This window comes from Lutjanus erythropterus, chromosome 10 (assembly GCF_056507025.1).
Source record: "Lutjanus erythropterus isolate fLutEry1 chromosome 10, fLutEry1.hap2, whole genome shotgun sequence".
Lineage (NCBI taxonomy): Eukaryota > Metazoa > Chordata > Actinopteri > Lutjaniformes > Lutjanidae > Lutjanus > Lutjanus erythropterus.
In genome coordinates, this window is record NC_139326.1 from 14,133,922 (window position 1) to 14,247,539 (window position 113,618).

Genomic DNA, 113,618 nt, shown 5'->3' on the forward strand with positions numbered 1-113,618 from the left:
GAAAAAAAATGCCTTTGAGCTTTTCAAATATCATTTTTCAGGGCTTTGAGAACCACAGATGAAATTCCAGTGGAAACTTGATGATCTGCAAGTATTCTGGAAATGTGCACCACACAGTCCAATATCAACTGAAGTGAAGATGGAAATCTGATCAATACAGCACAATATTATGAATGCTTGATTTTGGTTAGATGGCAGATTATCCTGCAAAGCAAGCTTGTTTCTCCATTTAAAACAGGATAACCATTTCACAAAACACTACTATCAACTCTAGATCATGGAGATATCCTATATGCTCATGCTGCTGCCTCTATACCCTTAAACATTGGACCCCATTCATCAGAGTACCATTTGATTAATTATTTAACACAGCTACTGCACTCACCACTGTGACTTATGTGAGACATTCAGGTCATCACTGACATTTTGCAAGTATCGGCAACATCTTGCAGGCATTACCATGACTGTCTTAAATTATCAGGCCATTCTATCTAATCTGCGGAAATATTTGTCATCCTTGACTCAGTTCAGGGTAACGCCAGATGCAAGAAAAGATTATATTTAAAAGTCCCTCATATTAACTGAACTGGTTTGTGGTGTTGTGAACCTGAACGACAAATTTAAGTTTGTGAAGAACCTCCTTGATCACAATGAGATTTTTTGAATGACGCTATCTGTAGTTTCAGCTGTAGTGTAGTTTCAGTGTAGTAAAGTAAGTTATGCCAGGTTTCCCATACAAGATGGTAAAACTGCAGAGATGAGACATCTCGGTTGACACGCCAACTGTTATTAAAATGAGGAATTCCAAATTATGCTGATGTGCACATTGTATTAAGGAGGTTGTATTGACAGTTGCAGCTAGGTTAATGTTGATGTGATAGCTTAGATTACTTTCCTTCATCTAAACAAAACCGTATGTCTGTGTGTGTTTATTTCCGTTGCTGGTCAGCTGCTTTTTCTTGGCCATGTCTTATTTACGTGTAAAGGAAGTAATCTCTGCATGTCTGTCCTGTCTATCCTTTGCATTTCTTGAGAACTGTTCATCCCATCCTTTTCTTACTTAGCGGGTGTATTGCTGGGGACCCAAGAAAGTGCAGTGTGTAAAACAATAATATTCATTTTTAAGCCTTTTAACATTTGAACTGTAAGTCTCAGAAAATATATAATAATTTAATCCCGCCACGTCTACATTTTTGGGCGATGGTGACCAAATCTCGAGACCAAGCTGGAAAAGGTAACTTTTTCAGATTTTTGCTGTTCCATAGAGTTTTGCTATATATGGAGATATTGAGTCTGAGATATGTTGTAAAACTTGGTGCCGTTTGGCCAGTTGGTGGCACTGAAGCAGGAACAAAATGAGGATCAAAATATGCAAGTCTGTGTACCATAAAATGCTTGCAAATATAATATTTGAAATATTTTGCAGACATCACTATCTGAAATCACAAATGTACGGAGACCCTAAAAAGGGCATATGGGGAAAAAAATAATGGTGAACATCAAAAACTATCGCAAGAAAGTCTTTCAGGTAGTTTAATACAGTTCTGCACGATTTAGAGTCACAGGATCACATGACATGGAATAATGAGAGCAGAAGCTTCATTGACCGTTTAGCTCCGTTTCTCTGTCCTGCTACAGACAACTACAGCTTGTGGCTTCCAGCTGCTGGAAACTGAAAGCAGCCTCTATAATCATCAAAGTAAATCATTACAGAAAATACCACAGAAATTAGCTGGAACAGCTGTGTTGCTCAACATTATTTAAAAGGCATTATAGCCCACGGGGTGCCTACAAGGTTCAGGTATGTTCGGGAATTAGGGTGTGTCTCCCCAGGAACAGGGACACCTGGTGTTCATTAGTGGGACATGAGTTCATCTGAATGCACATGTCTGCATAAATCATCCTAGCAGTGCGAGAATGATTTCTGAAGTGCTGGGAGATCCAATTTTGGATGACATAGTGTTATTACATTGTTATGTATGCCAGAGGTGCTTTCATACATATTTACTGATCAGACTATAAGGACAATTAATTTTCTGACACCTTGGAAACAAAGTTACGCTATTAACCAGTGGCACTGCCTGATAAATACAGGGTAGGATAAATACCAATACATGACGATTCAATAATCTGATTTTAAAATTTCTGACATTATCTCAGATTTGTTGAAAGGCTATTCCTTGCTTTCTCACTGCTGGTACAAGTAACTTGCTGCTGTGCTGTGCTGCTCTGTCTGTCTGTCTGTCTGTCTGTCTGTGCACTCACAGTGTCCCCTTGGACACTAAGAGGGGATACTTCATAGCAGATCTGCTCCTGAACTCAGATCATCACTACATTACACTGCATTTTTCTCTCGGGATGTGTAGACATGACAAACATGAGTTATCACCTTAGTACCGTAATACCTCAAAGTGGGGGTACAACATTTTGAGTGCCTGCCACCCACCTGAAAGTATTATTGTCTCCAATGAAGAGATGTACGCTCGTACCTGTAACTGTCCTTATAGGCTATATTAGCTGATTTCTTTATTGTGTGCAACAGGCAACTTTCAGTCATTTTAAATATCTCCAGGCATGGAGTAATGTCACTGCAACATCAGTAATATTTAAGCAGCAAAATTGAAGACTGTAGTAATAAACTTGACAGGACAGACAGGAGACTGAATTGCAGGCTGGGCAGTCCAGTACTCAAACTCTTTTACTACAAAGCCACGCTGCTGTTACACGTGCAGAATGTGTCTTTACATTGTCTTGCTGAAATAAACAGGAACATCCCTGAGAAAAGATTATCATGGATGTTGTTGATATACGGCTGTCTCTTAGCATGGTAGAGTCTCAACATGCATTTTTGAGCGATGAACTGTGTTTACTGACACTGGTTTTCCAAAGTGTTCCTGAGCCCACGTGATATCCTTGAAATTATTATGTTTTAATGGAGTGCTGCCTGAGTGGTCAAAGACCACAGGCATCCAATGCTGGTTTCCAGCATTCCAGCCAGAATTCTCTGGATTCTCTTCATCTTTTAATAATATTATGTGTTCGACTGCTTTCCCACAAAGTGGTGAACTTCACCCCATCCTTGCTTGTGAATAATTTAACCATTACTTAACCTTAACCTAACCCTAACCTTAATCTTAATTTAATTTGATCCTCATATGCTTCCACAAAGTGGTCACTAGACTTCCTAGGGTTAACACACAAAACAACAATAAAAATACATCAATTTAAAATCACAAACACAACAAAAACACACTGCACCAAATAAAAAAATAACATAAAATAAAATAAACAAGGAAGTCCCACAAATGTCATAAGAAAATTTACATGTGATTCATCAGTTTTACTTTTCACATTTTCTAAACAGGTGGGGTTTTTTTTTTTTTTTTTTTTTAACAATCCACAACTTTCCCAGTCTTTTGTTGCTCCTTGTCCCAATTTTTTGAAACACATTGCAGGCATCATTTTCTGAATGAGAGAGTATTTACAACAGCAATAAAGTTTATCAGTTTGAACAATAAATATCTTGTCTTTGTACTGTATTCAGCTGAATACAAGTTGAAATGTATTTGCAAATCGTTGCATTAGTTTTTTAAATTTATGATTTAAACAGTTTGCCAATTCTTTTTGGACTTGAGATTGTAATTTAAAAGGTAATATAGCCTTCAGGGACAGGTAGAGGCGCAGATTTCGGGAACCACTGGTGGATGATTTATGCAGAAATGCTCATTTGGATGAACTCAGATCTCACTCATGTGCACACAGTGTCCCTCTTCTTGGGGAGACACGCCCAGTTCCCCAAACATACCTCTACTTGGCTCCCTGTAGGCTATGTGGGACATTTAAGCAGCCAAACAAAACACCGTGGTTATGAACCGGACAGAACAAAGGAAACAGAATTATATAATCAGTGAAGTTACTGCTCTGCCTTGTGTGTAAAGGCGCGCAGCCTCTCTCTACCTTTGGACATGAATCCCTCCCACCTTTGACCCATCAGCTATTAATCATTGTGTTCATTTTTATGACCCGGCCTGCCCTACCTGCATATTAACCGCAGTGCCCACACTTCTAACTGCAGTCAACCCATCACTATTCTTTGTCATGTGACTCAGTGATTCTAAATCAATGCAGAATTGTATTAAACTACCTGAACGTCTTTCTCGTGTGCTTGAGAAACGTTGTTGTGAGCACTGGATAGTTTCTGGAGACTTAAGAGACTTTTTGTTGTTGCCACTGTCTCTAAAGGTCATTCTTTTGAGTTTTGCCTTCCTAAGCAGAAAGTAGGAATTTTGTTAGCCAAGCATGTGAATCACTGAAACACTTTCTGTGTAATCCAATTTTGGAAAGTCACAAGGAATTAAACGTTATTTTTCTGCGAATGTACTGATCAATGGTTTCTGTGCAGAGGGGAATTTTTTGAGTGGGCAGCACATCCTCTCAGGGTATTGCTGACCAAGCCGCAGCCACGACTCTGCATGAATATTTATTTAAGCGTTCAAGATTAAATGCACTCAGCCATCTGAGTTTGCATTTGTTACAACCAGTCAGCATGATCCCAATGGACATTTAGTCCAGACATATGTTTATGTTTATTTTATTTAGGAAGGGACTGTGCACATTAATTAACATGATCACTTAAGTCACATAAATGTGCCAGGTTTAGCCATACAGACTAATTTTCATTTGCAGTCCTTGGCAGGTTGATGGAGGATGGAGAAGACGACAAGAACAAGACTTTAAAATAACGTACAAAAGCACATAAGCACAGATTATACACGCCTCCATACAAGAGCACATAACCACTTACAGAAAGCACATGAGCAAAGTCAACAGCAAATAAGCACTATTAGTAAAACAGTGACATAACCATACATCCAAAAACATTAAGAAAACATTTTAAATAAAAGTGCAAACAGAAAACACAACAAAGACCAAAGCACATAGCTACAAACAGACAAAAGCACAAAGCAAATCATATAAGCAAAGACAACAGCACACAAGCACAACTAGCAAGACAGTGACATAACCAAATATATAACCAAAGCACATTAAGGAAAACAAACTATATACAAGAGGACATAACCCTGTCATAAGACATAAAAAATGAGGACTTAACCACTGGTCAAGATCATGACAACATGTTAAGAGTTAAGAGATGTGATGTTCCTCAGGTCGACTGCAGGCATTACCATCGTCGTTAGGAAATATTCCAGGTTTAGGTATGATACTAAGGCCCTGAAGTTAACGAGAGGCCTGCACTAATTCTTAACAGACATACTGTCTTTCAATGGGCTAAACAAGGGAACAATCTGAAAGTGTTGTTATAGTGGCTAAAGTTGGAGAGGTGTGAGGAATTTGTGTCTCTCTGAGCGGAGCGGACATCACTGTTATCACTGACCCTGAAGAATGGGAGGAAAGGGTGTTAAACTAGATCTCAGAGCTTGTGTGTTCATAATTCCTGTGTTTGGTTTTGCAGAACAATTAGGTAATTTTATATGCTGTAGATGTGTTGGGTCTGACCTTATCTGGGTACAGGTTCATTATTACGACATCTGTAAATGTTTTAAGACTATTCCAGAGAACTTAAACTCCAGAATTGAAGGGAACTTCGGGACAAAACATGTACTGATTACTTCTTCATTCTCTCCACTCTAGTTTTACTGTAAGACATACTTGACTCCTGTGGACTTTCTCCTTTATATATATTGGCAAAAAGATAAAAATCTGTGACACTAGGTGTTCCAGGTGTGTTTTCAAAGTCTGATTGTGCAGTCTTTATACTGGTTTTAATGTAGTTCTGCCTGTCTGTGTCCAGCTGGTCAGATAGCAGTTCATGTGTAAAAGAATCATTGCATAGAAGTACAATTTTGTGTTTTGAATGTGAGCTGAGAATCCATCACCATGCCTCGATGTTTAAACTCGTGCTCTGCCGATAATCTTCTCCCTGCTATGTATCATCTGGGTCTGGATCTCTACTGACTTTGAGAAAAACATACATACAGTTTTACTGACATTCGGATATAAACGAGCTTCTTAACACATCGGAAATATTGATATATTGAAATATTGTACCCCTGACAAGTTACAGTAGGTGGACAAGCTTCAGGTAGGTCACTAATAAACAAATTAAATAACAGAGGACCCAAAGTTGAACCCTGAGGAACACCAACATGAATCTGATCCAAACAAACACATAGTTTTCTGTCTTTTAGATATGATTTGATACATTTTATTACATCAAATTAAACTTTGACAACTTAGTAATTAGATCCTCATGATTAATGGTATCAAAAGCTTTCTTTAAATCAAATCTCTGATTTTTTTTATGACAAACTTGGAGCTAAAATTCTATAAAATATATACAGAATCATGTATTTTATCAATTCAGTTATGAACTATTCATTTATCAGACTAATAGCTACATAAAATCAGTACATGGATAATTTAAAAAAATCATTAAACACAGTCGCACTTTATAATTACTGGTACTTGACAATAAAATTCAGTAGTCAGATACGTGATATATTGTAGCCAAAGTAATTCATTTCACCCATCATTGTGCTGAGGTTCTCCAAGCAAGCCCAGACAGGCCCTCAACTGCTGACTGTGATTTCAACAATCAAAGAAAAACAAATCAAATCGTATTTTATATCATTTAAAAGGTTTGTTTTTCAGTGCTGTATGGAAAGCGTCATTACATTTTTATCCCACTGAGCAGCTGATAGTCTTTCAACTCAACTACTCAACTAAAATAGCACCCGACAAATTCAGGTCCACTTACGCTGTCGACCACTAGAGGGAGCATTTCTCAATGGGCTTGTAAGGTTGTTACACATTTTTACCATATTAAATAATTTTATTTTTCATATCTTTTTTGGTTATTTTTAAGTAAGTCTCAATGGTTTTTAAGAAATAAAAGGGTTTATTTAACTTTCTGTGTCAGTGGGTCACTGACTCACAATAGTCCTCTGAGGTGATGCAACAGCACTTCTCCCTGTCTGTGTCTGGATAAACAGAAACACGAAACAGCTGATGTTAGACTGACAAAATTAGACATGAGGAATCTGTATCTAGTTGATGGTACTGAACACCAGAGTGGTGCTATTTTGTCATCTGTATTTATTTTTTTAAATGCTCTTTTGCAGTTAGGTATTTAAAAATGTGGATACTCATTGTAGGGCTGCAACTAACAGTTATGTTTATTATGGATTAAACTGCCCAACCATTTTGTTGATTAATTCATTAACTCTGTGGTCTGTAAACTATCAGATAATGTTGATAAATGTCGATCGCTGTTTCCCAAAGCCCAAGGTGACCTCCTCAAATGTCTTGGTTTTTTTTCCCACAACCTGAAAATATTCTGTTTATAGTGTTATAGAGGAATAAAGAAACCAGTGTAGAGGGAAAATTACATGTTGAACTTGTACTTTGTATGAACCGGCCTTGAGTCCCTGATATGATGGAGGTTTTCTCATGGGATTATTTCTTATCTGAGGATTGTTTAATAAAGAATCATCTGTTTTCCTGTCCTTGACCACACAATTGCTTTTTCCTGCACAGGACTGATGAGTTCTGTCCTGTTCTGTCCTGGACAGCTTTTATCTTCATTTTTTTGTCTCATTTGTGACTCACTGCCAGCCATTTTTACACTCTCTCTCTGTGTGACCGTACTGATCCATTGCAAAGTCTTATTAAAATGCCACAAAGATAATTTTGGTCATTATGTCTGTCTTTATTTTCACATTTTAACAGTTGAAATCAGACAATTTTGACGTTTTTTCTTTTAAGAAATGACTCAAAGCGGTTATCAAAAAGTAAATTAATAGTTGGCGATTAATCGGTTAATCATCGCAGCTCTGACTCACTGTGTCCAAACAGTCCCACCTTATTTCCAAATTTAACAAAATTCTGTTGACCTGTAACTCAATAAATAAGCTATAAACCTATAGACCCTACAGTGACCCTGAAAGCCTCAGTGTGACAATTTGATCAATAATGATCACTAAATCACAGTCCTGAATTTTAATCTAAGCTTGAGGCCCTTTCTTGTTTAGGGGACTGTGTGTGAAAATCTAATTTAAATGCCTGGTCTATTATTTAAGTTGATCTCATTTTTACTTGGTGCATATTCTTTAACACATTTGTGTTTTATCAAATTATAATAACGTAAGTGACACACAGTAAACATGGGGCAATAGAAGTTTCAGAATGGGAAGTGCAACAGACAGTTTCTAAGGCTCTAACCCTGACTTTGTAAATTATGTAAATATACTAATAATTTGGAACAGTATATGAAACTAAATGCTCTTATAATGCTGATACTGAACTTATCTTGTTCACTGACTGTATTTTATTTGGTTTTCAGCAATATCTGCGTGTAGAAACGTAAGCATGTAAGACTGTTTAGGTCAGTCCTACTCAATTTCCAGCCTGTGGGCTGGACGTGGTCCTTCTGAATTTCTCTATGGCCTGTAAAATGCTGCCTGCAGGCTGGCATGTGCGTGATATGAATCATTAAGATCACACACTGGTAGAATTAAAGCCACTCTGCACCTATCATCACTCAGTCAAACCTCATAGCTGCAGGCCTGCAAAAAGTAATAACCAGGTATTTTTATCATGTAATGAATGTGGTAAGCCGTGTTGAAATAATACAACACAAACTTCTCTCTGAGTCAGTTCATGCCCTTTTTCGTTTTCCTAAGAGGTTTAAAAGGCATGGCTTGTTTACACGATGCACTTGAGCAATGCATGACAGGACAGAAAAAAGCTGTTTTCTGAAGGCAATCTGTGATTTTTCCCTTAGTTCAGAGTGGGAGGGAGGGATGACGGGATGGATAGAGGGAGGAGAGAAAAAAAAATGTCTGATACATTGGGCAGATGTAGACAATTAAACTGTAGCGAGATCTGTTGCTGATATAACGGCAGTATGGTTGTCGACAGATGATTTTTAATCTGTATTTTTGCCAAGAGCTGCATGCATCAGGCAGAAAAAAGTGAGTAAACCTTTAAATCTCTAGATGAGGCATGGCTGCAGCCTCATTGACCTGTACATGAGCAGCACTGCACACGCAGGCTGTGTGGACGCTCTAACCTGTTAATACCGCTGCTGTGATAAAAACCAGCAGGTATCACCACACGCTGCTCAAGCGTTTAGTGTCATTATAGGTGTCATTTACACTGGACATGCTTTGGATGTGTGTCTGCCATTTTTTGAACCACATCACTTTTTAAAATTTGTTAACAATGTTCTGAAAAATAGCTTCTACTGAGAAATGTTAACTACCAAATGAGAACATGGGATTTTTTTTATTTGCATAATAACAAAACATACCATGATTGAACTCATGACCTGAAAGTCTGGCACCTAATTATTTTCCCCCAAACCCAAGAAATAACTATCAGATTTTGATTCATCCAGTCTGATATCATCTGGAAAGGATAGGAGTGCTGCAGGATTATCATTATTTTATCCCATTCAAGTTAGCAGAGAGTTGAATTAGAAGTTTCTAAGTACTTGTGTACATAATCTTTGGCCGCTGTGGTCAGTGTGGGCTCAGAGTGACTCACTTGGCGACTTGTTTCAATGAAAAAAGGTGAACTTCCCATCTCTAACATAGGCAATGCTGGTACATAGCATATTTAAGTACAAAAAACAGGATAAGGAGAATGTTGGCTGAGGTACAAACCGTCATTGCAGCACAGAACAAAAGGGGAGGGACTTAAGAGGGGTCAACTGCCATTGCACCTATGCAAAGTTTCCACTATGTTTTGTCTCTGGCCAAGCAACTAGCTAACAGAGTTAGCTAATGTACTAAAGGAGTGAAGAGAAAAATAACCTGTTCCTCTTTGTCTCTCAATTTCTGATTAAGTGGGTATGACAAACCTTCAGACTTTAATTTTCACCATTCATTAGCACTAACGAGGGTAGTAACTGATTTAAAAAGAGAATCCAGGTTGAATTTTGGTGATATAAAAGTCAACATGACAGCGTCACCCCAACATAAATCATACTCATATTCATTCATAATAATGTTTTCTGTAATTGTTTTTTTTTTTTTTTTCAGCTTAGTAAAGTTAACTGATACACGACTGTTTTAGTCTGTGACTTAGAAATGTACCCTGGTTGAACTTCTGCATGCTGCTGATAAGACAGTGGCATGGTGCAGTTTCCACATCATGATGAGTCTGGGCTGATTCAGTCTCTAAAACTGTAGAACTTTGTTTGAACTCAAAGCAATTAACGTCATTTTTGCAAAACAGGAGAAATTGCGCTTGCAGTTACGGCTTATGCCTGATTGCAAGCATCCTTTCCAAGTGATGTCAACACCATTTTCACTTTTGTGTTGATATATGTGTAACACACTGCAGTACTTTCCAATGAATGAACAACAGAGTTGTGATTGTTATCTATCTCTGCGTGACTAGGGCAGACATTAGCAGAAAACTGCTAATGCATCTGGAACACCCTGACAAGCTGCTGCTGTCTGCAGGAAGGGTCAATTGTTTTGCCTCCACCTAAGCTCCGCCCACAAAAGGTCATATGTTTACCAATGTAAAAAAATTGAGATACAGAAGGAAAATGGACTGTTTTTGGTTTTTTAAAAACATTCCTTTGTCTTTCCCATCATATCCCCTGTTTTGTTAAAGGAAGGGATTTTTAATTATAGTCAGTTTACAATATTGCACGCGTCTTGTGCTCCTGCAGTGTTCCTGCAGCCTGCTTGAACTTCTTCACATCTAGAGAGGAGGAGGGATATTAGATAGGAATTTAGCCTATTTCATCTACAGTCTATGGCTTCAACTCACTGTTTGGACTGCAGTACTAATTTTTGAATGCGCAATTGCTACATGTTGCTGCTTTAAATTGTGAGAGCAATTGCTTATGATACGATGTGTTAAACATTTTGGATTTCACATGTTGGACAGGTTCAGTTGTCTGAGATTTTATTGATGTGTTTTGCTTGAAGACACGTGTTTTCAAATCACAAGCTAATGTTGATAGATTTCCTCGTAATCTTGATATACTGAGTGTAGAACTGAGTGTAAATTAATCTGCCTGGGAATAAGGGTCCTGGGGGTGGTTTTCAAAACCAGGAAGTATCCTCACCCACATGGATCTCCTCCATTAAATCTGTCTGCAGGACAGGAATGCAGACATGATACGCCTGAAACAATATCTGTAAATGGTAATGTTGGGGGCAGCACTAGCTCAGTCTGTAAGGACTTGGCTTGGGAAGGGTTGCAAATTCAAGTCCCACACGAACCAAAGTACAGAGTGTGGACTGGTAGCCAGAGAGGTACCAGGTCACCTCCTGGACACTGCTGAGGTGCCCTCGAGCAAGGCACCGAACCTGCCGAGCTGCCTGACTATATGTATGTGTGCAGGACCCTCGCTCTGACACCTCTTTCAGATGCATGTCTATAGGTCCTGTTTGCGCATAACGTGCATTTTCTGGCCTGTGTATGCATGTACAAAATTACAACAGAGTGAATCCCCTTGGGGATTAATAAAGTATGCCTTCTTCTTCTTCTTCTTAAAGACTACCCTAGAGGACCGAAACTCAAGAACTGAAGGAAACAAAGCATGTTCTGATTATTTCTTCATTCTGCTTGGCCAAGTATTATTAAACCAGTTTCAGTGTTACACATATTGGATTAAGATCAAGTTTTTAATTAGTTTTGTCCCCAGGTAACACCACGTCACAATCATGACTCACCAGGATTCCAAGACGTTACATGGGAAATGTTGTGGAATTTGCCTCACTTGCCTCACTAGCTCTTAGAATGGGTGACAACGCAGTCGTGAAGGATCCAGTCATAGCTCTGCACAACTATAGTCCACAGCTGCACAAGTAAGAGAGTAGTGCATTCCCCAGATACTTTCTCCTGAGGTCCCAAGGTTATGGCTTATCGGGCAGAGAGACTGTCTCCACACTCCCTAGCAGGGCACAATGCATGAGCAGGGCTGACAGATAGATACAGTGATTTAGAGCAAAGGTATGAATAGCTTCTTGTTTTTCACTTATGGCCAATAGAATTTGTGTACACATAGATAGACACATCAGGCCTGTACAAGGTGGCGTGTCAAATTCCAGGTAATGTCAGGGGACAGTTAAATATCTTCACTTGAGAAGTAGCCTACAGAATTGCGTTGGCAGTCACAATATTCTCTGTGTATTGCTAATATGAATTCTCCGTGATCGAGCTTCATTAGATACTCCTGTGTAAGTCTCCCGAACTCTTCTTCAGTGTCTGAGTGAAACATTCTTCAGAATTTCCACTACAGGAAAGATCAGATATTCATTTATTAGTCCCACAGCATGGATTTTTTTAATATATCAGATATTCCCTCTATCCAAAGTTAATCAAATTTATCAAATCAAATTAATTAATCAAAATTTTTTCCACTGGAAAGGACACTTCACTATGTTTTATCCATCTTAGGGGCAGCCACATATTCAATCACCCTCTGTGTTTACTATTACTTGGACCTTATAGATATGTATCATTATATATGGCTAAGATTAGATAACAGTGAAAGTGAGGTGTAATAAAAAAGCAAAGAAAAAAGCAGAAAAACACTTTTCTGGAAGATGACGCAGCGGAGAAAGCGAATTTTCATTGCATAAATTTTTTTTCCTTCATTACTGCAAGGTTCCACGAGTTGGACAGATGTTATTATTCATTTTTTTCCCCCCATTTTAATTCCGAGAATCGCGTGCTTCCGGTCCATCCCACCCCATAGTAGAGATGTTTTATTGGCACAGACATAAATTACTACGCCTGCGTCAGTCCGCTGCTCCGCACGTCTCCTTTAAGAGTCTGCGGTGAGTCTCAGCAGAGTGAAGAGCGAAGCGCGCTCCTACTACTCCTACTACTCCAACTACTCCTACTCCTGCTGCTGCTGCTGCTGCTGCGGTCACCAACCACAGGGAAAACTCCACTGCGTTACAAGACCGTATCACGAACGGTAAGCGACTGTTGCATAATTCCAGACATGCGTTAATGCTGCATTCCTCTTCATTTTATGCACGACTTTAATAACTGATGGTCCTGCTGCACAAGTACAAGTGTGTGGTCATTCCAGTCTGCAGGAGACTTTTTATTGAAGACTCTACTTTTACTTTTCCCTAGCTGTCTACTTCAGAGATCTAGGGAAAATCGGCTTATCCATTTTTTTTTTTTTTTTTAATCTTAGTTTGTTGTCCAGTGATTCGCATTGTACTTGCACAGAGAAAACTGTCAGGAATATATAAAACAAACAAACAAACACAAGACACCCAGTGTGGAAGGGAACAGGCTTTAATCTACCTGCAACAGCAGACTAAGTTTAGACAGTGATCATAGAAACAGTGCAAGATATATTACTTAAGTTAAAATAGCACCGTTTAAAAATACTCTATTACAAGTCCTTCACACACTATCTTAGTGATTATATCAGTGCAGTGGTATTTTCGCAAGGACTGTACTTCAGAAGTGCACATTTGAGATACTTTACTTGAGTATTTAAGGGATTTAACAATACTGTGATATTGCAAGTTACATAAGGAATAAATTACTGAACTGTGAAACTATCGATCGCGATATTACAGTTATTTTTATTTTATTATTTTTATCTCATTAACCGACTGACTGATGCATTGTTTTTCTTTTGTAATTGTGCAGACATAATTCAAGCATTCTTTGCCAAAATTCAAGCCATTTTCTTGCACATATTTATGTCATGGCTGACTACTTTTGTTTTATTAAAGAAGGAAAACAGATGAACTTCTTCACTGAATTTAAAGTTCAATGAAGAAGTGAATTTTACATGAACAAAAAAAAAAAATCCAGTACATTTTTCAAGTCATCATTATGTGTAAATATTTTGTCATAGACTATTTATTGTGATACAATACGCTTTTGGTATTGTTACATCCCTGGTATTTTATGACATTTTGTAGTCCTACTTTACAACACCTTAGAAGGAAATACTGTTCCTTTCACTCCACTGCAGTTATGTGACAACTACAGCACAGGTACAAGTTACTTAAAAATATAATGCAATGTGAAAACCTAATTTATTCAACAGAATGTAAAATTTGAGCTGAAAGAATTAGTTGATTAATTCTTCAAAATTCAAAACAGATATCAGTCCGATGATATCCTTTTAATCAAAATTCTAATCTGATTTTTTTTTTACTCCTACCTAATATCTCTGTTGGCACTGGCCTCAAAAATCCAGTATCATTTTAACATTTATGGTTTGGACCGTTAGCTCACAAAAACAAAGACATTCAAAGGTGTCACTTTGAGTGCTGGGAAACTGTGATGGATGCTTCAAAAAAATGCCCCGCATTTTGCAAACTTTGAAGTTAATTTTGACACATATCTGTGCATATAATTGGATTTAGTTTACCAGTCTGGTGTTAAAGTTTAAAAGGTTAAAGTTTCATCACAGCCAAAAACTGTCAAAGTTTCACTGATTAAAACATTAAGGACAGCTGAGACTACAAATGAGGCAAGTTGTGGTAGCAAATGTATGTTTGTTTTCCAGTATTCAAATGAGACACTTCCCATCCAAATTTTAAAACAACACAGTAAAGATCATAAAAAGCAAAACAACACAAAGGCCACTGAGGTACTGTACAGTGTTGTCACAGGAAACTGGAGTTATCAAAGTTTTTTAAGTACAGCAGATTGTGTCTTATCAAAGGTTTGTCTGTCCTTCTTCTCATGTCAGGATGACAGTATGGGAGACACCAAGGAGCAGGAATGTGTTATGAAGAGCAGTGAAGGAAAATTTATGACACTGGAGGACACAAGAGACGGACCAAAGCTGTGTGTTGTGGAAAAGCAAAATAATGGTACAGTTATTTTCTAATAACCACAAGTATTTCAAAATAACAGATTCATTGTTTTGCAAAAGTTCCCATTTGATGCATTGTTGATCTGTGTATAACACTATGTATTACAGTGAGTGGTTACATCTGAATTTAATCTTAATTTGATTGAAATTTATTGACACAAAATAAATATGTTACTTCTGTCCTTAGAACCTTCGGTGTACATAGTTACTGGTCACAGGGAAAACCAAATGGCTTTTCGTTTCCAGCTTGGAGACAGTAAATATGTCACTATGGTGACTGGAAATGAGTTGAAGGTAAATAAGGACGTAATAACACACACACACACACACACACACACACATACATACATACATACACATATATCCCATGTTTCGGTCGAGACTGTTTTGGTAATGACAGTGTTATATTTTTATATTTCAGCTGATGTTAATACATCTGTAGTGTGACATAAATACATAAAAACTAAAATCTTTTCAAGACAATAGGAGGAAGCAGGCACCGTATGAAAGTATGCACAGGTCTGTGCACAAATCTCACAGGATCATGTGTGAGGACTGAGATGAAAGCAGTGTTTACAGTTGCAAAATAGGCTCTTCTAAAAGTAAAAGTTCCATGGGGAAATGATTCATAGTTGGAGCAGTTTTTCATCTTGAAATCAACATCAGCATGAAAGTTTTCTGGTTATGAACAACTGTGTTAAAAATATCTTGTCCTCTTAAAAAGACAGAGAGACACAGAGTTACATTATTTTTTTTAAATATCAGCCATAGAGATGTCAGTCTTCTTTTGAACATAATGACACTAGAAGGCATCATTGTATGAACAGGATAATTTATATCTTATAGTTATTAACAACAATTAACAACAAATTGAGAACTTTTTACATTACAGCAAACAGCAAGGAGTTAGAGACCAGCATATATAACAGGTCTCTCTCTCTGCTGCTAGTGTGCATCACACTTTTTATATTATACTAATAGTTTTTATAATAACTGATTTTAAGGGATGCTGCAGTTTCCTTATCAGACCCTACTTCTCACGTCCATGAGTGCTAAATATTCTTGGAGTTTGCAGGAAACATGCTGCAAACATTTTATTGCCACTACCTTGGACACCCTTTGATTATTTCTGCCTAAAATGGGACCTAAACATTGTGCTTTGTGTGTTCACAGTTGGAGATGTCAAGTGATGAGAAAGACCTCCCTGACAGTTACTGGTTTGAGAAATACGATGGGAAGAAAGCAGGTGAACATTACGGCCTGCGATCCGTGGCTCAACCCAGCCAGTACCTCTGCATAAAAAACATTAATCTCATGCACTACATCATCCTCAGTGAGGACAGTGACAACTGTGTTCTGGTCACCGATAAAAAAAAACAGTAGAGGTATGTTTTCATTATTTCATTATTCCTACTAAAGTTATTTTACATTGTGCATATTTTTGATGATTCACATGCATCTATGTACCTGTTCTGAAAATGTTTCCCCAGGTAAAAATAAGAATATGTTTTGTACTCATAAGTGCTCCAAACTCAACATTGTTGTTCTTGTATAATTGTGATAGATCACACAGCTAAACCAAACTGTTTAACTGACCCCATACATAGTTCAAACAAAAATAAATGGAACAGGAACAGGAGAAAAAAATCTATATAAACACTGAGCACAGTTTACTTTACTTTGTAATGTTCCTTCCACATGACATTTATCAAGATCCCAAATAAATAGTGCTGAATTTCATGTGCATTCTAACTTATTGCATGTTTGTTTGGTGTAGGTTTTGTGGGTGATCAGCTGAGAATAATTGCATAAATGACAACAGGTGCAAACACTGTGGAGACAGCAGTATTTAAATGAGGGTTGTGCATGTGGCACAGGTTTCCCATTGGGAGTTTGGTCGGAAAGCAGGATTACTAGCAGGTGCAAAATGAAGGTGTGGAGTGGAAGAGGCAAATAAACATATTGTTGAGCTACAGCAAAAATTATGTTGGTAGGAAGACAGAATAAAGGTCAGTGTTCACTGCTACATGCTGGCCGCTCAGGGACACAGTGTTGCTTTGAGCTAAATGTTAATGCTAAGCTCATATAATGTTTACCATGGTCGCTGGCTTAGTTTAGCATTTTTGCATGCTAACATATTCTGAATAGCACAGAACACAAAGTGTATACCAATACCAAAACAAGATCCAGGATGGGTGTTCTCCACTATTTATTCAGAAACTAACCCTAAGCCTTCTTCTCTGTGCTGTTCGTTCCTTAGACATCCACCAGCGTCTCGGCTTCACCTTCTGCCACATGGCTCAAGCTTTCCCAGCTTCCTCTGCACTCTGCAAGACCTGCTCCAGCCCTGGACCCAGCAGACAGTGGAGTTGTTTAGATGATTTGTCTTTCTTGTGTGGCTAAGTGTCCTCTTGTGAAAATTAATTAAATGGGTACTGTTGCAATTAAAGTGAAATTGGGAGACTTTGAAAAGACAGATTTAAAATGGTCAAAATTGAAGCGTCATGGTCCGAAATATGTATAATCCTGAGTATGGGTAAAATCCTTAACACTGGTTCTTTAACTTCCCATACTGTAATTTAATAACATCCTTTTGTTAAACCTTTCATGTTCTACTGAACCTGTCTTTCAAACTCACCCCAGTTTGTATCTGTATACTGAGACTTAGAAGACAAACAACTGTTTTCAAAAGCTAAGTAGCACTTCACATGGATATTCATGTGTAAAGTTTCCCTTTTTGATGTGAAGTTTTTTTCTCAAATGCATATTATGTATTGGTTTTTAAGTGGGAAATGGGCATTTTATTACTTCTGTGACAAGATGGTATGTCTACTGTATGTCTGTGGTGTTTTTTTTTTCAACCAAAAGCTATTTCATTAACTAGTGTTAGTGTTAACTAGTGTCTCTACTGAAACAAGCTGTTTAGGGTTCTTTAACATGTCAATATTCATAATCCATTACACTGATTGGCTGCTGCTAATGCTGACCCAGCTCAATCAAAACCTGCCACTTTATAAGCCCCGATTCAGAAGTTGATTCAGTAGTTAAATTGCGAATATCATTCCTTTTTCAGTAGTAGCTACACTGTTGCTTTCATTCATTTTCACACTGTAAATATGAGCGCATTTTGTAATAAACAGTTTTATATCCTCAATTGTGTCCTGGTGCCTTGCTGTATAGTAGTTGTGTACTTACTTAAGTTGACTGCTTACTGTATTATACAAGAATCTTGCAGTTTTGTCTGGCTGAATGCTAATGTACAACCCCAATTCCAAAATTGTTGAGACTTTTTGTAAAATAACTGATTAACTTTATTGTTTTTTCGAAATGTAAACTCCTTCTAAACTTGATGCAGTTAATTCCAAAACCGTCCATGATTCCTGAAAACAATCTGAAATGTGGACTCATCGGACCACCACACACTTCTCCACTTTGTGTCAGGCAATCTCAGATGAGGTCAGGCCCCAGAGAAGTCAGCAGCGTTTCAGGATGTTGTTGATATGTGTCTTTTCCTTTGCATGATAGAGTCTTAACCCAGAGCGTTTTTAAGTGTTCCCGCGCCCAATTAGTATCCTTTTTAATGGAGTTTATTATGCAATGCAGGCAGTAAATTTATCCGTGTAGCAATGTGTTACACTTGCACCATGTCACAGTCATATGCCATGAAGAAAAACACTGACACAAACTGACATCCATGGCAAAAAAAAGTCAGGTCAAGTCAAGTCAAAATTTATTTGCATAGCCCAAAACCACAGTATGCCTCAGGAACATGAACCTGTTCCAACTTTTTTGGGTTAGCTGCACTCTGCCACACCTACAAACAAGAGTAAGAGAGTTTTTGCTTACTCAAAAGAATAAGGAAAAACTCAGAAACAAACCACACAACAATGACAAAACCTGTAGTTTAGTAAAATAAAAACAACGAAGTGCACCTCCTCCATGTAGTAACACTTTAAGTTCTCATCTTCTTGGTGAACATCTTGGTGAACGTCAACACTACATCTGAGGTTTTCCCCAATTGTGATCCCTAATTAATTTCTGTCACCTGACACTTCTCTTGCATCACAAACACTCCTGTCATAGATAGTTATGGAAAAATCAGTAATGTCCTTCAGATATCAGTGATTGAATGGATCATTTTGCATGTGATGGTTCAAACAATGAAGGTTAAAAGTGTTTAGAAGCTATGATTAACACTTCCACTGACAATTAACTCATCAGTTTGTATCAGAAAGCCATGTGCAGTAGTTTATTGTGCAAATCATAGACAATTGTACTCTTTTGCACACATGCTAAAACATGTGCACTCTGCTTGGGTGACAAAAAAATATACTGAAATATTCTTCAGAAATTTTCAGGAACTGGATTCCGGTTTCAGATTGTTCTCTTATTTATTCTTTGCTTGCTTTTCCAGTGGTTCTCAAACTTTTTTTGGCTCTGGCTTCAGAAGCCAGAAAAATTTCATTCATTTCATTTCATCAACAAATACAAAACGATCCCAGATAAATTTTGGTGAAACAAACGTCAGCACAAGCTCTTGTTTATTTTCCCCACATGAATCATTTTTTTTTAAAACTTAGTGTTACTCCATATTTTTCCCTGGTAATTGTCATCCCCCCTGCAGTTGCTCAAGGTCCCACCAGTGAGGCCCACCCCACAGTTTGAGAACCACTGATCTATACAGTTGCAATTTAAAAACAAAAGTTACAACATGCTTCACAGTAAATGCAGTTAATACAAAGTCTCTAACAGGCAGGATGGTAGCAAACAACAAAACTGAACTGAACAAAATTGAAAAAAGAACGAAAATGTCACTTGAGAAAAGTGAGGCGATATGAGGGAATATGTTTCGAGACAGTTCGAGACAGTAGATTATAGCAGTCAAATACTTACATAATAACTGGCAAGTATGCAAATATATCAACATGCTGTGAACTGCTCCTTGTGGGAGAAAAGTGTCTATCAACAGCATATGAGAAAATCTGCTTTGCATGCTGTCAGCTTTGTGTATACTTTGTCACTTTTCTAGTGTGACCATGTCACTATGTACTAAACACCTGCTTATGGCCTGTTCACCCTGGCTGCTTGAGCAGCGTTAGAACAGGCAGGCTTCACTTAGAGATTTTTTTTTCTGCATGATGAGTGCAGTTCTCTGCAAAAAACACAGTGAAAATGATCTGTTCTGGGCACCTGGTAGCTCAGTTGTCCTGAGGCTGTGGGTCCTCTGTGGCAGCTTTGAGTTTGACTCCTGCCTGCGGCCCTTTCCTGTATGTCACCCCCCCCCACCTCCCCTTTTATATCTCCAGCTTTCCTATCGTTTACAGTCATAACAAGCCCTGACTGATAGTGCTATTTAATCAGATGTTTCTCTTGGATGTCTTGTCTTGTTTAGACAGTGAGATTAAATGTAAGTATAGTTTTGCATCACAGTAATATATGGTCATTTACAATAAATGCTGTTAAAACAGCATTATATGGAAACCAGTTGCCTGAGAAGCCCTCACTTTTCACTAAGTTAGAAAATCAGTGCATGCCAAGACTTGTGAAGTGAACAGCAAGGTATTACATGCAGCATTCAGTGAGCAGTGCGATGTTTTTGAAGTTGAAAAATAAAGGGGATGGTCAAAATAAGAGACATGTCTTACAGCATCGTCAGTCCCTGCAGGTTCAAGCAGTGGCTACTTTGAATTAGAGTCACAGCATCGGCCACACAAGTGCATCATACATGACTGAATTGCGTGATTTACTGTACACCACTATCAGAATAAAAACTACAGGGCAAGGGAGGCAGAATCAAAAACATTTTTTAATGATGATGTGGCATTTCATTGTCCACTCCAGGATAGTGTCGCATTTCGTTCTACCTACTCTCTTTATTTTCTTCTCTCCGTTCCTCCTTTCTTCTATTCTTCTTTCGTCTCAGAATTCTTGGAACGTGGAAGTGGAAAGTTCATGACAACCAGTAATAGTGTTCCAGACATCCTTCTCGGACACAATAAATTGATTGCAGAGGACTGCCAGGGGTGGATAAAGCAGAGAAACATATTATTTTCCAGGTGCATTGCTACAAAGGACAAAGTGTGCTGTGGGTGAGGATTTGGATTTCTGTACAAGAGTTGACCCTGAGATGTGCAGCAAGTGTTTTATTTGCATCTGCATTTTGGATGTGAGACGCTGAGCTGCATGTTGGTAAAGTAAACTGACAGTTTTGAAAAAGTGCACGGTTTAACATAACTCACAACATCACTGACCAGAAACTACTCTAACTGTTTTTATTACTTTTTTTTTTTTTACCAGAGTAATTAATACATTTAATTGGTATTGGAAAGGACCACAAATAAAGTCATAGCATATTCTATACTATTTAATTTACATGATGAGGCATAGTGTGTATTTTGTTGTTCTTATGCACACCAAGAGTTTTAATTAACTGGTTAACAAGCACAAAGTGCCACAAATTCAAACACATCTGATCATTAATGAAGTGCAGCGTAAGTTCAATCAGGAAGACTTCCTTTACGCTGCATTCATTCACAACTTTCCTTTATTCTCTCTCACTCCTCCTACTCCCTCTAATCAGCTGATTGTGGGCGTTCACTTTCCTCTTTACTATCCAATCAGATTTTGCCACGGTCTTGTTAGCCAGTCAATTTGCTGTGTAAGCCCAAAGCTTCAAGAACACTGGATTTATACTTTATCCAAAATACATCTGGGTGAAATACTCCAGCATTTGGTGGACTTAGCTAGAGCTGGCTATGGGAAAAAGCTCCCCGCACTGAAGAAAGACAGCCAAAATGTCCCAAAGAAGCCACTCAAATCCTCACACCAAGTGAGTGGGAACTTTTTAAGAGTTTTGCTTTTTAAACTTTGAGTGATCATTAACTTTATTAAGCTGACAATGTTGAACTTTGAAGTGCGCATGGATCTGCCGCTGCAGCGGCAACCTCTGAGCGCAAACATAATATGTCTGTCTCAGCTCAATATCACGACTTTAAAAACACCAAATGACTTTAATGAATTTGGTTAGTTCAAAATAATAAAAAACCAAAACACTTCCATTAGCCTGTTAAGTCAGACAGTGACAGATCACATGGTCTGGGGAAACCTACAAAATTGATTCCCGTGTGAACAGTCCACGGCCCTGAACAGACCCACATGCACAGAAGAACAATAACAAAGACGTCACGATGTCACACGCAGCGCACTGTTTGCAGTGTTGTGCCGAGAAATGTGCCCTTGCCTTGAAATGCACCCCCTTACGTCACTCTGTTCGAAATCTACTATCGCAGCCAAACAAATTGGGAAAACTCTTAACATTTTAGTGTAATTATTTCTGAAGGGAATGGAAAAGAAGAACATCGGCTATTTACACTATTTAAAAAACTGTAAATATCCATTTTCTTAGCAACAACCGCCACACAATTGTGACGATTGTCACTCAGCCGCTCTAGAGTGACATAAAAGTCGCATTAAACGTGACATGACTGTTCAGATGGCGGGCGCGTTGCAAAATATCAGACACATATCTGATATAGTACCACCTCTGAAAGCCACCCAAGTCCGATTTTAAAAAATCAGATTTCATGTGACTTGAGCTGTTCACACAGTAATGAAAAAATCAGACCCGGGTCGCATGTAGGCAAAAAGATTGGATTTGGGTCGCATTTCACTGCCATGTAAGTCTCTGAGTCTGACTCATTACTGCAAATATCAGCCAGGGTTGTTTTCCAACTCTTATCAGCGCTTATTCTTTCCTTCCCACAGCTACACGAAAAGTACGCTATCGATAAACAAACACTTCACTTGTTAAATTCTGGTTAATTTACACATGTTGTATTGAAATTTGCCTTTATTTGACTGGATTCAAAGTGAACACATTGGCCCAACCTTTTATTTAAAGGTTGTAATGTGAAACAATGCCCTCTTTCTAACTGAGTAGGTGTGGAGGATCTATCCGATAAGAACTGAATTTCAAAGGAGAGTTTTAGTGTCCCATTTCCACCCTACTAACAATAAACATTCACAGGAGATAAACTCACTTTCAATGTTCTTTACACAGGCTTGAATCCACCCTAAATCCTTCCTTAAATGAATCATGGGTTAATACACACGCTTCTTTTTTGAGCACAGGTGCAAGTATGAGTTGGCAGCAGTTCGAGATGCAGTTCGAGACACCACACCTCAACACAACCTGCTTGTTTGTTTAGCATTATCTTTCCTGTACATGTTTAACATTTTTTGTGGTCATTTCCTCATGTCACATAATTATCCGTTTGCACAACACACTTTTGACAAATACAAGAAATGCGTTTTCAGCTCCAAACACATAATTTTAAAAACAGGGCTCATTTTGTCAAAACACTACACACAATTCACCCAACCACACATGACCAACAGAACACCTCAGATCTTTTGCAAAATGAAACACGTCATTCAAAACTGTACAAAAATTAGTACAAAAATTAGTAGAAACCTAACTTTGTCACCATATGACACACGTGTTTCATATGATCTGACTTTGTTTGAACCAGTAAGAGACTGCTGTGTTCAGTCTAAAACAAGTTAATCATTTCTACTTTTTTAACGAAAAGTCTGGTTCACAAATATCTTTTTTGGCATGCCCCCTTTCAGAAGCCGAAAAAAGTTTGCGCCCCCCACCTCGTAATTTTCATCCATCATTAACATTAATTGTGGGTGGAACTGTTAGTGTTTTTTCAATTGCTTGTACACTAAAATTAAAAATAACACACAATTAGTGAAACCTGACACTCAGTGAGCAAAACCTCAGCCCAGATCTGCACAACTATAAGCACACTGTCAGCCTCACACTTCTTGCAAAACACTAAACACTGTGTTTCACTCAACTCGCTCTACATTAGACACAGAAATCAAATATCATGTCACTTCTTGGAACTTTCAAAGTACTGCCTTTCAAAATACAACACAATACAAACAGCGGATCACAAAAAGCCAGCAGGTGTACAGACACTTAGCTGTTAAAAGTGATAGCTCACCCAAAAATGAAATTTCACTAAATATCTACTCACCCCTGTGCTGATGTGAGGATGGGTGAAGATCTTCAGTTCACAAAACACTCCCGGAGCTTCAGCAGAAAACAGTTGAAGTGAATGGTGACCACTTTTAAAACACTAAAAACCCAACAAAATGTCTCCATACTGCTCGTGTGGTGTAATCTAAGTGTCTGTAAGCCACAACATTAAAATTTGACCCAAAAATACACCATTTACACCATATTTTTAGCCTCTGTAGCCTCTCAGACTGGATCTGCATGCACACGCCTGAAGCCTGTTTACAACTGCGTAAACAATTCTACAATTCTTCTATCTTGTGACTGGTGTGCAGCTGCAGCAAAGAAATGATGTTCCTCTTCAATGTCGAAGTCCTCTGACATTTTCTTCTTTGTTGAAAGTTTGTGAAGTCAACTGTGCGCTTAACAAGTCACTATTTCTGAGACCATTTCTGATCTCTCTCTGTTGTCTGAGTCGCTTCCAGGTAGCATGTAAACGCAGGTGTGAATGTATTGCGCGATCTTGTATATCTCGTGTCGCGCCGCCTTGGCAAGAGCCTGTGTACCCGCTTCAGGCGTGTGCATACGTTGCATAGATCTGAGAGGCTACAGTTGACATTTGATGTTGTCACAGTATTGATGGCGCAGTTTTAGCAAATCCCTGGTTACGTTCAAGTGACAAAGCCCTCTGGCAGTCTAAGTAATTAGACCCTTCTTCGGCCAACGCTGATTTCTTTTAACTATGACGACAAAGGTCCCTTCATGTTTTTTTTTTGACACCATTTTGTTTCCCTAAAACTAACAAAGGTGTTTTGTGCCTAAACCTAAGCAAACCTTAACCCTAGAGTTGTCAAATAAAATAAACCGCTTTATTGATTTGTAACAATTTACAAAGGCATTGACAAATGACACCATCCTTCCAATAGTGGCATCAGATCAGTAAACACTTCTATATGTCCATCTGGAAAGCATGGACAATCAATGTACCGTATTTTTCATTTTATTTAGAAGATTGTTGGGAACACCGGCCATGCTGAGTCATTACTGATGTGCAGTGAATGTTGTTGGCTGGAGCGATCCACCTCATCCGACCTCATGATGTTTCTTTTCACTGCTACAAAGGTGGTACTGTGATCCACCTCGCCCTCGTTTTCCAAAATCAGGTTGATGTAACTCAATTACAAAACTGTCTCCAAGATATTAAAGCTTGGCTCATAATTTCCTTCAGTATTATAATACTGTTACGTGCCACAGTGTCTGTGTGGTGCTGTGCTCTCCTGTGCCCAGGTTCTGCCCCTCCCCCCTTGCAGGTTGCAGTGATTGGCATCAGGTGCAGCTGCTCTGCAATCAGGACCTGGTGCTTAAAAGCCTGGAGAATGCAGTCAGTCAGGGCCAGTGGGCCATTTGGCAGAGTGAAGTCTGCTAGTCTGTGGTTTAATCCTGCGGCAGCAGGTTAGACTGCTCGTGGCGCTCGACAAGTGCTTTGCTAGCGCGTTCCGCTAGTGAAGTCACTTGCCTTTGTCTTTCCTGTGCCTTGTTACCTCTACGGTTGGCAAGGGCACTTGTCTGGGTGCCCCATGTGCTTTGCTAGTCCCGCCAGCTAGCAAAGGCACTCTGTGTTGTTTGTGTTGTGTTCTTGTTAGCCTCCCTGGCTAGCATGGACACTTGTCTCTTGTGTGTGCATTTGTTGTTTAATTTAGTAGGTTAAGTTAACCCTTTTGTTAGTTTAATTAGTTAACTTAATTTGATACACTTTATTTATAAAAAAAAACCCTTTTGTTTACACTTTCGTCTCAGTTCTCCTTCCTTCCTTTTTCTCCCAGAAAAATTTATTTAATGTTGCACCCCTCATCCCCTAGCCCAACTTGGGGTCGTAACAACACTGTGTTATATTTGACGGTGATCTGAGTTTCAACACTCAGGTCAATTCCTCTGTTAGGTCCAAGTCACAACCATCTCCAAAATTATCACCCTCTGATCTAGAGAGGTTGAAAAGTGTTTGCAAATCATTACATACAGTGCCCCACTTGGAACTGGGGTTGTAGTTCAAAACATTTCGGCCTTGTTATTAACAAGGTCCGGGAAGCGAGACCTCAACAACCCTATCTTTGCATCTTTACACCAACGCCCTTATGGCATGACCAGATCCCTCAGTGCCGCATTTGTGGAGAGAAAAAAATATGCCTTTAAGATGCAACTTAAGACACTCTTACTGTCTGGTTTTCATTTGTGTTTTTTGTTTTTTGAAGCCCCAGCATGCCGTTCACTTGCGCGTGCACCATCACACCACATCCACCCAGTCCAGACGGTGTACATAAGTATGGCTCCAAGTTAAGGTTCAGCAGTGGAGATTTAGGATATAAATATGGTGTACATTACATCCTTCAAGTCAACTTGGCATGTTGGGGCTTGGTTTACATGAGATGAGCAATATGGAGGCATTTCATGTGTTTTTTTTTGTTTGTTTGTTTTTTTATGTTTGAAAACTGGTCCTGACTCACTTCAGCTGTTTGGGTGGTCCCGCAATGCTATCTTTCTGTGAATCTCCAGCAGTGTTTTGTGGACTAAAAAACTAAACCCAGCTTTTGAACTATCCCTCTAGCACCAGTGAACCATGACTTCAGACATACAATGACTTGTTCTCATTTCTGGTATTTAATCACTGTTTGGTTTGTCCATTCTGAACTACTGTAAAAGCATGGCGGCCAAGGAAACAAAAACACAAAAATTCTTATATTCAGGTGATTATACACCTGATGAAAATGTACTTCTTATGAATATTATGTGAAATATTCTGCCAATCTATCCCCATAAATGTTACACGCCAAACCTTTATGCTTATTAGCTACATAATTTAAAATTATTGCCCTGATAATTTACCTTCAATTTGTCCTACCTAAATGTGATTCTTTTCTACCAACACCTGCTTCACAAGACACATATATTGCTATATTAAGAAGTTGGCCTTTATTACATCAGCTCCCATATATTCATAACCTGTGGATCGATGACAGCCTCTGTCACAGTAAATTTATTCCTCCTTTTACATTCTTGGCTGGTGCTCAGGCTGATTCAGAGTCACGGTTGCAGCTAAATGCAGTGCAATGGGATGGCTGACACAACCATTGTGTATAAGACTGCCTGGTGAATGAAAACCAAAACAGCATGATGACTTTGGATAAGCTCCAGAAATCTGATCTTGTGCTTAGGTTGCATGCATCATTTCCTAAACCAGGACGGAACATGCCGCTTCTAAAAAAAAAGCTATTAGGCAGATGAGACAACGTATTTTTCCACTTAGCCTCTGGGTTAACTGCAGACAATGGGATTTAGTTTAGTTCTAACTTCTGTTGCTGCCCCAACAAAGCATTGGTAGCTGTATAAACATGGTGGTTTGGCAGCATGTCATCACTCAAAACTGTTCAACGCTTCATCCAACAAATTATCAAAAGTTATCAATAACAAGTTATTAACACTCTACACAGTGTAATAAGATGTACGATGAATTCAAGATCTATTTGTGCAAGCAGACCTCGAGTTTCAATATATCTTTCACCATTGCCTTCTTGGACGATCCTTTCATAATGTTACGTAGGGCTATAAATCGATATGCCTACCAAATGTCGCTTAATGACCGGGGTTGTCTTTGTCCATCTCTCTTTGTACTGTTAGCCACATAGGATGGACATATGACCTAGATGTGAACACATATAGTTTTTCTCGTAAGTAGAAGAACTCCTCTAACTCTGGGACAGCTTTGACTGTATCTAATGAAGCTAAATTCAGACAGTGAGCATTGCAGTTGATGTATAAAGCATTTTTTTTCGCTACTGAGAAAGCAGTAGCTCAGTCCTTTAGGAGTTGGACCAATGCTTTGAAATGGCAAACAAGTGACATCTTGTTAGATTTATGTCTAATGTAGAGAAGTGTGTTCAGTGATTTGCAAAACACTGTGTGTGATGTTTTACAAAAACTGTGAGGCTGAGGTTTTGCTCTTTGAGTGTCAGGTTTCGCTGTCTTATTTTTATTCTAGTGTTTAAGCAATTGTAAAAAAAAAACAAAAACAAACTGTAAATAGTCTTGATTTTCTGCAACCTGTCTAAGGTCATTGTTTATGACATTTGTCAGTGTAACACTAGTTGCAACAGCTTTCTGACAGTCCGTCTGTGTAACCATTGCTTGTTTGTGCCATATACAACAATTAGGAAACACCAATGAGATATCTGTATTTATAGATTAATGATGTGAAGGATCTAAATAATAAGACAACACACTTATATGTCAATATACCATATGGATTGTAATTACACTGCTACATCTGGCTCTGTCACTGCTGGCTCTCTCACTGTTGAATCAGTTTGTGTTGTGGTATTGTTAGCCTTTTTGCTTACACATCTAAACCACTGGAGACAAATGTATAGTGTGCCATCAACTCAGGCTGAGTTGCAACTTGAACACATTTAACACAAACACAATAGTTTTGCTCATCTTCATTTCTTCATGGTATTCTTGCAAAGTTTAACTTCATCTTTCTGATCACAGCTGACAGATAGTTGGTCATCTAATTTCTTTCAAATCATGCTAGCTTTAGCCACACACGTTAAGTCAACCAGTGGCGGTGTGCCGCTCTAATGGATCCAACTAGAAAGTGGGACCACATTAGTTCCGGGCAGGTGCAGCCAACTGCAAGGCTCCATGTGACCTCAACTAATCAACTAATAACCTCAACATATAATTTTTCTTACTGTTAAACTGTTATGGGGTCTATATTCTGAAAGAGGTCAGTGCTGTGTTCAGTGGTAATGATAATGGGCTATATCTTTTATATTAAACTGTAACTTTAGTCACTTAGTGGTGTTGTTGTTGCTGGTTTGTGTCTGGCCCACAGCAGCCTGATCAATTTCTCATGTGGCCCCAAATAAAAAATAACTGCCTGGCACTGCTCTAGTGGCTGATGTAATAATGAAGGAATTCAGGCAATGTTATTACAATGACAAAGTCCATAATGGTAGGAAGTCGGGCTGGAAACATTGGACTTGGACTACATTATGACAACATATTTTGCAAAATTATTTCGAGCCTTTTGCTGTTACAAGACAGGTAAGTGTTATGTAGTGTTTAAATGCAAAGAAAATAGAGCAATAACTTCAAAAAATGAATGCTTGATAATTTGCTTTCTCTCTGCTGCATTTTACACTGAAGGGTTTTTATGATCCACATTTCCATTACCACTGCTGTGTATCATATATTTGTATAGTACTGTGTATCTATATTTAAATAATCTTTGGTGTAGTTTGATGCTTTTCCCTCTCTGTCCCATGGATGAAACCAACAACCCGATAAACATGCAAATCTGCCCCAACTGCTTTGAATCATTAGGGCAGAGGCATAACGAATCACCTTGATGCCACCTGTGTTAATCTGGAGGAGGTTTCCACAAACACAATGGGCGAGGTGTCCACTCAAGTTAAACTGGATTCCACCTCTGCTCTGACAGTACAAACTGTACTGAAACAGAAATTAACATCATGCTGATGACAATCAATCAAATTTTATTATAATATTCAGATGGTGGGATATAAAATTAATTCTGCGCAATGCCTTGAAATATTTCAGTTGGGTCGATGGCGGAATTCACATTTTAGTGTTTTCAGTTTATTGTTTGGTTTTACGGCTTTGCTTTTACTTTTGATTCTGCCTCATTTCTCATAAACTTTGTTTGTCTCATAAACCTCGGCACCAAACAGTAAACAAAATAGCTGCCAAACATAGTGGAGCATTTAACAACTAAAACAGACGTTGGAGACCAAAAACGGAGCTAAATGAGTGCCAGTATTGGTCGTAACATTCATCTGGTGGATACAACACCAGTCCAAATGAATGCTCACATTGCTACATCTCTGCAGGATGTGTGAATAGGCAACTGTCTGTGAACACACTCACCATATCACCTTCTAAAAGGGATAATATGTCTGTGTTGTGTTTATAGCTTGTACTACTGCTCCTAAGTAGCCTAGAAAGAAAGACAAATATAAGCTACTTTGAGTTTTCTCAATATTGTCATTATCATTTTTACTTTCATAACAAAAACCTCTCTTTGTTGTTTGCTTATTTATAGATCATTTTCACTGATGACTAACTCAGAAAACAAAACAAAAGAAAAACAAATGAAATCACTCAGCTCTGTTGAACCAGAAACAGAATTCTTCTGGAAGAATTTAATAGGCGCAAGGACATTTGAACAACTGTTAACTTTTATGTGCACATACATGATGGAAGTAATTCACAATTTTTGAAAAACTTTGAAATACCTATTTTAACTGCTACTCTTATACTGACTGCTGATCTACACTGTACTGACTTTTTTTTTTTTGTTTTTTTTTTAAGATTTAAGATAACAATCGTAGTAGTTTACATTCCTTCTTTTATTTGGCCACACACAAGGTTTCACAAGGTCATCACAGTGACTCACTCACACAAACAAACTGTCAAGTGCCTGCACTTGTGCATGTGTACATGTCTTTCACAATAGAAAGGCTTCCTGCCCACACAGTGCTGGCAGCAGAGGGTATCACTCATGGCGCCTGGCAGGCTCTGTTCGAACATGAATTATTTATTTCTTGCCTTTTAAAGGAAAAAAAAACACCCCAGAAAAAGGCTGCTTTCTGTCTAGGTGGCCACACTCCAGGTGTTCTTGCCCCCTTTGAGGTTAATTGTCTCTGCGTGTGCATGGCTACTTCTAACAGGATCATTTCTGTGGAAACACTGATCTGAGTTAGCCTGTGGGGATAAGGGATGGGTGGTTTAATTTTGCGGAATCGATACAGTGATTCTCACAAGTTATTTCAGGGGCTGTGCCACTTCCAGAGGTTTTTAGTACTTTTGTATAACATTTGTCTATTTTTTAAACACAAATATTTTTATTTGATTGTACTCGTATTTACTTTTGCAATAAATTTGTTATTAATGGTCAGTAAGTGTCATGTGATTCTTTTTTCTCCTAAAAAATCGTTATTTTGAAAAATTGCATTCACATTTAAAAAAAAATCATCAGTACCTGCGCTTGTAAAATTGTGACAAAAAGTATTGTATTGTATTGTATCCATACCACAGACCAATCTAAGTTTTATTTGTGAAACCAGCTCCCTTGATGCCACCTTGACAGTGATGACAATGTTTATCAACCGCACCCAGCAGCGTCGTCCACAGCATAAGAAGTGTCATTCAAAATGACAGTATGGCGTTAGGCCATGAAAAACACGTTTCAAGTCATGTCAAAGTCATGATAATCATTGTTGGTATTTGTTCCTATGGCTGTTTATCACTGCTCTCTCACTTCCTGCATCCTTCCTCCCATCTTGAATATGGGAGTGGCGCAAACATTAGTTTCTCTTTTGTTCATATTAGTTTGTGGGTCAGCCAGTCGTAATAGAATAGAATAGAATAGAATAGAATAGAATAGAACAGAATATAATATACTTTATTGTCCCCTAGGGGAAATTTGTCATGGACTCACAGTGCTTATAAGTAGCTGCCCATGCAGACAATAAATATACATGTGACAGCTAGAGATATAAACATACATACACTCATGACACATCCAATAAAAGATTAAAATAAATAGAAATAAAATAAATAAAATGAACCTGGCTAGGATAAAAAAAAAAACAATGACAACCAGAACACCAAATTATTGCACTTTACCCAGCGTACACAGCTCAAGAACTATTTAAAATTATTTAAAATTTTGATGGAGGTGGGTACAAAAGAGTGTTTGAAACGGTGCACTTTGCATTTTGGGATTCTGTACCTTCTGCCAGAAGGCAAGAGCTCATATTCCGTGTGAAGGATGTGGGACGGGTCCGACCATACCCTCTGCGCCTGCCTGACTACAGACTGCTCATAGAAAGCAAGCCAGAGCCAAAAACTTGCTTTCTCGGCCTCCTCCGATACCTCCCTGGTTGCCTTGTGTAATTTGACTCCCCGTAGCCCCAGGTCTTGTAGCAGATGTGTTATTGAGTTGCCAACAAAGCCTCTCACACTTCCACTGGACAGAGTTTTACCTTCCATCCGTTCTCCCTGCACTCCGCGACCAGGTCAGCGTACTTTGCCCTCTTCATGGGCTGTTTCCAACCCCTCTTCCCAGGGCAGACAGATTTTTCTTCAGAGGTCCACAACACCATGTCTGTGGGAAAATGGAGCTGCCTGCCCAGGTCCACCATCATCTTCCACTCTGACCCTGGCGTCAGGAGCTTGGCTGCTGGTCTCCTGTTGGTCTTGATTCCTGGCTCCCCTTGCCTGAGGAAGTGGACCTGTGGCTTGTTCCCTGCCTCTTGCCTTCTTTCCTCCACCACCTCTGCCAGTTTCCTGAGCACTTGGTCACGTCGCCATCTGAACCGACCCTGTGACAGTGCGGTTTTACACCCTGATAGTCTGTGCTGAAGGGAGGCATTGATGGTCCCACAGAGGTCGCAGGTTTGCTCTGTTCCAAACAACTGATGGAGATTGCGAAGGCATGGTAGGGTGTCGTAGGTTGCCCTGATGATAAAGCTGAGTTGAGCCTGTGGCAGTTTCCAAATGTCTGCCCAACTGATCGCTCAACTCGCGACATCCTCCCACGTTGCCCATCGCCCCCTGCTGCCCTTGTCCCACAGCCAGGGGCGCCGCCAGAAATCTTGGGCCCCCTGAAAGATTAGATAGATAATACTATTAAAATAATATTGATAGCCCTCAAAGGGACCCCTGTCAGGCCCGGGCCCTTAGAATCGTCCTAACTTTTCCCCCCTCGCAGCGCCCCTGCCCACAGCCTGCACTCAGTACTCTTCCTGCTGCATTCTGATGATCTCAGCTGCAACCAAATTAAATTAATGAGAAAATATTAGTTGATTCCACTGTATGGTTTTCTTTGTGTTTACCAATCATCATAAATGAAACTTCCTTAACATCCATTTAATTTAAACTTATTTATTTTGAGAGCATTACCTTGCAGTTTCTGTGAAACCACGGATTTTCCCTCAAAAACACTTCTGTAGAAAGGAAGCTCTTCTGCCTTCTAAGCAAAATAAATGGTACATCTTGTGCAATAGATAATTAAACTGAAGAACACACCACATTTCTGTCTCTCAAACAAAATTTGGCATTTTGGGCATTTTTGCGATTAGCCTGAGTCCTCACTTTCAGTGGCTTCCCTCACTGCAGGTGAGGTAAGCACGTTGTGTTGCAAGCTGTTACATTACATTAGCATCGCAGTTACTTGGGGGTACAACAAAAAGGAGGTTACCTATTGTTTTTTTCATTGATTACCAGTTTTTTTTATAATGTGATCAGATGGGAAGATAATGTGAAGGGGATTTGGAAACATTACACATAATTTGTTTGAGTGTTCCTGAGTCAGCTGTAATATTTGAGCTCTATAAATTGTTTTTCACTTTGATTTGCATTTTTCTTTTTCAAAGAGGATCAAATGACAGATCTGAGTATTGCTGGGCTTTTCAGGAACCTGGTAGCAAAGTTAAATCTAGGGAGACATATTTGTTTCTCAAACCTTAACGTTATGGCTGCTTTTTATTTTGTATGTTGTTTTTTTTGGAATGTATCCTTATTGAAGCCACGAACAGTCAAGGTTGCAATAACTTTATTTTATTCTACTACTTTTCCATAATATCATGTTTTTATAATGTCAATTAATGTGTATCATGTTTTAATAACTTTTGCAGTATTACTTGTCATTATCATGGGTATATTATGTTCATCATCAAGTGCAATATTTTTTTTTATTATTTGATTTACATGTATTAATATAATGTGCAAGATAACTGTATATTACTCCTCAATATTACTGCTATCTATTTTAGTTTACTTTTTTTACTCAACTTACTCTGTTGTTATCCAATAAGGCACTGTTCAGTTGTATCTACACCTTATACACGTTATATTTCATTTAATGTTCTATTGTTATTCTTATGTTAGTGTAATTTTTTGGAGCAGTCTGACACAAGAATTTTCTTTGAGATTAATAAAGTTCTATCTTATCTATTTACTCTTCATAACAGGATTATTAGACACAGTGACCATTATACACACTTTTTTCTCCTCATGCCTCGAGTATTGCAACAGCCTCCTCATTTTGATTAGGATGACACTGTGTCGTGCGCATAGAAAATCTAGTTTGCCTGAGCACACAGCAGAGAGCGTTCCTCACACATGGCAACACAAGGCTAAAAATAGCCCAGAAGCCCCTTATTCACCACTGTGGGATATTTGCTCAGCAGCCAAGGGATCCCTGGCCACCCTGGTTCAGATTTGGTCTATGCAATCTCCTTGGGTAAACCACATAGTTTCCTGCCCCCATCATCCCCTCTGTCCTCTTTGAAAACCTTAGAAAACCCTTCCAGCCACCCAGAGAGTCTCTGCTCTCACTCCTCCTTATGCTTAAACTGCTCATGTGGCTGTATTTCGCAGTTCATTGAATTATCTCAGAAAGGGATATCATGCCAGTGAAATCCTTCTAATTTCTGCTGAGTATTGCACTTTGTTACATGTACAGAGTTTGAGCTCCTCTCTCACTCTCTCTCCTGATCTCTGGCTCAGTGTGTCCAGTTACGGAGTCACAGGAGTGTCGTAATAAATATAAATCTGTGAAACAATAAGGAAAGAAACATTTGAAGAGTCAGAACTACTGTTTGTATGCTGCCTCCCTCCCAGACTCAGGGTGCAAAGTGAAACACTGCAGGAGCGCAGGACAAGCACAACATAGTGCTTACATAACAAGTGAGGACGAGTCTTCCACTGCCAGTTTGATCAGTTGTTTATAACTCTGTCAGCTGATGTAAAGTTCAACCTGTTATCCTGAAAATAAAAGCCCACTGCTCTGAAAATACCAACTCTGGAGTTTGAGTTTAGTGACTGTCTGTCTTACTGTCTGCCAGACTTCATTGACGTTTTGTTCAGTTTAACTGTTATAAACATCTATGCCTTCTATAAAAGTATTTATGATTTCTCGTAAACAGACGCCGACTCATTCAGAGAACATTCTGCATTAATTTGAACTGCGATTGACGTGAAACAGGCACAGTCTCTGATCTGATGATCTCTAATGACTTATCATGGTCATGATATGATTGATAATAATAGTAATGATTATGATTAATCATATGACTAATGGCCTAGTCTTGTCCGGCCGGCACCACCCTATTTTCCTGTGGTGTCTGTTAGAGAATTTTGCAATTTTAGGTATCATGCTGAGGCCTTGGAGTCACTGAGACACTTGCATTTATTTTTAACAGACCTACTGTCTCTCTTCCAGACTGTCTTCTCCTTTCAGATAAACAAGAGAACATTTTGATAGCGTTGTTACGGCACCTGAGGTCAGAGGGTTGTTTGTCCCCTGTTTGACCCTGTCCACAGCAGTACATTGTTTAGCTTCCTGCTACTTCTCCAAACTGGAGAATCGCCATCTGCTGTAAGAATGTAGGAATACACCTCATACAACCCCACTTCAAAAAATCTGAGCTGTATCATTAACAGAATTGCTCATCCCAAAATGAAAAGACATGTATTTTTAAATACATATATGCTATTCATCCCTCTAAATAGTTTTGGTCTGACTTGCAGAGTTTTGAAGATATCAGCTGTAGGGATAATATAGTGGAACTAAATGGTACTTGGCTTGTGTTGCTCAAAGCACCAAAAAAGTGCATTTGAAATATTGTGCTTTTTCTCTTTCTTGTGTGATGCTTACTCATGCTGATTTTGGTCACCTCGGCACATAAATAATGTGCACACAAACAGAAATTAAAATTCAGTTTAATTAGTCGAGAAAAAACGAGAAAGAGAAGAAAAGATCAAACACTGAAGCAGGTTTGAAGCGGCACTCGGTTCAGTCTTCAGAGTCTCTGCTGAACCGAGTCAAATAGTATTTACAAACATGTTCTAGTTTGTTTTGGGGGCTTTTCAGTAACTTCCAGAAAAATCTGACAGTCAGAGAGAAGTTTAAGAAACACAGCTTTGTATTTTCTCTGCGGTGGATGACTTAGTTGAAGTCATGTGTGACCTGACTGGCTTCACTCCATCCATCAAGTATTTCAAGTTTAGTGAGCAGACTTTTCTGGCTGATCTCTGTTCCATCTGATCAGATATCAGGATTGTTAGCATGCAGATTTATAACAAAGAGTTTAGTCATGGGTCGCTGGAAGGAAACGTGTCCTATCAGTGTTGTTTCTGTGCGTGATTGATTGATGATCTGATGACCTGACTGCACTGCTGTTACGTTTCCTGGCCCAGCTGGCTCACAGTCATCCTGTTTTGATCCGCAGAGAGAGAAGAAAAACAGCTGTGGTTTTAGAGGTTCAATAAAAACATCAGCTTTATGAGTCCACTAATAATTGCCATAAGTCAGACAGAAAAGTTATTTGTCATATAATAGACTGCAGAATACATTATAAATAAATGGTGGTATGACTTGCATAAAGGAAAATCACTTTTATTCTCTTCTGGAAAAACACACTCAATGCAAATAGTATTATTTCAAAGACAAATAAATTGTAGGTTTACAGGTGATCCAAGACTGACTGTATGTGAAACCAAACTGCATTTTACAACAGTATCCGTGTTTGTAAAGTCCGTTTAGCTTTAGAGATCCCATTTGTACACATTCATAATGATGATGAATGAACAAAAAAATGGACACCATAGGTGTCACAGACCCTCTGTTGAAGACCACTGCCTTAAAAGATGTGCATAAGTGGCTACGTTTACATGCACAATATTCTGAAATTGATAAAGTTCATGTTCTGAATTGGGCCTTCATCTGTATGGGGCATCTTCCCATTAAGACATGTGGGATATGCTGGTATTATTCTGGTTTTAGGAGCATTCTTTTGACATGTAAACAGGAAATCCAGAATATGTGTCTTAGTTGTTGTTGTTTTTTTGTTTTTTTTACAGCCATTTGTGACACACAACCTTTTCTGCTCTGTTCTGTAAACAAACCAAATAGCCAACAGTTTGCAGGACTGGGGTAGAGATACGCACACAAAAGAAAATCTGAAATCTGTGTGTGCGTCAGTTCCATATTTACAAGTTCTGATGTATGCTGATGTTTTTAAAAAACAACTTCCCATTTGGGAGAAATGAAATGACATCCATCTGGTGGGAGGAAGAAAAGGGAAGAAAATATGGCAAGTTTCTTTTGTCATGCAAAGATTAAGTGTAGTGAGCAGTCAGACATACGCAATGTTGTGCAAGATCACATTATTAAAAGAAATAGTTCAAAGTTCAGTTCACAGACATTAAAAAGTAGTTCATGTTCATAGTTTTTAGCTAATTTCTTCTCTTTTTTATTATTTGATTTGAAGTAGAACTACTGGAGACACTGGAGTCATAGTTACACAATGGTGCACACTGTTTTATGTTCAATACTTTAAATTTTTATTTTTTATGATTGCTAACCCACATTTTCACACACTTTGTTTTACCAACATTTGTCACAAGTTGTCATCCACATCACATCTGTTGTTTTTCCTTGCAATACACCTGGGAAAGAATTTTTGTACATGACTAATCTAACTTTGTCAATCTTCTGCAGATATGTGAAGATGTCCAGCATTCGTTGTGTCCAAGAGCGGTCATAAACTTTCCACCTCAGGAGAAAAAGAATTCCACAGTGGGGTTTGAGGAATGGAGAGTGGAGGGCTGTAAGAGACCGACTGCAAGAGAAAAGTGAAACTCCACTTTTGTCGATTCCATTTTCATTTGGAATCTGCCTCACCTGTCTCTTTTGCTCACCTGACACAAGGCAGGCCTTTTATCACTGACTGACTGTTAATCATAACCAGCAGCTTCACCACATCAGGAGGAACAGTCCAGAATCCGAAACCACCCAGCCCATGATTTAACACACATACGCAATGTTGTGTTCTCAATTGACACTTCCTTCCAGTTGATCCTTCCAGATGTAACTGGTTATGTTTTACACTGAGGCACCTTGTCTTTTTCTTCCTGGGTCAGCCCGGTCTCATGATCAGATATAATGTCTTGTTCATTTTGTAGTTTATAGATCATAATTGTTTCATCCTTGTTTTTCTGGATCCCTATAAACACGCAGACACAAACACTACAGCTGCTCCAGCAACGATCTGACAGCTGTGATCCTGCCCTGTGTGCACTTTGCAGGTCTGCTGAGATTTATTAGGCTATATAATTCTAATTCTAATAATTATTTATTCCTTATTAATGAGGTTAACTGAAGACACGCACACAGCTGTTGAACATATATGAAAGATGTTTTGTGATTGTGGAGGTGTGTGTGTTTGTGTGTGCTTCAGCCAAATGCACCAGTTGTTATCTTGTGTAGATAGACTGATTGCGCCACAGTATATTTTTTAACCTTTACAGGTGGGATCAATGCTTTAATCCACATTCCCTACTATTGTGCTTAATGTGTGAAAAGTAATCTTGAAAAAAATTGAAAAATCTTGTTTAAAAGAAAATCAAAAATAGCCTACAGTACAAAAATCTACAGAATCTACTCCTGGCTTGTTCTCTTTTGCTTTTGTTTTTGTGTGCTCCTTTCCTGTCAAAACACAAAAACCTAATTTACTGTAATGTGTGATGGCATGCTTTTGCAGTATAAAATAAATACTTCTGGATGTGTGGTAACAGATTGCAAACTATGAGCCTTAACACGTTTTCCTCTGACACATCTCAAATTCTCGTAATCAACATCATGCATTATCGTAGATTACTGATGGTCAGCATCTGGAGGGCATTGAGCTGAGTGAGTGGGAGTTCTGGGCACGAGATGCATTTAACCCCCCAACTCCTGGATAGCTTGCACAACCTCACACTCCTCGCCTGCTCAGAACGATGGATGGGCAGCTTAGTGTGGGTTGTATCTCTGGAGCAGGCCAACAGGACACCAAGGCCATGTGAATTAATCCCCTCTTTCACTGGCGCCGGCTCAGCATGGTGCCCTTGAGCCGTACTCTGTCTCACCCACATGCACATTAGTCCCCTGTTCCTCCTCATTTTTCATCAGTCAGCGTTCACAAATGGTCACATGGTGGAGGGGGTGGGGGTTATGTGCTCATTTCTGTGAATGAAAATGAACAAACAGTGTTTGTACGGGTGAATCATGATGCTAAGCAGACGAAGTGGAGTATGCAGAAGGGGATTTACCATCATCCTCACACAGCACTGTGGATCACAGCACGTACTGATGCCACTGTGGTGAAAACATACAGACAGTCAACGAGATTTGGAAAAGACGCAATACTTTGTCAGAGAATGTCATTTTGTCAGTTACTGGCTCATAGATTCATACTCTGGGTTTATAACAAGGGTGACACATGCAGATGAGTTTTGAAAGTCAACTATTTGCTTCCCTGCTGTAAAAAATCTTATAATTTCAAGGCAACTGCCTTTACTAGATTTTTTTTTATTTTCATGCCACAGCTGGAGGAATGATGTTTTTCACTCCCATGTTATTCAGACCTTGAGAAAATCAGACGACTCTGGTTCTTCACTTCGCTGGTGTGACCACATATTTGACACTACAAGAATAAAATTTACACAGATGCATTCAGCGTCTTCTCTTTTTGCTCAACATGGATTTGGTCTGGCTGTAGGACTTACGGTCTGCCGCTCAGAGGCAGTAGTTCGAGAGACACATTTTCATGAAATGTACACAATGGATACAAATCCGCTCACAGTTACTGGGCAGAAATCGACAAAGCTGTTGGTGATTGGCTTAATTGAATGTCTAGCTCTAAATCTAATATCCATGGCTGCCTACTGCCACTTTTAATGTCAGCCATTTTGTTCTTCTCGCTCTCTCGCTCACACACCTTCTCCTATAGACACACACACAAAAGCTGTTTTTTCTGTCTGTAAGGGGACTTTTACTGGCACACACACTCACCAATATACATACAAACATGCGATAGTGCACACACATAAACACACAGACACTCAAACAGACTCACACTCAGATACATACACACACGTGCAACAGTGTGCGCTCATGCACACACACACAAAACTTCAATGATACTTATCAGTGATTAGTATATTCATGTAGGGATACTTGTTGTCATCGAGGATCAGGCACGCTCAAAACTTCGTATGAAATTTAGTTGTACACATGACTGTGAAACTGTGATGATGATGCATTAACTCACCAGTCCCTGCGGTCATGTTGGCTGTGATCCACCCTGTCTGTCTCCCAGTGTTTTGAAACCACGTCAGACGCTTTTCTCAGCAAAGTCCTTTTCTGCAAGGAGCTGTATTGTGAAACAGTGTTACAGTGGGTCGTAGCATTTCATCAGTGACATTGAATGTCATAACACACTCAGCATTTTTCTGAGGACGTTTTCTCACAGCTCTACTGCATGAACGTCACCTCCTTTCATGATGCTCAGACTCAAACATTTCCAGAAACCCTACACAATGACTAAGTGCCTGTTCATAAGTGGCAATAAATCATTAAGGAGGGAAAAGTGGATGTGATTAAATTGCACAATATGTTAATGGAGCCTGGCAGGCAGTGACTGAATTCAAGATCCTGGGGGAATTTATTTATTTATTTTTGGATCAGAGGGCATTTGTTTTCAGGACAACAGGCTTAACTTAACATTTGCAGACAATTTGCGCTTCTAAATAGCTGATCAGCTTACAGTGGAGGACTCATCGTCGCTTGTTGTTGTCAATTTACGATGTTGTGCTCGTCCTGAGCTCCTGCAGTGATCCCGCAGCCTGCAGGGGTTCCTTAAGTCTGGAGAGTTGGGGCTGGTGGAAGAACTGTAGATCATATATTAAATAAGATTTTCACAATTTGGGATGCTGTACTCGTTTTTGCATGTGCAATTGCTACATATTGTTCCTTTAACACTAAATGCCATTATATGATTCTGCACCTCACATTTCACGTCCAGTGCCAAGGTTCAGTGTCAATGCAGGAATTAGTGAGAAGGAGCTTGTAAGACTGTCGTCTGACCATGTAACATATCAAATGTGTTTATACGTAGTAGTGAATGGCAGCACTCGAAGGTGGATATTGTTGGATGGATATTGTTTAAATATGGAAATAATGACACATTCTCATTCAGTTACCCCAGTTAAAAGGTAGGTGGTGCTGGGTTTCAGTTCATTTAGTTTCTAATGCTTAGTTTGAAAGAAAAAACAGAAAAAGATAGAGAAACAGTACAGTATCAGGATTTCATAGTTAATTATATGCTAATATTAATTGCTAATATTTATTTCAGTTCAACAATAGCATTGCCAATGAATATTAGGGTAGAAGGTAAAACTTTTGCCCCATTTAACGTGACTTCCATCATAAGTGATGCCCACTTCTGTTCAAATGCAGATACAGAAAGAGATAATTTTGTTGGTTGTACAAGTACAGGTACAAATAGTGACATCTCTGTGCACCTCCACAGTCTCTCCTGGACGACATTCACAGTGTTGAACTGAGCTGTTCACATGAAAAGTGACAGAAGGAATGGAAAAAAAGAGAAACAGAGGGAGACTCTGCTGTTTTCTCATAGCAAGTTACAGGAATGGTTGGTCCTCCTCCTGGTGAGGCATAGATCCACTGCAGGCTGGGCATGGATGACCAGGGGAAATCTATGGAGTTAAACTAAGTTAAATATATATTATAAATGAAGGGAAAATCACAGCTGACAGATAAGTAACTTTTGGCTTTATATCCATCGGGTGTCCCAAAACACAACTTCTACTGGATGCAGATGTGGCTCACATTTTACTAACATGTGACCTTAGGCTTGAAAATGCCTTGAAAAGACAAAGATTTTGTAGGCTGTGTTGCTGCACTGTCCCCTAGTGGTCAAACAGTTTAAAGTTTAAATTCTTTAAGGTGTCAGAAAAAGGGCATTTAAACTTTAATGCACACTACTTTTCTTTTCTGAATCTGCGTCAAAGATGTAGCTCTGATTTAATTGCCTAGTGGGATGATTTGTTTTAGGTGATTTGACTGTAAATATATTGATGATGTAGGTAAAATGCACAAATTTTTAATTTATTGGGTAATATTCACCATCAATGCCCAGTGGTATGCAGGACCACATGTGTCATCAAAATAGTAATAAAGCATTTCATTAATTAATAACTAATGAATGAAAAAAAATTATTATGAAAAAAATAAACTATTAATCTTAAATAAATGAAAGACTTAAGATTCTCTAGGATTGTTTCCAGAACAACTGTGTATGAGTGCATGAAATAAAAAGATGCTCTGCTGGTTCAATTACACCATTACAGACAACATAAACATTATTCTCAAAATTTACTGGAAGAGTTAAAAAAAAACAAACAAAACAAAAAAAAAACACATTAATTATTTGGGGTGAATTTCTTTTGTTTTGAAACAGATGTTGTCATCCAGAAACAAATGATAAAACTGCTTTTTAAATTGAATAACTGAAGAACTAAACTAAACATTCAAATGTATTAGTTGATACTGTCACATGAGGAATATGACTTATTCAAATTATTACTCCACTACTACTCCATTTAACACCAAAACTTTAGTACAGCAGCCTTTTACTGATAAAAACCTGTCTGACCAAATTTTCTGTATTGTTACGCCCACATTCAGCTAAAATGGATTTTGATGAAACATCGCAAAGAAAAACTTTGAGTTGGGCCACTGGAGTCAGTCAGTCAGTCAGCGTCAGTGTTGTGGTGCAGCTCCACAAAGAGTCACCTGATGGCATCATAAGACTTCAAGAAGCACATTTCTCAGTACAGAGTACAGAACTCTTCTTACAGCCACCACAACAGAACTCACTGTGGACTAAACTGTGGATCACTTGTAGTTTATTTGACCCACAATGCACTATTGTCTTCAATAACTTTTAAGTTTTACCAACCTATAATCTTTTGTTCAGATAATTTACTTTTCTTCTCCAAAGAACAGTGTGATTGGCTCTAACAACATTAAGCACAGTTTTAAAAACGGATACAGCACTCGTACAGAGCAGCAAACAGATGTGTTGCCAAAATATTCTCTGCATCTCCAACTGTGTGCAGAAATGTACACCAAAAACAGTAAAACCACCGATGTTAAAATATTAAAGGGACATTCATCCCCAAATGCAAAAGAGACTAAAGCAGTGTAACAGGACAAACACAACATAACAAGACGAAAACGACATAAAAGACATAACAAGACATAAAAAGATGAAAATGGCCTAACAACACGAGCAATGTACAAACAATGAATGATATAACACAATGAAAATAACATAAAATATGTAATGAGATGAACATTAAGATAATGACACAGCAAGATGTAACAAGACAAAAACAACATAAAAAGATGCAACAAAATGAAAACAACATGAGAAATGTAACAAGGTGAAAATGATGTCATGATGAAGACATAATAAGAAAAATATGACCTAACAAGACAAAATAAGACGAAAATGATGTAAGCAATGCAAAAAGAAAACGAAAACAATGCAAGAAATTTGCAAAGATCCACCGACACCACATATGTTGTCTCCAGCTGGAACAAGATTTCAAACTGAGGCAGCTGTTGATCATTTGAGGCCCTGAGTGTCCGGTTAAGCATCCTGGCTGACACGTGGTGGGGACAAATGAAGACAGTTGTGTATATAGTATTACCTGTTGCTAGTGGGATGTTTTTAGGTCGGTGTGTAATAAGTGACAAAGTGTTACTGGTGGCAGTTGTTACAAAAGCTGCAAAACAAAGGTAATGTTCTGATTTCCAGCTCATGTCCAAAGTGTTCTGAACAGAACAAATTCTATATACTTTAAAGATGTTCGCTTTAAAGAAGCAGAAATGCAGCTGAACATATTAAATAACTGTCTTTTACTTGTCTTTGTGATGGGGCGTGGGTCATTGAAATCATTTGACTATATCATCATTGCAGTCAACATTTTGTCTGTGAATCAACCCTTTTCTGTCTGAGAGTTGACAGACTGCAGGCAGCTGTGTCATTTTCAGTCCCTCTTAAATAAAACACTGGAACCCGCCCCGTCAGGCCTTTCACATGTCGCCCTGTTGACCTGTGACCTGCGGGCCTGTATACACTGTAGTATTTTTAGGTTTCAAGCAAACCTCGAAGGATACACCAGCTTCTAGTCGGCCGTTCTTCCTGGATGTTCAGTTTACTGTGAGACAAGAGCTGTTAGCCTTCACACTTTGACAGGAGAATATTGTAGGTTTGGTGTTCTTTAAGAAAAGCACATTTTTGGAACAAATCCAGCTTTCATTAAGTAGATCAGTTGATGTAAAGTACCATTCAGATTTCTCCTTCAATCGTGCTATTATTAGAATATCCCTGAGTGAAAACTATGACATGAATTTGTACATTTATTTGTGAAGTAACTGTCACAATTTTAACACTGTACATGTGCGTGCATTTTATTTGAACTTTTACTGCAGTCCTGCACATGAATTCTGCAGTGGTGGAAAGTACGCTTGAAGCATGTGATGAAAAATATAATGTATTATTATGTTTTAAAGATTATAGATTATCTTTTAGGACATTGGGTTCTTTATAATTTAACATTCTGAAATGGGGCATTAAAAGCATTTTTACTTTGGGTACCTTTACTGTTGATACTAATGACCTGTCCCCTGTGTCTCCCTCTTTCCCCCTTTTTTCTTACTGTAGGGCAATTTTGTTTTGAAAATAACAGTATAAATAAAGGTTTCCTGCTAATAAAAAGCATTAAAATATTTTCATTAAATATTGCTAATCAATCCTACACTCACCTATCGTAAAAAACGTCTGAATCTGGAAGTCGATCACTTCATCTTTATCATTTTCTTGGAATGTAACAGAGTAAATTTACTTAACTAACTTTACTGAACTGTCACATCACAGGAAGGGACCGTACTTTTTTCTTGAGTTATTCTGATACTGATCCCAGTATTGTTATCAGTCTCCAGTAAAATGCTGGTATTGACATCAGCATGAACACACATCAAATACCACTTAATTGTGCTTCCCAGCAGTGTCCTTACAGGGATTTGTACTACTACACTTTACTTTGATACTTTGAATACATTTGGCTGATCATTCTTATGGACCTTCAGTAAAATTTTGAATTCAGGAATTTTACTTCTAATGGAGTATTTTAACATTCGTGTAAAAGTAACTCTTATTATCCTAAGCAGAAGTTTTTGCCATGAAATTGTACCAGCGCCAAAACAAACGTTGCGTCTCACCAGCTGTTGGTCTGTCTGTCATGTGAACGAGACAAATGTTTCGTTAACGTGCTGACTTGTGTAAACTTCTTTGCGCTCGGTGACACACTATTGTTGATACACACTCATGGAGACACACTCTGTCATTCTTCCCCTTTCAAACTCAGTGGTGTGGAAAGCATTGAAAACACTGCGCTGGTGTAAATTGTCTTTATGGATGATGTCTGGGTCTGAAAAGAGATACAATCTGCTTTATCAGTGGAACTCTTGACCTTGGAAGAAATATGTTGAAGAAAAAAAAAAGGTAAACTGTGGTTGAAAGCTCTGGAAATGACTAGCCCTTTATGGTACAGTGTTGGAGGTAACATACCCATCTTTTGGTCCTTTACACTCACAATATATCCTTACTTATAGTACAATACTTTAAAAAAGAAGCTGGACCTTGATTAAGCTCCATCACTTCTCACCACAAAAATGGTCTGAAAATGTCTTTTTCTGTCATTTTACAATCTGGAAAAAAAATGGAATTACAATAGGTGCGTAAAGTATAATTTTTAACCGTTTGATGTACTTTGTTAGATAATTAAGTAATGGAAAAACTATTATAAAATGCAAATTTTGCTTTGAAGTAACACTGTACTATTACAGAATACCACATGACATTGTGTATTTAGGTTTATATACTGCTCAGCTGGTGTAAGATGGGGTGTAAAATGCATTGATGAGTATTTTATTTTAGGTTAGTTTAACTCATAAGCAGTGAGCCAAAGATGGCAGCAACACAACAAACATTGGCGAGATACTGAATGTCAGGAATAACACACACCACGAAACTGAAAAGCATTTAAATATAACACAAATGATCAAACACTGAAATGTGACTCATTATATTGTTTTGAGGAGGGTTATAATAGTTTGATTTCGTGTAAAGTTTACTGAAATATGCTGACACTCTGTTCCACAGTGTTATAATGTTGCCTGAAGGTAACCTCCGGACAAACAAACAATCAGTTTCAAATGGCGTGAATCTTATACTGGTGAGGATATTGAATAAAATAAGGTTCAATGAAATATTACTTCAAATTTCTTTCAGTTATGTTTACATGAACAATAGGGGGCTTGGAGCTACTGTGAGTGGACTGTATGTTTTTATTTATTTTTTTAAATTAAACTATTCTGACATTGTTTACTTGCTGCTGGTGGAAGTAACTCCATTTATTCAAGTGCTGAACTTAAGTGTACTTACCACTATAGTTACTACTTTTCAGATTAATATTTTACATAAAGAAACATAGGATTAGCTTATGAAATACAACATACTGTCTTTAAACCTGACGCACCACCTTTGCAACCATTAAATTACTCAGCCAAGCTTTGTTAGAACCAAGAGAGGGTCGTTTTCAGTTTTAGTCACGATGTAAAGGCCTCCAGAGATAACAAATACGTCAAGACAAAGAACAAAGAAATGAATATAAAATGATGTACAAGATATGTACAGTATTTATATTTGATATAATTATTCAGTTAGAAGTACATAGTGTCTTAGGTTTGAATATTTAATGAAACATCAGCTGCATATTGCCTCACTGAAGTGTTCATACAGTGTGAAGAAAACAGATCATCTAACACTACAGTTACTTAAGTGCAAATTAAAATGGAAAACTTGAGCTTAAAAGGTTAAACCAGTGATTCACAGTCTTCTTGGCTCTTATCTCTTTACAAATATCTGACCACTATGAGCTGTCAGATGTTTCACCCAAGAGATATTTCCCCTCCAAACCTCTCAGCCGGTTTCATTTAAACAATTGCTTGAGACTAAAGCAGGTCAAAATATGCAATATAGTCCAAAACAGAACTTTGTGTTTTTTCTTTCTTCTCCCAGTAATCATCTCATGACACCTCAGATGTCTTTGAAGGGTTTCAATCTTAAACTGGGAATGTAAACTAAACTCGCTAACTGTATATAAAGAGTTAAAACTCGCTCCACCTTGAGAAGCTACAACAGTAAAGTTCTATTAGTGCATTTAATATGCATCAGTAATAACGGTGTAATAATAATTATATATTATCACAGGGGATGGTTGTATGCATATTTTTTCCTTTTAATATTATGAATGCAGAACCTTTTCTTGTAAAAGAGTATTTTTACATTTCTGTCATGGTAAAAGATCCCAGTACTTATTTCAGTGCTGACACTTGCAGGGAATCAAGTTGGTGCATCATAAAATTTCAGTCAATTTCTTATTAAATACTGTAGAAATACAATTTATCTTGAAGATGTAGTTTTAGCTCACTGCTAATAATTTTTTTTTAAAAAGGTGAAGAATAATGGAAATGGAAGAAGTGTAAAAACACATCTGGTCAGTAAATTCTTCCCTGATGTCCCAAAGAAGCACCTGTTGCCAAACAAAGCTACTGAGGCACAGTTAATTCACATCGGACAGATGTAGTTCAGGCATTATTTGACATGATCCCACACAAATTGCAAACAGAAACAGAAACATTATGGTCAAGACCTTTGAACCATTGCTTGGATCTCTTGGGACTTTTTATATGTTATTTAAGAGACTTTTATGAGAAATACACATGCCAGAGATTTGTTCTAATTTTTGTGAGGTTCAACACTTTTTTCTCAGAAAAATGCCTTTACTTAAAAAGACATTTTTGGTCGGATCATATTAAGGTAAATTTTAACACTTTTCTCTCATTTGGATCACATTGAGGACACACAGTCTGTTGAGCTTTTTATGTTGCAGTTGGTATGAGGCTGACCCACACTTCTGGGTAAAATGCCTGGTCTACTACACCCCATCTGTGCCTGGTATTAAAATGTGATCTGTATTATCGTTAAAGAAAAATTGCATGTGTAAATGCTACATGGTTGGAATGTGATAGGATCTGTCAGGTCACATCTGGAGATAGTCTGGCTGGCACTGTGTTTGGATCTTATGTAGGTTTAAAAGCAAGCTGTACAACAATCTGGATAACATCCAGACAATCTGCAACAAATTTGATATCAATTCATAATTCCAGCCATTTTTAAGCAAAAATGACAAAAAAAATCATTGGTTCCACTTTCTTAAAATGTGAGTATTTTGCTGGTTTTCTTACTGTTCTGTCATTGTAAACTGAATATGTTTGGATTTGGGGCTTTTGGTCAGAAAAATCAAGCAATTTAAAAGACAAAAAGACACATCAAGTAAATGCGAAAATCACCTGCTGGTTAATCACTGATGACAATAAGCTGACCCCCAAAAAATAACAAGAAAAATCATAACACCTTTGTTGCAATCATCCAGTAAATATAAAGTGATCTCCACCCTGAAGTGGGAGGATAAAAAGACCACACCTGTCCTGAGCAAAAACCTTTTTTATTTCTCGTTGAAAGGAACTTGGTAGAATATTACAGCAGAACACACGACTGAAACAGCTGCCATTTCACGTAACACAGTACAGGAAGAAGGATGTATTTCAATCTCATGTGTAATATTATATATAGTATATTTATATCAATAGAAAAGAAAAAAAAAACTATTGCTCCCAGGTGTTTATTTTTTTTCATATGGCATTTCTGCATTTGTTGTGTTGAAGTGGGTAAAAGTAAAATTCAACGAGAGGTTTACACACCAAAGGAAGTGGGACAATGAAAGTGACATTCCCCAAAGCACGGGAACTTTGCGGCTTTTTTTTTTTTATTATTAGGCTGAGAAGTAAACTTTTAACTTTTTTCTCCATTGCAAGAAATAAAACTTGAAACCGCTCTCAAAAATGGATAAATACCATCATACAGCAATCAGAATATGCAAAATAAAAGAACACAAGGCAGCTCCGCGTAAGAGCAGGCATGCAAAAAAAAAAAAGAAAGTCATATCTTTTAAAAGGAGCACTAAAGACAAAATGTTGATGATTGCAGGTGTTTATGTTTGCGTCGTATGGCAACTGATGGAAAGCCAGTTTATGACAGAACATGGTTAAACGGTTGGACTGAAACGAAGGGACAACTCAATGCTATGTAAAGTGAACTGGAGTGCTGAGTGTTTGCTGACAAACTACTTCAATGAAGTTGTTTCTAGAAATTGCTATAACATACTGTGTTATCAATTTGTTGTACTCTTCTTAAATTTCCTCTAAGGAATAAAAGAAATGTTAGGAAAAAAAGCAGGTATGAAATATCACCCTGGACAGTTGCATCCAAGTTTAGTGTTTTAAATAAGCCACTTTAGGCAGCATTATCTAATAAATGTCTCATATTTCTAAGACATATTTCAATATATCTCTTTTGAAAAATAATTCTATCTATACTTGATCTTTTTAGTAAGTAAATCTCTTCCAGTATATATTTTTTCTTCTTTTTTTTTTCTCTAGGTACAGCACCCCACTGTGGGTTTTGTTTTCCAAAAGCACCTAATTTTTCTTACAATCAGACTGAATATTGCTTCAGTCATTAATGGTCTGAGTTCAAGGTTAAAGGATCCAAATGGCGCACCCTAAATAAGTCAACAAGGTCAATTCCCTTGCGACCATATAGCTCAAGCCCGGCAATATTAAGCTTAGAACTCAAGGAGTTGCAACCAGTGCTAGAGGCCTGAGCTCACCGCATCCGCTTTGATAAAAAGGTCACAGGGGTCAGACGTGGGCCTGCATCACATGAGACGACATCAGTTGCCACAGACGTCTCAGCTGCAGCGACTGGCTGACCAGAACCTCTTGAGGATGATGCACAGGCACAGGTAATGCTGAGAAACCCACCAAAATATGGATTGGACTCGCCAGCCCTGAGACATAAGAGAGGCCAGGCGTGAGCAGACCTCGCCACATTTCAGCTATCGGAGCAGGAGGTTAGCACCTGAGGGATGGGGCCCAGGAGGGAGAAAGGGAAGGAAGGAAGAAAGAGGGGGGTGGGAGGTCATTTTAGACTCATTTGGATTGTCCAAAGAATCCAAATGAGTCGTGTGCTTGTAACAGATCACCTTGCGGGACCTCGCTGGGCCGAGAGGATGTCCTGCGATGCCAAGGATGCCGCCTATAGCTGAGTCATGTGGCTCCGGGTGTTGTTGTGGGTCTGTCTGGGCAAGCCGTCCAGTACAGGTCATTTTAGACAAAAAAAAAACAAAAAAAAAACACGCACACTGCCATGTGGAGTGATGCAGGCGCTCGGTCTCACTCCCACTCTGCACCTGCTGGTATGTCACTTCCTTAGACTACAGGTCAGCGCCAGGTGAGCTCTTACCATTGGATATTAACCAGGAAGTGGAACTGGTAGCCTACTGCTGTGTCTTGAGCACTGTCAAACTTAATTTGCTGGGCTACATGTGTGAGGTTATCAAATAGACAATCAATATATATATTGATATATATATATATAGATATATTTTATATATTTTTTTATCAATGGGGAATCTCATACAGGAGCTGACTTCTGCAGTCCGCACTCATTTATCTATAACATCCACCTAAACTTTAGAACAAGATTCTCTTATATAGACAGTAATTTCTCAGTCAAATATACTTTTTATTTTAATCCGTTGTTTAGCGTTTTAAAGTTCGATTCGTCATGCACAGAATAGTCGTTCCTCCATCTCTCTGTTCCTCTGTTTCTCGCCAGGCTTTGCATCATGTTGTCAGCTTCATCACAAGCAGCCACCCTCTGCATCCATCAATCGTCGTCCACGTCGTCGCCCTCCGACTCCTCTCCGGCTCTCCTCTCGTACATCTTATCCCGGTGTCGCTCCTGGATCTCTTTCATTTCCTCGGCGTAGCGGCTGAACGCTCCCCCGAACTTGCTCCACGCCTTGAAGGGGATTGTTATAGAGTTTCTGTAACTGGGCTTCACTTCGCTCACCCGCAAGAAAACTCCGTACTTGTTGGATCCCACGTCAAAGAAGAACCGCTTGGAGTCCACCATGATCGAGGTGCCCTCCGGGAGCTCGCTGTATCCCCCGGCCCCTCCGCCCCCTGCCAGCTCCTCCTCATCTCCCCCGTAGTCATCTATCAACTTGGCCAAGGCGTCGCGGAACTCTATTAAGCCTTGGGCCGGGAGTGCGATTGTTTGTCCAGCCTGCAGGCCAGCCCCGGGGATGCCACCCACTCCGACGCCGAAGCCGGGGCCTCGGTTGACGGTCTGCCGAATCCGGAGAAAGCGACCCCGCTGGTTCTCCTTCAGATCGAGGTAGTATTTTCGGTTCTCACGCACCAGGAACTCGCTCTTCAAGGCCCGTCTAGGCCCGGTGTCATCCCCACCGGAAGATTGAGCGATCTGCTCCGGGGTGCTAGGCCCGAGCTGGGCGTAGTGCTCTATGAAATCCCCCAGGTAGTCGCGGAACTCCGCCGCAACTGACATAGAGAGGGTCAGTCGACTTTTCGAGCCCCCAGCGCCGACCTCGGCAATTTTGATGAACCGGCCTTTGGCGTTCTGCTTCACGTCAAGGTAGAAGCGTTTGTTCTGAATGTCCAGCCGCTTCGAGGCCAGCTCCTGGGTCTCCGAGTCCCGCTGGTAGTGCTGAAACCCGCCACCGCCTCCTCCCCCTCCGCCGCCGCTGCTGCCACCGCGCTCACTGCCACTGTCCCCATCCGCCATCTTCGCCACCAGCAGCCCGTTTCTCTGCGTATCTTTGACCCCCACCCCCCCTTGCTTACCGAGCTCGTAGAGGAAACCGGACGCTGGCTGCTGGGCTCTGATTGGCCAGTTCAGCTGTCATTTACAACATCAGATAGAGAGCTGGGGTGTTCATTCGCCACTTATCCTGCCAATCATCAAAACATAACCGCCTTCTGGATGACATTCGAGTATACTGTATTTACAATCCATAACAGCTCTCCATGTCAGTACTAAACTCAAGTTTAACATATATCTACGATGGATAATTTCTCCTTGGGTGAATTTGATGTTGCCCTAATCAGTTTCTGAATGTAGTCAGTATAAAAATATTTGTATTTGAGCAAATCATGCGTGCCCTTGTGCTAAAAATCAGGAGTTTCTCCAACTATGGCTTCCTGAATATGTATTTTGTACATTTTTGGGAAGATGCCCCTGGAAGGAGGTCACGTTTAAAAGGGAAACCTTGATTTTGCGTAACTCTCGCGAGATTTCTAATTGGTTGTTTCTAAATTATGCACGTTGTACAAACTAATAATGTTTTATAATGTGAAAACCTTTTGCTTAAGATGTGAGTAGAACATATAACACTTGGTTGAGGTTAGTAAAAGAGATTGGTTTGGGTTAAAAAAATATGCATCTCGCGAGATGTTTCGCGAATCTGGGTTTCCCTTCTAGACACGACCCTGGAAGGACACTACTACACACACACACACACACACACACACACACACACACACACACACACACACACACACACACACACACACACACACACAAAACAGTCCCGCCTACTTGTTGGTTTCGTGCGCAAAGGCAGGCACGACGATCGTATGGTGGGGGATGGGTGAGCGCTCTGCAATCCTTTTGGCGATTGGTCGAAACACAGATTCGAAGTAACAACACACACTCTGATTGGCTGTCCACACTCCCACGAGGGGTCTCATGCAAAAGATTTCCGAAAGGGTTTATTGTTTCTTTGCTTTCGGGAGCCGAAAGTGTTTGCTATCTACCCAGTTCCACAATCAAATAACGAGACGGAAAAATGGTACGTGCGCTTCGACTAAGACGAAATGCATTACCTGGTATATCGGTGCACTTGTGCTGTAATTAATGATCAACTGTAGAAAGTGCCGCTTTGAATTTGAAGTGGGGAAATTCGAGCAGAAGGTGTGTGGTTAAAAAGCTTGCTAAAGAGCTAACTGTCAGCTAACACGTTAGCATTAACATTAGCGCGAGAAGTCCGAGTTTTGTTGCTTTTAAAGGTAATATTACGTTTTCGGCGATGGGTGTCCTTTTTCGGATAACTGATCTTTTGGAGAAATTGGGTGGTTTATCAACAGCATAAAGTTGGACTCTTATTAAAGTATTTTTACACTCGGTGTAGCTTTTGAAAGCTGGATTAGCTACTATTAGGAAGCTAAGTTTAGCAATTTCATTAGCTTAACGGTTGGATAACTGGCAGTGATTGACTGTAAGTCTTTCATAATAAGTCCGTAAAGAAGGAGAATTGAGTAAAATTGTCTGTGTGATTTCTGTGCACCCAGGTGACTCTAAGGCAAACTTTTTTCCCTGTTGAAATTTGTGAATGAAAACTCATACTGTCTTAAAGCGGCGGGTCTGTTTTGTTTGTCGCGGGGTCAGTGGCAGCTGCCCGCTGACAGCTTCTCATGTTTTTGACACAATGGGTCTGTGTGAGTTTTCTCAGTTTAATCGGTTTGTTTCTAGAGTTTCTGCGTGCAATTTCTGCTAACCGCTGTCGTTGCCGATTTTTTGTTTATGTTTTAATTTTCATTGGCGGGAAAGCGATCACATTTAAATCTGGTATCCATAACCTTATCCATTGATGTGCTAATACCATGCGTTTAATGTTGGCTTTCTCATCTTTTGCCAGTTATCCAGTTCATGTGCTGTTATTTCGTTTTGTGGGCTCCCTTGCGCTACTTTGAAAATATAAGGTGTTGTTTTTGTTATACCGGGATTCTGCCTGCACATAGTTCCAATAACAGACTGCACACATTTCTGCATCGGTTTTGCTTCTCCTATTTGTCTTATTTCATGTTCTCTGTCTGTATCGTTTCCTGTTGAAAATGTCCTGAAATCACCCCATGCAGGCTGGTGGCAAGGCAGGAAAAGACAGTGGCAAAGCCAAGGCGAAAGCAGTGTCGCGCTCCCAGAGGGCTGGGCTGCAGGTAAAAACTCTTTCAGTCTTTATATTATGTTCACTTGTTGGAACTGTAGTACTGGAATACTGTGCTCACGTATAAGTAATGTTAAATTACTGGTATGTTACTTAACTTTAAGTAAAATTACTACAAAAAAACAAAACAAAAAAGTATTAAAATTGCAGGATATGGTAAAAAAACAAAAAAAACAAAAAAAAACAACAACCATAATGCACTTTATTTCTTACGTATTGCCATTGCAATATGATTCATGATTATTTTTTTGCATCACAATTTTTATTTTCACCGGCAAAAAGTATTAAAATATGATTTATTGTGGTCTGGACCAATCAAATATGTTTTCTTACATATGAGAACAAGATTTGTAGGCCATGGCATCTCTGCAGTTCTGCAGTACTTAATTATAATGCTGTTTTGCGCCATTTTGCCCATTTCTAAACCTGTGCCCACTGCAGCAATATTTTTCATCTGAATGTCATGGTTTTCCTTGACTCGTTTAGCCTTATTGGCTACAAAAACTCAGATGCAAACAGTTTTAATTATGATTTTAAAAATAACTAAGTAGATTACATAATGTAATGTAGGGCTGCAATAAATGATTATTGTAATTGGCGATTGATCTGTTGATTTTCGTAATTAATTGTTTAGCTGTTTGGTTCATAAGTTGCCAGACAATAGTGAAAAGTGTCAATCACTGTTTCCCAAAGCTCTTTATGATGTCCCCCAATGTATTTTTTTGTTCGCAACCCAAATATATTCAGTTTATTTTCATAAAGGAGTAAAGAAACCAGAAAACATTAAGATTTAAGAAGCTGGAATCTGTGAATTTTGACCTTTTTTCTTCAAAATTACTCAAACCGATTCATCAATCATCAAAATAGTTGAAGATTAGTTGACAGCTAATTGATTAATTGTGACTCTGCTGTAATGCATACGTCAGAATAAAATTACAGACTTGGAAAAAAAATACTGAAAAGTACAAGTACCCAAATAATGACTTAATTTCAGTCATTTGATTTGGTGTAATTTGTTACTTCCACTCCTGACTACGTACCATCTGTGCCACCCTCCTTGATTGCAGGTGGTTTGACCGTTTGTTTTACTCAAACCACTGTCTTTTGTCTATTTCCTGTCAGTTCCCAGTGGGTCGTATCCACAGGCACTTGAAGACTCGCACAACCAGCCACGGTCGTGTAGGAGCCACAGCAGCTGTTTACAGTGCTGCTATCCTTGAGTACCTCACTGCTGAAGTAAGCTTTTCCCATTTTGTGCATGTTTGTGATTTACAGTGGCACTGGGTTTCACATTGTGCAGTGTTTCTGTTACAGATTCAAGGTTCAAAGCTTTATTGCCATACAAAGTAGTAGCTAGGAATTTGTCTGTGTGTTTATGACAGAACAACAGAAAATGACAACATAGCAGTAAAGACACAAAGAAAAGCGACACACTCATAACACTTAATCCCTGCTCTGTAAAACATTGCATTTATCCATGGATGGAATATATTAACAGTGCAACAGAATAAAAGGGAGTAATGATGGTGCTGTTTGCATTAATGTCTGTGTGGTCATTTTTGTTCTCAGGTACTAGAGTTGGCGGGTAACGCCTCCAAAGACTTGAAGGTGAAGCGTATCACTCCCCGTCACTTGCAGCTGGCCATCCGAGGTGACGAAGAGTTGGATTCCCTTATCAAGGCAACAATTGCTGGAGGAGGTAACCTAACAGTTTGAATTCTGTGTTCTGTTTTTTCTGCAAATCACAGCTACCTTTGCATGAAACATTTAATCTCACCAATGTTTTTTTTTTGTTTGTTTTGCTTTCAGGTGTCATTCCCCACATCCACAAATCCCTCATTGGAAAGAAGGGCCAGCAGAAGACTGCATAGATGCCATGTTGACCAGAAATTTTGGGGATTGGGCTTTGATCGGACCAGGAGTTCACATTTGTTCTTTTTTATTATTAATATTCTAGCAAAAGAAGAGTGATTGTTAGCCTTTGTGTTGTAATATTTTCCCATAACTAGAAAAAAAAGTACAGAAACCCCTTAACGACAAAAAAACAAAAACAAAAAAACCCTTTGTATGTTATTGTAGAACGTTTGACTGGGGAGTTCATGATTATTTCAAATGGTGACAGTGAATTTGTTTGATTGGCCTGGGACTCTGTAATGTTTTATACTGAAAAAAGAAGTTGTTAAAACCATTTTTTATATAAACAACTTGTTTTGTGGTTATTTTCTTGAAGTTACAATATTTACTATATTACATGTTTTTAAGGAGATGTTTTTGGACAGAAACGTGGGTAACAGTTAAATGTGTGATGGTGCTTTTTTCCCCTTTGACTTACTGTAATATTTTGAACTGCACAAAGATAGTGGTGTATTAAAAGTTGATTTTTTTTACATCAAAATGAAAAATGATTGGAAAGTACACAGAGTTCTGCTACAGTGTTTTGTGCTTGTTTAGAGCAGTTCAAATGTGTGATCCTCCACTGCTGTGATCAGGTGACACCGATCCTGCAGTTTTTGCCTCACTGTGGAGCCACTGGTCAAGTGCACATTATTATGATATAGTTGATACCCTGATATCTGGAAGAGATGGGTTGAAGTTTGAAAATCTGACAGATGTGAACCATATCAGTGCTTTAAAAATGTATCCACAGTTTTTAAATGTATGCACAAACTGAAATGTCCCAACCTGAAGTCCATTACCTTTTTCAAGTAAAGACATCAGCCTTTTCTACAAGTTATGTGTTCAGGGAAATGACTGCATATTTTATCTTTGAATAAATACAATTTGCATGTTATCCTTGGCTTGGTCTGAAACCACCTCTTGAAGTCATATTTGGTGTTATGAATTTTATAAGTCATATACACGGTGCTTTGACTGTCCAACAATACATCAGCAAAAAGTGCAGTCTGTTTTTCAGTTTGATTTTCAAATAAATCTATTCTAGATATTAAAGAAAAAATAAACAAGTTGATCATTTAGAACAGCTGCATCAAGTGCATATCTGCGTTTTACAGTGTTACTGTTTTTGTGCCATTTTCATTTACAGGTAGCCTGTACTGAGGTAAATAAAGTTTAGTCACTTTCCCCCCCCTCATTGATTGGTACAGTTAGTCAGAAGATAGATGAGTAAACTCAGCATTGTTTCAAAGAAGTGGATAAACTGAAATAACTTGGGTTTACCCCTTACCAGGTCTCAAATACTTAGAGAAAATCATTTCTGAATTTGGTCATCTGATTGTGAAATATCAAACAGTTTCGTTCCGGGATTTATCCTGCAGGTTTATAACCTGCCAGCAGGGGGAGCCACTGACATTCACAATAACAACTCATTCATTTTCCTGAATGATCAATAAGAACTCTGAGCAGCTTACAGTATAATACGATTCCTTCAACCAAACAGATACACACCACAAGAGCATGAAACTTTGCACTTTGCACTGAAACAGACAAAATAGAGTTTTACAAAAACATTCAGACTATATGGGATCTTTGGACCAAAAATTAATGAGGCAAACCTACCGCAGAGTGTAACACTTACCAAGGGATGTATGTAGACATTATTTTGATAACGGCAGTTTTCTAAAACACTCAAGTGAGAATGTTTGAAATCCCCGTGGTATTAGTTTTGTAGTTTTTAAGCTGGAAAAGAGTTTATCACAGAAAATAAGATGGATATAAAATATACTCGCCAAATGAACATAGCTGAAATCAAGTCAAAATCTGAGACTGTGTGCCTCCCCTCAGTCAAAGCTTGATAAAAGGCACCTCTCCTCAGTTTACTTGATCAGTATTGCTCAATTCTTGGATGTCTATGGGCTCATCATCGTGTTATTTGATCCCATAGACCTCATGTGTCAAACTCAAGGCCCGCAGGCTGAATCTGGCCCAGCACCTCATTTTATCTGGCCACAAGAATAGAATTCATTCAATAGAATTCAATGCTATGTTATGTAAGTACAGCATCCGTAAACTACATGTCCCAGAATGCTTCAGTTTCAGTTTTAATATTATTCTATTTTATATTATTAGTCTGGACCACACACATCACACTAGGTCATAGGCAGAACATTGCTCAAAAAGTCATTTAATTTACCTACTACCCTTGATTTATCTCTCTGCAGGAAAATTGTAGTTTAAACATAGACAGATGACTAATAAAGTATTTTGGAAAGTACTTCCTTCTATACTCAACAATGACTGTATTTTTACATTCAAACAAAACATGATAGGCATCCCCCAGTACAAAACCTTTTATCCCTTTCCAGTCCTTTGTATCTTCCTGTTATTTTATAGATACCCTGGAAATACCTCCTGCTTCCACAAAGTAGATACTTTTCCGAACATGCAGTCCTTTTTGGATTCACAGTATAAATCACACGATGACATACTCTGGAGTTCATAATGCCATCTCTGCAGGAGCTGATCTTTTAACCTCTGCTCAGCTGCAGCTGCTTCATCCAACTGATATTATCACACCTCTAGTCCAGCCAAAGGTATGAAAAACCGCATTCATCTAATATTTGCTGGACAAATGTGATCCATTGTGGTGCATATATTCTAGTCATGTACAAATTAAATAAACAGCTGTAGATGTCCAGCTGAGTTTTGTTTTGCAGACTCCTTCAATAACCAATAACTCTCTTTTTATTGCTAATACTTCGTGGATATCTCCCTAGCTCTGCGTATGTCATATTTTTTATAAGGACACACTTTGAAGTTTAAAATGTACTTGAGGAATTTTAGATGTAGCTTCTCTATAATGCCTGTTTTCTCAAAACCCCATAGCTCACATGCATAAAGCATAATTGGTGCCACAAGTCTATTAAAGAGCTCCAGCCTGACATCTATTGGTAGATCAAACTTCCTACACTTGCTCAATAGAGCAAACATAGCTCTAGAGTTCCTCCAAAGCAATTAAAGGAGCCATTATAATTAAATACAATGCCCAGGTTTTTAAAGCTATGTACAATTTCTAATGCCTCACATCCTGATTTTGTTATCCACACACTGTCCAATAATAATAAACTAATGCAATGGCAATTATAGTAGACAGTCTTAGACTTACATCCACCTCATTGTTTGACACCCCACCAACAGCTGAGCAAAGATAGTCTAATGATGCTGTTTGATGTAACTCCAGAACACATCAAATACAGAAAAAAGTTCTGTCCAAAGGCATTTATTGATTTTGGAAAAACAATTAAATTCCCCACAACTACTGTGTCTCTGAACTATGTCTTTAACCAAATCACACACATGTGAACTACTCTATACAATCTCCTTTTGATTAATGACTGATGTAATAAGTAATGTAATATATTTTTTTTTCATTTCCATTCATGGAGCCTCACCTGAAACTGTTTGGAACCCCCCCTGGTGAGGACTGCCCCCCAGCTGGAAAACCTCTGGACTAATGAAACATGGCATGTATATTTTAATAATTTGTGCGCAGTTTTCCACTGAGATAAAAAGATTAGAGAGGTATAAATGCACATATCCATTTAGACACACAGTGATCACATAGAGTTTGTATACTAACGCTTAAGAGAAGCTGAGTTATTGATTTAAATTGAATCACAGTCCAAGATGCCAGCAATGACAGCTGAATTTCTGCAAGTGAGTCTCACTACACAGTTCAAAGAGTATACAGATCCTTTACTCAAGTTAAAGTACAGATACTTGTGTAAAAAAAAGACTGTGGAAAAAGCAGAAGTACTGATTCAACTTATTTACTCAAGTAAAAGTGAAAAAGTACATGCTCTGACATATACACAAGTATAACAGTTAAAAGATGCCCCTGTTACATCTTTTGCATTGTTTTACGTGTTTTGTGTGTGCTATGCATGGAGGACACACCAAGGACTCATCTTGTCTCTGTGTCATTGTCTCATCCATTTAGGGTGGCACAATGATACAAAAATCAAAAGGAGTAGAAAGCAGATGTTTGTGTTAAAATGGAGGGAGGAAAAGTAAAGTACCTGAAAACAACAAGTATTTGTACTACCTCTGCTGAAAACGTAGGGATCAAGATTAGGATCTGACATGAAGTAATGACAGAAACTTATCTTTTATGATGGGAAGTTGGAAAGTAAATGATAACAAACACAGTATGGAAACAATAGTACTTGTTGTAAACTGGACATCAGTAGTCGGCAGTGTCTCTGTCCACTATTTCAATAATCACAAATGAATATTAGACCCACCCACACACACACACACAGACAAGCCTGCTGCAGAAGTTCAACAAAAGCTGACACAAAAGCAAAAACCCTGACATAATCAATGAGATGGAGATGCGTGTCAATATATTCATTAACATGTATCACTTCATATGAGCTGCACACACACACACACACACACACACACACCCACTGACACAAGTGAATTGTGATTGTCTGAGTTTGACACAGGCTGTGACAAACTGTGCTGCGGAGACTGTAAGTGGGTGCTGTTGTGTGGGCAGCTGTTGATTTTCAAGTGTACAAAGCCTCTCGTCTGTGATGATGAAAAGAGTTCACATGGAGTGATCTACAGCTCCACTGGGATTTGTCATCAAACTGTACAGAAAATACCGCACATAACATTGATTGCATTCATCTGAACAATTTGCACATTCCTACGATGTCCTATAACAGTTTTATGAACGTGAACAAGGACAGTTTAGTTCTTGTAGTGAGAATCATGTGATACAACTTGATATATTCCCCCAGTGTTTGCTTTTCATTACTGAAATATGTCAGTTGTGTTTACTCCGTTTGTTTTTTTACTATTCTTTTTGTTACGTTTGTGTCGCTAGTGATTTCTCTGAAGGACACTGGTGTTGATGTTTCTCTCAACTCTCAACAAACATTTCAATCTTGAAAGACTTCACTTTGCAGTCTTTCTTAAAGGTGTGAGTACAAAAACAAGGACAGCATTCATACTTCAGACAACATTAAAAAAAATAAATAAATAAATAAAAAAATGCACTACAGGATTATTTCCTGGATATAAACATGTGTGCCTCTACTTGTACCCTCTTCCATACAAAATTAAATAAATTGTCTGTATATATGTTGTATGTTGTGTATTATGGAGAAACTATGATCTAATTTTGTCGTACAGCCGCATGTCTTTTAATGACCTTGGATACTTTAATATTTGTGGAGGAAACAGTGGTGGAAGAAGTTCTGAAATTCTTTACTTTGCAGTTTATTCCGTTCAGGTGGAATGATATCTCTTTTCCGCAGATATTAAGTAGTGAGAAATCAATTGAAAGTGAACCGCTCTGGGGAGTAACAGATTACATGTAATGGGATTACATAATCTGGATCCAAAAAAAAAAAAGAAAAAAGGAAACTGTATTCCATTTCAGTTACAGATAAAAAAAAATGTAATCAGATTACAGATGCATAAAAATGAGGATTATTAGGATTACAATTTTAAAATAAAGAACAATACACTACCTGTCATGGTCTGGGATTTTGTTTATTTCCTGTTTTATTTTGGTAGTTTCTGGTCCTCCCTCGTGTGTTCTGTTTTTACTTCCTGTCTTTGTCTGTTTTCCCGCCCTTTGTGATCACTAATTATTTTCACCTGTCTCTGACTGCCCTCACCTGTGTCTTGTCTTCCTTCCCCTTCCTAGTGTATTTAATCCTGTGTCTTGTCCTCCTTAGTTGTTGGTTCATTCTCTCGTCTCGTCTCCGTGCTGGTTAGTGTTTACTTGTGTTTTTGATTCATGGATTTTTGTTTTTTTTTATCCCTGCCTGTTTTTGGATTCTCCCTCGTCACTCATGTAAGTTTTGTTTTTTTTGGTCTGCAGTTAATTAAATATGTTTTGAACTCTCCCCTCTGCCTCCTGTTTTCTGCATTTGGGTCCACCTCCTTGTTAAACCACAACACTACCATGCACAGTGAAAACAGTTTCCAGTTCGTTGCCATGGCCTCTAGTAAAACAATGCTTCACTGGGTAAACTTAACAATTTTTAGTCTTTAAATCAATCAGTCAGTCAATAAATTGTACACAACACAGGAAGGGAGAACTCGACAAACTAATAAACCTAACAACAAACATAAAACACTGATGTAACAATTCATCTATTATCAACTAGCCATTTTGATAATTGATTAGTTGCATGGAGTCTTTTTTTAAATAAAAAAATGTCCAAATGTCATAAATGTGAATATTTTCTGGTTTCTTTACTCGTCTCTGACATTAAACTGGATATTTTAAGACATTTCAGGACATCACTTTGGGAAACGCTGATCAACATGTTTTACCATTTTCTGACATTTTATGGACCAACAGATTAATAAAAAAAAAAAGAAAGAAAAACTAGAGTTTAAACTCAGTGAGGGGCAAACTTTTTACTGTTCCCCAACTTTTTAGGATTTTCTCATTTTCCAATCAGTTGAGGACTCAAATAACTCTCAAATGGGGGTAATTCTCAGTACCACTTTACAGTAAGACTATGGTTATGAATGGTTAAAATAAATTAGAATTAAGTTATTAGTTAGATAAATACTTTATAAACAATAAATTGTTACAACACCTTTACAATAAGACTCCCTTTTGCCAGTTATAAAATAACTAACTAACTAATAACTAATAATAAGTTAATTTATAATAAGCAGTAACCAGTTATTTATAATGAAATAATGAGCTCACATCAATGTATGACAACTGATAAAATGTTTATGACTTGAAATGTTAATGACATTTATGCGTGGTCTTATTGTAAAGAGGTACCAAATTCTCCTAAGCTGGCAAAACATTTTCTAAAAATGATTGACATTATTGTGAAAACCAGGGCTATTTCTTTTTTAGAGTTGATGAAAAGTTGAAGTTGCTTAACATACTGCTTAGAGGTGTTGACAACTTCAATTAAAGGAATCGTTCATTTTGGAAAGCATTCTTATTTACTTTCTTGCTGAGGGTTAGATGATATGAAGTTGCAGCCAGCAGCCGGTTAGGTTATCTTAGCATAAGAACTGGAAACGGAGGGTTTGGCTGTGTCTTAAGGCGATAAAATCAGCCTAACAGCACCTCCGAAGCTCACTAATTAACAAGTTCCATATCTTGTTTGTTTAATTTGTATAGAAAGTAAGTGTAAAAATGATAAATTATGATTTTACTGTGGTAATGTGCCAAACTGTTTCTTGGCTGGTTGCTCTAACTCTGCAATGGTGCTGACAATAAGACTCCAGGGAGTCACTGCGCTCGGCCAAAAAAGAAGCTTTAAAAGGCGCTATTGGGCAGATTTTCTTTACCTTTGCACAGAGCCATGTTTCTCTCAGTTTTCAGTCTTTATGCTAAACTAAGATAACCTGGCTGTAGCTTCATATTTACAGGAATGAGAGTGGCATCTCGCTTTCACATCATTAACACTAAAACACTTGCAATCTGTTGGTACCACTGACATAAATAAAGATGGACCCTGCATTTCCACTTCCTCCCATGATGTGAAACCTGCTTTCTATAGCATCAAATAACTGATTAAAACTAAACTTATAATACAAATGAACACTGAAGGGGTTTGGATTTATGACCTACAGGATTCTGCAGCCCGCCACCATGGAGTGATTGAGATGCTTTGGCTTCACTTTTGTCCTCCATCTTTATGTATGTCAATCATTAGTTCACTTAACAATAAATGGCAGTGCTTGCTTGTCAACATCGGCTGTATATGTTGCTTCTCGTATTTCATAACAGACTGCAGGGTAGTAACACTTGCAAACACATTAAAACTCCCTTCATATATTTAATACAACCTCATTCTTGTACCAATCATGTATTTTCACTCATGAAAAGCCTCATTACCTTTTGCTCCCCAACAAAATATTCAAAAGTCTGAAACTTTGTTTTTCCCTTTTGTTCCCCAACAACATCTCAGTGTCATGCTCATCTCGTTATTTCCTTTGCAGTTCCCACTGGCTGAAGTGTCAGAAAATCTCTTTATTATATGAGTTGCAAATGATGTGGAGGAGCTGAGCGATGAGACTGCAGAAGAACAAGCAGCGCTGAGGGTGATGGGAACAGAAAACTGTGGTTTATTGTTTATTCAGTTTTTTTTAAGTCACAACCACTTCTTAAATTTTGTTTGCTCGTGTCTCACCCGGGGGTCTAATGACTTTGAAATGATAAAATTTGCTGTTTTGGCTGCGTGGTGAATCAAAGCCCAACACTGACAGTGAGGATCTTATTACGACACTAACAGCTCCACTAACGTCCAGCTGGACTTTACATGAGAAAACCTCAGATCTGAGTCTGATTTCAAATGAAAGTTTTCCCAATTATCAACCACAAACTGATGCATTTTCAAAATTTAACTGGAGGAACACAACTTTTTCCAAATCAGAGCCAGACTGCTGCTTTTCTATATTTGTTCATCTGCATTGTGACTCCCAAAAGTGATGGGTATTACATTTGTGGTTTGTTCTAGAAACAAGACTAAGGGCCTTTTTAGATGGTCTGTGGCAGATGGTCTAGAGCAGTTTTTACAAAACCTTATTTCTGGGGACCCACTTTTCAAAAAATGACAAACTATCATGACCAAGTTCAAAATTGGGCTTATAAATCATTCTTGGGATGAGTTACTTTGTGCATAAATAAATGTGTCTGACCATTTCACTGCAATTTCGGCATCACCTTATTATCTTGATGTGTGCTATTGAAAACAAAATACTGTTACTTTATAAATGAGAAATTAATGTAATTAAGCCGTGTTTACAAGGGTTTGCAAATAATGACTGTTTTCATAGTCAATTAATCTGTCAGTTATTTTCTCCAATAATCAATAAATAGGTATTTGGTCAATAAAATGTTAGAAAATTATGAAAAATGTTGGTCGGTGTTTCTCAAAGCTCAATATGATGTCCTCAAATATCTTGTGTCCAGAACACAAAGATGCTCAGTTTCTTGTCCTAGAAGAGTAAAGAAATTAAAAATATTCATATTTAGGAAGCTGGAATCAGGGGATTTTGACTGTTTTTCTTAAAAAAATAGACACACTAATTAATTGATTAGCAAAATAGTTGGCAATTAATTTAGTAATCAATTAATAATTAATTAATTGATTAAACTTTGCATCAAATTTCAGGAAATTTGAGCAGAAAATACATGCTGCTCACGCTATTTGAACAGCAGCTGGATTTACATCAAATATGACACCATGAACATAGATGACCCTGCAGATTACCACTTAAATCAGATCACTGCTTGATGGAGAGAATAACTCTGAAAAGTTGGTTATGAAACTGCTGTAAACTCAGGAACCCCAACACATGAAGACAAGATTTCTCTGATCAAATGAGACATCAGATGTATTGTCCACACGAGTGCGAGCCTCTGCGGGAACACATGAAAGACGCAGCTGCCTCACATCTTCAAAGAGCAAGAATCATTTGTTTATTCTTACATCTCTCTCCCTCTGTCTTTACAGTTTTCTCTGGAGGACGATGGGAGGGTGACAGCCAGGGGTCAGCCTTCAGCTCCCATTCTCATCTGCAGAGAACAGGAGACGTCTGAAATGCACCACATAAAACAGTGACATTTGGGTTAGTATTTGTTTAACTATAGCTTCTATTGCTGATTAACATGAGATATAATTCAACCTATAACCAATGGCTGAACACATTTGCAGTTTTAATCATCTTCTGTCTGCTACAGTAAAACTTTTTCTGGGAAAAATCCAGTGTTGCACTAAATGTGACACATTTTGATGCATGATCTATCAAGTTTTGTCAAAACTTTTCTTCAAATCATGAAAATGCGATCAAGAAAACCCTGTTTCTCCCTGTGGATGGGGCTACAGAAATACTCTACTCTTCATTAGCCTCCTCTCTGAACAGTCTCTGCGCTCTAACATTCAAACCTGTTTCTGTCTCTCCCACTTGTCCAGGGCTCACTGAAATCATCAGAGAGCAAAGGGCACGGCGCAGAGCTGCAGAGAGAAAACGGCACCAATCCAGAGAGCCCACTGACCTCAGTGACTATCAAGGTCTGCCAGCATCATTTTCCTCCAGTTTATAAAAACGATCATTTACTATCAGAATGATTTGTGGTACCACAGACGCTTGGAAAATGCTCTCTGTTTTTAACTCACTCCTCCATCCGCCTCCTCTGCCTTCCACCCTGCTCACTGCAGACATGTTTGCCTCATTCTTTACTGGTAAGATGTCTCCTTTTTCTCTCCTCGGACCGAGGAGGAAGTCTCCAAACTACACTCTCAACCCACTACCTGTCCACCGGACCCGATTGTATCAGGAGATGGTTTGTAGAAGGTTGGATGGTATAGGGCCGGTAACCTTGCGGTCACACACATCATCAAACTCCTCACTTGTAACAGGTGTGTTCGTGTGTGTTGTATTTAAGCAAGCTCAGGTGACCATGCTCCTCAAAAAACCTACTCTAAACCCAACACAGGTCAAAAACTACAGACCACTTTCACTCCTGCCCTTCCTATCTAACATACTTGAGCACACAGTCTGACCAACTCTTTGAATTTGTCTCTGAGAACAACGTGTATGACATGAATCAGTCCAGCTTTAAGCAGGGTCAATCTACTGAGACTGCACTCAGAATCGCCCTGTTCAGCCAGAGCTGCTTGTCGGTCCTCAGCTCGGCTGCTGTTCGATCTGTCAGTTGTGTTTGACACAGTTAACCGCCAAATCCTCCTCTCTGCACTCACTGAGCTTGGTATCTCAGGATGTGCCCTCCGCTGGTTCACGCTCTACCTCTGAGGGAGATATCTTGGACAGGAGAAGTGTCCGAACAGCACAGCTCATTCACGGGGGGTCCTCAAGGGTCAGTGCTCAGCCCCCTTCTCTTTTCAATATACACCACCTCACTTAATATTATTTTAATACTGATATTAGTATTCCACTTGAATTCACTCCCATGGTTTCTCATACCATCACTATGATGATGATACCCATCTCAGACCTGGACTCAGAGCCCACAGTCTTTGCTTGGATCTCATCATGCCTTGCAGATATCTCCACATGGATGAAAGAACACCACCTTCAACTTAACCTCTCCAAGACTGAGCTCCTTGTCATCCCAACCAGTGGACACCCTTTCATCATGTCAGATTTAGAACTGGACTGAACTGATTAATTGTTTAAGGAGTTTTTAATGAAACCATCTGAATTTATTACTGATGACTCTATATGAACTACAAAAGCAAACAAGACCATTAGCAAGTTATTTAGGTTATTTTCTATATATTGATTGTTAATGCCAGCCACTGGATCGGATTCTCCTTGAAATCAGATGAAACGGTTTATGGCATGCTGGCCGAGAGTGCCTCCAAATCATAACAGGGTTTTGCATCATCCTGTCAAGGTTTATTTCGCAATAATGACCTGTACCTTATACCTTTCCCAGTGTTAATGTTAAAAGCACAATTAAACACCCTTGCACATCCTCTACATCACATCACTTCTGCTTCTGTCTGAATGCATCTTAAATCCTACGTACTGTTGTGTTTCATTGAGAAAGCAGATGACTAAATAAAGGAAATGATCTTTAGTTGCAGCCCTAGTTAGATTCATACCTGTTTTCAGAGGCAAAAACACCTGATCCATGCAGCTGTGCTCAACTGCACATCTAGTGGATTGTGGGTTAGCAAAACTCATGTAAATGTAAAACACTGTTTGCATTAAAAACAGCCCACTTATCTTCAGTCCAATGGTTTAAAGGTTCTGCGCTGATGTCATGACATTTCAGTCTGATCTAGTCTTACCAGATGAATTTAATTAACTTAAGTAATCCATTGTAACTTTTAATGAAGTCAGGTATCAAAGCTGTGTGATTTGTTACAGGGTGGTGGTGAAACTGGAGGTAATTCCTCAACTTCATGATGAAAAGGAACGTAGGCGTCCTTTGATCCTCGATGTAAAGAACATGTTAGATAGACGCTGACAGAGAACATCTTCATACACTTTGAAAGAGAGTAGAGACCTGTCAGTGACTCTGTGTGTCTTCATATTTGATGTTTTTAAACCTTATAGCTGGGTTCAATGCAGTCTGGTACCAGGCAGGAGACTGTAAGACTGAACACATTTATTAGAATGACTTCTTAAAAAAACACACACACAAAAACTAGCAATAGTAACACATTGTCCTTGAAACTAAAGAGAAACCAAAAGCAATTTTCAATGTGGCTACTTTCAAAACAGCTAAAAATTGATATTTTCAATGAACATCTAAAAGTTTGACTTGTAAAATAACAAAAGAATGAAGTAAAAAGAATACCTCAAGTAAAACATTTTTACTAACACACAAACATGTTACAACTGTTGAGAAAAATCAAAGAAATGAGTTGGTTTCTGTTTGAAATTGTTGTTTGTAACACTTTTATAATAACCATCATTAACACATGGCAAATATAGGATAGTTAATTAAACCTTAAGTTATTACTTATTTCAATGTCAACAAACAATAAGATTATTAATTATGTTTACTAATTACTAGCATTGCTATAATTTGTTATTTCATCATTAGAAATACATTTATTTTTCTAAATTATATTGTATCATAGCTGAAAAGGGACCATCATAAATATATTCTTATTTAATTAGTAAAATATCAGTTTAATCTCTACCATATCAAGTATTTGTTATGGTTACTAAATGATTTTGTAACCCTTAAGAAATGGTTATATAGAGAGATGGGCCAGATATTTGTAACACGTTGTTAATGGTTAATAATTACACTGTAAAAACAAAAAAGTTGAGAACATGCTAAATTTTAAGACAACTTACTTAAAAAAATGTAGCCCAACAAAAACACAAAACTTTGTTTAGTTAGTTTCAAAATGAATGAATTTGAGTTTGATTCAAAACTCAGAAATCCAATGAAGGCAGTTGCCTTGAAATGATGAGTTTTCACAACTTTTTAATTTTTTTACAGTATAGTTTGTAAACCATTCATGCACATTATTTGGATAGACATTATGAAAGTGCAACTGATGTTTATAAAACTTTAATTAACTACAAATTTATTACCATTTATCAATGATGATTATTATTAAGTGCTCCCAAATTGTCTACACTGAATCTCGATTGTTTTTGTTTTTTTTTATGTAATTGGAGTTCATAGTGCAACAATTAATTGATTCAGCCATCTTTTCACACTTGTCTATTTCTACATCACTTCAAAGTTTGCACATCTTCTTTTAACACCCCACAAATGAGCACTAACGAGCAGTTAGCTGTGTTTCAGGTTCACACTTGTGTGTATGGCACAGTTGTTGTAGCTTCTTCAAGTGAGTCTATCTGAGGAGGCACCGGTATGGTCATGGTAAAGGTTTGTGTGGCCACATGTTCAATCAAAGCAGTCCGAGTTGTCCACATGTCTTCACACACATACTGTATGTGGTGCTCCTGTCAGCCACATTTATACCTGAGTAGGTATCAACAACAAGAGATGTTTATGAAGTTATACGAACTAAAATCTCTCCACTCGTCTACCTACAAAAACACACAAACAACAGTCTTCTTTCTCCCTCTGTGTCCCTGAATGTGTTGACATTGTCCACGGTTGCTATTCGCTGCTGGATCAGCACCAGGAAAACGACCTCCCCACCATTTCAAAGAACAACTTGTTGGGCTTTCTGAAGTAGCGACAAAGCTTCTTAAAGGCCTGGGCGCTCAGCGGCGCGTGCGGCCTGCCTTTAGACTCGTCCAGGCATTTATCGTGTCCGGCAGACAGGAGGCAGTAGAAGCCTTTGGTGGTGTTGTAGTAGAAGTTGTTGGGGCTTATCCTGGGCGGCAGGTCCAGGAACCTCTCAGCCTTTCTCAGCTCGGGGAAGGGATCCCGAATGAGGGCATCGCCATCCACCACGTGGATCTGCTCCCGAGGGAAGACCTCCAGCCAGCGGGCCAGATGTTGGTAGTACAGGCTCCTCTGCAGTGCCTTGTACCCGGGGTCAATGTGGCCCTTGTGGATCAGGAGCTCCTCCAGCGGCTGGTAGGGCTTGTGGCGGGTCAGGCGATTGTGGAGGACCTGGGTATAGTCGGAGACCAGCCTCTCGGCCGGGTCCCGGACGATGAGTAGCAAGCGCATGGCGGGGTTCATGTCCCAGATACGTGTGGGAACCTGAGGGGCCGCGAAGTAGCCGGGGGTCTTCTCCACCGTCAGCTGACCAGGGAGAGTGAAGGGCATCTGGGCTCGGTACCAGGCCAGACCTCGGCGGTAGTGCTCCTCCACGTTGAAGTAGTGGACCTGACAGAGAGACAGAAGGTGGAACAGTGTTAGTGAAGACAGGCACACACTGGAAAAAAATGTTTTTGTCTAACCTTAAAAAAAAGTTTGTGTCCAGCTGCCTTAAAAATTTAAGTTCACTGAATTTGAGGTAATTTTGTAATGATTAAAAACTAAAACAAACATTTGAAGCAAAATAAATTTATCAGTTCAGCTGTACATAAGAAAACAAAACCAGTAACATATTACGTTAAACCAACAACTCATCAGGCACACAAACAAACTTGACTTCTTTTTACAATTTCTCAGTTTGAAAAGTCAGTTCTTCATTTCACACAATTTTTTTTTTTCAGACAATGCATGCTGGGAACTGCTAATATCCTGTTTCTTTAGAAACTTAATTCAGAAGAACTCGTGTTTAATTATTATCAGAACCTGAGCGGTTCTGATAATAAATACTTGAAATTTTAAGTTTAAATAACTTGAATAAGTAGAAAATAAAGAAAAGACTTGGATCCATTAAATTTCTGTATGATCTTTTACAGTGAGAGCATCACATGAGATCCATAAAATTTTACTTCTTGAAGATCTTTCTTTAATAGTACTGAAAAAATGTGCAGGAATGAGAAATTAATCTGTAAAGCTTTCGGCATTTAAAAGACACTGAGCTCTTTTCATTTTGTCTCCATCTTGTCCAAACCAATCTATTCCTTCGCGGCAGCTTTCCGACTTTGCAGTCTTTACCTCAAACTACCCTGGTTAAGATTTCTCTCTGTGCAGCTTCCTTGGGACGGGCCTGTCATCATTCATAATCATTGCCAACCATACAGTGTTCAGTATAGACTGAGCTGACTTTGTTCTCTTTTATCTACGCCTCTCTGCATTGATAATGATTGCAGGAGAAAAGTTCACCAAGAGTGGGACAGAAATTCACCTTAACATTTTTACAGGTTAAACTTGATATATTTATTAAAATACATTTAAAACTACAGTTACAGCAGCTTGACAAAACACTGCTGAGGCTTTATGTACACTAAGCAAACTGCTGTTCTTTGTAGCAGGTAGAGATCAACAGGGTTTATTGGGTAAATAGAAGGTTAGCAACACTATATCAGTACCCTGATTGAAGGGTAACTGATATTTTTTCTACACGCTGTTTTCCCAGGTTTTTGTGTCTAAGTGACAAATATGGACAACAATTTTTGAAATTCAGCCGCTGATACTGATGTAATCTTATAGGCAATTGCTAGCCGTGTACATCTGTCCACTAAAAGTGGTCGTTTTTGTGGATTTGGTCGACCAAACCAATCTTTTGCAGCTGTCTCACATTTGGATTACAGATTATATCTTTAAGTACAGCATTTGACTGCATTTATTACTTCACATCTCTGGATCATGAGTGAGTCTAATCTGTGTTGTCAGTGGTCATATTCAGACAAATACCAAGAATGGTATTGGTACTGGTGATGCACTTGAAATCAAATAAGTTTGGGAAAGCACACATAATACAAGGAAACTTATTTTTTCTACCTGAAGTAGGTCATTATTATTCAGTGAGACAAAACCCCTGCTCGATTTCTTTCAAACCGCTGCAATCTATGCTGCATCAAAATGACGTACAAGAAGAGCTCAGTGAAAAAAAAATTAAAAGACTGTTTTAATTTATAACACTTCATCTTTCTGGTTCTACTGAACTGGTCAGAGTCCAAATCCAAGCTAGTCCAGGAGTGGTGGGGGTTGAAACAGTTCATAAAACTTTATTATTAATTATATGTTTGTATGCCAGTGTCATATCACTATGTTACTTTGAAGACCAACAACTGAATATTTGGTTAGAAAATAAAACATTTGCTCAAATTAATGTGACTTGTAGTATGAGCCACACTCACTTCAAATCTTCTATCTGAATACAGATGCAGATATTTTATTGTTTGAACGGATTCTATGTATCTTAAAACACTCCACCACCAGTAAAGGTCCTACTTCAGTAAAAGCACAGTTGTCATCAGCTTCATGTAGTTAAAGTGTCAGCAGTAAAAGTACTCCAATAAAGTGTTCTCTCTCACTGACATTTTCTTTATATACTACATCATTAAATTGTTCATGGTGATGCCTCAATCTGCAACCAGTATTTTACTGTCACAGCTGCACGTGGTGGAGCTAGTTTTAATACTGCTGGTTCCTCCAAAGGATCCCATCTGAGGGCTCGTTAGCAGGGGCGTTTCTATAGGGGCGAATGTCTACTGGCCTCCCCTGTAATCTGATTGGCCACCCCGAGTTAATAATGTGTTCTTAAGCTTACAGCTGTAAAGTAAATGTAGTGGAGTAAAAAGAACAATATCTAATGTAGCGAAGTAGAAGAATAAAGTGACAGAAAAAATGGAAATATTCAGGTAAATCACCTAAAAGTTGTAGTTAAGTATAACATTTGAGTAAATCTAATTGGGTTTAAAGTTCCTGGGTGACAGTGATGGTCTTTTACCTCAGCCTTTGCCACTTCCACATCTGGGTGCAGGTTGAGCATCTCCAGCAGGGCTCTGGTGCCGCCTTTCCGCACCCCAATAATAATAGCTCCGGGCAGCCGCTGCTGGGTGGCATTGTGTGAGGAGGAGGAGGAGGATGATGAAGAGGAGTAGGCAGCGGAGCTGGAGACCCCGCTGCGTAATTCCCTTAAGCACACAGACAGCTGAGTCTGCAGCAGCAGAAGCACCAGCAGCGCTAGCAGCACTGTCCACAGCATGGTGCCACACAGACACACACACACACACAGAGGTGGAGTGGAGGTTATGTGCACACACTCATGAAGCTCCCGGAGTTGTACAGAGTTGTGCTTGTTATCAGTCAGCAGGGGGCCTCAGGAGGGAGCTCTTCAATTGGACAACCTATGAGCCGAGACAGAAATAATGGTTATTGTCCACTTCTGCTGTCTCACTCTGCCAGTTTCTCTTTTAATACAGGCCTTTCAGTGGAAATACAAAATAGAGAAGTGATAAATGTGGCTGCTGATAAACTTGTATAACTTTCTCTTTAATATAAATCAAATTGTAACTGAACAGCGACTGTTAAAATTCAGAGAAATGCAAACCAAGAGGTGAACTTAGATTTTTTATATGTTTTTTTAAACAAGTTTATTGCAATGTATTAGCACATTTTACAACAGATACAACTTTTAACACAAGGAAACTACAGAGTCAAACCATAAACGTCAGCATCAAAGAATGAAATGAATATATTATCCTGTTTGCAACTATAAAAGTCACTTATTTGTTTATTTCATTAGACTCCTCATCAGCTCCTTCAGTAGCGGTTGCTACTTATACCTTGTCCTGCGTCCCACATTTTGATTGGCTGAAGTTTTGAAAAGCCAAACCACTGTGAAGAAAGCAGTAAAGGGTGTTTTTGATGTAAATGCAATTTCACCAAAAAGTCAAAAGCTATGCAGATTTAGATGGAATATGATGGAAACTACCACAAAGAAGAATTAAAGAGTTAAATTTAAGATGACCTCTCATTATTTCTAACATATCCTAAAACAGAAGCTCTGTAAATGACTGTTAAGTAGTCTTGACCCTGTATAATTATTTGTCATTTATTATTTTAGGTCAAACTTGAGAAAATATCTCCAAAAAGATTAAGATATTAAGTTGAACCAACAACTCTTCAGTCACTCCAATGAACCTACAAACAAAACTGAGTTCCATTTATATTCAACTCATCATTTCAAAAGACTTCAAGTTAGAAGAACTTGTTAATTTACGATACATGTATAAGATTAGTTGATACCACTAAATTCTTGTATGATTTTTCTCCAAGAGAGCTACAAAATAATCAAACAGCTAAAAATATATCTTTCCTCACGGAAACAGAGATGTAATCTGACTTCTTCTGAGAGAAATTACTGTTATGCATATTAGTAATAATAGTACTGAATGAACAACAGATTATGATGATGATTTTATTGAATTAATGACTTCTATATAATATTTTAAATTGTATAAACAACAACTTTAAGGGATCAAATAAGTCCAAACAATGTTTTATATCAAATACAATTATGTCACCTCATGACAATATGGTATGCAACATAAATAATGTATTTTTTGCATTTTTGTGAATCTGTGTGTCCCGACCAAATTAAATCAGCAAACCTTCCCTACAAAAAGAATAAAAATGTGAAATGTTTCCTGTGAGCGGGGGAGGATGCAGTGTCGGCATAGCTCAGATTAGAGGAGTGTAGTCACACAGCGTTTTCTTTTCATCTTGCATAGATACAGCAGTCGCTCCGTGCTCGCATACTTGCTCAACTCATTCGTGATCCCATATGTCTGAGACGGCTCAGCGCTCTAATATGCCATTTTACAAAGTCCCTGTCCAAGCAGTGGAGGTTTCAGCCCAGAATATGGGGCTGTGATGTGATTATGGCAAGGAGATACTAAAATATTCATCTGCATGTTAAAGCAGACAGAGAGAAGATGCATTGAAAATTAATGCTGTTACGAGGTTTAGGGTCTCCCCAAGGAGCACTAACACCCCTCTGAGTTCAGCTGAACCATTTTTACAGTATAGAGACAAGTTGCAGGGAATCCTGCATGTCTCAATGCTGCAATGTGTCTCCTGGAGTTTAATCTGTATTTGGTTAGGTTTCCAGTGGTGGATAAAGTATTCACAACCTCTACTTAAGTAAAAGTACCAATTCAAGTAAAAAAGTATCATCAGCATAATGTATTTACAATATCAAAAGTACTGTTTGTGCAGTAAAAATGCTTTTGCATGGCACATTATTGTATTACTTTAAATAGATCAATAATAGTGATAAAACAATGTGTAGGCAGCATTTTACTGTTGTAGCTACTTGACATGGAGCTAGTTTTAACTGTTTTATATACAGTTATGTAGTTTAGTTCAGTGGTTTCTAACTTAGGGATCCGACCCCATCAAAGGATCGCAAAATAAATCATATCACAAAACATAATTCATTCACAAAAAAAGAAGAAGTAAAAAATAAAGCTTTTTTTTATATAAACATAAGTTTATGAAGCTTTGATGAGGCCCTTAGTAGCTTAGGGCCTAAGTCATTTGCTGACTATCAGTAGGTCTCCCCTCAGCAAATAAAATGCTGTAATAATGAGTTTAAGTATAAAATAGCACACTTGATCAGCCAACATCTCCTCTGGGAATACCACAAAATGTTATATTATATTTATTCAGAGACAGTACATAGTGAAACACTCTCCTCTTTATATAAACCAGGCTTTGCCCTTTAGCACGGCACGTACACGCCTGTGCGTTCGACCTGAACTCATCAGCTTCACCACAGAGCTCCACAGCTCTCTTAAAGAACACCAGTGTGAAACAGAAGTTTAAGGTTTGTTTTAGTTTTTGATTCTCAGTGATGTGAGCCTGTGCTGGTCCTGACCAAAATGATCTACAGGCGATGAAGAGTGACACCTAAAGATATGTGGAGATATGTCACAGTGTTAACCAGTACCAGTTTGTTTAATTGGTACAAAATCTGAAGTGTGAAAGCTTCATGTTGTGGTAACATGGGGTTTTTGTGTATTTCCCAAAATGTCAAACTGTTTCATTAAGATGTAGCTTTCTGCCTTTAGCTGTGGAAACTGGACTCTTGCATCCAGTCCCAGAGGAGGACAGAGTTGCTCACATGTGACTTGGAGGAGGCGAGAATGAGATGCATTCATATTCTACTATCCGTTGCATCATTATCTTGAAGTTTATGTTTAATTTGTGTCTGATTTATCCTGTTGTTACATGTATTTTCTTGTTATTTTGTTTATTTTTTCTTGGCTCTGTTTGTAATGGGTGCGTCTTTGGGTGAATGAAAATAATCAGTGCCTAAACTTTCCCTCAGTTGCACTTGTTTTTGTCATTTATCATAATGATTGTCCTCAACTCTGAGGAGAACAGTTAGTGTATGAGCATGCTGCATTCAGCTGAGGGTCTGGACCTTTTCTGACATTTTAACTCATTAAACACGGGGCTCACTATGTTCCAGGTGTTGCTGACGACATTAACGAGGGCTACAGACCAGTGGTGCAGAGCCTTCATTAATGTCGTTACTTACACCTGTGCTTTTTCTACCATAATTTACACTCTTAGAAGGTGGTGAAACCATAGCAAGGATCGAGAGTTATTCCAGACAAGAAAAGGTGAGAGTTTTCATGGTCAATTTATACCATGTTCATGTCTCTTGTCCTGACCGTAATTATGAGCGGCTACAAACAGTCCCTAGAGTTTATGACAGATACAAAACCTCTCATTGGGTCAAAAGAACTAAGAAACCGCCACTGCTGCAGTTACATCTAAAGAAAGTCCAATAACAGCAGGAGCTGTGCACAGGAGCTGTATATATCATGCTTCACTTGTTCACAAATTGCTACGAACACAACAGTAGCTATTTTGGGCTTTAAATAGCGCGACTACAGTTATTATGGAAAGCAGAAAGAATACGATGGAAACAGATATTTGTTCTCTCCAAAGTTGTATATTATTTGGGAAAAAATATGACCCAGTAATGTAAGAAAAACTACTTTTTATTATTCTTTTGTAAGTATATTTTTATACAAGTACTTAATTCTAATTTTAATTTTACTATAATACACAAGACCTGCAATCAGGTTTAAACAATTTTACAAGTCAGGAACACAGCAGTTTGTTGTAGTTTAGTTTAGTGTGAACTACATTTCTTGTCTTGCACAATATACGTCATCATTACTAATATTGTTTTCCCTTGTAAAATTGTCTGAAGTGTTTTATCCAGTGACTCCTGGCTCTTTTATCACCCAGCATGAGAAGGAACAAGTAAGACCCATTGCTTGTGTCACTATAACTAGGATAAAAAAAATAAATAAATAAAAATAAATTAATAATAATAATAATAATAATAATAATAATAATAATAATAATAATAATAATTTTTTTCTTCAAACAAACAGATTTAACTGACTTTTAAAATGATCTCTTAAATTGTTGAACATCATGTGTGTAATTCGTGGCACAATTCAAATTGGATCAAATTGATTTGTCTCTTGTCGTTGACAACAGTTCATATTTTTTCCACAGTTATGTCCCATGTTAGTTCACTGGAAGGGCACGACTTCAGCACTCTAGATGAAGATTTGAACCTCGACCTTTGGATCCCCAGAGAAGGTGACTTACACATTGCATCAGTGGAGAGACATGGTTTCTACACCTGTTCCTATAAGCCGAGGTAATGACACAAACATGTCTGTTTAAACTTGAAATGCTCTGAAAAGTCATAATATTGGTGATAAGATTCTGAAAAAAATTGCATTTCATTCTGCTGGTTTTAGGTGTATTATCAAATATTGTGATGATGTTTGATTGAACACTGAGCAAAAAATAAAATGTGCATACAGTACAAATTATAACAAGATATCAAATATCACAGTTTGAGTGAACTGAACACCATTCAAAACACTTAACTTAAAATACTTAAAAACTGAAATAAAAAAGAGATGAAAAATACAGTATGAATGAAATTTATTTCCTAATTAATTATATACCAGTATTGAATTATTTTGATGTTTTGGTGGCACAACAGTTGCATTGCCAATGAATATTAGGTTAGAAAATACCAATATTTTTTCCAATTTAATGTAACGTCTGGTTTAAATCACACCCACTTCTGGTCTTCTATCTCAATACAGCTACAGACACATGATTATTTTGGTTCAACAGATACAGACACAGATAATGTCTCTGTGTACCTCTTGTCTAGTTACTATAATAAAAAATGCATGAACATCTCAGAGAAAAAAAAGGAAAGTTCTCCTGTTTTTGATTCTTTATTGCCAACATTGTGTGAATGTAGCATTAGAGTGTTTAGCTATTTCACATTATGCAATGCATTCTCGTCTAAAGCTGTTTTAAAATGGAGAGGCTGGTATGTTTGCCACTTAAATGATTAATTTATCAATGCATGACGCAGAAAGATTCTCTTGCTCTTAGATTTTTTTAAAGACAAAGAAAACACTGGCACTTTCCTTTGAGAGTTGAAATATTTTTTGTTGCTAAACGCCACTGGAGCGGCACTGGAAATATCGTATTCTGTCAGTGTTCGGGCAGGTTAATTAGTAGATATAAAATGGTTCCTTTAAACAGTGTTTAAAACTTTTAGAGATTTTTTTAGCTCAGTACACAGTTGTTTGCCAAACACTAAACTATGCGTCTTGTTCCTCTGCTTTTCCTGTTGTTGCTGTTGTTATTGTTACTGTTGTTATTGTGCTGAAGCTGCTCTGATGCGACTGACTTATTAATTAGTGTAACAATGTTCTGGTTCAGAGGAGGAACCCTGTCTTGCATTGTTCCTGTTGCGGTGCACTAATTGCACCTTCAGGGAGCATCGCTGCACCCCCGACCTTCTGTGCTATCCCCTGGCTTGGTGACATTGTCGTCATCGATGTTGTAACCTTTGCCATCCCTCGCTGATTGAGGGCTGCTTTGGTGTGAAGCAGTGTGTGGTTTGATGTAGGTGTTGTGGGTGTGGTGACTGTTCACTGTAACGAACAACTTCATAGCTGATATTAGAAAATGTGTGTGAATTCAATTGTAGATTAAAGTACAAATAAAGGTGGGAGATTAATCAGTTCCAAGGGCAGTCTCTTGTATTTTATTACGTAAAGAGCTGAAGGTTGTTTTTATCCCCTTTTTTACTGCAGAGTCATGGTTAAGAATTAAGAGGCTGCTCTTGATGACCTAAAGTTTGTTTCTCCTCCCAGGTGCAGCATTACCAGTCAGACATGACATGAAAGCTGAACAGAAACCTGTCAGTGACATTTGTCTTTTGATAAATGACCTGGATTTGACAAATTTATCAGACTAAAGCCACGCTAGCATCTCTGTGAGGGCACAGCAGCTCTTTGAGCTAAATATAGTAGACAATTTGTTAATGGTCCAGTGGGAGCTTCCTAGTGATGAGAAGGCAGGTTGTTTTAAGTAACCCTGTTTGCTTCATCCACATGCTGTATAGTTATACAGTAAATGAAAGACAGAACAGGCAGCAGGGCAGGACTGAGAGAAAGAGGTACAATTATATATCAGCCTCCTACTTCAGCACCACGGACAGAACTATGAATTCATCAGTGCACAGCACAGTAGGCCAAAGGACAGTTCAGAGCCACGGTCGGGGCCATAGTTTCTAACCGTCACAAACCTCAGTCATATGAAGGATCAATGAGTCAGGCAGACTGGACAAACATGGTCAACTAAACATCTCTTCTGCTCCTGAACTCTCCCTGCTACTAGTCGATGGAGAGGTGGGATGGCACGTTAAGGGGGGGAGCATTTTGGTCATTTTGCTGACAAAATGAGGGCATCCCCTCTCATTTCCCCTTGAATCACCCATTGCCTAAATGCTGATGTTAACAACGGCCATGCTAACATGCTGATGATAAGCAGGTAAAATTATTATTATGTTCACCATCCTAGTTTTGCATTTTAATATGCTAACCTTTGTTGATTAGCATTAAACACAAAAAACAGCTGATGCTGATGGGAGTGTCAGTAATTTTGCAGGCATTTGGTCATAAACCAAAATATTGGTTTTAAGGGATTTTCGGAAAATTTCATGGCAATTCCTCAAATACTTATCAAGCCAAAATGGCTGATATTGCCATCCTTCGGAAAACATTGTCTCTCTAGTGTCAAAAAGTTGAAACTACATAGTTATTTAAGTTTAGACAAAGTACAGCTGCAGATGTATTGTTAATGTACTTGAATAAATTACTAACCGAGAAGCAAGACTCTACACAATAGTGGCTACAGGAGTTATAGTTGTTTCCCAAACAATCTTTCAACAGTCTAGTTGTACCCAGGAGAACAATAGTCTCAAGCAGGGGTGTGGATGGCATATCTGAGCTATTCTTGTCTTGTGCTCAAAACACTAATTTCCAGAAATTGTGTGACACAGAGTGATGTGACCAACCTTCTATTTCTATTTCTGTTTTAAAGTTTTAAGGAAGGCTTTGTTTAAGCAGCACACCCGTTAATTAGTTACTGTGCACTTGGCACTGAAATAGGAACCTGTTCAAATTTTATTCACCAGTGGCTGGTGATTTTAGTCTTTTCTAGACTTATTATGACTACAACCCTGGGGTCTGTCTAGTAGAACCATTGTACAGCGTTTTATTGTCCATGCCACCAAAAAAAAATACTTATTCTTTCTAAACCCTTTGTTCAAATTAACATCCATCTGTAAAGAGGACTGTCTACAACCTGAAAGCATGAGAGACCATTCAAAGGTAGTTCTTTCAGGCACCTGACTGTACTGAATCAAGTTTTAGTGGCAGGTGACTCCAAACATTTGAACGGTATAAGCAATAACTTCATCACCTCGCCACACATAGTCAGCACTCACTGTGGTCTCATGAGGATCCAAGTGTGAGGACCAAAATTACCTGACTACCCTTTGAACGATCAGGGCAGAAGTGCTCAACTAAAGTTCCATATGTAGCTCGGTGGCTTGTTAGCAGCTGTCAGTTTTCTTCAGACTAAAGGTGCTCCATCTGTCATTAACTTCAACTGAAGTCTGTAAAACAGACGAATCCATGTCTGCCCTGTCTGGGTGCAGGCTGTGACTTGTTCCAGCCACTGACAGACCGAATGATGTGTTTCTGGTTTGGTTTAAGATCCAGTAGATTAGCGGGATTTGTGAATTTGCACGGTTGGCATTAGCAGCAATTCTGTTTTAATGTGGTGTTTGAAGAAGATTTTTTTGGTTCCTGCAGTGTCCCATCAGTCAGTACACGATCAAACTACAGGCTGTGTTGTGTTACGCCAGCTCTTTGTTTCCTTCAGAGCAATTCAGTGCCATAGAAATCGCATTACTGAAAATGTGTTTCACAGTTTCACAGTTTTTCAAGGCATGTTTGTTTGTTTCCTGTACAAGAGGTGCAAGGGGTTTCCACTGCACTTATGAAAATGCACATAAAACGTTTCTGAATAATCTCACACCTAGTAATCTTGTTACTTGTTGGCCAACGCCGATACTTATATATCAAAGCTAACAGGGGTGCAAAAAATCCACTTGACTATTGTAATATTCTGTTTTGTGATACTGTATTATAATGCTGTGATACATACAAAGATTTGTGGCAGAAGTTCGTTTTGTGTTGCGTTTAAATCACTCAATAGCAGTGTTGTTGTCCATCTTCACTGATCTCATTATATAAAAAGTTATTTTTAACTCAGATTGTGTGCATATGGTGGCATTTTTTAATACTGTTTATACTTTAAATTTATAGATAGCTTATTACCCTGCTTACTGTATCTCAGTATACCATCATATATTGAATCATAACCCCTTTATCATGATACATATTGTAATGCCAGGTTCTTTCACATACACGGCCCTATAATCTAATATCAGTCGATTACAGACCCAAAACATTTTTTACCACGATGAGTCTCCATATGAATTCTTCCTGATGTATATTAGCTGCTGGCAGTGAGAACAGAGAATGCCAGAATACCTGCAGTCATCACTTTGATGTAAAGTGTCAAACTGTGGGCTGATGCCAATCACAGTGTGGAGTGTGAGCAGTTTAGGTGTGTGTGTGTGTGTGTGTGTGTGTGTGTGTGTGTGTGTGTGTGTGAGAGAGAGAGCAGCAGAGACAGAGAGGGGGCTTTTGGGTTGTCTGTGTGTATGTGTGTGTGTGTCTGTCTGTGTAGATGTGCGTGTTGCACAGCGAGACACATGCCTTTTGTTAAGTGGTTGCGTGAGTCCCTTGTGACTCCTCTGTAAGCTGGAATATTCCCCTGCTGTCAAGTCGCTTCGCTTCCACCTCACCTCATGACCCGCCCCTCTCTCCTGCACCTCCTTTACCCTCCCTCTCACCTTTTCTTGTCCTCTTCAACCCTCACCTTTGTTCTCTGTTTCCTCAGCCTGTTCCTGGCTCTTTCTTCACGAGGCGTTTGACTCTGTCGCTGTTTGTGCAGTTCCACTAACAAACCCCGGCACTGTGCTAATGGGGATGCCCTGCAGGAGCCTCTCAGCTGCTCATAAATAAAACACAAGTGCGCAGGTTTCTGCCCTCAAATATTTTTGTGTCAATGAACTTTTAATCTTGACAGACTGGAAATGAGACAGGATTGGATTCAGAAATGCTTCGTCTACATATGAAAAGTGTCCCATCCTCATTCTAGGGTTGATACTGCTGGCGTCTGTATCAGCAAACATCCATCTATTCACCGATCCAAAACCATGTAATTTATTAACTCCAAAATGGGACCCTGGTACTTCCCAGCAGCTTCTCTTAAGCAATTCTTTCCCTGGATGGCAAAGTCACGTTCTATGGCTTTCATACTGTTCATGTTTAACCTGAGCCAAACCGTAAAACATGATAGTGATCATATCACATCATACAGGGCTTAGTAGTATACAGCTGTGATAGAAAAAAACCCAAATAATTCACTTCTATTGGATCAGTACTTGGTAACGGTGATATGCAAAGTTCAGGTATTGAATTGATATCAGTATTAATTCACTCTTTTCATATATATTTATAATAATATATGTATAATATTGAATGAAGTCTGGTTTTACAGTCTGTCCACTTGAAAAAATGCTGGGAGCAGAGGATATTTTAAACGTAAATAATTCACATAGATTGAGCTGACCTACCTCCTAATATCAACCTCGTGAACGACATAAAGTAATGTGGGAAGTGGAGCTAAAACTGACCTGTTTTCTCTGAGCTCTTAGTAAACAGTCGCTTTATTAAACAGTTATCATAATAGAGACAGCGACTCTGCTTCGCCCCAAATGTAATTAGTTTATAGCAAAGACAAATGACCAAAACAGCAAAATACAGTGTCTTAACAACATAAAAAGTGACATGTTTCTGAAATACACCTGAAGATTTAGTAAGAAAGCTGTATGTCAGATTCATCCACTTTGATGGAGGCAGACTAATAGCTAAAAAGCACGGCTTTATTTCATGTGTTTAAACTGGCAAAGATCTCAGACTTTGAATGTACCACCAGTCAAATCAGAGTGGTTGTTTTCACCCACGAAGGGGTGGGGATACGGTGCTGGAGCGAAGTACCTGTATGGTCTGCTCTCATCCATACACATGCATTTCTTTAACAATAAAAACAACCGAATTTTGAAAAAAAAAAAAAACAACTTAGAGAAATTTCTTTAAAGTTTAAAGTTTTTTGTCAATGTTGGTATGTGTGTCTCATTTTACTGATTATATCTATTTATTTTCTACTGTTTTATCACTATGTGCAGCATTTTTTTTAAATTGCATTTGGGATGGTCCTCTAGAAATGATTTGATTGTCCGTACAGACATGCTTCATGCTTTGGCCGTTTTGGTGTAAATGACACAAAATCAAAACAAAATGGCTGACTTCATTAGCGCCACTAAATGGCTGGGGGGCTCTTTTTATCTGCGCCATATGAGCTCTAAGTTAGCCTCTAAGCCCTGCTCAATGAGGCTCAAATGAGTCACTGCGAGTACTTGTCTTTCTCGCTCATCGCTTCTTGTGATTCCCATTAGCCAGCATGGATAGGGAGAACAAACAACAACAACAACAACAATGCCAGGATCGCCAATGATGCGTGAATTCTCCATATTGACAAACACAAGAATCCTTCCAGGCTGGAAAAGAGAGAAAAAAAAAGAAAAGGGTGGAGTGTAATTATCTGTGAAAGGCAGATGCTGTCATCTGCGTATTGGGAGAGCATCCATGTCTTATAAGTTTTGGTGTGTGTATGTGTGTATCTCGTCTCATCTGCATGTGTGCAGTGCCTTTGCCTTTTGTGCCAGCACGCAGCGTGCGACTGCCCGCAATCCAGGCCCTTGGAAATATCTTTTTACTGAGCGATGGTATTTGTGGGGTGGGGGAAGGATTATCCTGTACAGAGAGACGGAGGGTGGCAGGGAGGGAGGAGATGGGTGGTTGGGAGGCAGGATGGGGCTGAGGTACTGCTGGTGTGTGTGTGTGTGTATATGCTCTGCAGGAGGGTGTGTGTGTGAAGCAGCAAGGAAGATTGTCCCTGGTAGGGGGTGGCATGGTGAAACGCTTTGGATTGCCAAGCCTGTCATATCACCAAAGCTGTGAGAGTCAGATAAAACTCTCTCTGTCCTCCTTCCTTTCTTTCTTCTTCCATTCATTGCCCCCTCATCAATCTCTCTTTCACACTCTGCTCTCCGTCCTCTTCCTTTATTCGCCGGGTCTCAACTCCATTTCCTTGGCCATTTGTCTCTCTTTACCTCCAAACTTCCACCTCCGCCACACTTTCTTGGCTTTCTGTTTGTCTTCATATACCTTCTTGTGCCTCGCCTCTGCTCCACCAATCGTGCTCGTTGATTATAGCACACATGCACCACAGCCGCGGAGATGATTACCTCTCAGAATAAAAACTGAAATGTAACCAGGCTGGTCCTATTTCCCATCCTGTTCCCATTACCCGCTTGGAGAGGAGATGGCCAACACTCGGAGGGGGGTCTATAATCAAAATAGATGAAGCCATCTAAGAAAGACGGGAATCGGTCATGCTTCCAGATCAGGCCGACCGCCGGCGTTCGTCTTGTGTTCCTCGGTTATCGCACAGAAAAGATGGAGGACAATGAACAGGGAGAATGTGGACAGTGGTTCATGATATTTGACGACATATGAATACAGAAAAGATACTCAAGAGATCCTACAAGTTCACCTTTCTCCTCTTCCCATCACAATATGCTACAAAATCCTTTTTAAGCCCAACAAAGCTTCCTATCTGCTGCCAGGTCTTTCAGAGTTCATAGATAAGATGAAAGAAATATGAGATGAGTGGACGAGAGAGTGAAAACAAGTCTCCTGTCTCTATTGATGTCAAGGAGTTTCACCTCTTGCAGGCACTCTATCTATCTATCTGTGCGAGGACTTCGAGGCACTCTGCACCAGGCACTGGGCCTGAGGAGAGATATGCTCAGTTATCCACATGAGTGGAAGATTTGATCTGTTCCTGAGAGACATTCAGAGTAGAGAAGAATACAGGAAGAAACAGACAGAGGGCAAAAACAGAAGTGCCCAAGTAAGTCCCAACAAGAGCCTCTTGCTCTCTCTCTACTGCTCAGAAGTTTGTTTGTGCTGCCAGAGCATGCATGGGCATTAATAACAATACCATGTGCACACGTGGAATACATGGTACAATATACAGGAACACAGAGGTATTTATGAACCAACAAACCCTCCAAATTAATGCATAGAAGTGTTCATGCTCCTGTCAGTGGGATGATATCCTCTCTTTGTGCACTTGTTGAAATTTCTTATATTGTTGATTTGATTGATTTGTTGAGCAGCAAAATCAAGTTTACAAAGCCAAATAATTTTATTGTAACTGACTATCGGTCCACATCTGTGGCAATGAAATAAAGCTTTTGCACTTGTGTCTCTGAGAAACATTATGATGCATCACTTCTGCACAAGGTTGATCACCAATGACTCACAAAATGACATATTTGATAGGTGATGTTGTAAGCTACGTGACATTAAACACATGGTTAACATTGTAAAATTTTCACAGTCTGGTTAGGTTAAAGTTTAAGTACATTATGTATGTCATTTGATGGATCTGACATAACTCACAAAATGGAAGTTATTAACGAAACCTAAGTAATTTAAAACTTTTCACTAATGTTTAGTTGAGTTGAGTCCAGTTAGACCCACATCCTTTCTAAAATGTTGGCGACTGAGGGCAATCAGTGCAGTGTGGCCTGTATGTTGCTGGTGCACCCACAAGGCACAAATGTTAATCAATTCCCATGTGTGACAACAAATTATTTCTCCAGTGCCACCTGAGCCTGTGCCATGACAACTACATTCACATTTACGGTGGAAAAGTGACAAACATGAGTACACACATGTCAAGATGCTTCCCATGGTGTAACTGGATGCTAACATCCCACAAAGCATTAAACATCAATAAATGTTCATTTCTATTTACTGTGTGTTTTCTTTCTAATCTGAAGCTTTCTCTTAAGCAGAGAGTATTATGGAACTTTTTCCCAATAACGCAAAAAATAAATTGGCTATCCCAGCTTTAAAACAGATTCTTAGTTAGCTGCCAAGTTAACACGCAAGAAATTGGGTTTGTCTCAAATTAAAAGCAGCACAAAACAAACAAAACACATCCTTTCAGTCCCTCTTAAGCATCGATGTAATGAGTTTACAAATACAACAGCTTCACTTGGCTGGTAGACAGAAAGCCCCTTGTCATCTCGTGTAATTTTATCATTTCTGTATTTATTGGCTTCTCTACCTCTCTCAATCTCTCTGTTTATATTTGGCTTGCTCTGACCTTTGCTGAGGTCTGTCTGTCTTTTACCCATCAGCCCCCTGCTGCTTTTCAAATTAGACTCTTCGGGCAAAAAAAAAAAAAAAAAATTCTGTGAGCAGCCAGCGGCCCACACCCACCGCCCTTTCACTCCCTCATCATCTTATTCACTCACACATGCATAACACACAGATACCCCACCACCGCCGCAGCCACCCCACCCCTCCTGCATAAACCCCTTCCCCCCTCACACACACACACACACACCCTCTCCTCCTCCTTGCATCTTCAGCCGTGCACGCTCCAAGATCTGGGTCAACCGTATCGAACACCAAAATGCGCCTACTTCTTCTCTCTGGTGTGTGTTTAGTGTGTGTGGAGCATGAATATACGTGTGTGTGTGTGTGTGTGTGTGTGTGTGTGCAGGAGAAGAAGTGGGGGTTCTCCTGCTGTTGTTTTATCTGAAAGTGCGCAGGGGGAGTTTGATTAGGAAATCCAGTTTTATCAAAGGAATCTTTGTGCATGTGTGTTTGTGTGTACATACATAAAAAGGCAAGCTGTTTCTGTACAATGTGTTTATGTGTGCATGTGTGTGTGAGTGAGGCAGCTAAACAGTAAAGCACAGCATGCTGGGAATGTGTGTAAATTTTGCTCTAATTAAAAGGGGCTTTGGCCTGAGTGTCTGGGCATGCAATCCACACTTATGTCTGCATGTCTGGGGTGTGTGAGCGTGTGTGCGCCTGTGTGTGTGTATGTGTGTAACATGGCCCACCTGGCACAGGGCCCCAGCACATGTCATTTGGCTTTGTAGAGGTGAGAAAAGATTGACAATGCTTGGTCATCCCCTGAGTCAGGTGCATGATGGGGCCATCTTTCTTTCTCTGTTCCTATTTTTTCATCTACATCTGGGCTGATTTTCTCTCTGCCTTCTTCTTCTGTTTGTAAAATAGTTTATCCAGTGTTCAAGGTTGAAATACAGCAGTTGTAATGGCATCATTTCCCAGTTGCATCTTCAGTGTAAAGAAAGTCACTTTTCTGAAACTAAAAGAACTTGCACAGTGCATTTCTCTGCCAAGGTTACATAATCTTCTGAAGATGGTACACACCTGCACTTTTGTGTCCCTTTCTGCAGGCCCCTTATTCCTCCATGCACGAAGCAAAGTCCATAAAGAAAGAGTTTGGTGCAAGACTTTGACTGGTCTGTTCAGACCCCTGACCTGAACCCCATCCAACATTAACTGAAACCCTGAATGTCAGTCAGACTTTATCACATCAGTGGCCAACCTCATTCATGCCTTTCCAGAATACAGAGGTTATTATAGCTGCACATTAATTCCCATAGTTTTGGAATTAGCTTTTCATCAAGGACATATGGGTCTCAAGTCTTCACTTACGTTTGGCAATGAAGTGTATTTAATAGTAGTTTAAAATTTTTATTCTGCTTCTTTATCAAGCTCTGCATCAAAACAGACAATAAGAGAGTGTGCTTAGTTCTGGGAATATAATTTAAAGGAAGGAATTATATAAAAATTCACCCCTATATTTTAATTAATGAGAAAGTTAGCCAGAGACAAAAACGCTTATTTTTTATTTTGTAACAGGCTGTAAACATGTTTATTTCTGATGTAATGTTGGGCATTTTAATGTGGGGGTCAAGCTTGACTCTCTTTTGAAGCCAGCCTCAAGTTGTCATTCAAAGAACTGCAGTTTTTTTTTTTTTTCACATGGTGTTGGCTTCATTTTTCATCTCCAGAATTTACAAAGCACATTTTTTTTTTCTGTCTTTATTTCATTATTTGCACAATATTTTCAAAAGTTAGGGACATCCATGTGAAATAGGTCACACATACCAGAATTTATCAACCAATTGTAGTAAAATAATAAGTCATATAAAAATAAATAAAACTATTTTAATGGTTATAAATATATTTCACAAGCAAAAAGGTCCAGGCAATCCAGGAAAATATATTCCTTCTCTTCTTCATACTATAGGAGTTATAAAGAAAGGTGTTAACGTCTTTATAAGTGGCGTATTCTAAAAAATATTTTCTTCCTTGATCCATGGCCCAGCCCTCAATATTCACTGAAAGTTGTGAAACTGTCATAGTAGTTTTGAGATATTTTGGTAACAAACATAAATAAATAAAACAAACAAATATAGCACAAATAAACAGGATTAAAAATGTATCTATATTTAATGTAGTGGAGGCGGATTTGGTCAACGCTGGTGGACGATCACCCCCTGATGGTCACTCCTCTGAGGGGTAACACATCATTTTAATTATTGCAGCTTCACACACACCGTGCTTAATTCACACCCCTGTCCCCTCCCCGCTGCCAACAACCCTGTTTACACACTCTCTCTCTCACACACACACACACATACACACATTTACAGACATAACATATGTGATCTCTCTCACAGTGACAGTGGCCCAGACAGCTTGGCCTGACAGTGAGAGGAGACGACCCGTCAGAGTGGATTTAACCCGACTGTCACGTGACGGGACACTCGAGGGGTGCATCACTGTTTTGTATATGTGTATATGCGTGTGTATGTGTGTGTGTGTGTGCATATGTATGCGTGTGGTATTTGGGGGAGTGAGGGATGGTCGGATTTGGGTGCGTCCCTCTTGGCACATCGGCGAGGTCAGCAGCTCCAGGGCAACAGACACCATCGACTTGTTTTTCGGGTGAATTCAGTGTCGTTTGCTGTACGTTCGAGTGTCATGCTTGTGTACATATGGGCGTCTGGAACGAGGGCGAGGTGACAGATGGGGGCGGGCAAGTTGTGTCTGGTCAATATCATCACGGGCCAGTGAGCCCAAATATTATCTGGGTCCTGAACTCTATTTTATCTGGGTTACACACTGTACATGCAGAAGGACGTCAAAACAGAGAGTGACAGACGAGGGAAAAAGCAGATGGTGTTTATGTGAAAGAAGAGGATTTGAAGGTTGGAGGAAGACGAGCGGAAAGTGAGTGACAGGGACGCAGAGAAAGAAATGATGTAGCAGCACCATCAGGTGTGTTAGGGCTCCTGCTGCGAGCTTACCATGGCAACTATTGTTTAGATTGCTCTCACCTGGGCAGTGGACCCCAGGGACTGATGGTTATTAAAGCCAGGCGGTTGAGGTGGATGGAAAAAGAGAGTGAGAGAAGCTGTAGAGACAGAATGAGGGGATGAGGGAGGGTGATGGTGGTCACAGATGATGCCACAGTTGGTGTGGGGTTATGGCCAAACGGTGCCCTACGGCGACAGTAATAAACCAAACCAGCTTCTGGTGGCTTTGTTGGCCAAAATGGACGATTAGACTGATTGGTGTCTCAACTGTTTGGCCATAAAATCAACACAGACACACAGAGAGTCAGATACTGTTTGGGCTTTTTAACACTGCACTAGTCAAGACCTTTTAAATAAAAATAAGCCAGTCATATTGGTTTAAATAACAAAGTGTTCCTAAATCTGCCATACATGCACTATTTTCTTATAGTTCTGATGTGTAATGCTACATGTTCACATGTGCAAACTCAGGAGGTGATGAACTGTTGGCAGGCTTTACAAGTCAACATTTTGCTTGAACTGAGCAGAAGTAACCCCCATGTGAGACAAATGAGTAAAATAACATGTCAGAGGTGTCACTGCTCAGCTTTTTTCCTCCTGACATAAAATCTGATGCTCAGGCAGGTCTGCAGCATCTCCCAGCTGTCAGCCAGCTGCATGTGTTCATGTCAAACCTCTCTACTTGAGCTTTAAGATTGAAATACACACAGCAAAGTCCTGAATCATCAGAGAAGGCTGCAACTAACATCTGCTGTTTCCCCTCTCTTGTTGCTTTCACTTTGAAGCACAAATATAAATTTGTGTTGGGTTGGTTCGAGGAAAAGTGCAGGTTTGTATAGCAATATGTAAGTTAGGGTTACTGAATCCTTACTGTGATTTATAATGAAAACAAAGATTAGACTGTTAAATGCCACACAGCTATTTCAGGCCAGTTGCTCTTACTCAGTGTGTGTGTGCTGACAGTTTCACAAAATTCACATGAAACTGTTATGAAATTCATGAAATCATGAAACTTCCACAAACCAGGCCTGAAATGTTCATGTGGCAATATTCAAATCAGAGCACTGTGATTGCGACGATACACAGTGAAAACATCACTCGTGGTTGTTAACATCATCGTTGTGGATGGGGGTTGACTGTCCCATAGCCAAAAAGCTGATTTGCTCACCAGCTCACCACTGTAGTCACCGGCACTTCCTACCATCGCTATTACAGCAAACTCCAACTGCCTCACTAAGCCAATGAAACTCCAGCTAAAGAAACTAACTCTCACATTTCTGCCAGATGAGCATCTGACATATATCCCCATGCTGGGTTTAATAGGGTCTTTGTCTCTGCATCTCATGTCCCTAGCTTAGTCATCTACGACCTCTGAAGCTCAAAACAAAAGACATAACATTAGTGCAGTGACCAGCACTTCACCATCCTTCACCATCCATCCACCATCAAAATCCCAATCTCAGTTCTTCTGTTAATACCCCTAACCAAGGTGTAACTGTAGTTGGTCCCTGAGTTGCCCACTGACTGTATATTTGCCTTCTGTATGATTGTATGATCACAATGAAGTTGGCCTTTATCTTTTCAAAAGGTATTAAAACTAGCTAACTTAGAACAAGCTCAGGTAAACCAATTGCAGCCTACTGACATGGCAGACAAAAAAAGTTACTGAGTAACTGATTAACTTTGTAAAGCACTTTTGGTGGTGACCAAAACAGGGCTAAAGGTAAATAAGAGTGACTGCTGAAGGAAAAAAAAACCTCTTGGTGAATACTAACATTGTTCTGTGTCTGCTGGATTTCTCATCCAACTAATGTTCATTAACTCAAAAGCTATACCAGCTTTATTAGTGTGCCTGTCAATTAGTTGATGTTCTGTACCCTTGTTGTCAAAAATCAATTAATGCTGCTAATGTTTCTGTAATGGTTAACAGCACTGCAACATGCACATGAGATTTTTACAGATAAGCATATTTAAACATAATCACATCTGACAGTGTATAACACTTCAGTCATTTGATGACATTATTATTCTTACTTTTTCTTCATTGCTGTTCTCTCATTCTTCTCTGTCTGCATTATTTATGAATCTCTATGCTCTGGAAAACAGTTGTGTATTTTTTATTTAAGTGTGTTAGAAGGAAGAAAATGAATAAATAAGTGAAGAAAGTTCCCTTCTGTGGATCATTAGGATATATGTGAGCTGTGTGATGCTGATACACTGTTTGCACAGTTAAACTTGCGGGCCGCATCAGACTCTTTAATTTGACAGTTTAAACTGCTGCAAAAAGTGAATCTGCAAGTCGAATAGGAAGCACATAATGGACAGAGTCCTGCAGCGGCTACAAATTAGGCAGAAATTCTGACTCACGAGCGTAGACTTAGGTGCAAATGCATGCACATGGATTTGCACACACAAACACATGTTGTGATGTAGCCGGACAAATTACACCCTAATCATTGCATCCGCTCTGTGTCTGTTTTCACAGAGCTCTGCCGGTGGTGCATCCTTTCTTTCTGTCTCCCTTTCTTTCTCTCTTTGAGCCCCGTATCCCACTGACTCTCCAGCCTGGCTTACACACACCCTCAGAACACACACACAAATGACACACACATGGATGCACAGGCTCACCTCCTCCCCAACAAACACGTCCGTGCATGAACTCTGTCGTTCGTTTTCCTGCATTCACACACACACACACACACACACACACACACACACACACACAGTGGAGGACATGAGGTGCCTAGCAGGGGGTGGTTTTGATTGACCAAGCACTTTATGACTCTGAAATGGCTTTATTGCCTTGCTACTTAACCCCCACACACCTCCTCCTTCCTCCCTGTCATACCGCAACACACACACATGAACACACACACATACACACACAATCCTAAGGCTCTGCGACTGGGAATTAATGAGAGCCATCACTAACCCCACACACACACACATATTGCCACCCAGCTTGCGATTTGAGCTCCCTCCTACTGTCTGGAATCCATCAAGGTCACCCCGCAAATCTAAAGCGCTGCTCCTCCCTCTGAAGACTTTTTGTTTGCCCTCCATGACCTTGCTTTGATACTTTTTTCTCGTAAAATTTTGGGAGCGGGCCAGGATTCAGATCTAATGACTTTGTTACTGTACAGCGCAGGTCGATATGGGAGATTGGGTTGATTGATTTTAATTGGCAGGACACCAGGAGGTGGGAGGGCAGTGGAGGCGCAGACTCAGTAGTATGGGAGAAAGGTTCGTCAGATATGAGAGTTTCCATGAAGTCAAAATCAATGTTTAAGTGTATCTGGCTAACTAAATTTTTGCGCATACAAGAATAAGCAGAGAATACATCTGTTTCCTGGAGCTGACTGGTGTGTTTCTGGGGGCCGAGCCTCACTGCACAAAAACACAACTTAATAACTTTATTCACTGATTTGGGTGAATTTCTGGTTTTCCTTCTAATGTCCTCCACCTGCTTTGACTCTTGGTTTCCTGATGGCTTTAGCTTACTTGTTGCTGAAGTAGCTAACCAGTCATCAGTCATCAGGACAAACACAGTGTCTGAGACTGACAGGTAGTACAGTACAGAGGTCATTTATGGAGTTTCCTGATGGAGAGATAGCTTTACTTGTTGCTAAAGTAACTTAGCTATTTGCTAATTTCTGTTAGTTCAGTTCACTGTGGCTCAGTCCTATGATGTTGGGAGCCAAACCCAGCAAGGAAACTACCTTGGTACTGTAGTTTATTCCTTGTTGTCAAACTGGTGAGGCGGGCAGAGGCGTAACACACAACACTATTGGCTACAGTAAATGCCAATAAGTGTCTGCGACAAGTCCCTCCTTAACAGGAAACATGGGAACTTTAAGGCTGCTACTTATCACCAGTTTTCAAATTTGACCTTTTTCGGGACAAAAAGAGAGATTTTGTTTTTGTTCCTGCAATTTAGAAAAACACCTGAAACATTAAAACCATGAAAACCAAAAAGTTTTCACAATCTGATTAAAATGCTGCTTAAATGTAGAATCAAGCTTCACACCATAAAATCTGATAAATTAGCAAATGTTTTTTACTGCCGTATCTGTAACATAACACATTTTTCAATATTATGAGATTAGTTCAGTCTTTTCACTCAGTCTCTCTGTATCAGTATTCCACTCAGGTAGAGTGATGATGTTCCCCTTCAAACTGAGTGGGAAGATCATCCTTCAGCCTAAAAACTTTGGCTCGAGCCCAGTGTGTTGACAGAAATCTAATCCTGCTTTGTGCCCTTGAGCTAGACACTGAAACCCAGCCAGCCTCAGGACAGCTGCTCTGTAGCTGACCTTTGAGCTCTGTGTGCAGGAGGGCAAGCGAAAGGAAAATTCCCTCCAGGGATCAATGCACTATCACATAATTAATAGAGCTGAAATGCTTCGTGTAGGCACCGACTGAAGTGTTCTGAATGTTTCAGAGTTTTCGGCCTTCACAGTTTTTGTACTGGCTTGTAACTGTGTTTAAGGTTAAAGAAATATTCCCGTCTAAAATATGTTTCTTTTGAGCATTGAACACTCAACTGCTTGCATGAAAGGTGTGATCAAAGCTTGTAGCTTGTGTCTTTACGTAAGACGGCAGCAGTCGTCGGCTTGGTTACAACATTTGCAATGGATTTCACCACAGATTTTCCTGGAGAGAATAATCAAAACATCCATATTATCCTCTAAACCCACCACTGCAACATAATCTGTCTCTCTATTGTTGATCTGCTACAGTTTTCTTTACAGCATACTGCTCAATACAACACCTCTGTGTCCTCCACCTCCTCACAGCTCTAAAGCTGCGATGGAAATAGCATATTTAGCAATTTATTACCTAAATGAGGATTGTTTGGATCAACAGAGTTGTTTGAGAAGTATCTACTTTGATAGGTTTTTATTTGGATTGGAGTTTATACTTCACTCAATTCAGTTTTCAAAGTTTGCAAATAACGAAGCTTGAAAGAAAAATAAAGATTCAATATAGATCTGTGATCAAGTTTTGTTGACTGCAGAAACACTACAGGTTTTAGTGACAGCCTAATTAATGTTCATCACTCACAGCTACTGCCTGAAAGCTTAAGATATGAAGTGTTGATTAAATTTATCTGACACATTGAAATAACAGGAACAACCTGTCAAATCCCAACGCCCGTTGTGACTCTAGGTCAGCCTTTTTCTATTAGTATTGCAAAAGCTTTGAAGCCAACTTGATGAAAACTTGCATCTACCTCAGCAAATAAGTGAAGGTGTTTGATGATCAAAACATAGATTTTCAGTGGAGTGCTCCTATAATTGTTTGGTCACGCTACAAGACTTTCAAAGTCATGTACAGTCCACATTACACAACTTTCTGTCTTGGAATTAGGAATCTTGAAGATGTGGTTTGCACACTACATCACTGATCAGCAACAGGGATCAAACATTACACCCAGAGGAATCCCTGATGAGTCTGTCTACTCTACTACTCTCTGCTTTACAAACTATGTTTTGTCACAAAAACTGAGATAAAACGGAGATAAGTGTCATGCCAACCAAATTTGGACTTAAGGCTGCTCCTGGTTATTTTACCAGTCTGGTAGATGGCACGGACGAAATGAGACATGGGCTGGCTAAACAGCGGGAAGCCAGGAACACAGAGCGACCTGCTGCACAGCATCCTGGATCTGGTTGTTGCACTTTGACGACCAGACCTACTCTGAACTGACAGGATGCAACACGCAACAGGACTCTGTATTTACATTTATGAGGCTTCACACCCAAACAAAGATGAAGGAGAAAAAAAAATCCCAGATGTCAAACTTCTAATGTGAAGATGTCACCATCTTTATAATTACTTTTTGCTCATTTCTTTTCTATATTTGGGATTTTCTGGCTGCCGCTCTGCCGTCTCTCACTCTCGACTCCTCTCTTCTCATTGGCTGTAGCCTGTTGCATGGCTCCCTGACCAGTCCTGGACCCAACCAGACATTAAACCTGCTTAATATCTTTTGGGTATATGGAGGCATTAGCAAGCTCTCAGATCATGTCTTTGAAGTTCAAATATAGTGATTGAGTGTGATTTGCGAGTGCCAGCACTGATTTGCCTGCAATCTCCATGAACTGTCTGTGAATGGAAAATCAGGGCTACAATCCTGCAGAATGAACTCCACATGAGACATAGATTTAGGTTTAAAACAAAATGTAAGATTCTCTCATTCACACTTGGGTTAGACTGTGAATGAATCACAGTTGGGTTGGGCTGTCAGGTCCATGCCTGCAGGTTTTGGCTAAAAACCAGGTGGGACCAGAATAATATAAATTACAATTGTGTGTGTGCATATGTCTTGTTGGCTACCTCCATCTGTCTGTGCCACCAGGAGTTCATGTCACCTCAGAGCTGCTGAGGTGTGACGGCCTCAACAGCCTACATGTTTGTGTGTGTGTGTGTGTGTGTGTGTGTGTGTGTGTGTGTGTGTGTGTGTGTGTGTGTGTGTGTTCCCCTGCTAGGATGGAGTCACTGTGAACCTTCACCCTGACAGAGTGGGCGGCTGCCAGGCTGATGAACTCCTACCCCAAGGTTTTACAAACACAGTTAACACTGACCTCCTGAGTGCATGGCCTCCCTCCAGCTCCAGCTCTTTAAACACCACCGCACACTTAAATTAAAAACTGCGATTAAAATCCTTAAATGAAGGAGTTTCAGACTGGTGAACTAAAACTTGTTTCCAACCTTTCAGGCAGCTTTTCTCTCTGTTCAGTTGGAAGAACACAATGAAAATCAGCCTACGGATGACTGAAACTCTCTCTACATTCAAAATAAATTAATTGATTGATCCATTACGATCCTCCACCATACAACCAATGCAATTCAAAAATAAAACAATAACACCAGTTGATACAAAACAGACACAGAGTGGCACAGCCTATGTGATATAACGAAGCTTTTGGCTTCTCTGAAATCATCTTTTCAAGGACACATTGAAGGTTATAATTACTATTCAAATAAAGTTTTCGTCTTTACTAATAACCAATAATAAAAAACGATAATAACCAACACATTCTCAATCCAGCTCTTAGACTACTGATGCTGCTTTGTCATGCCTCTTAGTGTGAACAAGGTACTCTTTAGCAGCTGTACAGGACACTGCCAGAAAGCTTATTTAACACGTGATTAAGAAAAATATCATGTTATATCAGGATGAAGTCAACAGTTTTGCAGCCTACTGCTCAACTCCAGCAAAACCAAGGATTTGATTGTTGATTTTCAGAGAAAGGAAGCAAAGACGCACAACAATGCCTATATCAGTGGAGCCAAAGTGGAGCAGGTGAACAGTTTCAGGTTCCTGGGAATCAACGTCACTGTCATGGACATCACACAGCTCCACCCTGCTAATTTTCTTAGGAAACCGTGATTCTTATGAACTTCCACAGAGGAGCAATTACAAGCATCCTGACAGGAAACATCACAAACCGCATGGATGTGCCAGTTACTGAGCATCAGTGATATCAGGAAGAGAAGGCGCCTGCACAGAGCACAGAGGATACTAAATGACAGCATCCACCCCAGCCACAGCCTGTTCACCCTGCTGCCACCAGACAGGAGATACAGGAACATCTGCTGCTGCACCACCAGACTGAAGAGCAGCTCCTTCTCTCAGCACGCTCAATTCGTCCTCAGCGTTTCATCTTATGAATTAGTTTGTTCTATATTTTATTTATCTCTTTAGCCAATTCCAATGAATAAATCAAGAGGGAACTATACTGAAATCACGTTATACAACTTTGTATAGCAACTTGTGTCCTTGATACTTGTTGCAAGTTGCAAGTGACACGATGTGATGCACGTAACGTTATGTACCTTAAGATTTTTATTAATGTTTTGCTTTCACACAGGACATGAACCCCACTGTCCTGGGTCAAAGTCTATACAGCTGCTTACATTCATCTGTATGAGTCACAGACGTCTGTATTTGAGAGGTTAGGAAAGAGATCGGCCTAAAATAACATACTCAGTTGTGATAATGCAATTTGGAGACAGGCCATTTCATTTTCAAACCCCTTACTTGTAAATGTGACAAGGTTCAGCAGCCGATTCACAAATGTCAGATGTCGCAGTCTCTGAATGAACCAGTTAAGATGCTTTTTCAAAACAGCCCGTCTTTAAAAGAATGATATAAACTTGCGTCATATTAGAACATCATCCAGTTCACCTTAAATCACCTTCACATTGATAAAATTATCCTCCTGCTGATGATATTGTATCTGCTGTGTTGTCTGACCCTCACAGTCATTTCTGTGAGAGTCAAACGATGTCTCACTTTGGAGCAAAAGTGCGAAGTAACGGATGAGGCTGCAAAATTCAGCACACCGTAATAAAACTCTGACGGGAGGCAATCATAAAAATGACACTTAAATGGTCTGATAGTCGGAAGTCATCTGAATATGACTCTCTTGTAAGTGCATCGCGTTAGTTTGTGTGTGTCTAAGGGTGAGTGTGAGACGTTAATGGGCTCATTGGCTGCCCTGTTAGACCTGAGGATGGTTCAGCGAAGCGCACCGACCGTCTGCTGACGCTTTTTTTTTTTTTTATGTCAGCATGTAGGAATTTGCAGGTGTCTGAGAGATATTGTTAGTCACACACTCAGCTGCACACACACACACCTACACACAGACAGATGCTTTTTATCACACAGATATGCTTGCCGCCAAATCAGCAAATTTTGTGATTTTGAGAGCGTGTAAAAGAGCAAGTGAAAAAGGGAGGACTTTTGGTGTGTGTGCGTGTGTGTGTGTGTGTGTGTGTGTGTGTGTGTGTGTGTGTGTGTGTGTGTGTGTGTGTGTGTGTGTGCGTGCGCGTGCATGTGCCCCGGTTCTGTGCGCTTCAGAGGACATATGCACTCTGCTCATAAATAAAGGCCATGCATTATTCAGGACTGCTCCTCCAGCTAATGCCCCTTAATGTGCCCAAACAGCCATAATGTACTCTGCTACCAAGGTGGCAGAGACCCCCTTAACACAAATACACACACACACACACACAAAGAGAGAGAGGGACGTCAAACCTCCTCCCCTATATTTGACACGTCTTTGTAAGTGTCACTCTCAGGCTCCTATCTCCCTCTCAAATCATCTCATGTTCCTAATTTTCTCAAAAATCCATTTGACTTTTGATCCAAATTGCTCTCGCTCACGCTGTCTCGCCATATTTCCATCGAACTTTGCTCGATTTGTCCCTAATTCTCCATCGTCACTGTCTCCATCTCCCACTCCTCCCCCATACATCTCCTCCCTCTCTCTTTCTCTTTGTTTTTTTTTTTTTTTCCACAGAAAATATATCTGAGAACAGTTTTGAAAAACCTACTGTTCTTCCCCTCTGTATGGCCCCTGGGGTGCCAGCTTTCTGCAGAATTAGGATTTTGTCTAAGGAGTTGTGAAGCTTAGGCAGCGAAGCTTCCTAAGTACGTAATCTTAATCAGTTTTTGGGGAAATTAGACTAATTCCATATGGAGGTAAACAGGAAACATTTTAGAGTAAAAAGAAAAGCCCTGATAAAGCACAAAATCAGTTTAAGGTGAGATGTTTATCACTGCTGCTTTGCTTGTCTGCATTTTATCGACAGTGTTTTATGTTCTAATCACTTTGTAATTGATTCACCTGTTCAGACGTCTGTAGTTTTAATTGCCTTGGCGGTTTGTGATCCTCTTTTGTTTTGGTCTTTGTGGAGCACTTTAACTCTTCTGAAGTGTAATATAACTCAAGTTTACGTTTTTTATTTGTTAGGAGAAATAATGCCTGTATGAAGCATTGTTCAATTTCCTCTCAGGAGACACTTAAAAGGCTGCTTTATAGACTTTGGTGTCCTCCATCTTAACAATTTCAAGCTGCTACAAGCGATTCGGGAGAAAGATAGTTGATTGTTGAGTCTCATTTCCAGGTCATTGAATACCAGCCTTTTGCGGTGGTGGCTTGACATGACGATGTGGCCAACCTGAATCACTGGTATATATTGAATACATTTGAAGTAGAAAACACTTATACAAACTCGTGTTGTTTGACAGTTTATTGGATATGTCTGCAGACCCGACTGTGATGTCATATTGCACACCATTACAGATCGCTTGTTTGGTATTAAAATTTTTTCAGGATTCCTGTGATCACCCTATGAGTCTTGGTGAAGCACTTGCAGTGGATTTCAACCCAAGAAACATAAATTACCTTGTTTTCGTTTGTGCTACTTCAGTGTCTGTAGCTTATCATGAGCAAATTAAAGCTGTTTTAATTAGTGTTTTTATATTGAAAATGAATTATGGATGTGGGGCAGCTTTCAACGATGAACCTGCAGCTAATTCTCTTCTGACTCTACAGCTCCCCCCAACTCTATGAAGCTTTATAGCAACTTTAGCTCACTGTTTTTTGGCCAGCAACTCTCCTAGTGTTGTTCTCAGCTGTAGCAGACAGTTTTTTATTTTTTAGCAAAAGCACTCCAGCAAAGTGATGCATGAAGCAACTTAAGAGTCCAATATTTCTCTCAGGAGTTGGTGGAGCCCAAAAACAGAGCTAAAAGAGAATGAATATTGGATTTAACTTTCTCAAATTAATACTAAAATTGCCCAGTGTCTGCCGGATGTGTAAATAAGCAAATGTTTGCTAAGTGCATCATATTGAATTAAAATGGTAATGTTGTGGTCACAACTTATTTCTGCTAAAAAAAAAAAAATCTATTTCTGCAAATTGACACCTGAGAGACAGTTTGAGTTCTCTGGTCTATTTCAGTGTTATCAAACTGGGCTCTGAAGACCAACAGGGATCCTTGAGTGGGTTGCAGGGACTTCCCAAAAAAAGGAAGAAAAAAACCTTTTCACTTTCCGAGTTTGATCATTGATTGGTTATACAGACTTAAATCTTAAAACCTAAAAATAAAACGTATTCAGAGTGGATTCCTCCACAAAATCCTCTCAAACTGAGGGCCTGTGGTCTGTGTGCGGCTGTTGTGTGGGGGTGGAACATAAAAAGGTTTGGAAACCCCTGGCCTATCTTACACATACCTTATTAAATAGATCCATAGGCTCAGAAATTTACACAGTTTGCCAGTCCTGCTTGTGCTAAATATCCAGTTCTTCTCCTACTTACTGAAAAAGTGACACAAAAACACACCTGCCTGTAAACCAGGTGATTCTTCTGAGTATTTCTGTGAAAACGCAACAAGGCTAAACAAAATAACAGCATTTATTCACATGAACAGTTCACGGCTGATTACTGAACACCACAGTTATTTAACATGTTCTCTTTGTTTACAAGACGCGCCACATCTTGGTGTAACATTAACCTCTCACATGACACTGATTGCTCACAGTTTGTTTTGAGACACACATAATACGCCCCCCTCATTCAGCGCACACACACGTACACACAGACCAGACAATGACTCCATTCATCCCTTTGCTCTCTCCGTCTCTTCTGTCTGTCTTTTCTCTCCTCCTCCTCTGCTCACCTCGGCTCTTTACAAACACGATGAAGGTCAAAAACACACAACACACCACGTCTGTCCCTTCGCAGCCACTCTGACCTGGATCTGCTCCCGTTGTTTGGTCTTTTTACAGTGTGTTTGAATATGTCAGATGCTCCGGAGTGCGTTTTGGTTTTTATGGTGCACACTCACTTAACCAATTAGTCATGTGGGAGTGTCATGATAAGTGGCGCTGGCCGGGAGCTGCTGCTTTTGTTTTAGCTGTCATGTGCTCACAGTTTGACTAAATCATGCTGTAGACATGAATATAAAATGTTCTGCACAATTGGATGTTATTCAATCAAACACAATAAAACATCAAGGAAAACAAAACAAATTCAAAGACTCATTTCCATTTTGGTCTCCCTCCCATTTAAACATTTGTATTTGTTGATGCTCTATGGAGCGACACTGCTACTATCAGCAGGGAATCATCATTTGTCTGTGCCTGTAAAGCTGTTGTGAATCACTGTTGGAAAAATGGATCTGTTCTTTGATGAGACAACGCTATGGTTAAGGTTAGAGAAACATCGTGGTTTGGGTTGGAGGACTGCATTGGGTTTGGGATCTCACAGGTCCTGCAGGACCCGACATAAATCTCGCTCTCTGCTGTGGGTGGCAGCAAACGCCAGGCTGTCAAACAAACTGCGGGTCCTGCGTTTAGCTAGTAAACCAGAAGATGGATTCAACAAACAAAGTTGAAAAGAATATTAGAGCAGGTTTTCACAGTATAAAACAAAGCGAGGCAAGTCTGACATTTGGGCAAATTTCTTATTTGTTGCTGACGGTAGAGGACACAAATTCAGTAAAACTTTATTACTGTAGAGGCGTGAGAGCAGAATTTAAAAAAAACAGTCCTGTGCAGGGCTCCAGTTTGTGTTAAAATGACAGCTTCACAAAGGTTATAGGAGACTTTCAGTGTCACCGTATTATGCATTACTGGTAGGGATGCACCCAAATATCTTATTCCAGAAAGCACGAATAATGTAATGGAAACAAATATTGCTTTTATCCAGAGTTGCTCATTATTATTTGGAAAAAGTCAGCTCCATGATTACCTTGACATACTTTAAAAAACGTTGCATCTTCCTTAATCAGTCATTGATTCAATACACCAAGATTATTCTCTTCAACTGTAGAAGATTTTATATCCTTGTTTGTCTTTACTGTCTTTTCAATTTTTGATTTTTTAATATCATCCAGTTAAAGGGGAGGTGGTGGTGGCCTTCAGGAAGTTCATAAAACTTAGTTTACTTAAAAATAATAAAACAGAGATTGATAAAAGTGCAGATGTGCAAATATTTAATTATATGCCAATATCAAATAATTCTGATGATTTGTGGGAACAACATTTGCATTGCAAATGAATATTAAGTTTGAAAATAAAACATTTGCGATTTTGGTATAAACCATGACCACTTCTAGTTTTCTATCTGAATACAGAGACAGATACAGAGACAGATAATTTTGTTGGTTAAACAAATACAGATAAAGATACAAATAATGACATCTTTGTGCAGGTCTAATAACTTGCTTAGAGAACAGCTGTGATAAAGACACCAACACTGACTGTTGACTGTCAGGAAACACAAAACAAACTTTGGTCTCACCCCGTGACGTTTTCATGACCCATCCAACCACTCCGACCTCCTCTCTCTGTGGACTTTGTAGCCCTACAATAATACTGTCCAACTTCCTTCTCCTCTACCGATGGACGATCCAAAGTCACAATCACAGCCACTAAAGGGCCCTGTCACTTGAAATTAAGCAAATGTTTTGGGACTTTATTAAACTGAAACGACTGATGCTGTCACGTTTCCTGGGAGGAAAGTCTTAATTTTCGATGTACAGAGCGTAAGAATGCATGAAAAGGTGACTCATGACCAACAAACCTACATCATCAATCAATAAAGACACGTCAAGTCAACCAGGAAAGAACAGCTCATAAGAATTATATGCCGTGTCCATTTATAACAATTTTTTTTTATCTTCTTTGTAATACAATGGTGTTTTTTAAATGTGAAAAGTCACTTATTCTGATCACTGGTGTCACTAAAAGTAAAGGAACAAGTGATCATGCTGGCGTTCGCACATGTCATCAACTCTCACCCCTGAAAGCAGTCTTTGAGATGCTCAGGAGCTCCTTTATTAGACTTCAAAACTTCCTTCCTAAAAGCATCTTCCCTCATAACTCGCTCTGTCTCTGATTTTGTGCACACCCAGCAGCGCACGCTTGAATGCACCCACAAAAAGAGACCTCGTCAACTTAATCTACACAGATGAGTGAACCTTACATATCCTCCCCATACTTTCCCCCACGTGTCAGCATTTGTGACTGAAAAGCAAGCACAGGCAGCTCAAAATGTAACCCCACGTCCTTACTTTGCTCCGCCACAGGTAAGAAGTACAACAAACAAACCTCAAAAAATGTGTCAACTTGTTATGAAGAGGGAGGAGAGGTGAAAAACTTGCAGAGTGAGGGGAGATGAGGTTGCTTTGCACACTGCACAGGTACAGTTTCCTTGCACAAGATGTTGCACTTTGTACACTGTTGTGTTTTTTTTAGATTCAGCATGCTATCATGAAGAAGAGTGAATGAAAAAAACAGAGGTCTTACCTGACTGATATGTCCCCCAAAATCTATCTTTGTCTTCTTTTACTTCTTCTTCTTATCTTATCTTCTCTCGGCCAGTTTTTCCTCTCCTCCTTCCTTCCCTTCTGTAGTCAGTTTTGCTCCAGCTCCCCGGGGCGTCGCTGAGGAGGTGCGTGTTGAGTGTCTGAGTGTGTGTGTCGGAGTGTGTGTGGTGTGGTATGTGTGTGAGTGTGAGTGCAAGCTGGTAAGAGAGCGGCTCTGCTTTGTGCTGCCGACCTCGGTGAGCGTGTTGTTGCAACTGACTGAGTGACTGGGAGAGAGGGAGGGTATATGTGTGTGTGTGTGTGTGTGTGTGTGTGTGTGTGTGTGTGTGTGTGTGTGTGTGTGTGTGAGGGAGAGAGAGAGAGATTAGTTCACAGACAAACACATCTCCGCCTCAGGGAAACACCCCATTCTTTCTCCTCCTTCCTTCCCTTTCCTCCCCTTCTTGTTTTTTTTTTATTTCTCTCTCACATCGGGTCTTTTCTTTTCTTTCATCTGATTACCTTGAAGGACTCACGGAGCAAAACACTTCTTCTCCTCCTTATCCTTCTCATTGACTTGAGCCCGGGTTTTTAACCTTCTCTTTTGTTGTCTTTCCTCTTCAGTTCGGTCCCCTGAATCATAAATAAGTTACTGAGAGCTGCCACAAAACAACTGAAATACCTCTGATGGGCTTCTCTCTGTGAGCTGTTGCTTTCTGTTTGACTTCGTATCAGTAAACTTTCCATGTTTTTTCCTCCCTTTGACTCTACAAAGGCATTTAATTGAATAGCACGGCTGTAGGTGGAAAGAAAAAGGAATCTTTTCACTATTCAAATCATTTCAGGGACAAACTGCTTATTAATGGCTGTTGAGTGTGACTTAACAGGACTTGGCTAAAGTTTTTTCGGTAAATGATGAGTGGCAGAGAGGATTACAGTGGCATGAATAGTGTGAATTGACTAAATAAGGGATTTTTCTAGATTTAAAGGAACACAGTTGTACCTTTCAAGTTTCTTTCCGCTAATAAATCTTCAGTTAAATGCTACAAAAATATCCATGCATTCAGTCATTTCTGTCCTTAAGGTACTGCACACTTAAATGTGTTTTTTGAGTTGTAAACTAAATTATATTATTGTGCCGTGATGAAACACATCAGTTCTGGTGTTATTATTGACATTTCTTGTTATGTGTGTACAAATATGCATTTCAACTATTGAAAATGGCTAAAACCCCACCACCATCTGGGATTGTTCTACCTAGTGTTGTTGAATGTCATCTCATCTCAGTTTCAACTGTATTTTTACTCCTTTTCAGTCTTGAACTCAAAATTTTATTTCAAGACCACTGAAGAGCACAACTGCACAGATGTCACTAAACTGCCTGTTCTGATTTGTCTGATCTATTTGTTAACATCATTACGGTGATTGGATGTAAAACTTCCTGCTTCAAATGCAATGAATAACTTTTGCTAGCTGAGTGGTGATCTCTCTCTGGTTGCTGTTGTAGCCACGCCTCCTACAGTGGTCATCCTGGTCATCCCCACCCCACCCACCTCCTAAACATCTTGCCTACATTTTAGCATTGTGCAAAATTTTGCAGTGGATGGAGGTAGGCTCAGACCTGGGGGTGCAGTTACCCTTTAAAGCTGGGGTAGATGGTATATTTTTGCTGTCACTGGGCAAAATTCCATAATAACCTTTAAGCATAATGTAATTCAAGTGGTCTGACAGAAAATTAGACCTCTGGTTCTGTTTTCAGGCTTTGAAAATTCTAGCCAGTGACAGGAGACTTTGGCCAATCACAGGTTGGTAAAATAGTTTATTGTTGAGTCTTATTCCAAAAACCTCAGTATGACCTGGGAATGAGACTCTGCAATCGACCATCTTTCAACCACAAATCCAAAGCATCTCTCAGCGATCAACTATCTACCAGATATCTTCCAGAATCGCTAACTGCACCTTCAATCTCTGACCTAGTTTTTAAAACAAGTGAAAAATCTATGAGTGGTATAAAATATGTCAACCTGTTTTCAGAAGAAATCATCTTATTTTAAGAATGAAAACAAATGATGAAGGTATCTTGGAATAATTATTCCTCTCCTCTTTAAAGCACCCAATAACAGGCAAAAGTGACTCAATAAATTGGGATTTTTACTCACAGTTTGATGAATTTGCTACCCAAATCAATACTGGAACATCTTGCCATAAGATGGAGGCAGAAAAAAAAAGCTCGACCGCCTGAATGAACACTGACAGGTAATAGAAAAAGACAACAATCAGTTTAACCTTGAGCAGACCCCTACTCAGTTTTGTTTAAGCCCATCACAGCGATTACAGAATTTAGCTTTCGCCATGCTAATCTGCTCTAGATCCACATTAAACTGCTCCTCAGGAGGCTGAGCAGAGAGGGGGGGTGCTTTTGGGGATGTGCATTAATATAGAGCACAGTCGCCTGAAGTATTTGGACTCTTTTGTTTTGGCACTGTGCTGCAGCACATTGTGCCTAAAATGAAATCATTACAATGAGGTTACAACACTCTCAGCTTTAATTCGAGGGTGTTTACATCGACATCTGGGGATTGTAACCCCTTTTATACATAACACCCCCAGGGTAAGAAAGGCCATGACTCCTACTGATCACCAGATATGGATGTAAACAACCTCCAAGACCCTTAAAGCTGAAAATTAATACTTTAACCCTGTCTCCTAACAATTAATTTCATATGCAGCTAAATGCCACCCAGTTTTTTCATCAACATAACAAGGAAACTTTTTTTCATCAACATAACAAGGATGTGTTTATTTCAAACATATCTGTAAAATGTTTATTGTCACTAGAACAAAATTAATATTTTTATGGTTATGTGGAGGCGACTCAAAGCACTTGGTTTGAGAATATGTCTGATGGTATTCTATGTTTTTACTTATTGTAAGCAAATCCTATTAAAGTAAAACTCACAAGATGTTGGTACGTCTTTGAATACCTTCCAACACTGTCTGTGGCATTCAACCGATACGATACTTATTTGTAGGATCAATTTATTTTTGGTTTTGGTCTTTTCATCCACCTGTCCTCACCAGAAACACAAGAATGTTGGCCGTGCCAAAAACTCATATTTATGTTTACTGTTAGGTGGTGACATGAAGTTGGTGTAGCAATTATAGCTGAAGTATAAAGAGAAAGTCCACATTTGGACAGGGTGGGCAAAATTTCACCCAGGAGTCTCAGGTTGGAGTCCTGTCTGAAACGAAAAGTCAATGTCAAAGTTTTAAGTTACTTAAGTCTTGTTATGCACGTGACTTCCATTATTTCCATCAAGTGACATATGTAAATTACTTATTTTAACCCAAAACACAAACCTAACCAAGTGGTTTTGTTGTGTAACCCTAACCAAACTGGGGTCTAATATGTAAGAGTTTAAGTTTTTAAAGCCTATTTCTCCAACATAAAAGAAGAGTAAAAACAATAACAGCAGCCCCCACTTTTGTTGTATGAGCAGATGTGTTAACAACTTTCCAACCAAATGTAAATAAAAATTCAAAGAAACTAGCAAAAACCATGTGGAAAACATGATGGAAATCCAGGATTTATGTTTGTTATGTATTCATTTGAGGATTGTTAGTTTTCCTGTTGCTCTACACAGATCATATGTTTCTATTGCTGCTATTTTTCCTAATTTTAGTGGAAGCTTGGCGGATGTTTAAGTCGCAGGCTTCATGTATGTCATGATTAATTTACTAAGTCTGTTTCCCGTTGGACTTAATCACATTTTCTTTAATCAGTGCACATAACTTTTCCATTTCAAGTTTCTTTAATGTACAAACTGCATTTTAAAAACTGGTTACATGAAAGTAAATGATTTGGCAGAATGGCCAAAAATCACTTAAAATCTGATTATTACTGAGTATAGAGTCACATGTCACGATCCTAATACTTACAGATCATATATGTCTATCTGCGTGTAGCTGTAGGGGTGGGAGATGAGTGACCGAATTAGAAGAAACCCTCCATCTCTCTGAACAAAGCCCCTCCACCAGCTGAAATATGGAGCGTACGAGCACCGTGTTGCTGTTGAGGGTGGTGAGGAGTTTTTTTTTCTCTCCAAAACAAAAAGCTGACCCCCTGTTGAGTTTCTCTGCGGGGGGTGCACTCGTCGAGCCATCTTCCTCTCCCTCCGAGACCCCTGGGAGACGCTCAACCAGCTCTCCACCCCTCCTCGCCTCCTCCCTTGTTAGTTTCCATCAACCCCACCTTCCCCCAATCTCTTTCTCATCTCATTTCCCTCCCTCAGAGGCTTGAGTTAACTCTCGCTCTGATCTGATTGCCCCCCCCAAAAAAAACAAAAACAAATTTTCTCTCTTTTTTTGTCATCTTCCCTTTGTGTTAAGGTCTCCTTCCTGTCTCTCCCCCCTGACCCCAACCTGTTATCTCCCTCCTCTTATCTGTCGACTCAACACTCTTCTTTTTACAACTTCTTGGAAAACACTACCTTTTCTTCCCCTCCTCTCTGCTCCCCTTTTTTAGTCTCTGTTGTTTTTCTCTCCTTCTGAGCAGCAAAGCGATTTGGCGCTCGCTCGGGCCTGTGAGAAGACCCAGGGGGTTGGTTGCTCTATGAGGCGACATCTCTGAATAAATAAGCATGGGTAATTTGCTCCAAACCTGCAGCCCCTTATTTTTTTTTTCTTCTTTTCACCCTCCTAGTTTAGAGAGAGGAGATAAAGACACAATAAAATGGTGGGAGATCCTCACAGAGGCTCATTATATGGTTGTCAGTGAAGTTTTCTCACAGGGCTTTGTGACAGATCGCTCAGCCCCACTCTCCTCCGTCTATTTCTTTTCAGGGCAAATTATCTATATTATGTTCCAGTTTCTCCAATGGCTGAGTATTTGGATAAAACCAGTCTCATTTTAGGAAGTAATGAACCGCCAATTCTAGCTGAACTAAGGCAGATTATCAAGAACAAATTGCAAACCTTGTTGTACAGAACTAACAGCCATCAGCAGCATACCGCCTCACACACCCAGCCTATGAGACTCTGATAAGGATTAAGCAATTTATAAGCAATTTGCCTCCAAAAGGAGACATTTTTATGCAATGAACTGGACTTGGTGCATCCATCCACTAGTTTAATTCTCTGTTTCTCAGCTACACACACACAAACACACGCTCGTCCATTCATGGCCCGGCGAGGGAAGTGTGTGAGCGCCAGGTCAACTGTGAACATCAGGTATTAATAATGCAGGACAGGAAGCAGCCCCTCCGACTACAAAGCTGTGCACTCCGACTCTGCGTCTCCGCTCCCCATCCCACCACTGTGAGATATACAACCCGATACAGACGGAGAAGAGTAACGCAGAGGTGTGTGCAGAGGAGGAAACCTGCCAAAACATTTTCCAAGACTGGTAAAAAAAAAAAAAGAAAAGGCTCAAATGATGAAAAAATTAGGCAAGAGTACAGTCAGGAGATGTGAAATGATAAGGTTAAATCATCATGTGAAATGCTTAACACCTTTGATAATCTGCTCGAATTGGATCTCAAAATTTTGGTCTCTGAATCACTGATTTTACAGCTTTTTTGTAGATATTACACCAGAATTTGTGACATTTATTTATTACTTTCTAATAAATTGTGGTGAAACTTTTAGGAGCATAGAGCTCCTACAGGGGGGAGCATGGATTGCGGGGGGCAGAAATATTTGCATTTCCATTACCACTTTCATTGCATCAAGCTGTGCCATTCCTGCCAGAGATAGGCCGTCTCTGAAGCGGGCTGAAAATTAGCCCCTCTTGCATCTGCAGTGATTTCTCACCGACTGCAGCCAATCCATGACGAGGCCCTCAAACAAACGTGTTGCAAGACTTAACTTGTGGGTGCAGGAGACCACAGAGAAACAGGCTTTTAAAAGTGTGTGCATCCAACTCTCAGCACTTTTGTAGCTTGTGACTGAATCTCTGTGGTTTGAAGTTTAGTTTCTCTCCTGCGTCGCTGTTTGTACTTTCTGGTTTCTGTTTTATTTTGCTGTTTCATGTTCACATTTCCTGATTTTGATAATACAGAAGGATGTCTTTGAGTTGTAACCATAAGTGATCAGTGACTCTTCCAGCACCAACAACCTGCTGTTTTAAAAAGACATATAAATCATAGAAAAAGCAGGCTCCACATTTTTTATCATCAGCCCTCTTGGTTTCTGTTTGATGCTGCTTATAGTGATACTATTTGTATGAAAATGTATGTTGTAATGATAATACCATTCAGCTGTCTCTCTTCTGCTGTGTGGGAGTTTACAGCAGCACTCTTCCTTTAATGCGTTTGTTATTATGATTGTTTTGCTTCTTTTACTTCACAGCATTTTGTAGCATAGATTAAAAAAAAAACATTTTTATTTTCATTGTTATTGCTTCACTGCCAGAATGAGCTAAAAGAGATTTTTTTTAAATGAATGTTGACTTATGCAAGCACAACAGAAATGACTGTAAACAGTAACCGGTAATTTCCTACCATCCATCTTTTTTCATCTGCGTTCTGCTTTTCACCTTAAATTTCTGAAGCTCCATCGTCGGCAACAAATTTAGTCACTTTTAATGTTTGGAACTTGGGGAGCCCACAGGTGAACAGCAGAGGAGTGGAATATGCTGCAGGAGTGTTATGTGTGTTTTAATATTTTACCACCATAAAAAGCATTATGTCATTATTGGGATCAAGTGTGACCAGTTAACTTCACACTGACTGCAGCTGTTCTGGTCTCTGTTGGTGGAGAAATGTCCAGTAAGCTTCTTGAGTACATGCAGAAATGCATGTTGTCACCTAATATTGTTTTACATTCACATCGGGAGTCTGACCAAAGTTTGGCCCTGTGTGAACCAAGAACGCTCTGGGACTTCCAATTTTCCTTCATATCCTTTGTACTTTTTTGCTAGTATAGCTGTAAAATTGCATGCATAATAGTTTTGAAAAGATCTTCAGTATAAGTATTAAATGTACCTAAAACTTGTAGAATTGCTGGCAAAAAGAGAGCCACTGTTTGGTTTGTCCATTCTGAGCTTCTGCAGAAACGAAGCGATGCAACATGTAGAGGTGAGGAAAACACAACAATGCTTATTTTGAGATGATTATACACTAATGAAAACATACTTTTGGATATTATATTCCATATATATATTTTTCCATATATATTTTTTGCCATATTCTGCCAATGAATCCAAAATGGCAACAAATTTAAAATGCATTACATCACTGCATACACTTTAGGTTACACTTGTTAAGTCGCATAATATTCATATCATTTGTATCAGCATCATGCAATCTGCATTTCAGAGTTTGTGCTCATTTGACAGAACTGAGATAAACAGCTGTTCACTTTGTGCACAGAAGAACTCGCTCTGTGAACATTTGGCCACTGCTGGAGCCACTACACTCTCCATGTGTTGTCCACCATGAGTCTCAGCTCTCTTCAGAAGCTGCAGAATCGGCTTCATTAGCCACTGATGAGTCATTTAGCCGCACCGGGCCAAACAGAAAGAACAGAGGCTAATTAGCCAACAGTTGCCAGCTGGGACGTCAAACCTTTGCGCTCTTGATGTTTGCGGTCTTTGTGTCTGGGCTGACAAACTAAGAGAGCAGCGACTGTGGCGAGGAGATCCAGTGAGAGGCCGTGATTGTAGTCATGTCTCTGCTTTGAGAACACTCCAGTAATCTGAAGAGAAGGAGAACCAACTGCTGCATGAGAGAGAGACTTTGTAGCTCACGGAGGTGGGGCCTGTTTGGTTTTATTTACATGTGGAGTGATTAGTGAAGATGGTGAAGTGTGGTCTTACATGTTTAAAGAGCTATTTTATATTAACAGGGTGCCAAGTGCTTATTCCTGTCATGTTTCTGTACTGAACGTTACACCTCTTAGTCCAGCCCGGGTGTCAACACAGTGACATGTTTTTCTTTGGATTTCCTTTCTGAGGTTTGCATTTGTCCCGTTTCCAAACTGGTCCCTCCCCACTTACACTTGTCACTTAGTGTGAAAAGTGTGGCGCTCTACAGCAGTGGAGTGAAGGACTATATGTCAGAAAATGTAAGTATTGTGTTTCAAGATTCATTCCAATCAAAGTTGCTCATTGGGTGTGTACACTGAAAAATTTGGCTTCCTGCATTTTGGACCCCATAGCACATTAATGTCAGAAAATGAAATGTAATACTCGGGTGAAATAGGCATTTTTTTCATAGCAGACATTTTGAATTGTCTCCATCAAGTGTCAGTGAGCCAGCACACATGATACCAGCACCCTGGAACGTGCTCTTCTAAATGCAGTGCAGTAATTTTTAGAACACAGTCACACATGCACGACTGCAGGGGGTGAACGTCGCCTGCCGATGCAAACGCCACAAACACACGTCTGCTACTGGTTGAGACTTCACCTGTCTAAGTTCACCTAAGTTGAACTCTTTGCAAAGCGAAGACTAGAAGGTATGCACTGATGTCACTTTCCTACGAGGATGCACCCTCTCAGTCAGACTGAGTGCCAAAACATCCTGCAACATGGCTGGAAACTGTGAAACAATAATTTAATAATAATAATAATAATAATAATAATTCAGTAATAAGTAAAACAATTTATTATCTGCATGAATTAAAGACAGTTTGACTCGACAGTTATCCTTACAACTAACCAAATTAACTGTGATCTATGGACAATCACATGTAGCCAGGAATCTGATTTCAACACTGGGAAAAACACAAAGCAAAGAAAGCATTCAAAAGCCTCGGCACTTGGCTGTAATGCTATTTGAAGGCAGAATATGGCAGTAAAATTAAAGTGACAAGCTCTTTCACAAAAGGAAAGGTATATTTAGACAAGAAAACTATAGGGTGCACTTGTCACTTACTTTAAAGTCCAAAAAAACATTGTAACCTCACATGTGATTTTCATTTCTTTGGCTGATTAGACCTCATCTCAGAGCGGCGCTTTTATAGGCACCTCCCTCATTCCTCATTCTGGTTAGCTTTGTCGCACCTGTTGAGTTTGGACAACTTCTAGGTCTAATCAGTCAGAAGAAGTAACAACACATACATGGGAGTGGGGGATTTTTAAACCTTGGTGTGACTATAAATACAGATCTGCTGCTCATCCAGCTTTAAGTTCACCAAAGGGTAACACTGATCATCACAATTCAGTTGAAATGACTGAAACTGATATTGTGAGAAATTTGTTTGTGGCCGGCGTGACCTGGCCTTCAAGAAATTCTACCTTTAAACCCAGCATTTTCCCTCTTTAGTCCCTGTGGCTTCAAGTGGCATTAGTCAGAAATCCGTCAAGTGCTGACTTGATGCATTTTAAATAAAACCTCTGCAGCAGGGTCAATGCAAGTGTGTCTGTGCACATGTACTGAAGTCTCAGAGTCTCAGACCAATTACCTGCCATGCAAGCGGGATGTAAATGGCTTCTCTGGAGAGTAAGAGAGACATTTTTGGCATTTTCACATACTCGGAGTGTGCTGGCCTGGGACATGAGAGTGGTGGACACGTTATAAACCACCAACTCCCACCATCAGTTAAACACATCCAGAGGCAAACATACCAAATGATGAAGCCCTTCTTAACTTGTTTCAGCAAAAAAGTCCTCTTCATGTGTGAGGTCTTTAATCAGTGAAAAGAAAAATATCTGCATACATGTGGTCCATATTGTGACTGGTATGGGGAAAAAAACTGCAAGGTATATTTTGTTCCTTGACTAAAAATACATATGAAAACAAGTGTAGGTACAAAATCATCTGTGACACCTTTTGTTACACCGACTCTGCGCACACACGCATGTCTTCCTGACATCGCTGTCAGTGCACGTTGGTAGGGGATATGTGCTACATCCTAGAATAGATATGAACTGTCATCCCAAAAAAGTCTGATTCAAGCAGCGATTCAGAGCTGAGCACGAAGGCCTGCGGTGGGACTGTAGCCGCTCTGACACACAGATCCACGCACACATTCAGAGAAACACACACTTCACAGGAGAGGATTTGGCGGCCTGTCGGTGAGTGTAAGTTCGTGAGAACAAAATTAGGAAAGACATAAGTGGAGAAGGAGGAGTGAGAGGTAAAAGACG

The 113,618-nt window shown here is 39.3% G+C and overlaps 3 protein-coding genes and 1 long non-coding RNA gene across 5 annotated transcripts; 2 read left to right on the forward strand and 2 right to left on the reverse strand.

Moving 5' to 3' along the window:
- Positions 1 to 14,397: 14,397 nt before the first annotated feature.
- Positions 14,398 to 17,455, forward strand: LOC146320155 (uncharacterized). The gene is made up of 3 exons (XR_014771498.1): positions 14,398 to 15,142; positions 16,022 to 16,233; positions 17,109 to 17,455. It is a non-coding gene; the product is annotated as an uncharacterized LOC146320155 (long non-coding RNA).
- A 30,972-nt stretch (positions 17,456 to 48,427) lies between these two features.
- Positions 48,428 to 51,691, reverse strand: LOC146320156 (transcriptional regulator protein Pur-beta). Its single transcript, XM_084728286.1, has one exon. It carries the CDS (start codon positions 51,650 to 51,652, stop codon positions 50,732 to 50,734), a length of 921 nt encoding a protein of 306 aa, XP_084584412.1. The 5' UTR covers positions 51,653 to 51,691; the 3' UTR covers positions 48,428 to 50,731.
- An 889-nt stretch (positions 51,692 to 52,580) lies between these two features.
- Positions 52,581 to 56,661, forward strand: h2az2a (H2A.Z variant histone 2a). Of its 2 annotated transcripts, XM_084728289.1 has the most exons (5): positions 52,581 to 52,718; positions 53,785 to 53,862; positions 54,993 to 55,106; positions 55,440 to 55,569; positions 55,680 to 56,661. In XM_084728289.1, the coding sequence occupies exons 1-5, from the start codon at positions 52,716 to 52,718 to the stop codon at positions 55,739 to 55,741; spliced, it is 387 nt and encodes a 128-aa protein (XP_084584415.1). In that variant the 5' UTR covers positions 52,581 to 52,715; the 3' UTR covers positions 55,742 to 56,661. The 2 variants fall into 2 exon arrangements, with proteins under 2 accessions (XP_084584415.1, XP_084584413.1); XM_084728287.1 differs by lacking the exon at positions 52,581 to 52,718 and having other exon boundaries at positions 53,779 to 53,862.
- An 11,230-nt stretch (positions 56,662 to 67,891) lies between these two features.
- hs3st1l2 (heparan sulfate (glucosamine) 3-O-sulfotransferase 1-like 2) lies at positions 67,892 to 103,819 on the reverse strand. The gene is made up of 3 exons (XM_084728290.1): positions 103,530 to 103,819; positions 72,536 to 72,935; positions 67,892 to 70,074 (listed from the first exon to the last, which is right to left on the reverse strand). The coding sequence occupies exons 2-3, from the start codon at positions 72,791 to 72,793 to the stop codon at positions 69,409 to 69,411; spliced, it is 924 nt and encodes a 307-aa protein (XP_084584416.1). The 5' UTR covers positions 72,794 to 72,935; positions 103,530 to 103,819; the 3' UTR covers positions 67,892 to 69,408.
- Between the last annotated feature and the right edge of the window lie 9,799 nt (positions 103,820 to 113,618).

What these genes read in the sequence shown, in the direction of transcription:
- LOC146320156 (XM_084728286.1), bottom strand. Translation starts at nt 51,652, where the DNA reads ATGGCGGATGGGGACAGTGGCAGTGAGCGCGGTGGCAGCAGCGGCGGC.
- h2az2a (XM_084728287.1), top strand. Translation starts at nt 53,779, where the DNA reads ATGCAGGCTGGTGGCAAGGCAGGAAAAGACAGTGGCAAAGCCAAGGCG. An exon ending in CCCAGAGGGCTGGGCTGCAG is followed by an intron (nt 53,863 to 54,992) that starts GTAAAAACTCTT and finishes ATTTCCTGTCAG; the next exon opens with TTCCCAGTGGGTCGTATCCA. An exon ending in TTGAGTACCTCACTGCTGAA is followed by an intron (nt 55,107 to 55,439) that starts GTAAGCTTTTCC and finishes TTTTGTTCTCAG; the next exon opens with GTACTAGAGTTGGCGGGTAA.
- hs3st1l2 (XM_084728290.1), bottom strand. Translation starts at nt 72,793, where the DNA reads ATGCTGTGGACAGTGCTGCTAGCGCTGCTGGTGCTTCTGCTGCTGCAG. An exon ending in TGGAAGTGGCAAAGGCTGAG is followed by an intron (nt 70,075 to 72,535) that starts GTAAAAGACCAT and finishes TCTCTCTGTCAG; the next exon opens with GTCCACTACTTCAACGTGGA.